Source organism: Hyperoodon ampullatus, assembly GCF_949752795.1.
Source record: "Hyperoodon ampullatus genome assembly, chromosome: 14".
NCBI lineage: Eukaryota > Metazoa > Chordata > Mammalia > Artiodactyla > Ziphiidae > Hyperoodon > Hyperoodon ampullatus.
This window is the reverse complement of record NC_136927.1, coordinates 53147625-53285714: the sequence shown is the minus strand read 5'-3', so window position 1 is coordinate 53285714 and position 138090 is coordinate 53147625. Positions and strand designations below refer to the sequence as shown.

The 138090-nt window shown below is 52.4% G+C and overlaps 10 protein-coding genes across 14 annotated transcripts in view; 6 read left to right on the top strand and 4 right to left on the bottom strand.

Annotated features, from left to right (window-relative positions):
- Positions 1-1842, bottom strand: part of LOC307063207 (TSC22 domain family protein 4) — a gene marked incomplete at its 5' end in the record, with an annotated part of 9358 nt that extends 7516 nt beyond the window's left edge. The window contains one exon of the mRNA XM_079719199.1: positions 1081-1842. Coding sequence (XP_079575325.1) covers positions 1081-1842 — 762 coding nt within the window. The remainder of the gene's footprint in view (positions 1-1080) is intronic.
- Positions 1843-7144: 5302 nt separating this feature from the next.
- NYAP1 (neuronal tyrosine phosphorylated phosphoinositide-3-kinase adaptor 1) lies at positions 7145-13237 on the top strand (the record flags this gene model as incomplete). The annotated part of the gene is made up of 6 exons (XM_079718913.1): positions 7145-7212; positions 8738-9093; positions 9559-11079; positions 11941-12156; positions 12376-12485; positions 12968-13237. 6 exons carry the CDS (start codon positions 7145-7147, stop codon positions 13235-13237), a joined length of 2541 nt encoding a protein of 846 aa, XP_079575039.1.
- Positions 13238-57920: 44683 nt separating this feature from the next.
- On the top strand, positions 57921-78700 carry AGFG2 (ArfGAP with FG repeats 2; the record flags this gene model as incomplete). 2 transcript variants are annotated; one of them, XM_079719638.1, is made up of 13 exons in its annotated part: positions 57921-58141; positions 66960-67053; positions 67905-68020; positions 69129-69282; positions 69851-70016; positions 70706-70831; positions 71476-71508; positions 76221-76341; positions 76531-76613; positions 76804-76884; positions 77746-77874; positions 78228-78313; positions 78641-78700. In XM_079719638.1, the coding sequence occupies 13 exons, from the start codon at positions 57921-57923 to the stop codon at positions 78698-78700; spliced, it is 1470 nt and encodes a 489-aa protein (XP_079575764.1). The 2 variants fall into 2 exon arrangements, with proteins under 2 accessions (XP_079575764.1, XP_079575765.1); XM_079719639.1 differs by lacking the exon at positions 71476-71508.
- Positions 78701-86612: 7912 nt separating this feature from the next.
- SAP25 (Sin3A associated protein 25) lies at positions 86613-88271 on the bottom strand. 2 transcript variants are annotated; one of them, XM_079719948.1, is made up of 6 exons: positions 87982-88271; positions 87671-87771; positions 87473-87579; positions 87230-87377; positions 87056-87153; positions 86613-86973 (listed from the first exon to the last, which is right to left on the bottom strand). In XM_079719948.1, exons 1-6 carry the CDS (start codon positions 88125-88127, stop codon positions 86680-86682), a joined length of 894 nt encoding a protein of 297 aa, XP_079576074.1. In that variant the 5' UTR covers positions 88128-88271; the 3' UTR covers positions 86613-86679. The 2 variants fall into 2 exon arrangements, with proteins under 2 accessions (XP_079576074.1, XP_079576075.1); XM_079719949.1 differs by having other exon boundaries at positions 87473-87562; positions 87982-88007.
- Positions 88272-89218: 947 nt separating this feature from the next.
- On the bottom strand, positions 89219-101091 carry LRCH4 (leucine rich repeats and calponin homology domain containing 4; the record flags this gene model as incomplete). The annotated part of the gene is made up of 18 exons (XM_079719807.1): positions 89219-89842; positions 90165-90242; positions 90335-90472; positions 90644-90729; positions 90952-91035; positions 91164-91267; positions 91361-91429; positions 91541-91657; positions 91766-91827; positions 91936-92012; positions 92110-92200; positions 92447-92546; positions 92687-92802; positions 92922-93058; positions 96702-96807; positions 97003-97129; positions 97258-97402; positions 100872-101091. The coding sequence occupies 18 exons, from the start codon at positions 101089-101091 to the stop codon at positions 89645-89647; spliced, it is 2055 nt and encodes a 684-aa protein (XP_079575933.1). The 3' UTR covers positions 89219-89644.
- Positions 93644-94207, top strand: LOC307063522 (dihydrofolate reductase-like; the record flags this gene model as incomplete). Its single annotated transcript, XM_079719718.1, has 1 exon — positions 93644-94207. One exon carries the CDS (start codon positions 93644-93646, stop codon positions 94205-94207), a length of 564 nt encoding a protein of 187 aa, XP_079575844.1.
- Positions 101092-103466: 2375 nt separating the features above from the next.
- Positions 103467-111036, top strand: FBXO24 (F-box protein 24; the record flags this gene model as incomplete). Its single annotated transcript, XM_079719060.1, has 10 exons — positions 103467-103538; positions 103789-103887; positions 103987-104170; positions 105143-105381; positions 105620-105854; positions 107178-107336; positions 107603-107724; positions 107986-108117; positions 110173-110343; positions 110671-111036. The coding sequence occupies 10 exons, from the start codon at positions 103467-103469 to the stop codon at positions 111034-111036; spliced, it is 1779 nt and encodes a 592-aa protein (XP_079575186.1).
- A 1281-nt stretch (positions 111037-112317) lies between these two features.
- On the top strand, positions 112318-117467 carry PCOLCE (procollagen C-endopeptidase enhancer; the record flags this gene model as incomplete). Its single annotated transcript, XM_079719198.1, has 9 exons — positions 112318-112415; positions 113266-113374; positions 113810-114068; positions 114995-115119; positions 115689-115825; positions 116170-116441; positions 116707-116784; positions 116919-117089; positions 117234-117467. The coding sequence occupies 9 exons, from the start codon at positions 112318-112320 to the stop codon at positions 117395-117397; spliced, it is 1413 nt and encodes a 470-aa protein (XP_079575324.1). The 3' UTR covers positions 117398-117467.
- Positions 117468-119801: 2334 nt separating this feature from the next.
- Positions 119802-122286, top strand: MOSPD3 (motile sperm domain containing 3; the record flags this gene model as incomplete). 2 transcript variants are annotated; one of them, XM_079718912.1, is made up of 5 exons in its annotated part: positions 119802-120006; positions 120208-120283; positions 120541-120740; positions 121786-121950; positions 122067-122286. In XM_079718912.1, the coding sequence occupies 5 exons, from the start codon at positions 119802-119804 to the stop codon at positions 122096-122098; spliced, it is 678 nt and encodes a 225-aa protein (XP_079575038.1). In that variant the 3' UTR covers positions 122099-122286. The 2 variants fall into 2 exon arrangements, with proteins under 2 accessions (XP_079575038.1, XP_079575037.1); XM_079718911.1 differs by having other exon boundaries at positions 120511-120740.
- Positions 122287-124578: 2292 nt separating this feature from the next.
- On the bottom strand, positions 124579-136622 carry TFR2 (transferrin receptor 2; the record flags this gene model as incomplete). 2 transcript variants are annotated; one of them, XM_079718678.1, is made up of 18 exons in its annotated part: positions 124579-124860; positions 128285-128425; positions 128778-129005; positions 129094-129178; positions 129272-129348; positions 129431-129498; positions 129587-129650; positions 129730-129812; positions 130224-130343; positions 131032-131195; positions 131563-131702; positions 131831-131947; positions 132343-132465; positions 132568-132679; positions 132759-132899; positions 135787-135973; positions 136074-136326; positions 136569-136622. In XM_079718678.1, 18 exons carry the CDS (start codon positions 136599-136601, stop codon positions 124579-124581), a joined length of 2418 nt encoding a protein of 805 aa, XP_079574804.1. The 2 variants fall into 2 exon arrangements, with proteins under 2 accessions (XP_079574804.1, XP_079574803.1); XM_079718677.1 differs by having other exon boundaries at positions 136074-136299; positions 136569-136601.
- Between the last annotated feature and the right edge of the window lie 1468 nt (positions 136623-138090).

The window sequence follows — 138090 nt, the reverse complement described above, 5'->3', positions numbered from 1 at the left end:
AGAACTCAAGAAAAGTGGGGGGTGGCATGAGAGACGTGAGTTTGAGGACAGGAGGGGCTGGGGGGAGCCGGTCCTGACCGGTCCTGACAAGGCCCAGACACACAGTCTCAGGTTATTTTTATACTGTGGTTTGTGCCCAAGGCCAGGAAGGGGAAAAGTTCTCATCCTCACACTACCTGCATTTCCTCCTGCATCCAACGTGTTATTTTCTCCTTCAGGACAGACACATCCAACATCCCTTGCTGCCCACCCCCCACCCCAAGGACCCAGGCATCCTGCCCCCGAGCCCGGACTTGTTCCTCTTTTGGAGGCAGGAAGCAGAATGAGCAAAGGATTTAACTCTTTCTCGGCTGCTCCCCACCTCTCTCCCAATGCATGGTGGCCACCCCCAGTGATTGATCCTAGAGAGACCCAGACGCAGGGAACTGAGACTGACAACTGGGGGTAGAAAGGACGAACCAGCCAACGTCCCGTCCTTGTAATGGGTTCCCTCACCCCACCCAATTCTTCAATGTCTTGGAGAAGTTTGTCTTGGGACAAAGCTGGAGGTGGGGCTGGGAGGGTGGTGAGTGGAAAGAAGACCCCCACACACACCCAACTGGAGATGGGACTGCAAAGGAGAGATTTACAGTGGAATACCTACTTTTTGCCCTTCCCTCCCAACCCCAGCAGGCCCAACTACCCCAGCCCTGCCTGGGGCCTCCACCCTCAGTGCGTGAAGAAGCGAGACCAAGACAGAAGGTGAAGGCCAAAGTGAGGAGGTCACATCTCCATGATGGAGAGACAGGACTGGGCTACCTGGAGATGGAGACTCGGGCCAAAGGCAACAAATGAAAGACCAAAGAGAAAGAAAGTGCAGAACGTGGGGAAGAGGGAGCCTAAGAGAGAAAACAAGGGCCATGTGAGGAGCAGGAATGGACTTCCAAGTGAGAGGGCAGGAAGAAAAAAGACGGGGTTGCCTGATGTGATGGACAGGTGACAATGGAGCGGGGAGAGGTCAGTATGGAAGTGGAGGCCAAGGTCGAAATGGGCAAGCACCACCCCTCAGGTGTCTCCCCCAACCCTGAACCCAGCTCTTACCTGCCCCATCTCCTCTGGAGCAACCAACTCCATCCTCAGCCGCAGAGCTCCATCCTTCGCACGCGAAAGTGGAGGGGTCCCTGCTGTTGAGCCCCCTGCCTCCACTTCTACCCTCAAAGAGGGCAGGGGCGTGGCAGCCCGGGAAGTGCCCGCGCTATCCCCCCTCCCGGCCTCTGGGGGGCGCTGCTGGGGCGGGGAGGCTGACAGGGGGGTTGTCTCCAACTTGGCCTTGCCGGGCACTGCCAGCTGGCCCAGCCCCCCGGTGAAGGAGCGGGCCTGAGGTCCAGGGGAGGTGGGGGGTGGGCGGAGCCAGGAGGTGGGGCCCTGAGACAGGCCTGGCTGTGGGGTAGGGGTGGCCAGGCCTAAGCTGGCCAGCTCCAACCTGGAATCCAAAGACCTGCCCCCGTTGCCCCCTGAGGCCCCTCGAATCCCTTCCAGGAGCCGGCCAAAGCTAGGGGGCTCCAGGTCTCTCTCGTAAACATCCACACATGTCCAACGGCCTCGGCGATAAGGCTCTCCCAGGCCTTGGGGCAGCTTCACCACCCGGAAACGGGAGGCGGGGGCCCCAGGCGGTGGGGAGCCATTCCGGGGGGTACCCTTGCCCCCTGGCTCGGGGTTGGGCTCCTCACTGGGCAGGCGGGGCGGGGGCCCAGTGGGGACCGGCAGGGCAGGGGTATCTGGACCCCCTGGGCTCCCCGGACCCTCGTAGTCCGTGGTGACGCTGGTGATTTGGAAACTACTCTTCTTCTTACCCCCACTCATGGTCCCTGGGGCTCAGGACTGGGCCAAGGTGGGCAGGGGGGCGGTGGTGGCTCTTCGAGGAGCTCAGGCACCCCTGGAACAGGGGGGCCACATGGTGGGGACACCAGGGCCCCTGGGGATGTCTGGGTCCGACATGGCAGGAGGGCCTTACGGGAACTGTGGGTGCCTGGTTAGTGAAGGGAGAACAGGGTAGGGGAGGCGGCGGGAGCTGGGGGGGCAGGGGCAGGTTTTTCCTGCTGCTGTCGCTGTCACCGCCGAACTCCAGAGCTGAGTTTGCAAACTGGAGAGAGAGAGAGGGAGAGAGACAGAGAGAGAATGTGTGAGAAAGCAGTGGGCAGGCCACCTCCGGGGCTTCCTCTCTGGGGAGCGGAATGGGGGGAGGAAGGGGAAACCGCCAGAGACAAAGAGACAGAAATGACAGAGACCAGAGCAGAGGGGACAGATCCGGGCGGGCGCAGAGAGCAGGAAGGGGCGGCCCAGACCCAAAGTTGGGCATTTCTCGCTGGGATTCAAACTCACGGGACCCAAGTCGTCCCAAGAGCAAGGGCTCCAAGGCCTGGGTGAACAGGAGTGAAGCCGCTCCTCAGCCCGGCCAGGCCAACGGGAGGCCTGTGCTGGGCCACCGAGGTCCCCCGCACCCCAGCTCCCCCATCCCTGAGGCAGGCCCTGCCCCGCCGCCCCGCCGCCCCGCCGCCCCGCCCAACCCAGAGCCCTACCTCTCGGCCGCGGCCACCGAGCTGGGCCGGGGGTCCCGGCCGCCTAAGATGTTGGGTTGTCCCTTCCCCGGCGCCTCCTGGCCCCAGCAGCTCGGGGGCGCAGGCGGCAGTCAGAGGCTGGACGGTCCTCTTCGGGGGCCGCACCTCGCCCCGCAAGGCATCTCCGCGGAAAGTTTGCTGTCCAGAAAAGAAGGAACCCCCGCCTCCTTGGCGGAGCTCAGGCGCGGCCTCCGAAGCCCCAAGGGTCTGCGGACTGATGCGGGAGGGGGCGGCTTAGCCCCCAATCCTGCAGGTGGAGCCGCCTCGGTGGTCGTCGCGGCGAGTGGCTCTCCCAAGTCTCCTCCCGCGTGGCACCGCTGGGTCTCTCTCCGCTCCTCTCGGTCTTTCTCTTTCGGGGCTGTTGACAACCCCCACGCCAGGAAGTCCTGCCTCCTCGGGCCTGCTGACTGCTCCTCTCCTCCTCCTCCTCCTCTTTCCCCTCTTCCTCCCCTTCCTCCGCCCTTTCTCGCTCCTGGGGCTCCCAGCCAGCTGGCCCGGGACCAGGTCTGCCCCGGCCACTGCTGGTGCAGTTGCCGCTGCCGCTGCTGTTCCAGGGGCCCGGGACAGGCTGCCTTAACCCCACACCTGCTGGGCCCCAGCCCAGCTCTTCCTCGGAGGGAGGGGCCGCGGAGGGCGGAGAGAAAGGGGAGGAGTTTGCGGGGAGGCCCGGGATTCCCTTACTTGTAGGAACTTGCTGCCATTGGCCTACAGACGCACGGAAGAGTAGGGAGGAACTTACCAGGATCCCGCTGGGTGCCTGCCACTCCATAAGCGCCCAGTAAATTGTTCTGGTGCTGCTGCAGCTGTTATTGTCATATCGTCGTCGCTGGTTTTCACAGCAACCGTACGAGGAAGATACTGTTTTTCTCCCCGGTCCTTATTTTTTCAAATGGATCCTTATGACAATTTTCAAACATGCCCCAAACTAGAGAGAATGGTAAAATGAACCCCTAGGGACCCAGCATGGGGTTTCAACAATTGTCAACTCACAATTGAAACTCAGTCTTGTTTCATCTATACCCCCAATATCTTTTGTTGTAGTGTGCTGGAGTATTTGAATCAAACCCCAAACATCGTACTATTCCTCTTGTTAGATGTGGAAATTGAGACCCAGGACGTTCAGAAAGGCTATCAGTGGTAGAGCAGGGACATTTCTCACACTCAGGTGTGTCCTTGTCTGGCTCCCTAGATCGGGATAGAGAAATGACAGAGACGCACTCAGGAAGGTGCTGACTTGCATTTTCTCTCCAACTGCGGGTCACACACAGGCACACGTACAGATGTGCCCGCCGGAGGAGGAACCTGGCTGGCCACAAGCCTGGACCCTTCCCCACACACCCACCTCTCACCCTTCCCACCTCTCCATCCCATCCCCTGCTCACTGTGGATAATCCACACACACTCAAAGGGCCTACTATGTGCTTGGCATGAAAGAATAAACCTCCAACTGCCATTTTCTCTTTTTTGCGCCCCCCAACATTCTGAAAAGAATTATTTTAGCAAAAGCAGCGTCTAACGACCGCATCTGCCTTCACTCCCAGGTTCAGAAGGAAATGGATTCTAATTAATTTGGGTCATATGGAACTCTTTTTAAGCATATTAAAATTCTTCATATTTGTCCACTCTACGAAATTATCTCATGGATTCTCAAAACAGCCCTGGGCAGAAATGGGGTGGGTTTTGAGCTCCAGCGTCTCTGCTAAGGAAACTGAGGCTTGGGTTACTTGCCCAAGGCCTCAGAGCAAGCATTTGATGGCATTGAGACTAGCTCTGGGCTGTCTGACACATCCTTCCTTCCTCAGCTTTAGCTCATGGAAATTTTTAACCACCCTTTACGATTAGACAAAAACAAAATAATGCAAACCCCCTTTCCCCCAGTTTATCTTTATCTCTTTGTTAAAATACACCTGCACTCCTGTCTCTCTCCCTTCAAATGGTAACAATGACTACCTTAGCCAGATCCTGAGGCCTCCCAAGTGGTGAGGTGCAGGAAGCAGCCTCCCACACAACGGCCCCACCCCCACCCCCAGACCCTCTCCCCTCTGGCAATATTCAGAACACAGCCCCGCTGCTGCGCCCCCAGATCCTCCTTCCCTCGGCGATAGCTCGCTACAAACTATTCAAACTTATCTTTGCATCCTCCTCTTCCCACCAACTCAGACAATCAACATCAACTTGGACTCCTCCGTGTCTACAGTCCCAGGGACATTGTTGGTCTCTGTGGAAATGTTTGTTGAATGAATAAATAAAAGTTTATTCACACTAAGGTGTAAATGTGAAAGGACAGTTATGTATTTTAATGTGTTAACTCTCCCAGGGGCATTTATAATAGCCTTTTAATATATGGGGCCATTTACAACTTATTCTTTATGTTCATTATTTTGCGGAGTCAAAGGTTACTGGGAGAATGACTTGGGCCGCGGGGGCGGACGGGCAAAAGATTTTGAGCCCCGGCGGTGAAACAGGTCTGGACCCCTGGGAACCTGCAAGGATTGGCGACGAGCACCAAGAGAGCCAGCTCCAGTGCCCTCCCTGTACCTGGGGGGCGGCTGGAAGACGGGGCGCGGCCCAGGGAGCTCGTCCCCTGCTGGACAAAGACGCGGATGGTCCAGCTCCCGACTCTCAGAGCCCCTCAGCCCGGAAACCGGCCCCCCCTGCCGGCCTCGCCGCCTCACTGCACCCCGGGCCCCGCAGCCGCAACCTCGCCCGGGCCGGACGTGGTGTGCGCACCCGGGGAGCGCCGGCTGCACGGGGTACGCGCGTGGGTGCAGGCCCCGGGTCGCCGCTGGGGGGCGCCGCTGCGCGCTGCGCCCAGCTTCGCTCCGCCGGAGCCTTGGACACCAAACCCAGCACGGCCCTGCCGGGCAGGGGCGAGGGGCTGCAAGGAGCGGACGCCCCAAAGCGGGGGCGGGCTGGCGCCGGGTCCCCTGAACCCCACGACGTTTCTCCGAGTCCCCCCACCGGCTCCGCTGGCCCGGTGCCCCCCACACCAGGCTAGCGGCGCAGCGCAGCACAGCCACTCCCGCTCCGTCCTTGGAGGGTGTGGAAGGGTGGGTTTGGGGCCGGGGGCGGGTCTGGGGGCGGACCCGGAGGCGGGGCTGTCTCTGCGGCAGGGCCCTGTTCGGCTCCCCCCCAAGTCTCTCTCTGTCTCTCCTCCTCCCTCCTCCTGCTCCGGGCGGAGCCCGGCATGGGGGGGCCGGCGCCCGGCAGGCCAGGTACGGTGATGTAGAAACTGGGGATGCTGGGTGCGGGGAGGTGGGATGGGGGGACAAGGGGTAGGGAGGATTGGCGGGGCGAGAGACGGAGAAACCCAGGGTAGCAGGACAAGGGGAAGGGGAGGGGTGCCCGGGAACCTGGGGCCTTTGGATGGAGAGGGGGATGAAGCCGGCCAGGTCTGGAACAAACAGGGAAGGGAGAGGACGGCAGTGAGGAGGGGCGCCTAGAAGGAGAGGTGAGGCAGAAAGCGCAAAGGAGAGTGTGTTTGGGGGAAGGGAAACCAGGGCAGGTATGGAGGCCGCAGCTCAGAAGGTAGCTATGAGGCCAGTCTGGAGACCCCCGGGTGGGATGGAGGGGCGGGGACTGCGAGAGGGAAGCCGGGAGCCTCCCAGATCCCGGAGGAGGAAGGTGATTTGGGCCCTCAGCGAGGGAGGCGGAGACCATCGCTGAGGGGCCAGGGTGCAGGAATAGGGGTGGACGGAAGCCCGGGCCCAGGCGAAGGACTGGTGAGGGGGTCGGCAGGGAATGGAGAGACATGGATGGGTGGTCTTGTAGCTGCCCAACTCAGAATGCCCCCACCCTTTCTCCAGTATCCCCGCCCTGCCCTCATGACACCCCCCAGCCTCAGGCCCCAAGAGGGGGTGAGGAGTCTGACTGTCTCCCCCTTCCCCAGCGGGGTGCAGTGTAGGCAAGTAGGCCCCGGCATAACTCCTTGTCTATAGGTACGTCCAGTCGGTGCAGCCGATTTGTGTGTGTCTGGAGGTCTGTGTGTGCTGTGGGTGTGTCGGCGTGTTTATGTCTGTGTGTCTGGCTGTTCCTAGGTTGTGTTTACCTATGCCAATCAGTGTGTCTGGTCCTCTGTTGGTAGATATGGGTCTGTGGCCCGGTGGTTTGTGGGTCTGAATGTGTGTTTGTGTGGCTGCAGGGTTGCTGTAGGTTGGTGGGGGCTGTCTGTGTGGTGGTCAGGATGTATTTACAGGATGGGATTCTCAGTCTGATCTCTCCAGAGTGTGTATCTGTGGCTCTGAACACCTTTGTCAGGGTGTGTGACTCTGGATACATGTCCGTCTGTGTCTATACGTGTGTGGGTCCTGGAGGCGGTGTTGGGTTTTCTGTGCCTCCATCTGTTTTCCTCTCTATGAGGACCCAAGTCACATCTCTGCTCCTTTCTCTCTCTTTCTCATTCATTCCTGGCCCCGACCACCCCACATCTTTCTTTTTTTTCCTTTCCATTCCCCCCTACCAAGTGGATCCGGGACCCAGGGAGGGTCGCCCCCCGGGCCTGGTGGCGCTGAGCAGGAATCCCCAGCACCTGCCTCCTGCCCCACGACATGAACCTCCTCTACCGAAAAACCAAGCTGGAGTGGAGGCAGCACAAGGAAGAGGAGGCCAAGAGGAGGTAAGGCCGCATCCCAGATTGCCCCCTCGCCTGTCCCACCTCTGTTTCCCTCGTGGTGGGGCCACATCCCTCTGCCCTTCCTGACTCCAACAGCCTGGTCATCAGTCTGATCTCAGAGCCCGTGCTCAGTACAGAACTGCTGGAATTGCACACGCCCTGTCCCTGCCCGGCTCCTGGCTCCTGGCTCCAGCCCCTGCCCTGGCCTCTCAGGGGGCTTCCAGCCCAGGGACACCCTGTTGGCTCTTCCCCATCCCCAGAGGCCCAAGACACTCCTTCCTGACTCACCTCTGGCCTGTGATGTCCTCCTCTCTGTCAGTGTGGGCCTGGCTCCTGGTTCCCCTGTCACCTGACCTTGGAAGGGGCAGGCCCTGCTGCCCTCATGGTCCAGGGATGGGTCATTTGAGGGGTGCCAGAGACGATCCATTTGGCCCCCTCCCAGTGACGGGGCTGTGTGTGTGTGTGTGTGTGTGTGTGTGTGTGTGTGTGTGTGGTGGGGGACAGGCAGGCTGGCCCTGCAGAGGAGCCAGGACTGGGAGCCAACCCCCCCCCCCAACACACACGGCTCGCCCCCTCTCCTTGCCCTCCCGGGGACCTGGCACCTGGCCTCTTCCGTCTTGCTCCCTTCTCTTCTTCATTCCCATTGACGGCACAGCAGCTCGGAGCCTGAGTCAGAGCCACCTCCCTGCTCCCTTCTCCCTCCTCAAAGCTGTGAAGTTTAATTCTTGTTGTTAATTAGATTAATCAGAGCTATCACTGCACTGATCTCTCCCTAATGAAGGGTTAGTAGACAGGGCCTTAATGAGAGCCCATCCCACCACAGCTCTCCCCTCTTCCCTGCCGGCCGCGCCCCCCCTTCACTCACACAGAAGCTCAGAGACAGTGAAAGGGAATGGGGGGTGAGCTTGGGAGGGTGACAGAGAGAGGACAGCGCCGAGGGAGAGGGAGAGGGAGAGGGAGAGAGAGGGAAAGAAAGAAAGAGAGAGAGGCAGGGAGGAAGAAGGATCAGCCGGGGGAGGCTCCTCTGAGGATGCGGCGGTACAGCCCGGGTCCAGGAAAGGAGGCGGTGTGGGAGTGGAGGCTGCAGCAGCCAGACACGAAGGGAGGCCAGAGGCCAGGTGTGGGCCAGCGTGAGAGTGAGAAGGAGCAGAGCCAGGGTGGCAGGAGCATGTGCCAGGCGGGGCTGCGCTGCCTGGGTTTGCATCTCTATGTACGAAGTTGTCCACACCTGTGTGTGCACCAGAGATGCCCAGGCTGGGGTCGGCCAGCTCCAGGAATGCTCCCTTGCACACAGGCTCACCCCTTCTCTCATCCCTGCCCTCCATATCCTTGCCTTTTTCAAAGCCTAGAAGTTCAGTCTGAAGCTTCTACCTTAGTGCTTTGGACCCTCAGGCTCCCCCCATCTCCACCCCGGCCCCCCTCCTCCTACCTGGGAGGCCACAGAGTTGCAAACCCCTCTTGGGGTATGGGAGCGGGGGGCCCAGGCCTGAGGCCCGACCTCTGCTCCATCTGGGCCTTCTCTCCCCAGCTCCAGTAAGGAGGGGGCTCCCGCAGGCTCCGCGGGGCCCGGGGCCGGCCCAGGGCCGGGGGTCCGCGTGCGGGACGTTGCCTCGCTGCGCCGCTCGCTCAGGATGGGCTTCATGACGATGCCCGCCTCCCAAGAGCACACCCCCCACCCCTGCCGCAGCGCCATGGCCCCACGCTCCCTCTCCTGCCACTCGGTGGGCAGCATGGACAGCGTGGGGGGCGGGCCTGGGGGGGGCGGGGGGGGCCTCACAGAGGACGGCAGCACCCGAAGACCCCCGGCCAAGCCCCGGAGACACCCCAGCACCAAGCTCAGCATGGCAGGGCCGGGGGCAGAGACTCCCCCCAGCAAGAAAGCAGGTGAGACACCAGCACCCCTGCCCAGTAGGAGCCGGGAGCTGGGAGGATCCATTCCAGGCCAGGGGAGGCCTGCCGGGAGGGTTCATTCAGGGAAGAACCAAGGAAGTGGAAGGTTCCATTCTCAGAAGGAGTGGGGGTGTTCCTTTTTGGAAGGGCCTGAGATGAACCATTCAAGGACAGGGGAAGCTCCTTGAAAAGTTCATTCTTGGGAAAGGGGTGGCCTTGGAGGGCCTTGAGGGTCGGGGAGAATTGAGGGTGGGAGCTGCAGATTCTGGGGCGTTCATTAGAAGGACGGGAGGCAGACCGGTAGGAAAAGAACCTACTGGGGCTGTAAGTTGAGGGACGTGGGGAAAATGAAGAGGCAGAAATGTCCTTGCCGGTGAGTCAAGAGGTCACAGTGGGTCTCCCCATTTCCTTCCCCGACTTAGAGCCCGGTTTCTTTTTCTCTTTCCCACTCCCGCCCAGGCTCACAGAAGCCAACCCCGGAGGGCCGCGAGTCCAGCCGGAAGGTTCCTCCACAGAAGCCCAGGCGAAGTCCCAACACCCAGCTCTCTGTCTCCTTTGATGAGTCCTGTCCCCCAGCCGCCTCTCCTCGAGGGGGGAACCCGCCCCTTCAGCGCCTCAGTAGGGGGTCCTGTGTAGCTGGGGACCCTGAGGTGGGTGCCCAGGAAGAAGAGCCGGTGTACATCGAGATGGTGGGGGATGTCTTCAGGGGAGGAGGGCGGAGTGGAGGGGGACTGACTGGGCCCCCTCTTGGGGGTGGGGTGGGGCCGACCCCAACGGCTGGCGCTGACTCGGACTCAGAAGAGAGCGAGGCCATATACGAGGAGATGAAGTACCCGCTGCCCGAGGAGGCCGGTGAAGGCCGCGCCAATGGGGCCCCTCCGTTGACGGCAAGCTCCACACCGCACCAGCCTCACGCCCTTCAGCTCCACACCCAGCGCCGTCCAGCTTCAGCCCTCCCGAGCCGGAGGGAGGGGACGCCCACCAAGACCACTCCTTGTGAAATCCCGCCGCCCTTCCCCAACCTCCTCCAGCACCGTCCTCCACTCCTGGCCTTCCCCCAGGCCAAGCCTGCTTCCCGAGCCCCTGGCGATGGGGTCTCGAGGCTACCGGTCCTCTGCCACTCCAAGGAGCCAGCCGGCTCCACCCCAGCTCCCCAAGTGCCTGCCCGGGAGCGGGAGACGCCTCCCCCACCGCCTCCGCCTCCCGCTGCCAACCTGCTGCTGCTGGGACCCTCGGGCCGAGCCCGGAGCCACTCGACACCGTTGCCGCCCCAGGGCTCTGGCCAGCCCCGGGGGGAGAGGGAGCTCCCCAATTCCCACAGCATGATCTGCCCCAAGGCGGCAGGGGTGCTGGCAGCCCCTCCTGCCCCGGCTGCCTTGCTCCCCGGCCCCCCCAAGGACAAGGCCGTGTCTTACACCATGGTGTACTCAGCAGTCAAGGTGACCACGCACTCCGTCCTGCCCACCGGTCCGACCCTGGGTGCTGGGGAGCCAAAGACGGAGAAGGAGATCTCAGTCCTCCACGGGATGCTGTGCACCCGCTCGAGGCCCCCCGTGCCTGGGAAGTCCAGCCCCCATGGCGGGGCTATGGGCGCAGCAGCTGGGGTGATCCACCACCGCGCCTGCCTGGCCTCCCCACACAGCCTTCCGGACCCAACTGCAGGCCCCCTGACCCCGCTCTGGACCTACCCAGCTGCGGCAGCTGGGCTCAAGAGACCCCCTGCCTATGAGAGCCTCAAGGCTGGGGGGGTGCTGAATAAGGGCTGTGGAATGGGGGCTCCATCCCCCGTGGTCAAGATCCAGCTGCAGGAGCAAGGGACCGACGGGGGGGCCTTTGCCAGCCTCTCCTGTGCCCACGTCATCGCCAGCGCGGGGACACCAGAGGAGGAAGAAGAGGAGATGGGCGCCTCGACGTTTGGGGCAGGCTGGGCTCTGCAGAGGAAGGTCCTGTATGGCGGGAGGAAGGCGAAAGAGCTGGACAGTGAGTGAGGAGGGGTTGACGGGGAGGGGGACCGGGGATGTCCGTGATGATTTGGGGGAGGTGTTGAAGGGCATATTTGGAAGCCACAGCCCATTGTCCTGAACTGGGAACTTTTCTGGGAGACCAGAGGGATGGGGGTACGCAGCAGACTGAAGGGATCAGGGTCCCCGTGTGGGCTCTGGAGGGGCAGGAAGACCTGGGATGGGGACGGGGTAGAATCTGGTCTCCTCCTGCCCTGTCCCGCTCTACTCCCTGCCCCTCCCTTCGCTGGGCTGCAGGGTTGTGTGTTTGTGAGTGTGCGCACACTAGGAGCTAAACACAGCTGCCTCCCAGCCGTTACCATGGCAACCCATCCAGACAGGAGGGAGAGGAGAGGGAGGCCCCTACCGTTGCTTGGCAACGCAATGCTCTGCCAGGCTTACTCTGGGAGATGAGCTTAGTTCACATGCAGCCCTTCCCCCAATGCCCCCCTTCTCACTTCCCGGCTTTGGGAATTCTCCCCCTCCTAGGGAACAGCGCCCCTGGTCTCTGTTTCAGATGGTGTTTATTCTGGCACTGTCTGGGGCTGGTGGGGGGGGGGGGGCTCTGAAGTTAAACTGGGGTAGGGGAGACCCCTCTGAAAAGGGAAAAGGGTTTGGCAGCAGTAAATATCTATGATTCTCAGCCCAGGGGTGGTGCCAGGACTGGCGTCCCTCCTTCTGTGTATGTTCTGTGTGAAGCAGGGCCCCTCCCTTCCCAGCTGTGACCCGCAACGGGGCAAGTTACTTCTCCTGGTCCACCCAGGCCGCGGTGTGTGTAGCTGGGGGGACAGCAAGACCCTTCCCATTGTACAGTCTCAGAGCTCTCCTTGTCACCCAGCAGAGGTCGAGGACAGTGTCCAGGCCTGGAATGGCAGTGCCGAGGGTCCAGGCAAGGTGGAGCGTGAGGACAGAGGCTCTATGGCATCAGGGATCCCAGTGAGGGGCCAGGGAGCAGAGGGCCTGCTGGCCAGGATCCACCACGGAGGGGACCGAGGAGGAAGCCGCCCCGCGCTGCCCATACCCTGCCAGACCTTCCCCGCCTGCCACCGCAACGGAGGTGACACGCTCTGCCCTCGTACACCAGCACACAGATGGGCGGGCTGCGGGGAATCTCCCAGGGTCCTCATCCTGGGCCCTACATTCTAATACGACGTCTCCAAGCCCTTTCCTCCTCTAATGAGGCTGCGGGGCGGCCTGGCAGGGGCTGTCCTCAGGGAACTGGGGGAGGGGAACGTGGAGGCCCCTTCCCTTCTCACCCCTCCATCTTCTGCCTCAGACTTCACGGGAGGCTACCGCCTGGGGCGCTCCGCCTCCACCTCAGGAGTCCGGCAGGCCGCGCTCCACACCCCTCGGCCCTGCAGCCAGCCCAGGGATGCCCCGAGCCAGGTGAGGAGGGAGACGGGGTTGGGCATTTTATTTGTGAAGGAACAGGTAGGTGAGAAGGCCCGGGTGAGGGAAGAAAGGCAAGACTTCAGGCTGGGGCCTGCCACAGACTAACAGGGAAGGCTGGAGAGCGAGGGGGTGGGGGAGATCCTGGGTAGCCAGCCAGGGCCGCCACTGGCCGACGTGCGCCTTTGTGCGTTGCGTTTAGAAAGAGACATCCCCTCTGGGTGGAAAAATGCATCCTGCTGGGAAGACGGCTTTGAAAAGGCGCCCCTTCTTGGGGTGAGACACGCCCCGCCTGGCACCAGGGCGCAGGGAGAGAGGACGGAGGCCTTGGGGGCAAGAGAGGACTTGTTTCTGGGCGACGCATTGGCCTCGGCGCTCGGCGGTGGGGACAGGGTCGGGTGACTCTGAGGTCCTTGACCCCCTTATTCCTCCCTCCCCCCCATCCCCGTCGGGGCCGGCGGCGGGAGGAAGGGGCACAGACCCAGCCTGCGCTCCCGCTGCCGCTGCCGCTGCCCCTGCCCCTGCCGCCCCAGGCCGCCCGCGAGCGCGACGGCAAGCTGCTGGAGGTGATCGAGCGCAAGCGCTGCGTGTGCAAGGAGATCAAGGCGCGCCACCGGCCCGACCGCGGCCTCTGCAAGCAGGAGAGCATGCCCATCCTCCCCAGCTGGCGGCGCGGGCCTGAGCCCCGCAAGTCCGGCACCCCGCCCTGCCGCCGGCAGCACACAGTCCTCTGGGACACCGCCATCTGAGGAGGCCGGGGCGCCGGAACCGGGGAGCGGGGCGGGGTAGACCGGCCTCGAAAGAGGGACGCTTGAAGGACCAGGTGAGAGAGAGCCGGGGAGAACCCCTGCCCTCCACCCTAGCCCCCGAGACGGGGAATCGGCCGGGCCCATCGGGTTGGGGGCGCCAAGCAGCACCCCCAGAAACTTGGGGGAGGGTTGGCTTGAGGTTGGGAGTGAGGCCCTCCGCCGCCCTTCCCACTGAGCCAAGCAGACCCCTCCTCTTGAGAGGGCGAAGGCCAAGGCCAGGTCAGCATGGGGGAGGAGGGAAGGGTCAGGGAGGAAGAAGGGGGGGCGGGTCACCGAGGGACAGGGACCCGAGAGTGAGAGGTAGAGGAGCTCTTTTAGGGAGTGGGGGAGGTGCTGTTTATTTTATTTATTTTGGGCTGGGGGGCAATTCTTGGCCCTTCTGACCTACTCCTGAACAGGGAGTGGGGAATCGCAGGCAAGTAAAGGGAACCAAGCTAGCACTCTCCCCAGCGCCTAAAGGCCCTGCCATCCACGCCCCGCCAACGCTAGGGACAGGTCTGGAGTCGGGAGTGGAGCAGGAGAAGGGAGGGGCTTCGGGGAGCCCGGGGGCCAGAGGGCTCATTTACAGTATTTACAAGTCGCCAGTATTTGGTAGTGAGCTTGGCCTGCTCTGAAGCAGGCATCTTACTTAGCTCCGGGGTGAGGGGCTGGCACCTGGGATGGGGGGGATGATGGGGAAGGAGGGAAATTTTCGCGGGTGGGGGGCGGGCAGGGTATTTATTTAAATTAAAAAGCAAAAAAACAAAAAACCCAGAAGAGATGTCAGGAACTTTTTTAAAATTCCTTTCTTTTCAGAATAATATATTAAAAGACTGACGATCCTAGAACTGGCTTCTTATGTTTCAGTGCGCTCCGCCTTTCATATACCTGTCCCGTTTTCACTCTTGCCCCTGGTTGGTGGGAGCCGGAGGTTGTGCAGGGCGGGTTACTATGGCACGTGAGAGGGAGAGGTGGAGCTGGAGGAAAGTCTTTGGGAACGCCACCGTGCAGTGACTCAGCAAACCCTAATTGAGCATCTGATGTGTGCGTGGCCGTGCGCCGATGCAGAAGGAACGTTCCGACTGAAGCCTGTCCTCAAGCAGCTTGTAGTCTATTCAGGGAGGTGAGATACCTGAGCCGACACCAGGCAGTGCTCCAGGAGTAGGAGAGGGAGAGAGCTGGACTCCTCCGACAAGGCACAGTGAGCCTAAAAGTACAGGTAAGGTTTGGATGAGCAGGGGGAAGGTCCCGAGCTCGTGTCATGATTATCTGCCGTGGTGGGATGGGCACAGCAACTGTGTTTAAATAATGCTGAGGGCAGTGAGTCAACCTTGATGAAGCTGGTGCAGAAGGAGGGGCCTCAAAGCAAGAGGCTGGTCCTCAAGAAGGAATCCAGGGAGGAGGATAAAAAGAGTGTCTGGGAGAATGGAGGGCAAAGGGACAGTTTGCAAGATGCAACTGAAAGAAAACATCCTCTGATGGGGATGAAGGAGCCGAAGGGGGTATCCATGAAGCCCAAGTTTGGCGCTCAGGTGACTGAGGAAATGATCAGCCTGACATAGCATGGAAAGTGGGGTTGAGAGGGGCTATGAGGGAAGAATGTTGACTCTGAAGCAATGGTGAATATTCAGGTTTGTTACCAGCTAGACCAGAGATTCAAAAATGCAATGGATGATACCAGAGATGTCTTTTAGTGGTAGGAAGAACATTTTTTAAAAGCTTTAATAGTTTTGTATTTATATTCATGCATATTAGAGAAATTATAATCAGCACATCAGAATACTACTTGTTATTTCACGGCAATTATTGCACAAGATAAGGCTAAATTTATTTTTAATGAATTGGTTTAAAGAAAAACAGTAAGCAAATAACAGTACAGGTGGAATACAGAATATGAAAAATTATGACAGTGGTGTGAGAATTTTTGAAATTTAGGAAATACCAAGTCAGAGATAAGACGATGATGGTTTGGGAGAGCCGACAAGACTGTGGATGTTAGGAGTCATCAATATAAAAGATGGTACTCAAGGCCAAGACTGAGCTCCATAGAGAGGGTGTGGACGGAGATAAGAGTTAAGAACAAGGAATAGCTTTTAAATTATTTATGTTTTTTTTAATTTCACTATATATATATAGTGAAATGATAACCCTGATAAGTTTAGTTGACATCCATCACCACAAATAATTACAATTTTTTTTTCTTGTGATGAGAACTTTTAAGATGTACCCTCTTAGCAACTTTCAAACATAGAATATAGTATTGTTAATTATAGTTACCGTGCTGTACATGACCTCTCCAGGACTTACTTATCTTATAACTGGAAGTTTGTACCTTTTGACCACCTTCTCCCATTTTTCCCCACCTCCCACCTCCCACCTCCCACCTCTGGCAACCAATCTCTCTGTATCTATGAGTTTGGTTTTCTTTCTTTTTTTTTTCCAGATTCTACATATAAATGGGGTCATACAGTATTTGCCTTTCTCTGTCTGACTTATTTCACTTAGCATCATGCCTTCAAGGTCCATCCATGTTGTTGAAAATGGCAGGATTTCCAATAGCTTTTTAATAATTAGTTAGGAAATTAATGGAAGGAAATATCTCATTTATAAGAGCAACAAAAATCATAAAATATCTAAGAGTACTTTAACAAGAAAAGTATAGGACCTCTATTCGATTAATCAATAAAACTAAAGTACTTTGAGTTACTCAACCAAGGAAGACTTGAATAAGCAGAGTAATAACTAGTTCTTAAATAAGAAGACCGTAATGTAAAAGATGTAAGTCTTCCCTAAATCAGTAAATTCAATGAAGTCTCTAAATCTCAAAAGGATAATTTGGGAAACTTGACAAAACAATTCAGAAGTTTATCCAGAATGATAATGAGAAAAACCAGGACATTCTGAAACAGATGAGTAAGGGGGGGACCTGGCCTATCAAATATTGAAAGCACAGTGAGCTGGGATTGGCACAGGAATGGCACAATCTATCAGAACAGAGTCCAGAAATAGCAGCAAATGCACATGGGAATTTAGCATGTACATGATAAAGGTGGCACTTGAATAGTGGGGAAAAGATTATTTGATAATTGTTTCTTGAACAATTAGCTAGTCAAGGGAGAGTGTGGGAAGCTGGATTTCTATTTCATTCATTACATCGAAAGATCTAAATGTAAAAACAAAATATTAAAAGGGAGAAATGGGTGAACATTCTTATAACCTTGGGAGGGAGGAGGCCCTTCTAAAATGATATGAAAACCAGTAACATGTAAATCAACTATACTCCAATAAAAATTAGAAAAAAAAAGTAACAAATAAACCAAAAGGCACTTAAGTTTGATCTCATTCACAGCTAGAACTTCTATATGGCAAAGTCAAACTAGAAACATTAAACTAGGAAACTATTTCTAACACATATTAAAAAGATTGATGCAATATATAAGAAAGGTTTGTGAGTTGATAAGAAAAAGAAAAAACAACCCCAGCAAATGCGAACAAAGGACATGAACAGACAGTTCACCAAAGAAAGAGAAATTACCAACAAACGTACGTGCTCAACCTTAACAATAAGTAATGCAAAATAAAACCATAATAAAACACTTTTCACCCATCAGACAAAACTGAAAAAAATTCGTAACATCAGTCTGGCGACTATGTGCAGAAGACAGGCATTCATTGTGTAAATGTAAATTAATACAGTCTCTCTGGAGGTCGGTTTAAAAATATTTATGAAAATCTTAAATGTGCATGGTTTTGACTCAGAAATTCCATTTCCAGGAATTTATCCTACGGAAATAGTTACACAGGTGTGCAAAGCTAAATGCACAAGGGTGCTAATTGCAGCATTGTTTGAAATAATGAAAAATTGGAAACAACCCCAAAGTTCATCAGTATGGCACTGACTAAATAATTATGGTAACAATGGAAAACTAAAACTGTTAAATAGAATGCAGGAAATATAGATGTTCTAAATACAAGAAGCAGTTCCCAATAAATTAATAAGTGAATAAAGCAATGTGCAGAAAAGTACATGCAGAGAAAGCCCATTTTTAGAAAAATTATTTATTCATAAATGTTTATGTAGGTCTGGAAGGAAATACACCAGATCGTTGATGGTGATGATTTTGAGGTCTGAGAAGAGAGGAGACTTAAGTTTACTTTTAAAAAATAGTAAAATTTAGGGGCTTCCCTGGTGGCGCAGTGGTTGAGAGTCCGCCTGCCGATGCAGGGGACACGGGTTCGTGCCCCGGTCCGGGAAAATCCCACATGCCGCGGAGCGGCTGGGCCCGTGAGCCATGGCCGCTGAGCCTGCACGTCCGGAGCCTGTGCTCCGCAACGGGAGAGGCCACAACAGTGAGAGGCCCATGTACTGCAAAAAAAAAAAAAAAAAAAAAAGTAAAATTTATATTGCTTGAATTTTTATGTGTATGTCTTCATTCTGAAATCAGAAAAAAGATATTATTTTCTAAAAAGGAAAAACTGCTCAGTGACAAGAAGCAGAGGCAGGTACGAGGTGTCAGGGACTGTGGAGCTGGCCTGTGTGGGTTCAAGTCCCAGATCAGCATTAACAGCTAAGTTTCTCACTTTCCTTATCTGTAAAATGGGAATGATTAGAGGGTTGTTGAGATAATAAGATAGCACAGTGCCTCCTTTGAGGCTGAAGAGAGATGGGTAGGGATACAGACCAAGATGGGGGAGATGAGAAAGAGACCAGAACCTCAGCAAGGCTGGAGTGACAGAGTCAGGGTAGGAGGGGCTCAGGCAAAGGCAGGCAGCTGAGGCTGCCATGAGTCAGAGGTACACAGCCCTTCTGCTAGGTGTACAAGATCAAAGGCCTGAGAAGAGTTAGAAGTGGAAAGAACAGGGTGTGCTGGAATTATAAACCTTACATAGCATCTGGAGGAATGAGCATCCCCTGGGAAGTCAGCCTGGACCCAGCCCTGCCTGCCTGACACCTGGTAAAACTCACCTGGGACTCCACATCCCTTCCTGGGGTCACCAAGGCACTTCCAACACTGACTTTCTACTTTTTGAAACCGCAGCAAAGCAGGGAACTCTAGGGCAGCACAGCCAGAGGTGAGAGGGCCCTGGAACATTCAAGTCAAGGGGGAGACAGGAGCTGGGTAGGGGAGACCTTTACTGGGGAGGGAATGCTTTTCGAACCAAAGGGGAGAAAAAAAAAAGACCTCAAAAATAACACCTGCCTTATCTTTCATGGCCCATTTTACCCATTGAGATCATGTTTCAGCTCTGATGAGAGATTTCTATCAAAGATTACTAGGATCACATGAAAAAGACTCAGGAGCAAATCTGAAGAGGCTCCCAATGGCCAAAGGATGGGATAATTGGAGCATCAGGAAGGGTAAGAACTGCAATGGACTGAGTTAAATTCATGAGTTCATAATGGCTGAAAAATTGCTCGCCTTTGGAGGATGCCAGAGAATCACTTCATTATTTTGAAAACTCGTAAGTAAAGGGAAAAATCAAGCATCTGTCTGCCTTTATCAGATCACTGATGAAGGGAAGTTTTTCTTTATAGAACTCTCCCAGCTAATGAACAAAGATAGAATTTTAGAATTGGAGCATCACCCTGAAGGAATGGATCCAGGTATTGAGTTTCAACAGCAGCTAACATCACATATCACATTATAAGAGACAACCAGACATTCTATGCCTCCTGACGGAAGAATGCACCACCACCTATGAAGTGTTCTTGCCCCCTAAAAATCGAACCTAGGAATATGATCAAGCCTCTAGAGGCCACTACCAATTACAGGAAATACAGAGGAGAGGAGAACACATTGAACACCAGCAAAATTAGGACTGTGGGAAACACCTCAGGGCAAAGCACCTGGATTCCTCCACAAATATATCACCAGGGAAAATAAAGAGATGGAGCAACAACCCACAGATTAAAAGAGACTGCAAAAGACATATCATCCACTGTGATTTGTGGACCTTATTTAGATCCTGATTCAACCAAATAAACTGACTTCTTACACTTATGAGACAATTAGGATTATGGCTACTGGCTGGATATTTGATGATATTAAGGAATTATTATTAATTTTTTAGGCATGATAATGTATTGTGGTTGTGTATTTTTGAGTCCTTAAAGAGATAGTACTGAAATATTAATGGGATAAATTATGTGAGGTCTGGGATTCGCTTCAGAACAAAAAGGAAAGGGAGAAATTGCATTGGGTCGGGAGGGGAGGGGGGATGAAACAAGAGTGGCCATGAGTTGATCATTGTTGAGGCTGGTAGAATGTTTTGTCTACGCTTGGGTCTGTTTGAAATTTTCCACAATAAAAAGGGTTGTTGTTTTTTTAAAAGTCAGTGTGATGAGTCAACAATTTTCCTCCTTTGAAAAAAAATGAGGGTTGGGATCAAACAATCTATGAAGCCCCTCCCAGACCACACTCCCTCTCTAATTTAAAATAACCTTTAAAAAAAAACTTTTATTTTTACAAAGCAATATATATGCATTGTAGAAAGTCATCAAATATTGAAAAGAAAAAATAAACACCATATTTCCACCACCCAGAGGTTACCATTTCACAGCTTACTGTATAACATTACAGGGCTTTTCCTGTGCATATATATGTTTTTTAACAAAATGAGATTATCTTGCACATGCTGTTTTGAAAGCTGCTACTGTCCGTTAATGGTCTCCACTTCCCCATGTCAATAGATTTTCTTTTTTTGTTTTTTAAATAAATTTATTTGGCTTCCCTGGTGGAGCAGTGGTTGAGAGTCCGCCTGCCGATGCAGGGGACGTGGGTTCGTGCCCCGGTCCGGGAAGATCCCACATGCCACGGAGCGGCTGGGCCCGTGAGCCATGGCCGCTGAGCATGCGCGTCTGGAGCCTGTGCTCCGCAACGGGAGAGGCCACAACAGTGAGAGGCCCGCGTACCACAAAAAAAAATAATAATAAATAATAAAATAAATAAAAATAAATTTATTTATTTATTTATTTTTGGCTGCTTTGGGTCTTTGTTGCTGTGCGCGGGCTTTCTCTGGCTGCAGTGAGCGGGGGCTACTCTTCATTGCAGTGCGAGGGCTTCTCATTGTGGTGGCTTCTCTTCATTGAGGAGCATGGGCTCTAGGCGTGTGGGCTTCAGTAGCTGTGGTGCGTGGGCTCTGTAGTTGTGGCATGTGGGCTCAGTAGTTGGGGCGTGCAGGCTTAGTTGCTCCGTGGCTTGTGGGATCTTCCCGGGCCTGGGCTCAAACCCGTGTCCCCTGCACTGGCAGGCGGATTCTTAACCACTGCGCCACCGGGAAGTCCCAATAGATTTTCATTTTATCTAATATCCAGGCTGTATATACATTTCCCTAATTGTGCCCCAGAGTGTCCTGGTGTCTTAATCAGCATGGGCTACCATAACAAAATACCATAGAGTAGGTGGCTTAAACAACAGACATTTATTTCTCACAGTTTTGGAGGCTGGGAAGTCCAAGATCAAGGTGCCGGCCAATTCCCTTCCTGGTGAGAGGTCTCTTCCTGGTTTGCAGCCAGCCAGCCACCTTCTTATCGTGTCTTCACATGGTGGAGAGAGAGCGGCTCTAGTCTTTTTTTCTCTTCAGAGGACACTAATCCTCTTAAGGATTAGGGCCCCACCCCCATGACCTAATGTAAACCTAATCACCTCTCAAAGATCTCCCTCCCAAATGCTATCACACTGGAGCGTATTCAACATGTGATTTTCAAACCGAGATTCTATCCAGAACCAGGCATTGCAACCGGTGGTTATGTTTCTTTGTCTCGTCTAATTTGACACATTATCTTTGCTTCCTTTGTTCCCATAACTCACACTCCCTGCATTGTGCTTGGTTGTTTCCTCAGGGTGCCTCTAAGGTTTATAGGCACAAAGAGTTAGAGTCGCTTGCTATTCAGATTCGGGTGCCCCTAATAGATGTGCCTTCAGAGGGGCAGCCTCTTTTGAGGGTCCAGCTTCCATTCTTGCTTGCTCCTCTGCCACGTCCAAACTGCCCCCAGGATGAAGTGAGGAGCAGTGTTGGCTGGGGACTCATCCAGGCCACCCACTGGCCTCTGCCACCACCCCAGGGCAATCTTTTGCTACCAAAAATGGCTGGGAGCCAGAAACCGCAGGCTGGAGGCACCAGAGATTGGTGTCACCACCATTTCAAAAAATTTCCACTGACCAACTGGTGACCTTATGCTGATTGTTTGACATTCCTGCCTTAAAGCCCAGGGATGGGTGGAACGGTGAGATGTACACATTCCAGAAATTTCAGAGTCATGAGGGGAGACTTTCTGGAAAAATTAGCAACCAGAGGGAAAATTTTAAATTATATATATTACTTATTTCACTGCCCATTCAGATCCGAAGTCACTTTGCTCATTTAGTAACATAAAATGCATCCTTGCATTTGGGTCATAAAACTCTCATGGTTGGTCTACTTAGAGATAAGGAAATCTAAAAAATGGAGGACACCTCCCCCCTCGATTTTGAGGTTGGGGTGGGTGAGTGGAAAGGTCTATGGGGAGAAGTTCCCCTCCTCTCCTTTTTTTTCTTTCTTCCTTTCCCACCTAGCAGGTCCTAAGGCAAGAGAAAGAAGACAGCTCCTAATAGGAACTTCTTATAGAGGCAAAGCCATACACCCGGGGAGGGAAGGGCCCCTGACCACAGAACAGACCTGAACAGGGAGAGTCGGCTTCTAGGATTCCCTGCTGAGGTGGGGGTTATCCACATCCTTCCCAAGAAGAGAATAGGTGGCTGCCTACCCAACATTGCTGCTCTCAATCATTGCTTTGAATGAGGCCTGCCCCCAGCGCACCCTTCCCATGATGGATGGAGGATTGCCCTTCCACTGCCATTCTGAAGTGCAGGGGTGCCTCTTTGGGAGAAGGGGCATTGCCCCGTCCACCAACAGACCACTGCTCTTTACACCTTGGAAGGGGAAGCCACTTGGGCTTTACAGTGTATGCAGTGGGGGCAGGTACAAGAGGACAGCAGCGAGGCCAGCCATTGCTGGTGCAGATGAAGAAACAGCATCAAACCACCAGATCAATTCAGGGAGAGGATGGACGGGGTGCAGCTGTAGAGGCATCCAGCCAAGGAGGCAAGCAACAGCTGTCCCTCCCAGAAGGGTGCGTGGGATGAGCTCAGGTGGCCAGAAAGTGACTGTGGCACCCTGGGTAGGCCCAGTGGACAAGAGTCCCTGACTCTGGTGGTACTGTGGCCCAAGAGGAGACTCTACCACCCAGGTGATGTGCTAATTGCATGGTTCTCAACTGGGCTCTTTTGCCTCCCCAGGGGACATCTGGCAATACTATTGGTTGTCTCAACTGCAAATGGAGTTGCTCCTGGCATCCAGCAGGTAGAGGCCAGAGGGGCTGCCTAAATATCCTACAATGCACAGGACAGTCCCCCTACCAGCACCTGGTCTGAAAGAAGCTCTGGTCTGAAATGTCAATAGCATTGAGGTCAAGAAAACTTGTGTCTTGGGACTCCCCTGGTGCAGTGGTTAAGAATCCGCCTGCCAATGCAGGGTACACGGGTTCGAGCCCTGGTTCGGGAAGATCCCACATGCTGCAGAGCAACTAAGCCCGTGCGCCACAACAACCGAGCCTGCGCTCTAGAGCCCACGAGCCACAACTACTGAAGCCTGCGCGCCTAGAGCCCATGCTCCCCAACAAGAGAAGCCAGCGCAATGAGAAGCCCGGGCACCCTGCTCGCTGCAACTAGAGAAAGCCTGCGTGCAGCAAGGAAGACCCAACACAGCCAAAAATAAATTAATTAAATAAAAAAAACAAAAACCTTGCGTCTTGTGGTTAAGAAGCTCTGAGTTAGAGGATCTTAACCTTTAGAATGTGGTACCTTGAGATTCCTGTGGTAAAACCTAACAAGTTTATTTCATCCACCAGTTTTTGTATGTTTTTGAGTGTGCCAGTAAGACTTATTTGTAACTCAGATTGGGTGGGGGTGGGGAATTACACAAAATCTTCCTTGAGCTCTAACCTTTATCACTTGCTAACACTTTATGTTTATATTCTGTCCTGTTAACAACTGGTTATTGACCCCTGATGCATGCACAATGAAAGCTCTGAAATCACATTTCTATTTTTTTAGATCAGTTTTATCGAGGTATAATTTACATATAACAAAATGTACCCATTTCAAGCCTACAGTTTGATGAGTTTTGACAACTCTATATGCCTGCATCCACAAGTTTAAAAAAACCAAAACTATGTTTAGATTTATGGAGTAAGGATTAGAAATGTGGACTTTGAAGTCAATCAGACTTCAGTTCAAATCCCAGCTCTGCCATCCACTAAGCCTGTTTTCTCGTCAGTAAAATTGGATTAATGATGTCCACCAAAGGGGTTATCCTGAGAATTAAACTGACACACTTGAAGCATTTAGCTCAGAGCCTGCCTGGCTCATGGCGAAGGGCTTCAGCACTGGTCATAATAATCATGGTCATTAGCGTCCTCACCGTTTCATGATATACTTGGCTAATAGAGTCTCTTCTTTCTGTATCTACGTGTCTTCCCAGAATGATCACACCCTTTCCAAGATTACAATAATCATATACACACATGTGATTCCCAAACTAGTTATTTCCAACCTCTCTCTTGGGCTCCAAGAGAACAGGTCAGTTTCCTGCACTCGTTATCCTCCCACCAAGCCACCTGCGGTGTCTTAGGCTGCTGGCTCAACAGCATCACATCCAGTCTCCCGAGGCAGAGATACCGGCATCCTTTCTCTCTCACACACACACTTTATTCATTAGGATATCAATTTAACTGCTTCAAAACAGACCCAAACAACACTGGCTTAACCTAAATGGGAAGTTATTTCTTCCTCATATACGCATCTAGACGTAAGCAGTCCATAGCAGATCTGAAGGCTGCAGGATATCCAGGGCCAGGCTCTTGCTCTTTCTGCTTGGTTGCTCTGCATTCCAAGGGTGTTGCCTTTGTTCCACAAGGTCTGAGTGGCTTACTACCAGGTCTACATTTCATGCAGCAGGGTGGTGCTTGCTTACAATTCAACAGGCACTGCATGTAATCCACATACCACCTAAGAGGCTGCAGTTTTATTAGGTTGAACCGTATAAAATTGCCATTTTTGTTGGTCAAATATGGTAGAATATTGGCAATATCGTATAATTCAACCCCATACTGGCTCTACTTTACAGATTTAGGACCCTGACGCACGGTGAAGTCAAGTAACTTGCCCAAAGTCACATGGCAAGTGAATGGCAGAGAAGGTATTCCAACTCAAAGCCTCCCTGGGAGCTGGGCCTGTGGCAGATTCCTCAGTGAGTAAGGATTGGCTCCTCTGACCACCATATGCTTATAACCAAGTTGAAGAGCAACATGTGAACATTGGAAAGCTAAACAGCAACAGCTTAATATAGCTATGTTAGAATGTCACAAGGCCATCTATGATGTTTTTCCCCCAAGTGAGTGGTAAGGCAAGACCTTCTTTCTCTAGAAGTTGAGGAGACAGAACAGTGGCTCCAGACTGGTGTGGCTGGGAAGGCTCCCAAGAAGAGGAGTCTTCAGCTGAGTCTTGAAAGCGGAGGAGTTTCAGTTTCATGGTGGTGGTGGAAGTGATGTTTAGTGGTAATAATCTAATTCTGTGCCACTTAACAAAAGCTTGAGATGTTACCTATGAAGACTTGGGCTTCTGTCCTTACTTGGTTGCGTGCACACATGTGGGGTATACACTCCAGTAGCGTACTTGTGGATTTCTTCCTGTTGTATCTCTTCATGTTTCTCGCTTGTGTATGTGCATCTGGGTATATCTTTCTGTGTCTCTGTCTTTCTGTGTCTTAGCATTTGTTTCTCTCTCACCCTCCCCTTCCTTCCTTTCTTTATTTCTCTATCACTTGCTCTCTCTCATCATTTGTCTCTCCTCATTTTTGCTCTATAATTGGTCCCATATAAATCCTATCTTTTATTATGCATTGCACATATTATATAGTTTGATGTGCCCTGACCCTACTTTAAAATGCAAAGGGACAGAATGTTCCATGGCTCCACCTAAATCTCTCTTTCATTTTATTGCTCCTTCCCCTTGCCTTTGATTTAATTAATTTGTTTTTATTTTTATCAAGTTAGACACGTACATCATTTTAAAAGTCAAATACCGGGGCTTCCCTGGTGGCACAGTGGTTGAGAGTCCGCCTGCCAATGCAGGGGACACGGGTTCGTGCCCCGGTCCGGGAAGATCCCACATGCCGCAGAGCGGCTGGTCCCGTGAGCCATGGCCGCTGAGCCTGCGCATCCGGAGCCTGTGCTCCACAATGGGAGAGGCCACAACAGCGAGAGGCCCGCATACCGCAAAAAATAAAACAAACAAATAAAAGTCAAATACTCAAATACAAAGTCAAAGACTAATCCTGAAGAAAAACAACCCCAGGGAACTCCCTGGCAGTCCAGTGGTTAGGATTCCGCTCTTTCACTGCTGAGGGCCTGGGTTCCATCCCTGGTCGGGGAACCAAGATCCCACAAGCCGTATGCTGCGACCAAAAATAAATAAATAAAGGCAACCTCACCTCATTACACTCTCCATCTGCTTCTCAGATTCAATCATTTTCAAGTCTTTCAGCCGTTCCTTCTGGTATGTACCTCCCTGTTTCTAAACAGCATGCTTGTGCAGCTATTTCTCCATTTTGTTCAGTTTTAGATATGATTTCTTAAGACAGAAAATTAGAGCTTAACTCTGACACCTGAATCCACACACATACACAACTCTTCCCCTTCCCTCATCCTCCCTGAAAAAAATTATATCCTAATTTTTGGTCAGAGCAGAATACAGTGTTTATAACATTATTATTATTATACAAATATTATTTACAGCTGAGCCATGTGATAGACTATGATTGTATTTTCTTTCTTGGAGTTTTCTTCCCCTGGAGTTAATTGTCAAATTAACAAGTTTTTGTTTGTCTAGTTTTCCAGGTACCTATCGCAAAGGTGATCGATCAGCCTAATCTTTTTTTTTAATTTTTATTTTTGGCTGCGTTGGGTCTTTGTTGCTGCACAAGGGCTTTCTCTAGTTGCGGCGAGCGGTGGCTACTCTTCGTTGTGGTGCGCGGGCTTCTCATTGCGGTGGCTTCTTGTTGCGGAGCACAGGCTCTCGGCCTGCGGCCTTCAGTAGTTGTGGCGCACGGGCTGAGTTGTTCCGAGCCATGTGGGGTCTTCTCAGGCCAGGGCTCCAACCCGTGTCCCCTGCACTGGCAGGCGGATTCTTAACCACTGCGCCACCAGGAAATTCCCCCAGCCTAATCTTCTTGAAGACATCTGTCTTGTAGCCCTTCATCCCGTTAGGTGGCTCTAGGTGGTTTGCTGTAGGCTGCGACACAGCTGTCATCCTGGGACACTTTTCACCTCTCTCCCCTGCTCCTGTGCCTGAGCCCTGTTTCCTCTTTCTTGGATTATTCCTTCATCTTATTGGAGCCTCTCCTCCAACAGCTTCCTGGGAAAGTGTGCCAGGGAGATAATTTTTTTGCGACTTCATATACCTGAAAATGTCTTTTACCCTAACTGGACTGATAGCTTGGCGAGGTACAGAATTCTAGGTTTTCAATCATCCTTCCTCAGACTTTTCCTTAAATTTCGTTATCAGTCTCTTTTGATAATAGTTTTTCAATAAACTGTATTAAGACTAATATTATCCTTTTCCATGGAAGGCTTGCTTTTTTAAAAAATTATGCTGTAATTGACATATAACATTGTGTTAGTTTTAGGTGTGCAGCATAATGATTTTTTGTAAGCATATTTCCTCAGAATTTTGAAGGCGTTGCTTTATTGTCTTCTAGTTTTCAATGATGTTGTTGAAAAGTCTGAAGTCACTCTGATTTCCTGTTCTTTCTTTCTATAAACTTGCAGGATCTTTGCTTTGGATTCTGCATTCTGAAATTTCAAGGTTATCTGTCTTCATATGGGTTTATTTTTTTTTTTTTTTTTTTTTTTTTTTTTTTTTTGTGGTACGCGGGCCTCTCACTGCTGTGGCCTCTCCCGCTGCGGAGCACAGGCTCCGGACGCGCAGGCTCAGCAGCCATGGCTCACGGGCCCAGCCGCTCCGCGGCACATGGGATCCCCCCAGACCGGGGCACGAACCCGTATCCCCCGCATCAGCAGGCGGACTCTCAACCACTGCGCCACCAGGGAGGCCCTGGGTTTATTTTAATTCAATGTATTCAATGACACACGGGGCCTCCCCACCTAGAAATTTAGTTTCTTCAATTCTGGTAATTTTTCTAGAGGTTTATTTTATTTTATTTTATTTTATTTTATTTTATTTTTTTATTTTTTTTTTTTTGCGGTACGCGGGCCTCTCACCGCCGCGGCCTCTCCCGTCGCGGAGCACAGGCTCCGGACGCGCAGGCTCAGCGGCCATGGCTCACGGGCCCAGCCGCTCCGCGGCACGTGGGACCCTCCCAGACCGGGGAACGAACCCGTGTCCCCTGCATCGGCAGGCGGACTCCCAACCACTGCGCCACCAGGGAAGCCCTTTATTTTATTTTGATAACTTCTTCCTGTCTAGTTTTTTGATGTTGGATCAATTTCCTAAACGGATCCTTGAATTTTCTTTTTCTTTTCTTTTTTTTTTTTACTGAAATATAGTTGATTTACAATGGTGTGCCAATCTCTGCTGTACAGCAAAGTGACTCAATTATACATATATATACATTCTTTTTTAAAATATTCTTTTCCATTATGATCTATCCCAGGAGACTGGATATAGTTCCTTGTGCTATACAGTAGGACCTTGTTGTTTATCTATTCTAGATGTTATTGCATTTGCATCTACCAACTCCAAACTCCCAGTCCATCCCTTCCTCCCCCGACCCCGTCACCCGTCAGCAACCACAAGTCTGATCTCTATGTCTGTGAGTCTGTTTCTGTTTCGTAGATAGGTTCATTTGTGCCATATTGAATTTTCTCATTATTTTGTGTCTTTGTCATTTGTTCTACTATCCAGGAGCTTTTTTTCACCTTTACTTTCCAACGCTTCTACTGAATTTTTCATTTGCAGTACCATAGTTTTAATTTTTAAGAGATTTTGTTGTTGTTGTTCTCTGAATGTTCCTTTTACATGGTATTTTTTATTTATTTCAAGGATGAAATATCAGTCTTATCTATCCAACAACTAACAATATTAATTTTTTCTCTAAGATTTTCTTCTACTCCTGCTTCTCCCAAGGTCATTTTTTCTTTCTCTTTGTTGCTTTGGTTTCTGTCTTTTATGGTCAAAGGCTGGTGTGACCTTCAGCTCTCCATTTATATGTCAGTATCCGAAGGTCTTTCTCTTGAGCCATCAGTTAATCCAGAAAGGACTCCACCGATCATCAGTGGGGGTGTGGGAGTGGGAACAGAGGTCATAATCTTAGCTTCTAGCACTAAGAAATGTGAATGAAGGGAGAGGGGCTGCTGGAGGTCTCACTGGCCCTGTTAAGCCCCCTGCCCTCAGCTGTGTTACATCCTCTGGCCCAGAGTTCCTCTTGCTCAACCTCTTCAGAGAGTCAGCATCACATCTTCACCCTTGATTGGAGGAGGGACCGCCATTTTTTTTTTTTTTTTTTTTTGCGTTACGCGGGCCTCTCACTGTTGTGGCCTCTCCCGTTGCGGAGCACAGGCTCCGGACAGGCAGGCTCAGCGGCCATAGCTCACGGGCCCAGCCGCTCCGCGGCATGTGGGATCTTCGCGGACCGGGGCACGAACTCGTGTCCCCTGCATCGGCAGGCGGACTCTCAACCACTGCGCCACCAGGGAAGCCCGGGACCGCCATTTTGTTCAGGGTGAAGAAGGGGAGCTAAGAATCTATTTCTTTATCAACTTAATTTTAACTGGGTAAAATATGCTTAACAAAAAATTTATCATCTTAACCACCTTAACCAGCATACAGTTCAGTAGTGAAAAATCCATTCACACTGTTGTGCAACCCATGTCAGCTTTCTACTGAGCTCCCCCATTGCTAGCTTAGGTCTTAGCTTTCTTTGGTCTGCTGTGAGTCACTTGCCGTGGTCCATCTGCTTTTCAATTTCAAAACATTTTGTTATCATTTTCTCCTTTTTGTCTTCTTTATCCATGAGGGTTCATATCTTAAAAGAAAATTTTAAACTATTTTTTCAGTGGGGTTTCAGGAAGAAGAGGTAAATGTGAGTGTACCTCCATACTTAGTCTCTAAATTGTGTTACTTCTGAGTGATATAATTTCTGATTATTTTTCCCCTTGTGGGTAAGTGGCTTTCAATTTTTAAAAAAGTGTTATTTCCTCAATGTAAAAATATACATGATTATGAAAAACAATTTAGCAGTTCCTCAAAAAGTTAAACAGAGTTATCATATCACCTAGCAATTCCACTCCCAGGTGTATACCCAAGAGAATTATAAACATATGTCCAAGGAATTCCCTGGTGGTCCAGTGGTTAGGACTCTGCATGCACTTTCACTGCCAAGGGCCCGGGTTCAATCCCTGGTCAGGAATCTAGGATCCCACAAGCAAATAAAAGATAAAAAGAAATAAACATATGTCCACACCAAAACGTATACATGAATGTTCATTGCAGCATTATTCATAATAGCCAAAAAGTGGAAACAATTCAAATGTTCATCAGCAGATGAGTGGATAAACAAAGTGTGGTTTATCTATACAGTGAAATATCATTCAGCCATAAAAATGAAGTACTGACACACACAACACAGATGAACCCTAAAAACACGGTGCTGAGTGAAAGAATCCAGACACAAAAAGGTTACATATTGTATGAGTCCATTTATATGAATATGCTAGAAACCACCAAACTGTATACTTCAAGATGGTGAATTTTGTAGTATAGGAATTACACCTCAATTTTTTTTTTTTTGCGGGCTGCGCTGCGAGGCTTGTGGGATCTTAGTCCCCAGATCAGGGATTGAACCAGGGTCCTCGGCCGTGAGAGCGAGGAGTCCGAACCACTGGACCATCAGGGAACTCCCTCAGTTTTTTAAATGTATGTGGCTGAGAGGAAGAGTGAAAGCTAGGACACCAAAACAATTTTTTTTTCTTTTTTTTTGGCTATGCCGCGCGGCATGTGGGATCTTAGTTCCCCAACAAGGGATCAAACCCATGCCCCCTGCAGTGGAAACGAGGAGCCCTAACCACTTAGCAGGGACAAAAAAATTTAAAGTAAGAGGCCTAAAAATTTAATAGTATATCAAATTCTCTTTTTGTTATGGATTGTGGAGAGGCGGAATGTGAAGATCAAGATCTACCTTGTGGGCTAAACCTCTGACGCTCACACAATATTTAACACACAGCTGGGATTGGCCATGATGCTGAGAAAGGAAGAAACTCTGGTGACAGCAGAGGAATACAGCAGCAAGATCACAAACAAATGAAAAGCCAGGATTCGAGTCTCAACTCTGTCCCTGAGTCGTTTTTTCTTATCTGTAAAGTGAGAAGTTTGGATTAAATCCTGAGCCTTACCCAGATAAGATTTAGCAGCTCTGGGTTGAGGCCCAGAAATCTGATTTTTTAAAAGTTCCCACGTGATTCTGATGCTTGTCTAGGTCCAGAAACCTCTTTTGAGAAAATGAAGTGTTCCAATGGTAAAAAAAAAAAAAAAAAAAAAAAAATTACGTCAAACTGTGTATAGTCTGAGACTCTTGAACTTCAGAAATTCTTTGTATGAAAGGTCAACAGATTAAAAAGGTCAGACCCCCGATCATATGCTAAGTATATTTGCCAATAGGAAACTTGTGACAAATATAGTTATTCTAGAGCAGAACCAGGTATCAAGCCCATCCATTTGGGACCCTATTCGAAGGGGGTAAGTTATATATGTAGCTCATTCCCATGCTCCATTCTTTTAAGCCTCCCTGGCCTTTACCTGTCCTGTCCCCCTATGCCTGAATACCCTTCCAATCTTTCTGGACAATTCTTAGGCACCCTTCAAGACTCAGTGCAAATTTCCTTTCCTTCAGAAAGCCTCCTTGACCTCTCTTATTGAGCTAATTCCCCATTCTGTGTGTTCCCTTAGTGTTCTGTGTGTCCACCTGCCATCATTGTATATGAGCTATAACAAATTACCTCAAAACATAGTGGCTTGAAACAATTATAATTTATTATCTCCCAGTGTCTGTAGGTCAGGAATTCAGGACATGGCTTGTCTCTGCCCCACAGTGTTTGGGCCTCAGCTGGAAGACTAGAAGTCTGGAGGGCTGAAGTCACCTGCAGGCTTGACTGAGGCTGGAGAATTCATTTCCCAGATGGGTCACGGCCCGTGGCAGGCGAGTTGGTGCTAGCTATTGGCAGAGGTCTCAGACCCTCCCTGTGCGGGCCTCTCTGCAGTCTGCTTGGATGGCCCCGGATAGGACAGCTGGCTTCCCCCAGAATGGGTGGTGCAAGAGACAGTAAGGAAGCCCAGAGTCTTTTATGACCCAGACTCAGAAGTCACATACTATCTTTCCATCACATTCTATCTGTTGGGAGTGAGTCCCTAAGGCTAGCAAACATTCAAGGGGATGGGAATTAGATTCTACTTTTTGGAGGGAGGAGCATCACAGAATATGTGGACATATTTTAGGACCACCACAACCATTTTGCATTACATAATATTTAATTACATGTTTCTCTGTGGGCACCCCCGTAACAGGGCTCTGACACAGGGCCTGGCACCAAGGGAGCACTCAAAAGATATTTAGCTATTGCTTGGATATCAGAGAATTTAATCACCCTGATGACGGAGCAGTTGAACCTTCTCTGGCTTCTGAGAATGGACTCAAGAAACTTGGATTCAGTGGTCCAGGCTGTCTGATGTGTCCTCCAAGTGCCCTCAACACTCTCCTAGCAAATCCCTCAGGCTTGGTTAGGATATTTCAAGGTTTAGGGTGGGATATTAGTACAATGCCGTAGAGCTTAAAATATAACGTACATGTTCTAGAGACATGTGTGCCTGTCTGTCTCCCAAAGTGTGTGCCTGTCTCTCTCCCAAACCTGCCGCTCCCCTCGTGTCATCATTCCAGTGAAGGACACCAAAAGCCTGGGCACCATCCTGTATTCCCACCTCTGCTTTTTCCCCCCAACCACTCAGATGTTAAGTCCTACAATGAGGGGCAAGGACCCAGGGGGAAACACTCAGTTAGTGCAGGGGGGTGTTTGGATCCACATGTACACTGAGTATTGTCTATGGATTGGATAAATGATATCTCATTTATACATAGTTTCAAATTTAAATAACATGTTAAAGTACAAATTCACCTTAAAGTATTCCTGAATTCAGAGCTGTCTTTGGTAATACGTATATTTTTCCATCGACAGGTATCTTCATAGGGATCCGTGAAACTTTTTAGTGTTAAAGAGAGATCCCTAAAATTAGTGCCACAGATATACTTGTACCTGTGAAAAATGTAAATAAATTATGGAATAACCAGACAATGGAATACTAGATAGCCATGAAAGAGAATGAAGAGGTACTTTAGGAACTGATATGGAATGACCTCTAAGATATATTGTTAACTGGAAAAAGCAAGTTGCAAAAGCAGTGGGCTACAAGTTGTATACATGCCCGTAACGGCACTGGGGACTCTGGTACACATGGTTTCCCCCAAAGAAAGATGGAAGCAGAGCTGTAGACCACACAGTCTGGAGATGAGGGCTAGGCAGAGACATTTTTCACAATATACCCTCAGCATCTTTTGTATTTTGAATGGTGTGACCGTATTGCTTTTCCTTTTTTAAAAAAAAATTTTATTTATTTATTTATTTGGCTGCGCCAGGTCTTAGCTGCGGCATGTGGGATCTTTAGTTGTGGCATGCAGGATCTAGTTCCCTGACCAGGGATCGAACCGGGCCCCCTGCATTGGGAGTGTGGAGTCTTAGCCACTGAACCACCAGGGAAGTCCCTTGCTTATTTTTCAAAACCAAATTGAATTGAAATTTTAAGAAAGGAGAGTCCTCCAAATAGGTTGGCATCGATGGATTTAGATTCCATCTCCTTAACATCACTCACAGGCATCCAAACTTCTCTCACAAAATCCTTGAGCAGCTCCTCACTGCTTTTTGCATCAATTTCAAATTCATCAACACAGCATTCACAGCCCTTGTGATCCGGTCCTTTTCAGCTTTCTCTCTCTCTCTCTGCCTTCTCTTCCAAGATCTCTGGTTCAGAACTGTGAGAAATAAATGTCTGTTGTTTATAAGTCTCCCCAGTCCAAGATATCCTGTTATAACATCACGAACAAACTAAGACACCTCCCATTCAATCCATCTTCTAAACCACCACCATAGTTTCCTTCCTAAAACTCAGACCTAACTGTGTCACTTACTTTCTCAAAATCTTTCAGATAATCTGAAGCCAGTTTACCTCTGGTTCAGGACTGCTGGCTTCCTTCCAATTCCCTGAGGGGTCTGGGTCTCTCATACCTCCATGCCCTTGTCACGTTTCCTCTACTTGGACCCCCCTTCCTCCCCTAACCTCTGGGGGCTCATTTCCACCCACATTCCAAGATCCAACCCATGTGTTACCTCTTCTAGGAAGTACTTCCTGCTCCCTCTCCAAGGTGAGTTAGACAACCCTTCCCATTCATTCAGCCTTCTGCAAAGATTTCTTGTCACCAGTAGGCTAGGACCCCTACTAGGTGCTGTAGGTACGGAAATGAAAAACATAGCCCTTATAGAGATTATCATACTAAGTGAAGTTAGTCAGAAAGAGAAAGACAGATACCATATGATATCACTTATATGTGGAATCTAAACTATGGCACAAATGAACCTATCTACAAAACAGAAACAGACTCACAGACATAGAGATCAGGCTTGTGGTTGCCAGGGGGGAGGGGGGAAGGGAGAGGGATGGAGTGGGAGTCTGGGGTTGGTAGATGCAAACTATTACATTTACAATGGATAAACAACAAGGTCCTACTGTATAGCACAGGGAACTGTATCCCATCTCCTGGGATAAACCATAATGGAAAAGAATATTAAAAAAAAAGAATGTGTATATGTATATAACTGAGTCATTTTGCTGGACAGCAGAGATTGGCACACCATTGTAAATCAACTATACTTCAATAATAATAATAATAATTTAAAAAAACATCGGCCTTACTCTTAAGAAAATAGCAGATTAGTGGCGAGGTATCCATTAGGATTAAGTCAATGCCTCCTCACCGAGTTCTCAGCCCTTGGACTGGGAAGTCAACTTGAGTGTGGAATTTTCAGTCTTTCAGCTGATGGAACAGTTTCTGCCCTCCTCCCCTGTCCTCCGAAGACACGGTGCTCACAGCCAGAGTCTTATCGCCTGGTAATAAAGAACTCAATTGTCTCCTTTATCTCCTCTACCAGATTGTGTGCTCCAAGATCCGGGAGTAAAATGAAAAAAAAAAAAAAGTTACATGAAGGTGGTGTAATTATAACCAGGCTTTGAAGAATGGAGAGAATTTCCACCTTTACTGTAGATGTGGAAGCAGAAGAACATTCCTACTTGAGGGAAGGGGGTGAGCAGAGGAGGGATGTGCCAACATCAAAGAAGACCCGTGGTTCCCTGTGGCTGTAATGAAAGATGTGTGCACGGTGGGGGAGGGAAGGTTGTGGGAGAGCTGCGTGAGATAAACTGGGTACAGATTACTTGAAAGATTTTGAGAAAGTGATATAGTTAGATTTGAGTTTTAGGAAGGAAACTCTGGTTTAGAAGATGGATTGAATGGAGAGGGGGTATCCCTTAAGGTCTGTCCCTTATATTATAACAGAATCCCATAGAGAGGAAATTTATTTTTCACACTTCAGGAGACTGGAAGTCCAAGATCAAGGCACTGGCAGATTCGGTGTCAGGTGAGGGTCTGCTTCCTGGCTCGTAGACAGCTGTCTTCTCACTGTGTCCTCATAGAAGGGGCGAGGGAGTTCTCCAGGGTCTCTCTTATAAGGGAACTATCACGTTGATGAGGGCTCATGCCAAAAGGGCCCACTTCCCAAAGGCCCCGTCTCCAAGTACTATCACACTGCGGGTTAGGATTTCACTGTATGAATACTGGGGGGACATGACATCCAGTCAATTGCAGGGGGAGAGGGAGGCAACAGGGAGATCTGTTAGGAGCCAGCAGGACATGGTAACTAATTGAACATGGAGAGTGAACAAGATTCTTACTGGACCAGTTCCTTTTCTCAGTCCCCAGGTGCATCAAATCACCACGTGATTGTAGCACGTTCATTGCTAAGGCCTCAGCTCAGTCTTCCCCATCCTGGTCTCTTGCCTGGGGCAGGCTGTAAATCTTCATGATACCTTCCAGTTACACTGCTCCCAACCACTAAAGAAAAGCAGCCTTGCTCTATTTATTTTTGTAGGTATACATCTCAATCGTTTTTAGGGTATTCACAAAGTTGTGCAACCATCAGTTTTAGAACATTTTTATAATCCCCCAAAGAAACCCCATACCCTTATCTGTCACTCCTCAATGCCCCCATCCCCTCCCAGCCCTGTACAACCACTAATTCACTTTATGTCTCTATACACTTGTTTATTCTGACATGTCATATAAATGGAATCATACAATGTGTGGTCTTTTTTGTGTCTGGCTTTTTTCTCTTAGCATAATGTTTTCAAGCATCATCCATGTGGTAGCGTGTATCAGTACTTCATTCCTTTTTATTGTCAAATAATATTTCATTGTTTGGCTGTCCCACATTGTGTTTATCCATTCATCAGTTGATGGACATCTGGACTGTTTCCACTTTTGACTGTTGTAGCTCTCTGGCTAACTTCCAGACTCTTTTCCAAAGCATTTTACATTCCCATCAGCAGTGTATGAGAGTTCCAATTTCTCTACATCCTTACTGATACTTCTTTTTTTACTATAGCCATCCTACTGGGTGTGAAATGGTATTTCATTGATTTGCAGTTTTAATTTGCTTTTCCCTAATGACTAATGATGTTGAGCATGTTTTCATGTGCTTATTGGCCATTTGTATATCTTCTTTAGGGAAATGTCTTTTCAGGTCCTTTTCCCATTTTTAATTAAGTTATTAGTCTCATTAATATTGAGTTGTAATAGTTCTTTATATATTCTAGATACAAATCTTTTATCCTTTGCAAAATATATGATTTGCAAAAATATTCTCTCATTCTATCCTGTGTGCTGTCTTTTTGCTTTTTGATGATGTCCTTTGAAACAAAGAAGTTTTTAATTTTGATGAAGTCTAATTTGTTTATTTTTTCTTTGGTTGTTAATGCTTGTGGTGTCATATCTAAGAAATTTTGCCAAATACAAGGTCACAAAGATTTATGTCTATATTTTCTTCTAAGAGTTTTATAGCTTTAGCTTTTACATTTCTGTCTTTGCTCCATTTTGAATTAATTTTTGTATACAGTATGAGTTAGGAGTCCAACTTCATTCTTTTGCATGTAGTTATCCAGTTGCCCCATTAGTGTTTGTTGAAAAGTCTATTCTTTCTCCATATAGTTTTCTTGGCACCCTTATCAAAAATCAATTTACCAAAAATATACGGTTTATTTCTGGACTTTCAATTCTGTTCCATTGAACTATATGTCTAATCCTTATGTTAGTACCACATTGTATTGGTTACGGTAGCTTTTTTTTTTTTTTTTTTTTTTTGCGGTATGCAGGCCTCTCACTGTTGTGGCCTCTCCCCTTGTGGAGCACAGGCTCTGGATGCGCAGGCTCAGCGGCCATGGCTCACGGGCCCAGCCGCTCCGCGGCATGTGGGATCTTCCCGGACCGGGGCACGAACCCGTGTCCCCTGCATTGGCAGGCGGACTCTCAACCACTGCACCACCAGGGAAGACCAGTTACGGTAGCTTTGTCACAATTTTTTTTTTTTTTTTTTTTTTTTTTTTTTTATGTTTTAGGCCACACTGTGCAGTATGTGGGATCTTAGTTCCCCAACCAGGGATTGAACCCGTGTCCCCTGCATTGGGAGCGTGGAGTCTTAACCACTGGACCGCCAGGAAAGTCCCTGTCACAATTTTTGAAATCAGAAAATGTGAGTCTTCCAACTCTGTTCTTCTTTTCCAAGATTGTTTTGGCTCTTCTGAGTCCCTTGAATTTCCATATGAATTTTAGAATCAGGTTGTCAAATTCTGCAAAGAAGCTACCTGGAATTTTGATAGGGATTGTATTGAATCTGAAGATCAATTTGGGAAGTATTGTCATCTTAATATTAAGTCTTCCAACCCATGAATAGAGAATGTCTTTCCACTTATTTCATTCTTTTTAAAATTTCTTTCAACAATGTTTTGTAAGTTTCAGAGTATATGAAACCTACACTTCTTTTGTTAAATTTATTCCTAAGTATTTCATTCTTTTTGATGCTATTGTAAATTGAGTTGTTTTCTTAATTTCACTTTCAGACTGTTCATTGCTATTGTATATAAATAGTTCTTTATATAGTCTAGATTTTTGTTTATTGGTCTTGTATCCTGCAACCTTGCTGAACTCATTTATTAGTTCTCATAGTTTTTTAGTGGATTCCTAAGGATTGTCGATATACAAGATGATGCCATCTGTGAACAGAGATAGCATTACTTCTGGTCTAGATGACTTTTATTTCACTTTCTTGCCCAATTGCCCTGGCTAGACCTCCAGTATAATGTTTAACCAAAGTGGTGAGACAGGACATCTTTGTTTTGTTCCTGATCTTAGGGGGAAGCATTCAGTCTTTCACTATTAAGCGTGATCCTAGCTGTAGGTTTTTTTTGCAGATTTCCTTTATCAGATTGGAGAAGTTCCCTTCAATCCTAGTTTGTTTAGTGCTTTTATAATGAAAGAGTGTTGGATTTTATCAAATGCTTTTTCTGCATCTATTGAGATGGTCCTATTTTGGTTTTTGGTTTTTATCCTACTGATACGGTGTATTCCATTAATTGGGTTTTGGATGTTAAACTGATCTAGCATTCCAGAGATAAATCCCATTTAGCCATGCTGTATAATCCTTTTTATATGTTTCTGGATTTGGTTTGCTCATATTTTGTTGACGACTTTTGTGTCCATATTCATAGGGGTCTATAGTTTTCTTTTCTTTGATGTCTTTGCTTGGTTTTAGTATCAGGGTAATACTGGTCTCATGGAATGACTTGGAAAGTATTCCTTCCTTTTCTATTTTTTTGAAGAGTCTGTGAATAATTGGTATTAATCCTCTTGTCTGTATTGGTAGAATTCACCAGTGAGGACATAGGGACCTGGGCTTTTCTTTGTGTGTAGTTTGTTTGTTTTGTTTTGTAATTCAATCTCTGGTTACAGGTCTACTGAGACACAGAAGAGACAGTAACCAGACCCCAGCCCAACCTCAGATTCTGGGTAGATTTCCAGTTCCAGCCCACCTATATCCTCACAGTATACCCACACACTCTTTTTTCCTAACATTTTCAGAGTTAGCCCTATTTCTTGCATAAAAAATACCAAACTACCCTAACAAACATAGACGTTTATTCCAGAGGGGAGTTGCAAACAACAGAATCTCAGAAGAGCTATGGAATCTTCTGTAGCAATACAGTGGAGGAAGAGACAGAGACAATTTTTACATCCCTGAATGGGAAGTTAGAAGTCCATAGATTAATAAAACAGTTAATGAAGTCTTGGTGTTCAGATATTATGTCCACTGAAAGTAAAGCTTTGGTGGACATTATTGCCATTCCTTTAAAGCATATTAGATCACCTAAAGTACTTTAAAAAGCATGGGTGCCTGGGTTACATCCATAGATATTCTGATTTAATTGTTCTGGGGCAGGGGCAGGGCATCAAGATTTTTCAGATCTCCCCAACTGATCCTAAAGTACATCAGAGTTTAAGAACCACAGCTTGAGAGACATTCTAAGGGAATAAGGAGTGTAAGGACATTTTTCACAGCATTAGTTGATTTGAATCAAGAAGGAACAAATTTTAGACCCAGGGTACCTGGATAGAACCAGATAACAATATTCAAGGCTACTTTGTGGCCCTATAACAAGAAACCATTTTACTATTGGAAACCACTGAAAATTAAATTTCAGTGAATTTTTATCATATTCTCTCTAAAGTGAATATTGGTCATATTCTATTTTTCAGCTTGAGTGGCAGGTTTACCAGTGTTCATTTATTTTACTGCATCATAGATAATACGTGTAATATGTATTCTTTGCATATTTTCAAATATGTTATCATAAAATTTTCCTGCCAAATATTTGACAGTAAAAAAAGATATTGTAAATTGCCAAAGTACAGCATTTGCTAAGTTCACAACTGTCCTGGGTTTCTATGGTTAAAATTAAGGTCTTGATTATCAAAGACTGAAATCCTGGCAGTTAGAATAGCAATATCTTAAGGGATGGAACTCCCCAGTCTCCTGAGCCCCTCCAAATAATTTCTACTGCATTCACCACGATTGCCAAGCAAATGTGATGAGTCACCTCTTAATGAGGAACATCTGGTCATAGGAGTTTGGAAATACTGTGAAACCAAGGATGGTGTGCGAAATCTGAGGAGGAATTACAGGCAAAATGAATTGCAGAAATTTTCTAGGGAGTTGTTGCAGGAGTGACTATGTGGCATTGAATTCTAAGGGTTCATAATCAAGAAAGATGGAATAAAGGAGGCTAGACTATGACTTCATTCCCTTCCTGCCTCCTTCCTCCCTTTATTTCTCTGTCTCTGTTTCTGTTCCCTCCTCCCCACCCCACCCCCATTTTCCTTCTCTTCCTGCACAGAGTTTGGCTGATGATACTTTGTTGAGCTGACACTGAAGAGCTTGACGGTTCTTGGTACACCATCCTAGATGAAAAAAATACCAAGACTGAAGGAGAAGGAGTGACAGTATGTCACCAGTGACCTGCTGATGGCTACTGCCCTCCCTCCCCACAACACACAAACCTCGTCTTCTTCAGAAAAATTCACCACTGATGAAAACGCTAATTAGTACAGCCTCTCTGTTGGGGGGGTCAGGGTGGCGCACCAGAAGAGCTGTCCCAGCCAGGAACATGGAAGGACAGTGATTAACCACAATGAAAGCACCTCTTGCCTCATGGAGTCAATTTCCAAGATGTCATCTTTCCAGACACTCAAGAGAACAGAAGGGGGCCTCCCTGGTGGCGCAGTGGTTGAGAGTCCGCCTGCCGATGCAGGGGATACGGGTTCGTGCCCCGGTCTGGGAGGATCCCATATGCCGCGGAGCGGCTGGGCCCGTGAGCCATGGCTGCTGAGCCTGCGCATCCGGAGCCTGTGCTCCGCAACGGGAGAGGCCACAACAGTGAGAGGCCCGCATACCACAAAAAAAAAAAAAAAAGAGAACAGAAGGATGTTTTCCAGTCTTTTCCAGTTTTCAAACTGTTCCCAAGGGCAGCAACTGGCAACTTTCTCCAGGGACTGGGAGGTCCAAGAAGACACTAGGACCATGACAGATTTATTGAGATGTTGCCTTACGAGCCTTTGGGGAAAGGCTTACAAAGAACCTGGAAGTCTGATGCCTGGGTGGAGGATTCACTTTCTGTGCTGGAGACTCTTATTGATGGGCAGTCACTAAAAATGAACTCTTAATTTGCTTCATAGAACTCAATGGTTTATCATGCAGAGTGAATTCTATGCCGAGTCCCACTTGTGTGGGGTCTGCCTTTTCCACGTGTCACTTTTACAGCATCTACAGTAATGAAGCTTTCTCCCTGTGGAGAGCCAGCGTTGGGTTCTGTTTTGCATGATGCTTCCTTCTAGCCGGAAATCCCCACACTGCTAGCATCCAGGAGTCAGTGACTCAGGATCACAGGAGAAAAGAAGCATTAACAATGAACAACAGATTACTGCCTGGTTTATATTCTTAGACTATGGTGGCTGATCGCTTGATTTTACTAAGATAAACCGTTAAGAGTCAAAACCATTGGAGTTTAATAAAAAGAATATATTTTCAAAAAAAAAAAGGGGGAGGAGACTCAAAGGGAGGCAGGTGTAAAAAGCAAAATGAGGGGCTTCCCTGGTGGTGCAGTGGTTAAGAATCCGCCTGCCAGTGCAGGGGACACGGGTTCGAGCCCTGGTCCGGGAAGATCCCACATGCCGCAGAGCAACTAAGCCCGTGCTCCACAACTACTGAGCCTGCGCTCTAGAGCCATGAGCCACAACTACTGAGCCCATGTGCCACAACTTCTGAAGCCCGCGCACCTAGAGCCCATGCTCCGCAACAGGAGAAGCCACCGCAATGAGAAGCCCATGTACCACAACAAAGAGTAGCCCCTGCTTGCCACAACTAGAGAAAGCCTGTGTGCAGCAACCAAGACCCAATGCAATCATAAATAAATAAATAAATAGATAGATTAGGTAGATAGATAGATAGATAGCAAAGTGAGTGGACCAACCAGTCTCTGTTCTCTGCTGAGGCCAGGCTGCCCTTCTGCCTGTGGCCACACTCGTTGTTGATGGATTGAAATGCTCTCCTATCAGTTGGGAAATTGCAGCCCTGATGCCTCACCCCCATCTACCTGCCTCCAGGCCACTGGACCTCCCTCTGATCCTGCTTCTAAAGGGTTAACATCCAGCACAGCTCTTGGCTTCCTGGAATCTATCTCCATGCTAAAGTCAGTGTCTATTCTAATTGGTTGGTGGCCATGTGGTAACCAGCTGCTAAATATGTTGAATATCACCCCTAGCTGTGGCCACAAAAAAGGCCAAAGCCAAGTAGGTGTGGTACTTTTGGTGCAAGAAATGGCCTAACTCACTGAGTTGAGGTTTTGGCTTCTGCTTGAGGCATGGGCAGGAACCAGACAGATGGGCAGGTCTGGGTTCTGCTTGATTTGTACAGCAAAATAATTCCTTAGTTTAACAAACAAAGATGTAACTCAAGCCAGCACACTACACAGTCACATGCCCTCTGACCGTAAACATCCCTGAGTCAGTTACTGACCTAGAGCTTGGGAACCTTGGAGGAAGGCTGCTAAAGCGTCATTCCATTCTCCAGGCTTTTTGGTACCAAAGGTTGACAGGACTTGAAAAATAATGGAGGGTTACCTCAAGCTTAATTAGGTGGGTACTTGATATATGATAAAAAAATTTTTTTCCTGATCTCTTTACCCATACCAGCAGAAGCTATTTCTCTTCCACTGGCAGGTAGAACAGCGTATCTTCACAGGGACCTAGTCCACCCTACCAAAGATGACCAACTATCGGTCTGCCCAGGACTGTCTGAAAGTTCTGCATCCCAGGAAACCCCTGGGTCCCTAGCAAACAGGGATGCTTGATCACACTAATTTGCTCTTCCATGAATGTCACCTTAATCTGCTACATTGATGATATCATGCTGATTGGCCTGGGACATTACAAAGGAACAAGCATCTTTGTTGTCTTCTTGAGACATGAATGTAGTGGGAGTGTGAGGGAAATTTTGCAGAAATAAAAGGACCTGCCACATCAGTGAAGTTCTTAGAAGGTCAAAGTATAATGGAATCTCTCCTTCAAAATGAAGGGGCAGGGGGAGACCATGAAGGACAAGTTGCTACATTTTATACCCTTTCATCTTATAAGGAGTTTTGGAAGCAGCGCATCTCTCTATTTTAGCAGGGCTTTTTTTCATTGCAAGAAACAAAAGTTCACAAAGCTCAAGTAAGGGAAACATTGATGAGAGAGACGAAGTCTCCCAGATCTGAGGCTCTAGTGGGATCAGGCTTCATATAAATTGAAACCCAAGGAAGTGTGGAGTCCAGGAGAACTCTGGGAATAGGAATTTGTGGATTTTCTTCTATCCCAGATTGTTTGTGTGGCTTAGCCACTGTCTACCACTCCTGTTAGTGTTTGTCTCCTACCATCTGATTCCACATTTCTCACCTGAAGAGCCCGAGAAAGAGAATCTGATTACCTTTTCTTTTTAAAAATTTACGTTTTACGTTTAATAAAGTTTGGTGTGTACATAATTTAAAGAGTTAGATACTTCCAAAGACTTGTTAGAAAAAAATGGAAGAATCCTTTCAACGCTTCTTTATTTCCAGCTCTTTGGAAGTAAGCACTTTTTCAGTTCTTTAGCTGATTATTTTGGTACTTGGTATTTATCTCCATATTTCCAAATAATATGGTTATATTTAGAATTCTTGATTTTTCCAGTTTTAACCATTATCTATTGACTTACCACTGTGGGACAATGAGATCTAGCTCTCTTCCATTACCCAGTCTCCATGCCCACCCACCCCCTACACACACCCCATGTCACCATGCTCCAAATATACATTTGGAATTTTAGTTAGAAAGATATTTAGGATTATAATTTTATAACTATGTAAATGCTATTCACAACTGAGCCATATGTTATAATGTTATTACTTTCCCACATGTTTTCCTTGGAGTTCATTGCCTTGGAGTTCATAATTGCCTCATCTTTTCGTTTGCCTAGTTTTCTAAGCATTTATTCCTAATTGAACCCGATACATAAATGTCTTCTCATTATATTCAAACATATGGAGTAGACTGTCACAGAAGTAAAGGTATGTTGCTGTGCCTGCCAGGTGAAGGTTAATTATGAGGTCTTCTGTCAGTTTCATCTTCTTAAAGAAATCCCTACTAGAACCATCTAGTATCTAAACCTTGTTTACTCTGGGCTGGCTGCCATTTAGGCCTGTAGCTCAGCTGTCATCTTGAAATCTCCTTTAATTAACACCCCGGGGAGTCCCTTTATCTTTCTGGTGTTGGACCCTCACTCATGGATCCCAAGTCTTCCTCTTTTTTGCTTTAGCCCTTCACTTTGGTCAGTTGACTCTCCACAGAACCCACGGATATGGAGGGCCAACAATACTATGCCATTTTATATAAGGAACTTGAGCATCATGGATTTTTGGTAGGGACGGTTCTGGACTGAATCCCCTGCAGATATTGAGGGACAACTGTATACCAGTAGCTTCTGAAAAAGAGTGCTCAGGAAATGTTCAAGACTATGTAGCAGAGACTGCTACTTATTCCACATGTCTGTCTTCTATTTTTCCTTAGTAATAAAGTTTTTAGCTGGGCATAAGATCATCCAAAATCAAGCCTTTATTTCTACATTTCCAGCCTCCCTTGCAGTTTTGTGTGGCCATGCGGCCAAATTCTGACCAATGGGATGTAAGCAGAAGTGTTATTTAGCAGCTTCTGAGAAACTTCCTAAAGACATAGCTGGCAAATGCCCCTTGCTCCTTCTTCGTCATCCCTTTCTCCATCTGGTGGCTGGTACTCAGATGCTACCATCCTGGACCATGAGGATGAAGCCCACACTCTGGGCATGGCAGAGTGAGGGCTGGAATGAACCTGAGTTGCTGAGAGTTTCATGGAACAGAGCCACTCTAGTGACCTGGATTTTTATGTGAGAAAGAAAGAAAATTGTAACTATTGTTTTGGGTTTTCTGTCGCTTGCATCCGAACCTTGAATTAATGAATATGCCTTTATTCCAGAGTAATTCATAATTGCAGGTTAGCTGTGTATGGAATTGCGGGTTGGAAATTATTTTCTGACAGAATTTTTAATGCATTGCTCCTTTGCCTTCTAGCTTCCAGAGTTGCTATTATAAATACTAATTTGGACCATTTGTTTGTATCCTTAGAAATATATATGTATTAAATACATATATTTAATCTCCACTAATTTCAGTTTCACAAGGATGAGACTTGGTGAGGTTCTTGGTTTTTCTCAGTTGTGTTGGGACACTTGATAGGCCCTTTATATCTAGAAACTCATGCCCTTCTATTCTGGGAAATTTCTTAAACTTTTTCAGTTACACTTTTCCCTCCGTTTTTTTCTCTTCTCATATTTTTTCATATTTTTAATTTCCAACATTTCTTTCTCATTCTCTATTCTTTTTTAAAAAGCATCTTATTTTTGTTTCATGAAAGTAGTATCTTATCTCTCTAAAGATATTAATTATGGTGGGTTTTTTTGTAAAATCTTCTCTCTACATTGTATCTGTTTCTTTCAGGTTGCTTACCTCTGTTTTTGGTTTTGGTTTTTTGTTTGTTTTTGTTTTTGTATCTATGCCTTTCATACAAGGTGTTTCCCTCAGAAATACCAGCGATCCTTAGCAGGGCACCACAGTGAGTACTAAAAGGTGACTGGCAGCTCTGTGTGCCTGGGTGGAGCTTTCTGCCTGTGGGGTTCACTGTAGGGTGATCCAGCTCAACCATTTCCATGGAGAAACTCCAAACTCAATGTCTTTAAGTCTATTCTCTTCGGCTAGTCATATTTCAGAAAATATTTCTTTGGGGCTAGTCATATTTCAAAATATACTTTTAAGTTTCTGCCTGGAGGATAAAGGCCAGCTACCAGCATTTTGGGAGCTGAGGTCGGGGGCGGAGGTGGGTTTGGTGTCCCAACATTTGGTGCACTTTAGCTTTCTTTAAATCCCCATATTTTCAATAAGGTACCTTCACCTTCAACTGGGCTTGGATCCCAAAGTCCAGAAACCTCCTGTTTTACCTTCTCCAGGAATAAACTTCCAGTGTTCTTTCGAGGTAGAGAAGGGGCAGTCACCTCCCTGTGGGCCCTAAAGGGGAAGGGAACCTAGTTGTCTGATGTCTTTTTTATAAATTGAGGTGAAATTCACATAACATACAACTAACCATTATAAAGTATACAATTCAGGGGCATTTAGTACATTCACAGTGTCTATCTGGTTCTAAAGCATTTTCATCACCCCCAAAGAAAGCCTCACAGACCTTAAGCAATCACTCCTCATACCCCTCTCCCCCAGACCCAGGCAACCACCAACATGCTTTCTGTCCCTATGGATTTACCTCTTCTGGATATTTCCTATAAATGGAATCATACAACTTGTGCCCTTTTGTATCTGAATTCTTTTACTTAGCATAATGTTTTTGAGATTTCTCTACACTGTCACATGTGACGGCACTTCATTGCTTTTTTTTTTTTTTTTTTTTTTTTTTTGCGGTACGCAGGCCTCTCACTGCTGTGGCCTCTCCCTGCTGTGGCCTCTCCCGTTGCGGAGCACAGGCTCTGGACGCACAGGCTCAGCCGCTCCGCGGCATGTGGGATCTTCCCGGACCAGGGCACGAACCCGTGTCCCCTGCATCGGCAGGCGGACTCTCAACCACTGCGCCACCAGGGAAGCCCGACTTCATTGCTTTTTATGGCTGAACAATATTCCACCGTATGTATGTACCACAATTTCTTTATCCATTCAACCACTGATGGACATTTGGGTTGTTTCCACCTTTTGGCTATTGTGAATAATGCTGCTATGAACATTTGTGTACAAGTATTTGTTTGAGTACCTGTTTTCAATCCTTTTGGGTGTATACAGGCATACCTCATTTTACCACACTTCACAGATATGGGTTTTTTTTTTGTTTTGTTCTGTTTTGTTTTACAAATTGAAGGTTTGTGATAACCCTGCACTGAGCAAGTCTATCTGCATCATTTTTCCAACAGCATTTGCTCACGCCATGTCTCTACGTTACTCTAAACTCTAAATTACAGTTTAGTAATTCTCGAAATATTTCAAGCTTTTTCATTATTATTATATTTGTTACAGTGATGTGTGATCAGTGATCTTTGATGTTACTATTGTAATTGTTTTAGGGCACCACAAACTGCGCTCATATACGACAACAAACATAAGCAATAAATGTTGTGTGTGTTCTGACTTCTCCACTGACTGGCTATTCCCCCACCTTTCTCCCTCTTTGGGGGCCCCTCTATTCCCTAAGACAACAATATTGAAATTAGGCTAATTAATAACCCTACAATGGCCTCTGAGTGTTCAAGTGAAAGGAAGAGTCACATGTCTCTCACTTTAAATCAAAAGCTAGAAATGATTAAGCTTAATGAGGAAGGCATGCTGAAAGTCAAGACAGACCAAAAGCTAGGCCTCTTGCATCAGTTAGCCAAGTTGTAAATGCAAAGGAAAAGTTCTGGAAGGAAATTAAAAGTGCTAGTTCCTTTTAGTGAACACACGAATGATAAAAAAGCAAAACAGCCTTATTGCTGATATGGAGAAAGTTTTATGATCTGCACAGAAGATCAAACCAGCCACAACATTCCCTTAAGCCAAAGCCTAATTCAGAGCAAAGCCCCAACTCTCTTCAATTCTGTGAAGGCTGAGAAAGGCTAGTAAGCTGCAGAAGAAAAATCTGAAGCTAGCAGAGGTTGGTTCAGGACGTTGAAGGAAAAAAGTTGTCTCCATGGGCTTCCCTGGTGGCACAGTGGTTAAGAAGCAGCCTGTCAATGCAGGGGACACAGGTTCGAGTCCGGTCCAGGAAGATCCCACATGCCGCAGAGCATGTGCGCCACAACAAAGCCTGTGCGCCACAACTACTGAGCCTGTGCTCCGGAGCCCACAAACCACACTACTGAGCCCACTTGCCACAACTACTGAAGCCCGCGCGCCTAGAGCCTGTGCTCCGCAACAAGAGAAGCCACTGCAGTGAGAAGCCCGCGCGCCACAACGAAGAATAGCCCCCGCTCACCACAACTAGAGAAAGCCCACGTGCAGCAACGAAGACCCAATGCATCCAAAATAAATAAATAAATAATAAATATAAATAAGTAAAGAATTAGGCTAAATCTACTCTGCTCTATAAATGGAACAACAAAGCCTGCGTGACAGCACATCTGTTTACAACATGGCTTACTGAATATTTAAGCCCACTGTTGAGAACTACTGCTCAGAAAAAAAGATTTCTTTCAAAATATTACTGCTCATTGACAATGTACCTGGTCACCCAAGAGCTCTGATGGAGATGGACCACAAGATTAATGTTTTCATGCCTGCTAACATAACATCCAGCCCATGGTTCAAGGAGTCATTTTGACTTTCAAGTCTTATTTTCTTCCCTTTGCTTTGTTTTTTTAAAATTTTATTGAAGTAAGTTGATTTACAATGTTGTGTTAGTTTCAGGGGTAGAGCACAGTGATTCAGATATATATCTTCTTTTTCAGATTCTTTTCCCTTATAGGTTATTACAAAATATTGAGTATAGTTCCCTGTGCTATACAGTAGGTCCTTGTTGGTTATCTATTTTATATATAGTAGTAAAGTCTTATTATTTAAGAAATACATTTCTTAAGGTTATAGCTGTCACAGATAGTGATTTTTCTGATGGATTTTGGCAGTCAACTGAAAACCTTCTGGAAAGGATTCACCATGAACATTCATGATTCATTAGAAGAGGTCAAAATACCAACATTAACAGGAGTTTGGAAGAAGTTGATTCCAACCCTCATGGATGACTCAAGACTTCAGTGGAGGAAGCAACTGCAGATGTGGTGGAAAGAGCAAGAGAGCTAGATTTAGAAGGGGAGCCTGAAGATGTGACCAAATTGCTACAATCTCATGATAAAACTTTCATGGATGCGGAGTTTTCTCTTCTGGATGAGCAAAGAAAGTGGTTTCTTGAGATGGAAACTACTCCTGGTACAGATGCTGTGAAGACTGTTGAAACGACAACAAAGGATTTAGACTATTACATAAACTTAGTTGATAAAGCAGCGGCAAGGCTTGAAAGGATTGACTCCAATTTTGAAAGAAGTTCTACTCTGGGTAAAATGCTATCAAACAGCATTGCAGGCTACAAAACAAATCATTTGTGGAAGGAAGTGTCAATCAATGTGGCAAATGTCACTGCTGTCTTAATTTAAGCGACTGCCACGGCCACCCCAGCCTTCAGTAACCATCACCCTGATCAGCCAGCAGCCATCCACACTGAGGCAAGACCCTCCACCAGCAAAAAGTTTATGACTTGCTGAGGGCTCAGACGATGGCTAGCATTTTTAGCAATAAAGTATTTTTTTTAATGTTTCTCATCCCCTCTTTTTAAAAAAATATTTATTTATTTATTTGGCTGCACCAGCCGGGTCTTAGTTGCGGCACGTGGGATCTTTAGTTGCAGCATGCAAACTCTTAGTTGTGTCACGTGGAATCTAGTTCCCTGACCAGGGATCGAACCCGGGCCCCCTGCGTTGGGAGAGTGGAGTCTTAGCCACAGGACCACCAGGGAAGTCTCAGCAATAAAGTATTTTTAAATTAAAGTATATACATTGTTTTTTAGACATAATGCTATTGCACACTTAAGAGACTACAGTATAGTGTAAACATAACTTTTATATGCACTGGGAAACCAAAAAATTTGTGTGACTCACTTTACTGTGATATTCGCTTTATTTCGGTGGTCCAGAACCAAACCCACAATATCTCCAAGGTACGCCTGTACCTAGGAGTGGAACTACTGAGTCATATGGTAATTCTATATTTACCTTTGTGAGGAACTGTCAAACTGTTTTCCACAGTGGCTGCCCATCAGCAATGTACAAGGGTTCCAATTTCTACATATCCTCTCTGACAACTGTCACTTTTATTTTTCCTTTTTTTGAAAAATTATAGTCATCCTAGTGGGGGTGAAGTGGTTTTGATTTGCATTTCCTAATGACTAATGATATACTGACCATCTTTTCATGTGCTTATGGCTTTTCATATTTCTTTTTTGGAGAAATGTCTAATCAAGTCCTTTGCCCATCTTTTTAATTGGATGGTTTTTCTTTTTGTTGTTGAGTCTAATGCCTTTGTAAACTGACTTTCAATTAAATCTCACATCTTATTTTTAGTCTCTATATTAACCCCACTTCCAGAGGTACCTGCTGCCACCAGTTCCTGAGGGGTGCACTTGAAGTTGTGCCACAGCTTACTGGGGTTCTGTTTGTTTGTGGGGTTTTTTCCCATCTTTTTTCCCCCCTGTATTTCATTTTCAGTAGTTTCTATTGGTATGACTTCAAGTTCATAATCTTTTCTTCTGTAGTGTCTAGTCCACTGTTTACCCCATTCACCATACTTTTCATCTCAGACATTTTATTTGTCATTTCTAGAACTTAGATTTGGGCCTTTTTGTATCCTCTTTATCTCCTCTTATCATGCTCATACTTTCCTCTACCTTCTTCAACATAAGATATATATTTTTAACAGCTGTTTTGCTGTCCTTGTCTACTAATTCTATCATCTGTGTCACTTCTGGGTCTGTCTCTATTGTTTGATTTTCTTGCCTCACTATGGGTTGTTTTCCTGCTTTTTTGAATCACTGATTCTTTTTTTTTTTTTTTTTCTTCCATGCTGCATGGCTTGTGGGACCTTAGTTCCCTGACCAGGGATCGAACCTGCGCCCTTGGCAGTGAAAGGGTGGAGTCCTAACCACTGGACCACCAGAGAATTCACATCTGATTCTTTTTATATTAGATGCCAGACACTGTGAATTTTACATCTGGTTGCTGCATTTCTTTGTATTCCTTTAAATATTTTTGGCTTCTCTGTTGGGATGCAACTAAGCTAACTGGAAATAGTTCGTAATTTTTTTTCAAGGCTTGCTTTTAAGTTTTGTCAGTGGGGACCAAAGCAGTCTTTAGTCTAGAGCTAATTTGGCTACAGTACTATTTAGCAAATACCTTTCGGAGTACTCTCAATGCCTTGTGTATTATGAGGTTTTCCATTCTGGCTGTTAGGAATGTGAAATATTCCTAGACTTGTGTGCTCTCTAGAAAGTGTTTCACCTGTTCCTTTCTGGTGGTTCATTATACAGCCTTGAGTAGTTTCTTCATCCACATGTGATGATAAGTACTCAGCCAAAGACTCAAGAGGAACCCTCTGAAGATTTCAGGACCTCTTTCTCTGTCTCTGTGCAGCTCTGCTTCCAATACTTTTCCCTGTAAACTCAAGCTCTCTTGGCCTAAGCTCTATCTCCTCAACTCAGGGAACCCAGTGGGCTGTGTGTCAGGTCCCCCTTCTTGTACTGCAGCCTGGGAACTCTATCCAGACAACAAGCTGGGGCAATGATAGGGCTGACCTCGTTCTTTTCCCTTTTCTCAGGTATCAATGTCCTGTGCTGCCCACTGTCCAATATCTGAAAACAATTGTTTTATATACTTTGCCCTTTTTTTTTTTTTCCAGTTTGGCTGCACCGTGCGCGGCTTGCGGGATCTTAGTTCCCAGACCAGGGATTGAACCTGGACCCTCAGCAGTGAGAGTGTGGAGTCCTAACCACTGAACTGCTAGGGAATTCCCCTTTGGCCATTCTTAAGTCATTTAAAGTGGGAGGGTGAATGCAGTCCCTGTTACTCCATCATGGGCAGAGCTGAAGTGTCCTTGCTTGTCTCATCACAGCAGACAACTTTAAACGCCACAGGTCATGGTATGATTTGTCTGTCTTAGGATCATGGGTCTTCCCACCTTTCCCATCAGTTGCGGTCAGTGACCCTAAGCACAAAATTCTACTGCTACAGTGGGCTGCCCACTCAGTGTGGGCCATGGGAAGATGGGGCTAATTTCCTTAGAAGAATCTGTGAGCCCGGATGGGCCCATGGCCAGCTTGCGTAGAGTGAGCCTGCTTAGGACTCTTTCTTTGACTCATTTACTGGTTGGCCTGAAAATATGTCCATTCAAGGGAGGAGAGGACAAAAAAGGAAGTTTTGAAACTAGTCCAGGCTGCAGAGCAAAATGCCCTTATGGCCTTGCCAACCATAGTGCTGGAGGTGTCTAGTCCACTGAACTTTGGCATGGCCAACAGAGCATCACAGTGGGGCTCCTGCGGGTTTGAAGCAAGATGACATTTCAGCAGATAACTATTCTCCTTTCAGGAAGCATCTTCTATTGTGCTCCTGAAGTCTGGTGTAAATATCTGGGATAGAAATTTACCATGAAACCTGAACTGAGCATTGTTTATCCATCTCGCCTCAGAATGGGGCAACCCAGAGCTTTCCATAACTAAGTAGACTCCAGATTCTGAAGGCCTAAGTAAGTTACCCGAGACATTGTTTACATCTTTGTATGCTTCTCCCCTCCCCTGTCATATATGCTTTAACTTGGCCCATTTGGGAGGGAGTCCCCTATGACGAGGTAAATGGGGGTAAAAAGACTCTAGCCAGATTTACAGATGGTTCCTTGTAGTATGCTAGTACTACCTAGAAGTGAACTGATTCAGCATTATTCAATCAAAAGCCCATAGACAGTTTCATTCTGAAGATGGTAGCATAAAGGCAGCATTTCCTCTCTACCTTCTTGCAACCATCCAAGAGCAATGGAGAGAATAAGAAACAAAAACACAAATTCCAATTTCAGCAAAACAATGAACTAGCTCCAGCTTCAAACCACAATTCCAATTGAATGGCTGCTGGAAGTAGTGGAGTTCTAGAGGAGGTGTGTGTGGAAGGAAGGGTAGCAAGGTCACTGCTATTGCAGATCTCAAAAAGAACCAGGACGATACATTTCTCAAGGATGAGGGGCATACCATGGCACGCAAAAGCCCTTGAGGGTCTGTCTCAGGTGTTTGAGATGGGGAACTGAGTAGTTCAGACAGGTGCTTCCTGGACCCAGTTTAACTCAGAGAAACAGAACAGTTGGAGTGAATGACAATCAGACTGGCAAGTCCTGGCATGAGGCCCTCTCTCTCTCTCTCTCTCTGGGGTAGCAAGGTAAAAGAGGGACTTTACCGGACATCCCTGGTGGTCCAGTGGTTAAGACTCCGTGCTTCCACTGCAGCGGACGAGGGCTCAGATCCCTGGTCGGGGAACTAAGATCCCGCATGCCACATGGTGCAGCCAAAAAAAAAAAAGAGAGAGAGAGAGAGACTTTACATTATGAAAAACTCTACAAGTAAGTAAACAGGGAGTTGGATGAACTCAACAGCATAATAAGGTAGGTCTGATATTATCAAACATGCCTTAGTTTCAGGTACCCAGAGAAAATTCACAAAACTTGGCTATATATTAGGCTACAAAGAAAGCCTTGTTAAGCTTGAAAAAATAGAACTAATACACATCCATCATTCTCTGATCACTGTGTAGTATCACTAAACATTAAGATTAAAACTAAGAGGAAAAAAATGTCCCTATCACCTGAATATTTTTTATTGTCCTCTTTTAAAAGAACTCTTTTTTTTTTTTTTCAGGCTGAAGGCAAAGGGAACATGAACCGGCTGGTGAAGAAGGGAGGTTATTCATACCAGCTACAGCTTTGTTGTAGAAAAGTTCTGTAGCTTCTACATATATTTCTTTAAAAGAAACTCTTGAGTCAATAAAGAAGTACAAATCAAAATGCAGAATATTTAGAAAATAACAAAACCACAAGCTTACAGAATCTATGAGATTCTAAAACACAGCTAAAACAGTGCTTTAAAAAAAAAATTTTTTTTTTTTGGCCGCACCATGCAGTTTGCGGGATCGAACCCGGGCCCCCAAAGTGAAAGCGCCGAGTCCTAATCACTGGACCGCCAGGGAATTCCCTAAAACAGTGCTTATATGAAATGTTTTTAGCCTCAATTAATAAAAAATTAAAATAAGTAAGCATCCAACGCAAGAAATTAAGATCTTTAAGACGTTGACTGGTGTATGGGTCACCGTGGAGCCACGCCTCTCCATTGCCTGCTGGGCTGCCTGCTGCCTCCTCACTCTGCAGCCAGCAGTAAGCACGCCCCACCTCACATTCTGCCTATGGCCCACCTGCCAGTTCCCAGCCCTTCCCAAGGTACATCAAAGGACACTGGTAATACTTTGCGAAGACCCCTTTTAAAACTTTACATGCTTTGCCCTAGTCCATGCTATTACGACTCCAGTCAGCAAAGGAGAAGTACCAAGCCACCAGAACCCAGGCAGACGCTCACAGCCAGGGCAGCTACAGCTTTCTTGTAGAGTTTCTTCTGACATTTCTGTCCTTAAAGAAGGAGAAAAGATATCCACTATTATTTAACTAGTTCTAGATGCTCAAAAACTAAATTACACAAGAGAAAGTAATTAGAGATTTTAAAAAATCAAAAGAAGTTAAAACTATCACTATTTGAATATCAGGTGATCTCTACCTAGAAAAAATGAAGAAAATAACCGAAAAAAAAAGTATTATAAACAGTAAGTGAAATCAGTAGGAGATTGGATACAGTCCTGAGGCCCAAATGGAGCACCAGGTTTCTAGGGAAACTGTCAGGAAGGTAGTGGCAGGTCATGTCTATCAGATCCCTTCTGTCACTGAGGGTGTGGTCATTTAAATATTCTGGAAGAAACACTTATTCTGTATTTGGGTTTTCTTTCCCAGCAGGTCATGCCTCTGACTATTTCACCAACCCTGGAATTACTGACTTTGCATAACACAGGGGGGTCCAGACAAAATCTCTCCAACCAGGAAACTCATTTCCCAGTGAGAGAAATAAGACAGTTGGCCAGCCATGGGCCATGATCATATTTCCCATCCACAAGAAGCAGCTGGTCCTATAGAACAATGAAATGGTGTTCTGAAAACAGATCCAGCAGTACCCAGGAGACTGCACCTGTGAGGCTGGGACACTTTCTTGTAGGAAATGATACGTGGAAAAAAAAGAAAAGAAAAGAAAATGATATGTGATCTCACACAGTGACTGAAATGCAGTGTCAATTCTCCCTCAGCCAATATTAGAGGTTCAGAAACCAAGGGCTGGGGTCGGGGGTGGAAGGTGGCAGCTCTCACTATTACTTTGATCTCTAAAAATATTTCCTTTCCATCCCCCAAATCACTCATGTTCTGTGGACTTGACTGTCCAAGTGGGCGAGGTATTTTCACCAGGGAACCCGGTGAGGGTTCCACCTGGCCATCTGGGACTCCTCCCACCGCAGGCTAATGGCAGAAAAGGGTGTTCCCGTGCTAGCTGTGCTCTGATTATACAGGGGAAATGGGGTTGTTACTCCCCGATAGGGTTTGGGAGGGGCAGAGGAGGTTGCCTCCTTGCACCACCACACCCAGTGGCACAAATTAACCGAAAACGATCACAGTCCATATTAACGTTCTAATTTTCCTCCCCCACGACTATCCTGTACACCAGGGTTTGTGGTAGCTAAGACTACCAATTTGTTCAAGGTTTCAGGATAGTAAGAAATAACCCTCGGCTAACGGGAAATACAGGAGGAATGGACAGCACTTGGAAACTGTGAACTCGAGAAGGAGTGTTTAAAGTGGTCCGAGATGTCACAGCTGCATATCTGGATGTGACTTGGTGTCATCTTTTTTTCTGGGGGGCAGGGTGGGGGCAGTGTTTAAGTGCATTTGCGGCTGTGATAACTGGAGAGACGAAACCAAGTACACATCGGGGTGCCCAGAGCTTAGTTCTGGGCCCTCTTCTCTGTCTACATGCTGCACCTAAGCAACCTCACCCAGTCTCATGGCTTTAAATAGCTCCTGTACACTGATGACTCCTAAACCTACATTTTCACTTCTGGCCTCACCTGCAAATCCAAACTATATATCCACCTGCCTACTTGATCAACTACTTGGAGGCCTCACAAGTATCTCAAATCAACATATCCAAAGCAAAGCTACTGATTTCTGGCTATCAGCATTCCCTAACCTTCTTCTCCTACAGTCTCCTTTTTTTTTTTTTGTCAATAAATGGCACCATAAGCCACCCAGTTGCTCAAAACAAAAATCTGGAGCTGCCCTGTCCAGTATGGTAGCCACTAACCACATGTGACCACTTCAATTTAAATTTTAATTAAAATAAAGTAAAATAAAAATTTCAGGTTCTCAGCTTTATTAGCCACATTTCAAGTGCTCAATGGCCACACGTAGCTAGTAGCTACCATACTGGACAGTCAGATACAGAACATTTCCATCATCACAGAGATCTATTGGACAGTGCTTCTCTAGAGAGGTTGCCACTGATTCCTCTTTCCCTCGCCTCCCACATGTAATCCATTGACAAATCCTATGGATTTTACCTCCAAAACATTCCCTGAATCAATCCATTACTCTCCAACCTACTCCTACAACCCTAGTCTCTGCCACCATCACCTTTCACCCCGACTGCTGAACTCACTTCTTAATTGCCCTAGTTTCAATCATCCCCACTGTAACCATTTCCACTATAGCAGACAGAACGATTTTTTTTGAAACTGAACATCCATCACCTCTTGCTCCTGCTACAATTCTTCCAATGGTTTCTGTGGCAGAGGCTGTGGTTTTATCCTAATATTCTTTCTCCCCTTCCACTTCGGTAATAGAACCTCTGAAGTTTAGGTGAGCACATAGAAGCCCAAAATAAAGAAAACATTTTCCAGAGTCCCTCCTTGCACTTAGGTGTGGTCATGTGACTGAATTCTGACCAGGGTGAGCCAATGAGGTTGTGTGTATGTCCTTAAAAAGAGCAGGTTCTTCCTGTTGCTGTAACAGACATGATGGCTGAAGCTGGAATAGACCATGAGGTGAACTTGGGAGGGGAGGTAATGCACTGTGGAGCAACAAGATAGAGGGAGTGTGGGTCCCTGACACAGTGGAGCAACCCACCAGCCCTGGAACACCTACCTAGACTTTTACATGAGAGAGAAATAAACTTCATCTTGTTTAAGCCCTGATTACGTGAGGTATTCTGTCATAGTGGGACTTAATTCTAATACAGCTTCCCATCACACTTAGAAGAAAATCCCAAATTCCTTACTAAAGTCTGGAAGGTTCTACATGATCAGGCCCCTCTCTAGTATAATCCCCCTCATCCCCCCCACATTCCAACCTGCTTTGTTCTTTGCTGCTTCCACACACCAAGCTTCCTCATGCTTTAGGGCCTTCTAACTTGCCTTTCCTTCTGCCTGGGTTGCTCCTTTTTCGTTACTCAGGTCTTAGCTTTAAATATCACTGCTTCAGAGACGGTCCCCTGACCAATCTGAAATACCCAACAAGTCACTCTCTTTTACAATAACTTACTTTGATTCTCTGCATAGAACTTATCAGAGCTGATGATTCTTTAATTTGTTTATTGTCTGCCTCTCCTACTAGAATGTAAATTCCATGAGGATAGGAATTTTGATTGGTTGGTTCACTGCTGTATTCCAAGTGTCTACAACAGTTCCTGAAACCTAGTAAACTACTCAGTGTTTATCAAATGAATGCTCAAATACCGTTCCACGGATAGGGTGGTGGTTAAAAGTAGGGCTTCTAAAGTCAGACGTCCCAGGTCAGAACCCTGGCTGGGCCACGAAATCAGTCGTGTGACTTACCCAAGTTGTATACCTAAGACTCTCTGTAAAATGAGATTTCCTACAGCATAGGGTAGGAGTAAAAAATATATACATATATAGCGTTTATAAAGCACTCCTTCTCCTTCTCCCTTCCTTACTCTGAGAGCTCCCGTCTTTTCTCCCTCTCTTTGGCCCCTCACTTGGCCACTTCCCTCCGGCTTTGCGTTCCTCTCGGCACAGTCCAGCTGAAACTAGTCCTTTGAAATTTAGCGGGAATTAACATCATCCCTCAGGAGGACCAGAGCTGCGCACGCGCAGGACACCCACTCTTTCTCGTCAGCAATGTTTGCAGCCTCGACAGCCAATCAGAGTTATCGTCGGAGCCGAGTTCCGAAGACTCACCAATCGAGTGTGGGAGGCGGTCAGCCCTGGAGGCAGTGGCGAGAGGGGGCGGGAACAAGGAGAGAGCACGCACAGTTCTCGCAGCCAGGGTCTCAGCAGCCCAATCCGAGAGGCCTGAGGTCTGAAGGCAGTGGGGCGTGGCGTTGGCAGCTCCCGCAACTCGAGGCCGTTCAATGCCGGGCCAATCAGAGTGAGGAGGTGGAGGAGGCTTGCCAATCAGCGTGCAGAACAGGCGAAGCAGGGGGTTGAGGAGTCTCGCGCGGTTGCCGCCGGCTCCCTAGCTTCTGTCAGGGGAGCCGGGCGTGCGGGGGCGGCTGAGGAGGCGGGAAGGCGGCAGTGGTTGAAGGGGCGATTGCTGACTTGCGGGGAGGAGGTCCGAGGGGTTGAGCAGCCATGGTGATGGCAGCGAAGAAGGGCCCAGGGCCGGGTGGCGGGGTCGGCGGGGGAAAGGCGGAGGCGGAGGCGGCCTCGGAGGTGTGGTGTCGCCGGGTGCGGGAGCTGGGAGGCTGCAGCCAGGCCGGGAACCGCCACTGCTTCGAGTGCGCCCAGCGCGGGGTCACCTACGTGGATATCACCGTGGGCAGCTTCGTCTGCACCACCTGCTCCGGCCTCCTGTGAGTGGACCGGCGCGGGGGGAGGACCGGGAAGGAGCGGCGGAGAGTTGGCGTTGAGGACAGCGGGGACCCGGGGCGAAGGGACAGAGCCGAGGTCGGGGGCGGCGGGGAGGCCTGGGACGCGCCGGATGTGCCGAGAGGGTCGTCTGCTGCAGAGGTGTCACGGGGGCGACAAGAAACGATTGGAGTCGCGATGCAGGAGAAAGGAAAGACAGCGTGAGAACTGGAGAAACTCCCTAAAGGAGGCGAGGCGATCCGAAAGTGGGGAGAATTGAAGGAAACTGTGGTCGGGTGGGGGTTAGATATTTAAGGGTCCAGAGAATGATAGACACCTTGAAAGGGAACTTCATGTAGGTGGAGGGCAAACAGGAAAGAGGTAGAGCAAGCTAGACTCAACATGAAGGGGTACCTTTCTTCCTTCTGGCTTGTGCCCATCCTGGATTGTGAGACGGAGAAACCAATTTAAAATAGGTAAGTTAACCCAGGTTGACAGCACAACGATAATGGCAGGTAAAGAGCCACGTTCCAGTGTTCAGGAACAAATCCTAATCTTGCAGGGCTTTAGAATGCTACCCAGAGGGAGATTTCTTACAATTCTAAGAGATGAATGCTGATGGGTTGCCCTGTTAGAGAACTTAACTTTTCCAGAGGTTTGGGGATCTGGATGAGCCATCCTTAAGTATAATAATTTACACCTTTAAGCTCCTTGTTGCCATGGCTTGCTCCTGGTAGTAACATCTGGCGACTCTTTCTAGATTTGGGGGGAGGGGGGGTTGTTGAATAATCTGCAGTGCTACCTTGGCACTGGCACTGAATTTGGTCATGCCTGAGCTAATTTAGAGCCACAGATTTCTAGCCCAGATTTCTGGTTATATAGTAAGGTTCTTTTTTCCCCCTTAGAGAATTATCTGGTTAGATGCATGACTAACATTTAATGCCAAGCCTGCATGTCTATCTTCATAAGTTTATCAGGGGCTTTATTTTGACTTTTTTAGTATTAATACATTAGTTTGGTTGGTTTCATTTTTAACTAGGGGCGCTTTCCTTGTTTCTTCTTACATCTTCAGGAGCTGAGGAAGGAGTGGTATTGTTCTTGCGTGACAGATGGGAGAACAGAAGCTAAGAGAGGTTTAGTAACTTATCCAATGCCAGATGGGGGTTGCTGTTTTCAGCATTTGTTGTTCCATATTAGTTATGATCATGGCAGACCAGAAATGAGGGTCCAGGTCTCCTCATGCAGTTTAGGACTATTTCTCTATTCAATTCTTACTTCCTTAGCCAAACTTCTATGCTTTAATCAACCTTACTTGTGTGTTGTGAGGATAGACTTGACTTTCGTCTAAGTAAAAGCATTGTGGCTCTTGGGATAGTGGTTTAGAACACGAACAGTAATGTGTCAAAAGTTGAGATAGAGGCTCAAAGGAAGTCAAAGGATAGAGACTCGAGACTGGGACAAGTACTTTGAGGAGAATAGGAGCAAGGTTTAGGAGTATTTATAGTGCAGAGTACAAAGAGAGCAGATTCCTGAAGATCCTGTTATGAAAAGGCAAATCTGATTACGGAGTCTGGAGAGAAGTCAAAGGAAGCAGGGGGATAACACTGATGGCATATCAGAGGCTAGGTCCCAGGAAGAAAATGTCAGGAAACAGTGTTAACTCATTCCCCTAGTTAGCTGCCAAGGCATGAAAGCTAAAACGCTGAATAAATGGAAAGTGCTGACATCATTATCATTATTTTATAGATCTTGGTTTAAAGTATCCCACAGACAACACTTCCCTTCTATAATGAATGTCCCTCAATCAGGACAGAAGGAGGGCCAAGGGATCTGGCTCACATTAAAAACCCGGTTTCTTTTGCTGGACAAGTTAACTCCTTAAACATCAGTGCACAGTTTACAGAACTTTACCACTTCCCCCTGTGTTCATTATTGTTGAGCTCACTGGTGAAAAGTCAAGCTCCTGTGATCTGGACAGACAGTGGGTGGGGCTGACGATGGCCTAAGGTTGCTTAATAGAGAAGTACCTCAAGAGGCCTGTCTCTGTCTGTGGCGCACGTACTTCCAACTAGGGGCTTAGCTCCTCAGGAACTTAAGTTCCTGTAGGACCAAGTGGTGGGAGTCTACCAGCCTCCCCCTTTTCTTTTAGTTTCAAATGATTCTCAAAAGGACATTTTTGCTTAGTATTTTGGTAAAGCATTATGAGAATCACTCGGAGTGATTCTCGAGGTGGTAGACTTTAGGGAACGCATTTTGGTGCTTGGGAAATCAGAAGCTAGGCCAGCTGTTTGTTAGCATGAGGTGAGGGTAGAGTGAAGGGTCAAGAAGCTGGACCAATAAATGAAGCTGAACTGGAGGCATGTTGAGATTATAAAGAGACAAATGTCAGAAGAAACTCTACAAGAAAGCTGTAGTTGCCCTGGCTGTGACCGTCTGCCTGGGTTCTGGTGGTTTGGTACTTCTCCTTTGTTAATTGGAGTTGTAACAGCATGGACTAGGGCAAAGCACGTAAAGCTTTAAAAGGGGTCTTCACAAAGTATTACCAGTGTCCTTTGATGTACCTTGGGAAGGGCCGGGAGCTGGCAGGTGGGCCATAGGCAGAATGTGAGGTGGGGCGTGCTTACTGCTGGCTGCAGAGTGAGGAGGCAGCAGGCAGCCCAGCAGGCAATGGAGAGGCGTGGCTCCACGGTGACCCATACACCAGTCAACGTCTTAAATCCACACGGTTGCTTGCCCACAGATTTGGATTTTGTGGTGCTAGCGAAAATCGTAGTAGTAGGCCAATATCTTGCATCAGTCTACCAGTCAACAAATGTTTGTCGAGTGTCTTTGAAGCCCCAGACACCGTTTTAGGCACTGGAGATGTGGTAATGAACAAAACTGACAAAGTCCCATCTTCAGGTAGCTTGCATCCTAGGGGAGGCCTTGGACTCTAAATAAATCATGAAATATATAATTGCAGGTAGTGATAAGTCTTACGAAGCAAACTAAAGCTCAGCATGGGCTAGAGAGTGATGAGAGCTCATACTCAGCTATGATGATGAAAAGAGAAGAAATATTCTTTCTTAAAATAAAGAGGATACTGAAGGAGAGGAAATTGAAGTATCATACTTCACATCATAGCCAGAGAAAGGAGACAGAGGCTTGGCTTTCTTTTGAAAGCCAGTTTTCTGTTGAGTGTGTTACAAATATGTTGACCACTTAGGGGGCTGGAGTGTTCTGGGGCAGTGAGCAGAATTGCCAGGGTTCCCATCTGGCTGGATTGACTGATAAAAACAAAGTTGAGTGTTCCAGCCAAAGTTGAATTTCCCAAGATCTGAAGAAAAATTGAGATTTTAATAGTCGGTGCGGGGGGGGGGGTATGGCTGTACCTTCAGCTCTGCATGTGTGAGCTCATTCTTGCTGTCTTTTTCAATGAGAAATTTTTTCTCAGCTCAAGCAAAAACTCACAGTGTTGGTGTGTGGCCCTGAGAGAGAGGCTGCTAATTTCTGCCGTTTCTAAATTTACATACATGCTGCCACAGTGGTAGGTCCCAAATTTGACCTAGTTTTATTCATTTGGTTTTCTTCCAATACCTAATTTCCTTAACCTGGATAGAGATCCTTTTACTCTCCCCAATCTATTCATGCGCTTGTCTGTTCAGTTATACTACTAACTCTTCGACTAGAAGACAAATCTGCCATTTGAAGCCGGGGGGGGGTAAAAATTGCCGCTGAAAAGGACTTCTTTCCAAAGCAGTGCCTCAGTGTTCCTTCTTGTTCTGGTTTGCTTGGATGCCTCAATCGATAAACCACTTTTCTTTAAAAAGGAAATAGATGGAGAGGCCTGAGATCTCATTGGCATCTGGGCTAGGCACTGTCTTTGACACCCAGTTTTTCAGCCAAGTACATGACATGCTTCCCTGACCTGTCTGTTGGAGTCTATCCTTTAATCCATCATCTTTCAGGGCTCAGTAGTGGCTGTTTGTCTCTTCTACTTCTTTACAACTTTATTCTGACAGTGGGATTAAGTCAGGATTGAGGTGGACGGAGCCTGGGACTGGATGTCAAGAGATGTGCTTGACAGCTCTTTATTTGTGATAAGTTGCTACCCTCCTGGTGCCTTAGTTTCCCTGTCTGGCTCGCTAATAGCTGTTCCTAACCGAAACATTTTTATCTCCATGGAAGGAAAGGTATAGTATGTTGTTCAATAATTCAGTACTTTTCCATCTGTCTGGACTGGAGAGGTAGACATATGCCTTGCCCTTATTTTAGTCCTGTCCCTCCATCCCCTCACACCTCACCTTTCTTTTTTTTTTTTTTTTTGTGGTATGCGGGCCTCTCACTGTTGTGGCCTCTCCCGTTGCGGAGCACAGGCTCCGGATGCGCAGGCTCAGCAGCCATGGCTCACGGGCCCAGCCGCTCCGCGGCATATGGGATCCTCCCAGACCGGGGCACGAACCCGTATCCCCTGCATCGGCAGGCGGACTCTCAACCACTGCGCCACCAGGGAGGCCCACCTTTCTTTTTTTTAAAATTATTTTATTTTATTTTTGGCTGTGTTGGGTCTTTGTTGCTGCGCGCGGGCTTTCTGTAGTTGCAGCGAGAGAGGGCTACTCTTCGTTGCGGTACGCGAGCTTCTTGTTATGGAGCACGGGCTCTAGGCACACGGGCTTCAGTAGTTGAGGCACGAGGGCTCAGTAGTTGTGGCTCATGGCCTTAGTTGCTCCACGGCATGTGGGATCATCCCGGACCAGGGATCAAACCTGTGTCCCCTGCATTGGCAGGAGGATTCTTAACCACTGCGCCACCAGGGAGGTCCGCGCCTCTCCTTTCATATTCACTTCTGCCAGGCAGAGATGGACAGAGTCTCTAAAATTACAGATTTAGGCATTTTATTGTATAGGGCCTTTGGACAACTTGAAAAGCTCCTAAGAAAATAATAAATTACCAAAGGGGTGAGAAGAAAGGGGGCAAAATGTGAAAGGATTGAGATTGAGCCTGAAGAGGAAGGTAGCTGGTAGTATCAGGATTCCAACGTGTCTCAACATGAGGGCAGCTGTTTATTATTGTCACTGAGGAAGAACTTCAGGAAATGGGTCGAAGCAGGGGACTTTCAGTTAGGAAGGAATTCCCTAAAATTAGTGAAATTGACCCTGGAGCAGGGTAATGGGGAGCCTTCCTAAGAGGGACTCTTCTTGGTAATGTTTGGGTCCAAGATAAGAGCTAACCTGGTTTAGCTGAACCCTGCTCAGAGGCAGAGGAATGGAATCCCAGGGGCAAAGAAACACAATCTAGGGTGTATGAATTTGAACACAAATATTCAGAGGTAAGGAATGCCCGAGTCCAAATCTGGCACAAATGAAGGAACTTGGGTGCTGGGTAGAACTGTTTTTTTCCACTGTCGACCTGGCAGAACCCTTCTTATCTGAGCAGCTGAGCAGGTTTGAGGCTTCTATGAAGCAAGATAGAAGCAAAACATGGGCCAGTTTGAGGGTGATGACCACAGAGAAACAAAGGATGTGGTATTTGCAGAAATAGTAGTATGCTTAATAGAAGCAAAGGGAGGGGAGAGAGGCAAAGAGAGGGAGGATTGGGCAGACTTCAGGATCTCTGCAAGTCGCTTCACTTGCCAAGTAATTCAGAGTGCTTCAGAGAGTGAGTCAGAGTACTTCAAGTGCCATTTAGGTGCCCTGTGAAAAAGAAACTGAAGTAGAAAAAGACGTCATGACTGGGCTGAAGGCTTGAGCCCTAGTAAGGTACTTGCCTTCAACTAGAAAAACTTGCCCTATTCTGGGCAAATAACCTTTATCTCTATTTCCCCAGCTCCTCCTGGTTAGAAATAATAGAATAGATTTGCTGTGATAACCAAAAGCAGTGCCTCCTTTGAGCTCTCACTTCTTGTTTTGGGGAGAACCTGAGAGTTATGGTGGGGAGACTGGCTGCAAGTTGGAGAGTTGGGTCTGTTTAGTTCCAGGCCAATGATTCCCATCTGGCCCAGTGCATGACCCTGGTTTGTACCCGGTAACACACAACACTCCTAGACCATTTGATTTCGGCTCCTGGGAAGAGACGGGCTCTCATTTCTAAATTGCTTCTCTTGGCCAGCAGTGGCCTCTCTATGATTCAGAGACAAACGCTCTGACTCATAGGCCGTGTAACTAGGCCCTCTTCCTGGGCTGCAGTGTTGCCTTGTAGACTCTCCCTGCCCCCAAACCGTGGCTCTGGTTATACATGATCCAGTCTACAGACATCAAGGTCAGAGCAGTGCTTTTTGTCCTGTGCTATGGAAACATCCTGTTCCACCAGATTCATTTGGCCCAAAGCACCTACATCACTTCTTTTTTTTTTTTTTTTTTTTTTTTTTTTTTTTTTTTTTTTTTTTTTGTGGTACGCGGGCCTCTCACTGCCGTGGCCTCTCCCGTTGCGGAGCACAGGCTCCGGACGCGCAGGCTCAGCAGCCATGGCTCACGGGCCCAGCCGCTCCGCGGCATATGGGATCCTCCCAGACCGGGGCACGAACCCGTATCCCCTGCATCGGCAGGCGGACCCCCAACCACTGCGCCACCAGGGAGGCCCCATCACTTCTTTTCTCTGCCTTTCCTTTATCCTATCTCCACCCCGCCTCAAAACCCCTCCAGTCCAAGCCCAGCCAGAGGAAGTTCTGTTGCTCTAAGCATCCCCTCTAGACTGATGAGTGGGTCAAGTTCCCTGCCCCCCACCCCTCCCAAGGAAGCACACCTCCCTGTTTATACTTTGCTAACAGTTCCTGGTTGTCCTGTCAGGAAATGTCAATGACCTTTTTGTGATAGGCTTAGAATCTGTTTTTCTAGTGTAAACATAATACATTTTACTTTTCCCATGACCATTTCTCTTCCCTCACTGCTGCATCCTGGTGCCACGTCCTCCCCCATCTGACTGTGTGTGCCTGCTGCATTGCGAAGTACCCTCTCTGGGCTCCTTGGCTCCTTCTTGGAAGCAAGTGATCGAGGACTAGGTCCTATAATTTTTGCATCCCCCACAGTGCCAAACACAATGCCTTGTGTTTTATTTAGCAAAGTAAATATTTGTCAGTGGGAGGTGACAGGGCGGCCCGAGAGGTCTGCTCTGGCTAGACCTCGGAAAGGCCTGGCAATCCCAGGGGGAAGGGCACAGTGGTTAAGGTGAGAAAGGGCAAGGGAAAGAGTATCAAAGTGGGATGTTTGGACTGCGGGATGTCTGGACTTCAGGAACAGAACAGAACCAAGCCACTCATAAGAGAGGCTTTAGGAGAGAAAACTGGAGTCTCTGAAATGCAATCAGAAGAGAGTCTTCAGGTCAAATCAGGTTTAAGAGCTATGGTTTGACACCGAGTTACAAAGCCTGGCTTTTGGTCCCCCCACCCCATCTTTCCTCAGGGCATCTGTCCTCTTTGATATTGCTTATCTTTTAAAGGGGTATTTTGTAACCCATCCAAGTCTTGTATCAGAATTGCTGAAAACGCCCCCAGTTGTAGCCTCCAGTGTCCTTCCTGTCCTTGGTTAGAATCCCATACTCGGTAACTTGTCCAAAAGAGCAGCTGCCCTTCACTGTTTACCTTTTACTCTGTCTTCTGTCCGTTCTCCCCACCCAGGCTGCCTTCACTTATGCTAACCCACGCACTGCCGTTCTGCCAGGCTCGCCTGGGCACCTGTATTCATCGTGTGCACCTGTAAGCCTGCAGGTGTGCTTTCTCCACCTTTCCTTAAGATTTCCATCTGGTAAATTTTGTTTGCTTTCCTGAGGGCGTCAGCCAGGACCATATTCTAGAGTTACTTTTATTTTCACGTCTTGCTTTGCCCATTTTTTCCAGGGGAGTGAAAACCAGAAGAGGCCTTATCAATTGAGACTGTCTTTCTTGCGTGTGCCCATGGTCTTTCACTCCTGACCCCAGGGTCTAATTTATTTGTTTTGGTTCAGCCAGTTGTGTTTTCATGTGATGAGGGCCATAGGTTCAGACTAGCGTAAAACTGAAGGTAAGGAAAGCCTGCCTGGCTTGGCCCCAGGCTCCCGTTAGAGCACTCTGGAGGGCAGCTGAGTGGGGGCGAGGAAGCCTTCTCAGCTGTAATCTCCACAGGGCATCTGTGGGCAGAGCTGGACTCCCAGGGAGTTAACAGAATACACAGAGCTGGTACAGAAGCATCCCTACAGGGTATATGTTCCTGACTCATGCCCGTCTCATACTCATGATTGAACCTGACTTCCTCCTGCTTCGTTGAAAGATCTAGAAGTGAAAGAAAGTCTGGAATACTTCTTTTCCCAGAGATCACTCCCTAAAAAGAGGGGCCCGCTCCATCCCTCCACCACACCGCCCTCCTGTGTAGTCCAGAGGGGGAGCAGCCAGCCTAGGGACTCTTGTCTCCAAATCTTATCTATGTTGGTATTATCAGGGATAGTCATGGGCCTTCATTTTTGCTTTCCCTCATGCATGAGGGATTTGTGTCTCCATGGGCTCTGGGACCCTGAGGATGTGCTGTAGGTCTCAAACAATGATGAAGCAGGAAACGGGAAATGGCCCCATGCCAGAGTTCCCAGAAGTACCCCCTCAGCCTGAACACTCAGCTGCTGTGGTCTGAGCCGAGGTAGAGGAGGCTTCTGGATGGGCAGGCTCTACCTTCCTCTCCAGAATGACTGGGGTTCCCTGTCTCTCATGAGAAGCCTCCAGAACATTCTTGCCTCCCTCCTTTCCTTGAATTAGGAAGTAGCTTCAGTCAGAGAGTTTCATGTACGTGTGGTTTTATCCTTTCCCCCTCCCTCTCCTCCCATAAACAGACCTGCAGTGCTAGTGGCATTCTACTTCTCTTTTTTTCTATTTGTCTCCCACAGGAGAGGCCTGAACCCCCCTCATCGTGTCAAGTCCATCTCCATGACAACTTTCACTGAGCCTGAGGTAGTGTTCCTGCAATCCCGTGGAAACGAGGTGAGCCACCCCAGACGGAAGGGTTCCAGGCTGCAGTTGCCCTATCTGTCGGTGGAGCTTTGCCTCAAGAGTATAGAAAAGCCCTACAGTTTTCTTTTTTGCTCGAGTTTCCCTTATTTTTTAGTATGTAAGGTATCTTAACTTATGTCCAGGTGTACATTTACAGACTCTTAGTTATAAAATTTGGGGTTTGTCCAGGCCCCTTGTTGGAAGAATCAGGGGAAGAAGCAAAATCTCTGTCGGGGGTGGCCCCTGGGCACTCGAGGGAGGAAATGCTCCACAGTGATGAGCGTTCAGGGTTGACTGGGCTGGGCCCTCTGAGCAAGAGCTCCTGGAGCCAGCTCTGCTGACTGGAGCCTCGGCAACTGGGTCTAAGCCATGTCATTTACTTGAAAGTGAGTTAAACCCCTTCTCCAGCTAAATCTGCTGGTGGGAAGATGCCAGCCTTGGTGTCAGAAGTACCCCTAGCTTATGGGTGACAGACTTAACTTGGAGGGTGCAAACAAGGGCCTCTAGGGGGTGTTCTGGAAGCCACAGTTCTGAAAATTGCTCCTGACCCCACCTCCATCCAAATTTAGTCCCCCTTAGTTCTCATGGCCCTCTGTTTTCTTTCACAAGATGTGTCACAGTGTGTCATTATAAATGTATTTTTATTTATCTAAGGCATGACCTCCCCGTTAGATGATCCACTCTGCGAGGACAGGGATCATGTCTGTTTTGTAGGTGTACCCAGATCCTCACATTGTGTCCATGCTTGATAAATGTCTATTGATGAATGAGCTGGAAATGGTTCGACTCCCATTTCATGCTTTCTGCCCCAATTCCTCTGCCACCTGACTTCATTCCTTTAGGTTTGCAGGAAGATTTGGCTGGGTCTTTTCGATGCTCGGACATCTTTAATACCAGATTCCAGGGATCCTCAGAAGGTGAAGGAGTTTCTCCAGGAAAAATATGAGAAGAAGAGATGGTAAGGAGGAGGAAAGAGATTGCTCTGGAGACATGTGTCCAAGACACACTTCATCTTACAGTCCAGTTTCCAGAGCTGAACTGGGGCTTCTCTCAAAGGCTAGACAAGGGTTGAGTCTGTTCCCTTCAGATTCAGTTAGGGCCGAATTCTGACTTCAAAATAACAAAGGTACAGGAAAGAACAACTTGCTCTTGGTCACTAACCTTGCAGATTTGATGTCCCCTCTTTTGGGGAGACAGTAGACTGGTTGGAGGGGAGAGCTAGGGCCCCCACTAGGGAGTTTGGGTTCATTTTTATAGCTCAGCTGATCTCATTTATGGAGAGAGGTGGCTGGGAGCACATGTCCTCTAGCTTCGCTTTTAACCTGTGATTCATATGTCCCCTGTTTTCCTGCTGAGGAAACAGCATCTCTGTTCTCTCTTGCCTTTTCTCTCCCCAGGTGTCACTTCCTATTGTTCGATTTCTGGGGTGGGGGGGTGTGCACGGTTGGGGGTAACTCTGGGGTGGAGAAGAGAATTCAGGGAGCAAGGAGACTGGTGTGGATAAAACAGAATTTTGGAGTCCCTTCAGGGGGCGGTCCTCGGGATAAAGAAGATACATCCGGAGTAGAGACCGCATCCACTGGAGTGGAAGGGGATTTGATCAGAAGGTGCAGCAGCCGGCAGGATAGATCGTGAGCACTTAGAAGATGAGGTGGCAGAGAAGGAGGAACCTGAAGACACTCCCAGGAAATAAAAGGGGGTCCTTGAGTAGGAAGTTGGAAAATAGGATCACCTGTTGCTCAGCATGATTGCAGGTGTTATTACTTGAAACCCAGATGGTTTGATGTGTCAGAGAGAGGAGGGAGAGATGAGGGGAAGACCGGCACAAGCCAGAGCCAACTGAACATCCCTGCAGGAAAAAAATGAGCATCTGACAGTAAAGGGGAAGCTCAAGTTAGGCAGAACTTTGCTAAGTTGCTAAATTCCCTTTAGTTCAAAAAAGAGAATCAGTAGGGAAAGTGAGAAAGGACTTTGACTGCTGTAACCTGTGTTTTCTCAAGCACCTAAGCTGAGCAAGGTCCAAGGTTTCACCCCTCTCCTCTTAGCCTAACTATTCTCTCTCCAAGGTATGTCCCCCCAGACCAAGTCAAAGGGCCCACTTATACCAAAGGCGGCACCTCCACCGCCATCCAGGGCTCCATTCCGGAAGGGAAGCCCCCACGGACACTTCTGGGGGATCCTGTGCCGTCTCTCTCGGCCGCTGCCTCCACTTCCAGCCAGGTAACTCTCAGATGCGCCCTGCAACTTATTTTGGGATTTGGGAGACAGGGGTATCAGTTTCCTAAATCCAAACGCCTGAACTTAGCAGACGACGGTCCAAGAGGTGTGAGCAGATTCTCAGCCCTGCTGTTCCCATGTCTTGCATCGCTCACCTTGGATCTGTATGTTTTGGAAGAAAGACCCCAACAGGAAGTGGTATTTAGGGAAGTCAGAGTATCAACTTCAAACGTGACCACTCCTCCAAGGAAAAACAGGGGCCAGGACACTGCTTCAGGCGCCTGGGAAAGATGAGGAGGGGCTGTTGGGCGACATCCCTGTGTATCTCAGGGTTGCCTTGACTAACGTACTCTAAAATACGTGGTTCCGGGAGGTGCTGCACTGAGAGGACAGAGGAATTAGGGATGAGAAGGGCTCAGGCACCTTGCGCCCGGGAGCCCTCTCGGTTGAGGGTAGTTTCTGCCTCTCTTCTCTCTCCACTCGCCTATCTGGGGGCAGCCCGGGGAGCCATGCAAGGGCCTGGGTCATGGCTGGGATTCCGAGTGCTATATGTACTGCCTTCTCCTCCAAGTCTGTCAGTCAGTCTCAGCCCCGGACGTCCCAGCCCCGGAGCTCTCAGCCACCTCCCCCCTCCTCGGTCAAGAAAGCCAGTACTGACCTGCTGGCCGACATCGGCGGAGACCCCTTTGCTGCTCCCCAGGTGGCACCAACTTTTGCTGCATTCCCAGCCTTTGGGGGTAAGTGGGACTTGGGAAGAGAACCTTCCTACAACATACGTCCCCATCACACAAGGAATTCACTCGGCCCTAGCTCGCTGCACAGGAATGAACGTGATGGTAATTCTGAAGTATCACGGCTGGGAGGGTGGGGGTCAGATGAGTACAGCCGGGATTACAGCCGGGATTAGTTTGGGGAGTTTGACCAGAAAGCATGTCAGTTGGGGGCTCCCAGCCCTCCCTCTTAGAGCACTGGAAAGAGCCTTTTTCTTAGTTTCTCTCTCTGTTAAAATGGGGCAAGGGGATTGTCACAGGTTCCACTTCCCCTGCCCTCTTCCCGAAGGCCAGCAGTAGCCAGTAGAGGGTGGAACCAAGAGATTATCTAGTTTCCCTTTTTCCTTTTTAAAGCCCTTGCCCCCAGCAAAATCTTTTTCCATGATTCCGCCTAAACTAGGCCCTGACAAAAATGTCAATGCCTCACGGAGTAAGGATAAAAACTGGGGAGTGAACTTGGAGGCCTCTGAGATGCCCTTTCCCCCTGCATGTGTCTGGCTCTCTGCCCCAGGCTCCTGCCAACTCCCTCTGAAGAGGACCCTGCAGGAAGGCAAATGTCCCATTGAGCAGCCCTTGGCCTTCAGAACTAGTCCGTGTGATATGGATTACATATACATCATATATAAACGTAACCTTTATATTCTCTCCACCTATAGGCCAGACGCCTTCCCATGGGGGCTTTGCCAACTTCGATGCCTTTGGCAGTAGCCCTGGCTCTTCTGCATTTGGAAGCATGCCTCCAGCTGGCCAAGCCCCGTTCCAGGCCCAGCCAGCACCCCCAGGTAAGCTCTGCCCCTCTGGCTTCCTTGCTTGCAACTGTGACCCACTGTCCACACCCATACATCACCCTGCATTCACATCCACACCCACCCAAAGTACCGCACAAAGAGGAGAAGCTCCAGGAAAGGATGAGAGGAGTCTGATGAGGTTCTTGTCAGGAAGAAGGGGCTCTGTTCTCTTTCTTCATGTAAGGAAATGGCTAAAACTGCATCAGGAGTTGTGCAGGCTGTGCACTGGGAGGTCGCTGACTGGGAAGCAGTGGAGACCCGAGTCCTAGAAAACATGAGAATGGACATGACCTTTCCCCGAGAGGGCCCCCAGGGCAAGGGCTGGGTCAGTGTCCTAGGTGGTCTCCAGAAGTCCTCAGGCATCCCTCTTAGAGCAGAAGCCTGCCAGCTCTGCGTCGTGTTGTTCCTGTGGGATGGAAGGAGAGTCTAAAGGCCCCTAAAGCACTTGGTCCCTCCCGAAGCTCCCAGACATCAATCAGGCTTCAGAGCTTTCGGGCTGCCTCCTTCCTTTGGACATCCTGCACACAGGAGGGCAGCTGGAGCGCTGTGAGGACAGATGTCTGGGGATGGCCAGTGACTGACACTCTCTCTCTTCTCCCCACCTATCTGCCCTTTCCCTGCCCCACCCTCACTGCCAGCCAGTCGGATGCTAACTGGAAGTCACAGCTTCGGTAAGTTATTCCTCCCACTCCACAGCTGACCCAAGGCAGAAGCCTCTGTCTCAGGTCCTCTGACCCTAGAGTTTTGAGGTCTGGAAGGAACCCCTCAAATTTAGCCTTTAACAAAGGAGGCAGTTAGCAGTTTCCCTAGTCGTGCAGCCCACAGCCCAGCAGAGCCCAGCCCACAGCACAGACTTGCTGACTCTGCTCTGCCCACAGCGCCCCCGCCTCCCACTGTTGCTCTTGTCTTTAATTTTTTGAATGGAACAAGAAGAGACATTTTATATTGACAGAAGTTAAAATTCACAGCAGAGTTCTCACATTGTGAACTTAAAGTAACTGACAGAGTAGCATTGAAATCCATAAAGCAAAAACTATTAGAAAGAAAATCTGATAAACCAACAGATGGAGACTATAATAGATCCTCTCACAAGATTCATAGGTGGAGTAGATAGACAAGGAGGGAAGAGAGTTGACTATTTGAGGAACACTTTAACAAGTATGACCTAAGAAGTATAAGTAGAACTTTGTAACAAAAATACAGAATATATATTATTTTCAAACATATAACCCTTTTATAATTTGACCATATACTGGGAAACAAAATCTCCATAAATTCTAACAAGGAGAAATTGCATAGGTCATGTTATTCTATATGGTAAAAGATGTCCTAAAAATTGTCCCCACACAACGTTTCATGTCCTTAAAGGCATGAAGCAGATAAGGAGAAGACACGTACTTACAACATGGAAAACAGACAAAAAGCTAATAACCATAATGTGCCTTTTTAAACTCCTATTAATAAGAAAGACTAGAATAATGGACAAGGGATAGAAGCAGATAATACCCAGAAAACATGAAAATGTCCTCAATCTAACTAATCAGGGAAAACACAAATTAGAATAAGATAGTAATTGCGCACATTATATTCACAAAATTTTTAAAGATTAATAATGGCCAGTATTGTGTGGGGAAATAGGCCCTTTTGTATGCTGTTGGCAAACATGTATACTGGTACAGGAATATTCAATTTAGCAAGAGGGAACTATTCCCAGGAACGGGATCTGGAAAGGAAACAGCCTATTACAAGGTGGTTATAAATTGGTTGGTTCAGAGATGCATTCCTAGCGCAACTGATTAGTTTAAAGGGAGTGCTTAAAGTGCCAAGCTTTAAAGGAGAGAAGGGAGGTGTCAGCCCTGGAGCCATCCCAGGCTGAACCTGGGATGGACCGTTTGTCCAGTGTCTGCTCATCTCAAGAAGCAGACAGCCCACGGCCAGACCCAGAGCCCACCAGTGCTGACGGTGCTTGGGGAGCACCCCCGTATCATCTCCATGAGGAAAGAAAGATCTCTGTTTTGCAGCTGAGGAAACTGGCTCAGCTTGGCCAAAATCAAATGTGTGATCAGTGGCAGATCCCATTCATTCCCAGCCACACCATGACCACGAGGGTGTTTCTGTGAGTGTGACGTGAGGAACCACTGGGGAGGAAGTAGGAAGATTTGGGTGAGAGGTGGATGTCTCTTCTGACAAGGCTGGTTGTACTGTTATATATCTGAGGGGGGAGTATGGAGAAGGGGGCATTTCTAAAAGTGCAGTTTCCCCTGAAACTGTTAGAAGGCAAGTCTACTAATCCCGCCCTGTGGAGTGAGGCTCTGGCAGTGGATAGGAAGCAAAGGAGCACAGGTATTGGGAGCGTCGGCCTCCTTTCTGAGGACGCGCCCTCGGTGCAGGGAGCCCAGCCTGCCTGAGCCAGGGCCGGCTCTGCCCTCTAGCGCCAGCCAGGAGGCACACAGCACTCTCTCCCCGCCCTCGGTGGAGAGCCTGGTCCCCACTGAGGGGAGCACCCTGACCCAAGGGCCCAGAGCAAGACTGAGGAGTCGGACCCCAGTAAGGACGGAGAGCTGTGTCCGCTGAGAAAGTCCATGTACCTCAAGTCCGTCGGACAAAGGAAAGGCCTGGGGTCTGAGAAGCCGAAGATCCACCACCGCCCTGGTGGCTTCCCAGCCTTCCCCACAGCCCGTGGGTGCGAGAGGACTGAAGACCAGGGCTCGCAGTGGCTACAGCCTAGCGCTGTCCCTCAGGAAAGCCCAGGGGTTGGGGAGGGAGGGGCTGAGGAGAGCACTGTCCCCTGAGTGCTGGCTCTCCAGAAGCAGCCCATCCTTGGAACCTCACAGGCAGGCCCTGGGCACTCGGCTTCCCTGCTGGCTTCTCGGCTCTTCCGCGTTACAGCCGGTCCCCCATCCCCATCTGGTATGCTCCGTGCCTGGCACCGGGAAGATACCCTTAACAGAGGGGTTTGGATAAACACAGCAGCCTCGCCCTTTAGAAAAGGAAGATCCACATTATAGTTCTGGGGTGCTCAGAAGAAAGCCCAAAACTGTACTGACAAGAAACCAGGGCTGAGGTTTGAGGGGACCAGGGAGCAACGCGGATTTGAGAACCACCCCGACCCTGCCATTTCCTTCCTTGCCTTGTGTCTTTATCTTTTCCTTTCCCTCTTCTTCCTCTCATGTCTGAGAAAGAGAAGTATCTTCCCTTGTGAAGGTTACCTCCCTCGTCCTTTCCCACTTTCTGCAGGGCTTGGTCCCATCAGCTTTCCTATCTGAATTTCACCTCCACTTTCTCCACCTCTACCGGCATGTCCCCTTTTTCCCACAAATACACTTCAAGTTCCCGTCCTACAAAATGTCTCTGCAGCCTGATCCACGCTGGTCTCTCGTCTCACCTCTCCACAGCTGTGCCTCTGGGGAAAGGGGTCAGTAGCCTTCACTTACTCTTTTTTTTTTTTTTGCGGTACACGGGCCTCTCACTGTTGTGGCCTCTCCCATTGCGGAGCACAGGCTCTGGACGCGCAGGCTCAGCGGCCATGGCTCACGGGCCCAGCCGCTCCGCGGCATGTGGGATCTTCCCGGACCAGGGCGCGAACCCACGTCCCCGGCATTGGCAGGCGGACTCTCAGCCACTGCGCCACCAGGGAAGCCCTAGTTTTTTTTTATTAGTACATTAAGAGCTTCCTCATTCTTTTGTATAGCTGCACCACTGTCCAACTTAGGTCTAGACCATAATTTACTCAGTTCCCTGTTGTTGAATATTAAGGATGTTCGTCTTTTGCTGTTAAACAGCGCTGCAGTTAATAACCCTGCTTCGGCACATTGGCAAGTTATATCTGTAAGGGAATTTTTGGTAGTGGAATTGGTCTAGTGGGGACCCAGTTGATACAGAAATAAACAAAAATACATCACTATACATATGTCAAGTGCTAGGAAGGAAAAGAACAAGGTGCTAGGAGAGGAAAACCAGGATCAAACACTGGGGTCAGGAAGGCCCATGGAAGACATGGTTCTGTTAAGCCTGCAGGGTGAGTAGGCGTTAGCAGGCCAAGGCCATGGGCAAGGCCGCTTGTTCAAGGCAGCGTGGAAAGGCCAGAGCTGAGGGCCGTGGGTTGGGCCCTTTCCACTCGTGTTTACCATCTTAGCCAGCCATCCTGTGTTTCCTTTGAGACCATGTCTTGCTTCTCTGACCCTGAAAGTAGTATCTTATACGTATGATAATGCCTCACGTTTGTGTTATGCTTTATAGATTTCAAAACACTTATCTCAGAGGGCCTTTACAGCCACCCTACAGGGGGCGGGGTTGGGGAGCAAAAACAAAAGTGGGCTCCGGAGAGTGAGAGAGAGGGTTTGCTGGAGTCACAGCTGTAGCAGGTGGCAGAGCCACAACTGGAATCCAGTTCTCCCTCTGCCTGTTCAGCTGTTCATTCAGCACACCCTTCCGGAGCACCGTCAGGAGGCGGGCACTATGTAAAGTGTGTTTCCCTTCGGTAACAAAGAGTCTTCCAGCACTCAGAAAAATCAAGCTTTTCCCCATTTGTAGCCTCATTTTACCCTCACTGTAGCCCAGAGTAGTTGGCAGGACCCCACACTACAAATGAGACTTAGAAAAAGAGGCTTTCTTAAAATGACAGGGCCTCAGGCCTCGTCCTGTGAGACCAGGTTGCTGATTGGACCCTAACCCTAACTCGCCCGAGGGCTGTTCTGTAAACTTCCCCTGTGAGGCTCTTCCATGTTGACTATGAACACCAGGGAGGGCAGGAGAGCCCTGCTGTCGGCCCTGCCCCGTGGGCAGTGCGTCCCAGCCCTGATCTGAGGTCGTGGCGTCAGGGGGCTCCTGAGAGGGGAGCAGGCTGCTCGATAGGAGTGGGAAGGGTGCTGGCGAGGCCGGAGATTTATGCTCAGCACCTCCAGTGCCATCTCCACGTTCCCCGAGTCACCCAAGTGTCCCTGAGCCTTTCTGCCCTTCACAGCTCCTCCCCCACCCCTCTACCTGCCCCTTCATATGATTTATTCATAAATGGAAATGGTGGTTTAGGCAAAAGACAGACGTCTCCATCTCTTAAGGAAAAAGGAAGTGTAAGCCAAACTAGAGCAGGAGGGACGGTGACCTGGACGAGGAGGAGGAAATGCTTTTCTCTCTGCGGTGGCGGTCTTGAGCGCTCGGGAGATTGAGAAGGGCTGAGTCTCACGTCGCCTAGAATTCTCGATGGGAGACAAACCCTCCTGGACTGGGCGATCCGGTCCGGGGGAAGGACGGGCTGCCTCAGAGGACCCCGTTGGTGCCATCCCTCCCCTCCCCCTCCACTGCACCCCTGCCTCCATCTCTCCTCCTGCCCTTTCCGTCCTGTCTCATGCCAGCACCCCCTGTTTTACTTCCTGTGCCTGCCCAGGGAGCAGCCAGGGGACTCCATTTTGTGCCTCTCCTCTGGCACCTGCCAGTCAGCCCAACAGCCTTGCAGATACAGGCAGCCTCCTGGGACCCGGGGCATCAGCTGGAGGCATCCCTAGCAGGTAGGTCCAGATGTTGGGGAGCGTGCCATCGGGCAGGAGAGCCGGCCAGGAAAGCCTGGCCTTGCTTATACCAGCCCATTCGGCTCCGCCCGTCCGGCAGGTCAGAGTTTGCCATCTCCTAGTTCCTTGCCCAGCTCACCTCCTTGGTGCTAGATGATGTGCATGCCGACTTTTCTCCCCATATCACAGCATGTTCAGGATGGCCAGCCAGGTCCCCACGCTCCAGTCGGCCACCACTGGCGGAGGCGGAAGCACAGGGCTCTCCTTTGGAGGTGAGTCTTGCGTGTAGAGACCCAGGGAGGGGATCTAAGGCCAAGAGGAAATTGGGGACTCTGGAGGGAGGGGAGTGGGGAGAGATGCACACCAGGATTTAGAGGAATGCTCAGTTATCATGATATTAACCAAATGAGAAAAAAATAACCAGCTCTTCATCCCCCCTCTACCCCATTCCACCCTGAGCAGCCTTCAACCCTTTCACCACACCTGCTGCTCACGGCCAGCTGCCTTCCACCAACCCTTTCCAGCCCAATGGCTTGGCCACAGGTAAGCCTCCCCGACTGTCCCCTGGCCCTGACTCTCTCCAGACACCAGCCCAGGCCAGACCGGTTTAATTTCCAGTCCACCTAGTGGGCAAAAACTAGAGGCCCCCAAGTCATCAAATCAGAATTTCGGAGTTAGAAAAGACAGGCTGCCACTTCCCTGAGCTAGTTCCGAAGGGTTAATGCTAACTGGTAGTGGTGGTGATTCTTTTTTCTCCAACCCTCAGTTTCCCTCTGGGAGCCCAGCCTCCTTCCCTTCTGTGTCCCACCTGAAACCATGGCCCTGTTCCCTGCCCTCCTCAGCTGGAGTCCTGTGGTCTCCTGCCCCTCCCCAGCCCCTGCCTCTGCTTTTCTTTCTCCAAACTCACACTCATGCCCCCCTTAGTTTTTTTGTTGTTTTTTGGTTGTTCCTCTAAAACCTTTCAGGCCAGGAAGAGAGAATAATATTCGCTACCAAGCTGACCCACGTGGCAGGCCCAACGCTTAGGGCTTTACATCCGTTATTTAATTTTCACAGCAGTCCGAGGAGATAGGCATGGTCCCCCGTTTTAGAGATGAGAGAACTGAGGCAGAGAAGGCTGGTAATTTGCTTTGACTTATGCGGTTTAAGAGGTGGCAGAAAGCTGACCCCATGATCATAACTACCCTGCTGTCCAAGCCACAGGCCACAGGCCGGAGAGGGCAGGGTTGGCAGGATGCTTGGACGCTGAAGCGTTTCGTGCTCATTTCGGGTACTTCCACTGGGTACCTCTGGGTAATGAAAAACTATATCCCATTTCTGTGTCTTGGAGGGACTTAGGAAGAACTGTTCTCCACCCTACCTTCCAGAACCTCACCTACCTCATGTCCCTCCCTCCCTCCACAGGGCCAAGCTTTGGGATGAGTGGTGTTGGGCCTGGCTTCCCCCAGACAGTGCCACCCACTGGGGCTTTTTCCAGCCCCTTCCCCCCACCGCTCTTCCCCCCACCGACCTCAGTGACTCAGCAGCAGAATGGTAAGGGATTCAGACCGCGCCCTCCTTTCTTACCCCATTCCCACCCCCAGGGACTCTGCTGTGTGTGTGTGTGTGTGTGTGTGTTTGTGTGTTTTGAATATTAGAAATGTATTAGGGAGCCAGACATCTGAGCTAGTTCCCTTTTGGACCAGCAGGGGGAGACCAGGGAAGCAACAGACCTGCCTGTGTCCTCTGACTGTTCCACAGGTTTCTTCCCGGCTTCGGGGAGGCCCACGCTGGCTGCCCACCTTGGGATGTAACTGGGCCTGCCCTGCAGGGAGGCGGGTGAGCTGGGCAGCACCAGCCCCGAGGGGCAGGGTTCCCGTCAGCTGAGTTTTTGCTCTTCCTGCCAGGCTCTTCCTTCGGAGACCAGGGATCCGCCAAGCTGGGGCAGAGGCCACTGAGCCAGCCAGCTGGGATCTCCACCAACCCCTTCATGGTGAGTGGCCGGTGCAGGGCCCGGGCCTGGTGTGGGTGTGGCCTTTCACTCTGGGGGTTGGGACAGAATCCTTCCAGGAGCAGAGGGCAATGTGGGGCGGAACCACGCCCCTTCCTCGTGAAACTCCCTTGACCCAGCCAGGGATGAGGGGGCTAGTTAAGGAGCCTCTGCGCTCCCCGCCCCTCCGCTTGCCTTCTAGCTCCCTTATTTTCCCTCTTCCCTCAGCACAGTAACTTTGAGGGAGAAAGGAATCCTGAGCTGCATTTTTTCTGTGGCCTCCAGCTTTTCTCCCTAATCTAACAATCTGTGGTGATTGTTTCTTTCCAGACTGGATCCTCATCAAGCCCGTTTGCCTGCAGCCCTCCGAACACCAACCCATTCTTGTAGCGCTGTGTCCGGGGGGCTGCTCTCTGGGGCCCCTCTACTCCCTGGAGCTCCGATGACCACTTGCCTGTGGCATTTTTGCGGGTCTGAGACCAGATGGGTCTTGTTTCGCAGGGTAGGGGTCTGGGGATGGTGGAGGTGCTACTGCTTTGCTTGGGGCTTGCAGATAAAAGGGCAGCTTCCCGGGTCAGCCACCCCGAGGCTTCCTCCTTCCTCCTCCAGCCCCCACCCAGGCAGGGGGCCCGGAGGCGAGCTGGCAGAGCCTGGCCTAGAGGAGCCTGGTGTTTTATTTTTCAAATTACTGATTATGATGACAAGAGTCCTCCTCTCCTGCCCCCAGCGCTCCCTTCACTCCGAACCCTGTGGGCGGAGGAAGCTGGGGGCACAGGCTGAGCTGTGCTCCTTGTGGGAACGACTCCCCAGTGCCCAGCTGTCTAACGCTGTTCTGCTCATGGGCGGAAGCACAGCGGGGAAAGCAGGGCAGAGGTGGGGATGAGGCGTGCGTGGTGTTGACGTGGGATGGTGATCAGGACGCGGAGGCCTTGCGAGGCCAGAGTGCCCTTGGTGCCCTGGCTTGGGACAGCACCCCTTTCTCCATGTTTTTGCTTCCCCAGCTCCCTCAGGATGAATAGTTTTACCTACATACTTACACATGCCCAACTTCCGTCAAGCACTTTAGTTAGCTGTGGTGTCATGTTTGGATACCAGTGTTTTATATTTATACATAGAGAATTTTCTAATATAGCCTATTATATATGTATATCTATATATATGCATACACACACGTATCCAGATGCAGCCATTCTTCCTCTCCCAGACAGCTCTTTCACACGGGGAATGGGATGAATCCCTATCTGTGCCTCACAAAGCCAGCGCTCCAGGGCATGGTGGGGAAGGAGGCACACTTCTCGACCACCCCGAGCCTGGGCTTTTCCAGAGGAAGGCTTTGTGCAATTGGCTTTTTTTTTTTTCCTTTCTTTTTCCCATGTGCCTCCCCCGCTCCTCCCCCTGGCCCCAGATCTCTGCACCAAAGCTGTTGCAGGCAATGTTGGAAAAGAACTGCATTTGAAAGAAAAAAAATGGCTCTTGTGGTCTTGCTTTGGGCCAGCTTGAGGGGCCTCATGTCAGTCAACGTGACTGCTTGGGTCGGTGCCTATGCTGCTGTTCGCCAAGGACAGAGCCAGGCCCTGTCTGAACTGGAGTCCAGTTTTAGCAGTGGAGGGAGCGGGGGAGGGGGTGCAGAGGAGGAGCCGGGGTGGGGGTTGGGCAGGGCCTAGTCAAAGTCCAGCTCTCCCAGGTCAGCTGCCTCCTCAGCCCCTCCCCAGACCCTTGCCACCTGGGGATGTTGTGTCAACAGTGTCTAGGCTGTGTGTGTGGTAACAAGACAGCCGGCTTGGGTTAGACACCTCACCTGGGGGAGGAGAGGCCCCGAACAGCCCTGCTGTGAGCGCCTCTCCCTTTCCTACTGCTGCCTGGGAACTCTGGCCCCTTCAGTCGTCCCTTCTTGGGATTTCTTTGAGTCTTTCCACCCAGTGACCTTTAACCTGACAGCAAGGAGAGGCGGGGACAGTCTTATCACTGATTTACTTTGAGGATTTTTCTGTAAATACCTTCAGCTGCTGCTCTTTGCCCAGCCAGGCGTGGCCTCCCCACCTTCCCAGGGCTCAGTCCCCATCCTGTCTTGTGTTGTGTTCCCGTTCTCTACTCTCCTTCCATCTCCTGGTGGCGCTCCCAGGGTGGACCACCATCTTTTTTTTCCCTGGGTATTCTCCTCTGTCACCCTTGATTATCTGTCTCTTCCCCATTCTCTGCTCAGAGCCAGGGACGCGAGGGAAGCTGGAATCTTGTGGAGAAGGAGGGGGAGGAGGAGCCTTCTTTTTCCCCAGCTCCCCGGCACCTCCTTTCCTAACCAAAAACACTGAGGTTTGGAGGTGAGATTTAAAGGACCAGCAGCTGCAGTGCTTCTTACTGTTTTGAGTCACACTGCCGCTGTTGCTCAGGGATCTCCTTAACTGCTCAGTGCCTGGGCGCAGGACCTCCCTGCAGTCCCCCCTCCACGCTTCCCAGTCACTGTCCGACATGGACCCCCGTCAGCTCACTGGCCAGGGCAGGATGACCAGCCAGAGAAGTTAGAACGGGTCAGCGTCCAACTCCAGGGCAGAAAAATCAAGAGTTCGCAGGGCGTAGGCTGAGACCGGGACTGCAGCTGCCTGTCTCGGTGTGGAACAGCCTAGTGCTGCCTCCACCTGGCGCCCTCTCTCCAGGCAGGCAGCAAAGATGGAAGAATCCCTGGCCTCAGGAAATGTCTAATTGACTGGGCTGTGTTCCCCCGCCCCATCGCCCAGGGCCTCCCTGCAGGCCCTGCCTGGTGGTTACAAATCTGGACCCACACCATGGGGCTGGAAGGGCTCACCCAGACTGCCACCAGGCTTCTGACCAAGTGCTCATGTCCCCCTGGCCAATGCTGTGACAGTGCTCTGCAGGCAACAGTCCTCTGGCTTGACCCCAGCCTTCAGCAGGTCACCGGCGGCTGCCTCTGCGGGTGAGGAAGCAGGAGCCAGGGCCCAGGACCTCTGTCAAGCTCTCCGATGGAGGAAGGGGCTGGCGCTGTCCCTGCAGCCCCCTCCAGAGGAGTGAGAACCTGGACGGAGGAGAGAGGGGCACATGGGAAGAGCCTGGCCCTAGTGCCCCAGCCTCCTCCCTGGGGGCTCCCCTTTGGTAACAAGAGTCTTCCATAGGCACTTAGAATGTGGAGAGCCCATCCCACTGCTACCCTGCACCTGGCAGCGGGATGCACAGGTGGACCCCCTCAGGTTGGGGGAGGTGTTCTCACCCAACAGAGCTGAAGTTCTGTTACTTCCTGTCCCCGGGGAGCAACACGAGTTACCAGGGCAACAGGCTCAAATCAGTCTTGTCTGGGTAGAGCCAAGGGCAATGTTGTGGCCATGGCAACTGATTAAGTCAGTCGTTTGGCTCCAGGCTTTTCCTGGTACCCAGCAGGCTAAATCACCTGGCATTGATTACCAACCCACTCGACCACGTTTGCTTGCCCAGGGCCCAGGTGCTCCCATCCCTGCTGCTTCCTGCTTTATCTTTACCCAGCACTTAGGGGTTCAATGACACAAGGCGGTCTGGAGCTGGTCTCTGTGACAGGGTCTGTGATTTCACAAGGACTGGGGTGCTCCAAGGTGGACTGGTTGGTGGGGAGTGGGAAGGAGCAGATATGAAGAGACCCTCCTGTGGGTAGCTTCAAATCAAACCTGGGGAGTAAGGCTACAGGCAGGAGCACAGCAGGTACCTGGCCCCCACGGGTGCCCTGCTCCTCAAGGCAGCATCAAAACTAGGAAGGGGAAAGGCCTGCAGACGTCTTTTGTGTCCCTGCCACTTCTCCATGGCGCATATGTCGAGGCCACACTGGAGGCTATGACCTTGAATATACTTCTGGTGTCCACTTCAGGATCTCTCACATACCTGCCTCTCCCTCGCCAACACCCATCAACGGTGGAGGCTGCCGCTGGCCCGCGTGCACCACCTGAGCTGCCGCCACTTCTCTGGCACCTTGGAGAGGCTTTGGCTGACCTGGGGCGGGGGGGAAGGGGAGCGGGCACCTGGAGCAGAACCTGGGCACTGCTGCCTGCTGGCCAGATGCCCATCTTCATGATGCCAGGTGGTGCCCTGCATCACACTTTCAGCATGACCCTTAAAGGGCATTCAAGAATCTGAGCCTTCCTGCACACTGCACGCACTGTTGGCTTCTCCAGTATTCCAGCTCATAGACCAACCCCTTCCTCCCACGCCTGGGAAGTGGAGGAGCCAGGGTGGGAAGCCCAGCCCTCCCTACTCAGGCCTTCCTGGCCCTTGGACTAGCCGGAGAAAAAGAACCAGGTGGCCTTGCTTCAGTACTCCTGGTACAGCTCCTAACTCACCTGAAGGCAGTCCTCCCCAAATACCGTCTTTAATAGGGGCCACAGCTGCCCTCTCCCAAACCCTCAGCTCCCCCACTGTAGGTGTCCTACTTGCCATGACAGTGAAATCATAAGGTCCTCTAAGGCCCCCACCCATGTGTCAACTACCGGTTTGTCTCGCAAAGTGTGCACTGACCGGCGCCATCGCCGCCAACATGAGTCAGTGGTCCTTGGAAGGATCAGAAGTGGCGTGTAAAAATGTCTGAATCTCAACCCCATTTCAAGCCTCCCGGGATGCAAGGGGCAAAGGGTACCTCCACCAGTGCAGAGAGTGTGCACTTCTGCGAAAAGAGCCTTCAGCTGGCCTGGGCAGCATTATGTTTGAACAGAGGTGGTGAGGAGGGGCTGAGGGCAATGGTGCAGCAAGAGGGCAGTGCCCCTGAGAGATGGTCTCTTTCTCCACTGGCTCTCCTTCAATGCCACTTGACTGGAACCCTGGTGGGTATGGTCTGTGCACAGGGACCGATCCAAAAGTTAACTTACCTCAAGACACCTCCTATGGCCCCAACCCCGCAGAGAAACTGAACCTCCAGCTCCTCCAAGATCAGCATAGCCCAGTGCTCCGTAGCCCTGGCTCCTGGGATTACTTGGGAAGGCAGAGAACAGAGCCACTCCTGGGTGGGAAGAGGGGACACCATTCCGAGTGGGGAGTGGCGGAGGCCGGAAGGGGTGCCACTGTAAGGGTGGCCCGGCTCAGTGGCCCGCTCACCTCCAGGACTGCAGACGCCGCCAACGCGGTCACCACAGACGTGGCTCCACGCACACTCACCTCACCTCGCCGCTTTCTCGGCCGGCCGGCAGCTCAGACCAGTAGAGACGCCACCCCACCTCCGCCCCTGCAAAAGCCCAGTCCCAGGACACGGGGTGGGGTGAGGCGGAGGCCGCCTCTCCTGGATTTCCCGACTCACACTCCACTCCCCCAACCCGGCGTCCGGCTCCGGGGCGCGCAAGGGTTAACCTCGCGGGGGTGGGGACTTTGGCGCGTTCCGCGCAGGGAGGGAGGGAGGGGAGAGGACGGGAGAGGAGGCGACGGGAGGCGCAGGGGTCAAGCCTCAGAGTCTGTCAGAGCCTCGGGTGTCTCAGGCCACCGGGCAGCCACTGGGGCACACGGTGCGGACCCCCTGTCCCAAACTTCAAGTCGGGAGCGGGGAGAAAGACGCTGGGCATCAAGACAGGTGGTCGCCTGTGAGGATGCCGCCCCCCTCCCCAGGGACCGCTACGTCTACCCCACCTCTGCCGTCCCAGCCCCTGCTCCGGACACTTTACTGCTTTGGGTCCGGGATGAAGCCCAGAGGCCCCACGACGACCCCGGAGTTCGAGTCAGCCGACGTGGCCCTGGGTCCGCCGCGGCCCTGGGCCTGCCCGGCTGACGTGCGGCTCTGCGGCCACCTGCGGAAGCAGAAGTCCCAGCGCCGCCGCTTCTTTGTGCTCCGCGCCTACCCGCAGCGCCTCGAGTGTTACGAGAGCGAGAAGAAGTTCCGCGCCGGCCGAACGCCGCCCAAGTTCAGCGTGAGCCTGGAGGGCGCGTGCACCATCAGTAAGCGCGTGGACGCGCGTCAGCGACACCTGATCGTCCTCTACACGCGCGACCGCAGCCTGGGCCTGGCGGCGGCCAGCGAGGCGGAGCAGCAGGCGTGGTACAGCGCCCTGCTCCAGGCGCGCGCTGCCGCCGCCGCCGCCGGTGAGGCCCGAGCCCCGGGCTGCCTGAGACTGAGCTGGCGGGGGGGTGGGGTGGGGGGCGTGGGGGGGTGGATGATCGTGGATTTGGTTTATCCGTAGCCTGTCCCTTCCCCAGGTCTCCGAAATCAAGACCAAACGTGAAGGGTTTACACGTTTTCAGTCCCCGGGCCACAGTGACTCCAGCCTGCCGGCCCGAGAGCCCCTGTGACCAGACCATTGTCTCTCCAGGTCCCGACTCCCACGAGGACCCCGGGGCCTGGATCCTCGCTCCGTTTCAGGAAGTCTGGCCCGTGACACTGCGGCCGAAGGGGCTGGGGCGGGCACGAGGCCTGGGCAGCGGCGACTACTGCCTGTGCCTGGGTTCCGGGGTACTGAGCCTGCTGCGGAAGCCCGGGGGCAGAAGCTCCAGGGCCTCCCTGCCATCTCCGCCGCCGGCCCTGCGCTTGTCCCTGCTCAGCGTGCGCCGCTGTGGCCATGCCGACGCTTTCTTCTTCCTGGAGCTTGGCCGCTCGGCACCCACGGGTCCCGGGGAGCTGTGGCTACAGGCGCCCGACGCCGTCGTGGCCCAAAGCATTCACGAGACTGTCCTGGCCGCCATGAAACGAATCGGGGACAGTGGTGCCGGTGGCAGGGCTGAGCCACTGCCAAGAAAGCCCCCGATGAGCGCCTCCACACCCTCTGTCCCCCAATCTTATGAGACCCCAGCCTCTGCGGCCCAATCAAGCGGCCTGTACCGTCGGGGGCGCCTGAGTGAGAGAAGCGAGCAAGCAACCCTCAAGACCCTGGCCAGGCTGGGGGCGGCAGCCTCACACCCCGAGGGGTTGGAGCTGGGCGGGGTCTACATAACCAAGGGAGCCAGGAGTGACTATGAGCCCATGGGGGGCGGCCAAGCCAGTGGCTACGTGGTGATGGCAACCCCGGGCCTTCCTGCCTCAGCCAAAGCCGCTTCCCGCCAGCTGCTCCAGGATGGAGGGGTCACTGAATATGTGTCCATGAGCCTCTGTGCGCCACGGTCCTTTCCCTCGAGCTTCTTGCCTCTTTCCTACAGGCCTGGGGCCGGGGAGCCTGGACCCGGGCTCCAAGGCCCTCGTCTAGGCGTGGGAGACGACTGGGGACCCGCAGGGGCTCAGCGCTGCTTGCAGCCGCCGTCAGAGTTAGCCGGGGAGTACGTGTGCCTTGAGTACGCGGCCGCCGACTACATAGTTATGGGCACTGACATCCCCGAGCCCCCGGAAGGCGGCCTCAACTACGTAGACCTGGACCTGGTCCCTCCCCTGGAGGTGCGAGGCGACGCCCACACAGCTATACACACATCGAGTTCCAGAACCTCGGGCAGGCCCCGGTGAGGAGACCCCCGTGGCCCCTGGGTATAGCTGATAGATGGACAGACAGACGGGAGTGGAGGAAGAAAAAAAGGGCAAAGTTAAGAATGCCTTCCCGCCCACCCCCCTGAACCCCACAAACCCCTTCCGCCCGATGGAGAGGTTCTACAGCTCAGATGTCCCCTAGGACGTGTGACCAGCAGAAGCGCTGAGCTGCCCCTTAGGACGGGCTGCCTAAGGGCTCCGCCCCTTCCAACTGTGGCGCCTGGGAAGTCTTCGGGAGGAGGTTCCCCAAGAAGTTGGATTCTTTTAAGGGAGAAAATTCTAGAACTCTTCCCCCCTTAAAACAAAACCCCTACAAATTTCTGGACCTTCTCAGCCAAAGCCCTGACCCTGTTTCCCCACAGAGTTCCTGCAGCATCGCTCCAGAGTCTCAAGTCAGCCTTGGCCCCGCAACCTGCCTCCAGTGATGATGACCAAGAAGACAGAGATCTGCCCCTCCCCCCGCCACACACACACCTGCTGTGCTGGCCTGGTGTCGGCTGAACTCCTGGGACCCCAGAGCAAGAAGGATGAGAGCAACAGGTATCTTACACTAGTGCCCTCCCAAAGTGATGACACCCCCTACCCACTACTTTGCCTTTCCCAACACCAGCTATGTGCTCACACAATTCTCCTTCTCCCCGGCCTGGCAGAACTGATAAGAGTCCTTGCTTCTGATATACTTAATCTAGTCTAGGAGACTATACTGTGCACCCCACCCCCATTAAAGTTTCCCTGCTGGGTGAGCCTGGAAAAGTCTTAGGTCCATGGATTCCCCTGCCCGACTGTAGGGGGAATGAGTAACAAGGATCTGAGGGGTGAGCAACCAAAGCCGTGGTGGGAGAAGAGACCCCATCCCTGCCTCCACGCCCCACTCTGCTATCTGCCACAAGGAGCCTGTTTGCAAACCAACAGTTTTATTGTCAACAGAACCTGCCTGGGGAAGTAGGGGGCCCGCTCTCCCCCAGAGGGGCTATGGACCTTGGCTGTCTGGGGCCCGTGGGAGAGATGGGTCCGTGCAGTGAGAACAGCTCTGGCCACCACTGGCACCTGGGTGGTCAGAGGCAGGGTCTGGGGGGCCAGCAGGGGGCATGGGAGCCCCCGGGGGGCTGGGTCTTGGCTCCCCCTGGCTCATCTGAAGGAGGCCACTGAGGGCGATCAGCTCAGGCCCACTGAGCCAGGCGGTGGAGCAGCCAGAGGACCGAGTGGGGAGGACCCAGGGGGACATGACTGGGGGTGGGAGCAGCAGCTTCAGAGAGCCCATCACCTGAGGAGAGAGGAGAGGCAAGTGTCTCCTCCCGAGCCCTGCGTGAAGGCTGGGGTGAGGCCAGGGCAGGAAGAGTGCTCACCTGCTGACGGGCCTGAGACAGGTACAGGGGAACACGCTGCCCACGGGGCAGCAGATGGTCAGAAAGAAAGACAGCTTCACGGCACATCACCGGGAACCCTGGGGAGGAGAAGCTGCTAGGGTGGCAAGCGCTGCACTGGTTCTCCGCGGAGTCTGAGGGGACCAAGGGCCGTACCTGCATCCCTGGGCGCCTGCTCTCCACTCTGACGTCCTGCTAGACTGGGCCTGAGGCCTCTGCCTGAGGCTGCCTCATACAGAGAGCAGAATGAGGGATGGCGCAAGGTCCGGCCTGAGAAGGAGGTGCCTGACTCACAGCTGAGCCCCTGTGGAGGGACGGGAAAGATTCCTGGAGCTTCAGCCCCCTCCCAAGGCATCCCTGCCCCACCCGAGGCTGGTGCCACAGGTACCCACAACTCACCCACACCAGCCGAGGTCCCGGTTTAGCCTCACAGTTGGGGTGCCATGGCGCCAGCAGGGTCATCCTTGACGGGGCCACCTCGCAGGTCATCTGGGGGGACAGGGGAACTGGGCGGGGGGAGGACTTGAAGAGATTAAAATCGGCTCAGGAGTCGGTAAAAGGGTCTTGGGGGTAAAGATGGCAAGACCCTGTACCTACCTGGGGTTCCGGGTGACCGCTCGGCAGCCAGGCCTGGGGGCGGCCGAGGCAGCAGCTGCTCTTTCCGGGTCCAGTTAGGCCTTTGGGACCAGGGCTGAGGACTGGGAGGGGGCGGTACTGAGATGCTTCGGTCACAGCCTCCCGCAATCACCTCCCCGCTCCAAGTCTGAATACTTCCAAGGCAGGGCCAAGGGTACCCGGTGCGGGGAGACTGGTCATACCCATTCTTCGCTACTAGGGACAACTGAGATCTTCTCACACTGTGGGCCCCCGTCGGGTTTCGCCCAAGTACCGCCGGCAGAGCCCCTCACCTGTCCTGTGGGGTTGTTCTTGGCTCCCGCAGGGATTCCTCTCCAGAGTCCCAGGCCTGGCCGGGGTCGCTGCCCGTCGAGGGGCCTTGTTCCTCGGGCGCCTGCTCCTCACCCGCGCCCCACCGCCGGGGGGTCCCGGGCAACATGCCGCGTCCAGGGGTAGGGCAGGTCAGGGCCCCGCGCCGCCCGCCTGGCACCTCCCGGCTCCCACTCGGGCGCAGCTTCCCTCAGCGGCCCGCGCTGCCCCGCGCGCCCAGCTTGCGGCCCACCTCGCAGGGCTTCGCGGCGCAGGCGTCCAGCGCGTTTCCGGGCCACGTGGCGCACGGTCCCGCCGGGATCCCGCGAGCGCCCCCTGGCGGCGCGGACGGCGGGGCCACACGGAAGGGTGAAAACGGCCAGAGGGAACTGCGGCGCCCGGGCGTAGAGGCTACCCCGTCCCCGACACGCACCGCTCTCGTTCGCAGACACACACACAGCTGAGGGGCAACCTAGAGGGCTTCCGGCTTCCGTTTATTGCACGTGACACAACACCCAGCCCCCAGTCTTCCATCCCAGACCCTCGACCACGCCCAGAGGCGGCCTCGCGCCTTGCTGGGCCAGCCTGCTTCCAAGCTCCCGGGCAGACAGGTGCCTGAGGCACAGGGCCAGGCCCGAGGCCGCCCTCACCAGTCCTCGCTAGAGAGCAGAGCCCAGGTGTGACTGTCTTCTCTGTTCCTGGGGTTCCCGCCGGGTCGGGCCCCTGCACCCCGACCTCAACCCCTAAGGCCGTTCCAGCAGTGCATGGATGACAGCAGCGATGTAGGGGAGGCCCCTTCCCGGGGCCCCCTCCTCTTCCAGGATGTGGTGGGGCTGGCACAGGGACTCCTAGGGGGAGGGGCCCAGGTTAAGTTCCCCTTGTCACCTCCTCTTCTCAGCTGTAGGGTGGGAGACACCCTAAAGGAGCCTGGGCAAAGGAAGCTGACAGAATGTAGCAGGCAAGGGTCAAGGGCACCCTGGATGTGGCTTGGGGACAAATGAGATGCAAGGAAGCTGCCAGAGGATAACAGAAGGGAGATGACACAGGGGGCCAAGACTCAGAGGGAAGGACAGACCTGCCATTTCCAGAGGGAAGTGCTGGAGTAGGCAAGCTGGCACATAGAGCCCAGGGGACACGGCCAGGGATGGGCCCCCGGCACAGCAGGAGCAGACGCAAACACACACACACATACACACACACACACACACACACACAGGCAGCCACGGTCTGTACAATTTATACAAGAGACAGAGACCCAGCCTGGGCCCCTGCATCCCCTACAAATATAGAGTTCTCTCTACAAAATATAGATAATTTAGCCCCCTATAGCAGCTGGGGGGGGGGGATGGTGCAAGGAGGAAGGTTAAGACCCACCCTCTAGGGAAGCAGAGGGCAGGGCAGGGAAAGGACTTAAAAGGCACCATCAGCACTGAGAAGGGAGGGGCTACAGGAGGGTGGCCAGAGGCTGGGGGCCCAGGGTCTGGGGGCACCAGAGTGGGGCCTCTGAGGTCAGTGTTTATGAGGGGAGGGGGGTTCACTAGTGTCTTTGGTAGGGGCTGAAGGCACCACCGGTGGGGAAGGGGGTTTGCACAGGAGTCTTATAAATAGAAGTAGGGCAAGGGGGTAGGGGTGGGGTGACTTCAGGTCCTAGGAACCCAGGAGCCGAGTGTAGACGACACAGAGCAGCAGCATGAGGACCACGTAGAAGAGGATGAAGCCTCCCAGACCAGAGGGGGGCCAGAGGGGCGGGGGGGACCTGCCCCCCGCCCGCTTCACAGCCTCCAGGGTGGTCCACAGCCCCTGGGCAGTGCCCTGGAGGAGATCCGAGGGGGAGCACAGGTCAGCCTGGGAAGGGAGAGTAGGACAGATGGACAAGGACAAAGGACAAAAGACGTCAGCAGCAGCAGCAGCAGCAGCAAGACAATCCTTCCCACCCCCTGCCCTCACGTGCCAGGGCCAGAGCCACGCCAACATGCAGAGTGCAGGGAAGGGAGGCATGCAGGGGAGACATGCGGGACAGGGGCTGGCGGATGTGCTTCCTGCTGAGAAGCAGACACCCCCCGTGAATGGAACCCTGCCATCCATGCAGGGTGCCCCGCTGAGCCCAGGACACTGCACCCTTTGTAGAAGAGACCAGCCCTGGGCCCCTGAGAACACACCCCCTTACCTCAGGCACCCCCATTTTTCGACAAGCTTCTAAGAAACTCTCCACATTCTTCCGAGACTTGAGGGCACTGAGTTTTGGCTGGGGGTGGGTAAGAAAGGAAAAAGGGAGTAAGGGGGAAGCCCCAGGAGTCCCCGTCCCAACCCCTACTTCCTGCCTGGGCCCCAACTGACCACAGCAGGTGAGGGCACATGAATGAAGGGCACGGAGCGGGGCCGCAGCTGGTTGGCCAGCTGACAGAGGATGACCCCATTGGCTAGAGCCTCTGCCAGGTCCTCGGGCAGGGGCCGCTGCAGCTGGGACTCAAGCACCTGGGAGGCAGGGGAAGGAGGGGGAGAGGTCAGGGTCAGCAGGGAACGCCCTCCTGCCCCTTCCGTCTCAGGGGAGGTACCAGGGTAGGCAAAGAGGCTGTTGAGGGAAGCCGGGAACCTCCAGGCACCACGCGGAGCCCAGGCTCCACCCACGCAGATCCCACCTCATACCTGGCGCAGCTGAGCCATCACCTCCTTTTCGTCCAAAAGCTGGGGGGATCGCCGAGGTCTCAAGACAGAGTCCGGTGATGAAGGGCCTGGAGAGAGAGGAGGGTGTGGGGCCGCCTCCACTACGCACCATCGACTTTGTAGCCCGGTCGCAGGGTCTGGCACCCACATCGCCTGCCTCTGCGCTTGTGGGATTTTCAACACAATGGGACAACTGACCAGAGAACTCCCACGCCAGAAGGGACGGCCCCAGCGCCGGGGTTAGTGCTGGATTAGCACCGGGTTAGTACTGGGGAGGAGGGAAGACCCACCTGAGCTGCTCTGAGAGGAAGAACGGAAGAGGAAGCTGTTTGGTCTCTGAATGGAGCTGAGCGGCCGGGGAGCAGGTGTGGTCGCTGGGGGCCGGAGCCAGGGGGCAGGAGAAGCATCCCCTCAGTGTCCTACTCCTCCCTCAGGCCACCAGGTCTCAACACCCCCCTCACCTACACAGGCCCGCACCCTCCTCCCAGCGCCGCCGTCCCACCTGGTCCCGCTGTAGGAAGGGGCTCCTGGGAGGTGGAGGCGGGGGTGGGAGCACCCTGCCCCCCCGAGGCTCCCAGCTGGGTGGCATTGGACTTGGGCGTGCCGCTGAGGAGAGACAGAAGGGGAGTCGAGGGGATGCTCAGGGGAAGGGCGTGTAGGGCGAGGCCCGAGGGAGGCGGGGTCCAGGAGGACACATACTTGTAGGTGGCCTGAGCGGACGAGGCGGCAGCAACCCCGCCAGGAGCCCTGACCCCCAGCTTCGGAAAACTAGGAAATGAAGGTGTGGGGTCAGCAGTGCCAGGCGGGGCTCCGCCAACCCCGAGAGGCAGGGAAGCTCAGGAGGCCTCACCGCCAGGGCAGCTGCTCCCACGCCCACACCTGTCCTTCCTTGGGGAACCCCACACTCCACTCTGCTGCTGCTGCCGCCGCTCGCGCTCCTGCCACAGCTGCAAGGTGTCTGGGCGCCGCCTCTCCTCCCCTGCCGGCTCCTCCCGCCTGCGGGGCAGAGGCAGGATGAGAGGTGGAGCAGGGCTGGAGGAGAGGACAGGGGGGTGGGGCGATGCAGTAAAGGGAGGAGGCGCCGCCTCAGGTGGCTCCGGGTACCTGCTGCTTGGTGCCCTCTCCCCATCCCCTGCCACAGGGCTCGATTCTGGTGGCCGCTGCTCCTGAAGAAAGAACAGCAGAGGGGCTGAGGGGGTTCCCCGAGCCTGCGCTGGCTCCCCTCCTCCAGCTCTCTCATGGTGGATGGACAGGCGGACGCGGGCTCCCCTCACCTCGCCAGCACCTCGCTCTTCGTCCTCCCCAGGGACGTGGCTGTCGATGAAGTCAACCTGCTCAGGGTCTCCGTCAGCTGGAGAGAGCAGTGCGCATCAGCGAGCCAATGCGGGCGCTTAGGCCCTCGTCCATGCCCCACCCCCCGGCCCCTAGCCCGTGATCCCACTACACACCAGAACCATCCTCCCTCCGCTCCCTGGGTCCCCGAGGCTCCCGGGCCAGCTCTGAGATCCGGAACGACAACTCGGAAAATTCATCCGTTGACTGTAAATGCAGAAATGCAGAGATAGGAGACAGCCTCTCTGGAGTCCCAGGGCCCATGGAGTTCAGGGCCCCGGGCTCTGCCGCTGAGCCAGCCCTTCCCCGCGAGATACTTGGGCGAGCGAAGGAAGAGGACTCCAGCCATCACCAGTCACTCTGAGCTTTAGAGGTAGCAGGCGAAGGGTCCCGGCTCAGGGGTTCTCCCCTGGGGCTGAGATCTCCCATGATCCTTGGAAAGGAGGCCCTTACCTCATTTCCAGACCACCTCTTGCTGCCACTGTCAACGCTGTGGAAGCCTGAGTCCAGCCCTCCGTCATACCGACGTCCCGGAAACAAGTCCTCAGCGGGGCTGGGGCCAGCCAGGGAGAGCTGGTCAGCCCCATTCTGGGCAGCAACCCCGTCATCCGCCCTCCGGAAACCATGGGGTCCTTGGTGCTAGGAAGGGGTTTAAGTATCCAGGGGCTTCCCTCCTTCCCACTTGGAACTTACCAGGGGCTGAAACTCGGGGGCCGGGAAGGGGCCAGGTCCCCCAGTGCAGACCCCCCGCGCCGCCCAGCCTCTGCTGACAAATACTTGAAGATGTGAAGTTTCCCCTTCAGGCAGATCTAGGTGTGGAGGCACATGGCAGGTAGTTAGGGGAAGAGAGGGGGGCCTCCCAGATCCTGCTTGGCTACCAAAGGGACCTATGCCCCCAACTCCTGCCCATTCTCGGGCCCGTCCTCACCTGGGCAGGCGGGCTTTGCAGGGGGTTGCTGTCCAGCAAAATGACCTGCAGGTGCCTGAGGCGGCAGAAGGAGACCGGGATGCGGGAGACACGGTTACAGGAGAAATCCAGGCGGACAAGAGGAAGGTCTCCCAGCTCTGGCGGTGGGTGAGGGAAGAGTTAGAAGCATGCCCCGGGGCGGGGCCTTGTGCTCACTTCCTCTGCCCCCTGCTCTGGCTGGTGGGTCACCCCTGGGGCCACTGCGCCTCCACCCTGGTTGGCTGAGGGCGCTCCCCAGGACCCACCTCCCTGCTCCTCTTCCCGCTCAGACCAACTTCCGCTGCTGCCCACCCCACGTGCTTCCCTTGTCCTCCCACCCCACTGCCGCTTCCTCCTTCTCAAGTGTCCATCACGAGGCCCAAACCAAACTGTGCCACCGCGTTGCTCAAAAGCCTTCCAGGATCTGCAGGCGGGGCTGCTGCGGGTGAGCGGGCTGCACCCTGCACAAAGGCACGGGGAGAGGGGGCTGCTGCGACCGTACAGCGCTCCACTAGCCAAGCCCTGGCCCACCCGCAGGAGAGGGTACCCTTCTCCACTTCTCAGAAAGGCACAGCTGGATTAGTGGTGCCCCGAGACACAGAATAAGAATAAAAATCACTGCTCTGAAAAATTTCGCGCCAAGCTGGCAGGTAATCCCCGTGTCAGTATGACATGCTAGCTCGGAAGTGTTTTCTGCCGCTATCATGGTTCGTCCGCTAAACTGCATCGTCACTGTGTCCCAGAACATGGGCATCGGCAAGAACGGGGACCTGCCCTGGCCCTCGCTCAGGAACGAATACAGGTATTTCCAAAGAATGACCACAACCTCTTCAGTAGAAGGTAAACAGAATTCGGTGACTATGGGTAGGAAAACCTGGTTCTTCATTCCAGAGAAGAATCGACCTTTAAAGGACAGAATTAATATAGTTCTCAGTAGAGAACTCAAGGAACCTCCACAGGGAGCTCATTTTCTTGCCAGAAGTCTGGATGATGCCTTAAAACTTATTGAGCAACCAGAATTAACAAATAAAGTGGACATGGTCTGGATAGTGGGAGGCAGTTCTGTTTATAAGGAAGCCATGAACAAGCCAGGCCATCTTAGACTATTTGTGACAAGGATCATGCAGGAATTTGAAAGTGACACATTTTTTCCAGAAATTGATTTGGAAAAATATAAACTTATCCCAGAATATCCAGGTGTTCCTTCTGATGTCCAGGAGGAGAAAGGCATTAAGTACAAATTTGAAGTATATGAAAAGAACAATTAATGTGAAAGTGTTTTCTGATCTATTTCAAGCCTCCTCCTCCCCCCGAAAAAATTATGTATTTTTTGTTGTAGAGACTTTTGTTGACTTTAGATCTATACATAATTATTTCTAAGCAAAGTACTTTTATTCCCCATTAATCTTAACTAGACCGTATCAGATACCATTTGTGAAACATTTCTTGCTGTAACTTCCTGAATGCCCATCAAGAGTCAAGAATAGGTGACCAGCACTTGCCTAGGGCAGAATATCTACCAAGACAGCCCAAAGTGGAAGAGTGCCCTGGCAGCATGAGTTGAAACCAGAGCCTATAGAGCTAGGAGCTAGGCAGATGGGTCCAAGGTCAGAAATGGATTATAAACAGAAGAGCCAGCATTCAGTTATTAAAATTAGATCAAAAGAGGGACTGTGAATTACTTTATATCACACTTCTGAAAAAAATTCTCTTCACTCAGACCAGGAGTCAGTAAGTTGAAAAATCCAGGATATTCCACAGGGATAGTAAAGACGCAGGTACGAGACTACCTTTTTGGTGGTTAAAGGAGAAGGTCTGAGACCTTAAAAAACTTTGTTTCTGATCTTCAGTGAGATTGTATGGGATGTTACAATGATAGAACAAGAATTGGCTGCTTTTTACAAAAAAGAATAATACCAAGCATAATGGCTAAAATTAAAAATTCAAAGAGGTAATAAATTGAGAATGAATATTGCTAGAAACCAAAATTAGCAAGTCAGAAACTAAACTTCACAGAACTAAAAAATGAAAATTAAAACATGTTTTACCCAACACGTTAGCAAAAATTCAGATTAAGTACCCCCAAAAAATAGCATTTTCTGCCTTATAAATTGGTACAACCTTTTTAGAGTGTAAGTTAGCAACATCAATTAAAATTCAAAATATTCTGGGTTTGGACCCAGAACTTCCACTTCTAGGAATTAATCCTGAACAAAGAAATGAACCCAAGAGTATTTGTTGCAACTTTTTTTTTCAAACTTGGAAACAGCCCAAATGTTGATTAATAAGAAATAACTAACCAATATGTCTATAAAATGTAACATCTACAGCAGTTAAAAAGAATGAAGTACTGACAGGAAAATGCCAAAAATTGCTAAGTAAAAGAAGGAAATTGTGTATAATACTCAAAATGTTTAATAAATGTTCATGTGTGGGAAAAAGCAAAAAAAAAAGAAAAAATCACTGCTCTCTGGTCAAGCACCGCTCCCCGGTTAAGGAGTTCATAATCTGGCTCCACCCATGTCTCGCACCTCGCTGCCCACCCTCACACCATATCAGACAACCCTCCACCCCCTTTGCTCTGGGCTTCTCCACATGCTGTCTGCTCAGGTAGGAGAACCCCATTTTTCTGTCCATGCATCTTTCAAGGTTCAGCTCAAGGGTCATTTCTTCTATGAAATCTTTCTAAACACTAGGTTGGAATTTATCACTCCTTCCTCTGGGCCCCCAGGGCATTTTGCTGGGGTCTCTTTTATGGCCCAGAGAGAGCCCTGATTAAATGCTTATTTGTACCCCTACTGTCTTAGAAGGAAAGAAGGAGTTGGAGGGAGCCTAGAGAAAATGGATGGCCACCCGACTCCCCTCTCTTGTTCTTCAAAACCATGGGTAGCATGGCCCCAGCCTTCCCACCTAGCCCTGGCTTGCCTTTCTAACCACGTCTGTGCTGGACCTCCGTGCTTTACACACAGGGTTGCTTCTGCCTGGGTTGCAGAAGGATGGAGAACTCTCCTTCAAAGGTCAGCTCCTGCTGCACCTCTGGGCTGACTGAGGTCTTCCCCAGGTCCCTGAGCAGAGCCACACGGCTCCCTCTAGCCCCTACGGCGCTAAGTTTCCTGTTCTAGCGCCTCCCTCTGCTTGTCTCTCCCCATTAAGCCATTAAATCTTAAGAGTTGGCCCCAGATCTGAGTGACATCACTCACATCTACCTGTTTCCCCACCTAAAACACAGGAAACACACACACACAACAATGCTGGCTGAATAAAGGAAGGTGTGCCTGCTTTGGAGCAAAGGCTATCAAGTGTCGGGTGCATCACAATTAGCTCATTAAAATGGGGTTGCCTGAGCTCCAGCTCACTGGTTCAGAATCTCTGGGGAGGCAGCACAGGACCTCACCTGACTCAGGTTTTGAGAGCTTCATGGGCGCTAAATGGTGACACTGGGTGACCTTGAGGGCTCCTCTTGACTGTGAAATTCTACAGGGTGCCGATGCACTCCCCACTCCCCTTCCTGTACCTTTCCCCACATTGTCAAGCACAGCTAATAACCCATGCCTTGCCAGCCTCAGAGGGTTGCTGGTCAAGAGCAAAGAAAATAGTTTACAGTGTGTCTCATACATTGCAAAACCCTGGGCAACTAAGGCATTATTTTTCCTTGAAGATTCCTTGTCTGTGACTCCTCCAAGGTAGATGCACACACACACGCACACGCACGCACACGCACACACACACCCTCACACCCGTCCAGTTCTTCCTTTTCCTCACCATCAGGCAGGGCGCTGAGCTGGTTCCTCCGGACATTGAGATCCCGCAGGGAAGGGAGACCACACAGCTCCGCGGGGAGAGATGGCAACTCATTGCTGCTCACATCCTAGAATGAAGAAAGAAGTAGCGAAGGAGCCACAGACCCCGAGCATCAGAAACTACCTCCTGGACCTGGCCACCTGCTTTAGTCTCCGCTTTTCCCCTAGGGCGCATCCCTCCTTTCCCTGCCCTCCCCCGCCCCCCAAAGATCCCTAGTGCCTGGCTCATCAGTCCCTCTTGCCACCCTGCTCCCTGTCCTCACAAGCTGTCGCAGGCTCCCCAGGGCGCTGATGTCGGGAGGTAGGGCCCCCAGTTTGTTGTTGCTGACGATGAGCACTCGCAGGGGCAGCTGGCAGATGTAGGGCGGCAGCGATGACAGCTGGTTTCGGCTGTGGGAGGGAGGAGGGCAGTGGGCTCACCCTCCAGGCATGGCGCTGTCCTTTCAGGGTCACCAGGAGGGTCACTCAGGATGCCGAGAAGGACCACCCCCTACCCTCCGGTGGCCCTGCCTCCCTACCTGAGGTTGAGGTAGGTGAGAGCTGTGAGATTCCCCAAGGCTGGGTTCAGGCATCTCAGACAATTGTGGTAGAGACTCAGACCCTCCAGGGACACCAGCTGGCACGCTGCCTCTGGCACCTCGGGGAACCGGTTCCGGGACAGGTCTAGAGGAAGCAAGTGTCAGGGGAGAGCTTGCAAAGACCCAGCCCTGGACAGGAAGACCTTGAACTTCCCCAGAGCCAAGGAATCAGACCTATAAACCTGGACCCTCTAGAGCGAGAAGAAAGCCTTCCGTAACCTGGAGCCCATTCCAAGCATAGCCAGAGCGGCAAAGGGAAGGCAAAGGCCTTGGGGTCACTGGGCTGGAGAAGCCTAGACTTGGGGGAGGGGGGCGAGCCATGAACACCATCTTCAAACACACAAATGCAGGGCTATCCTGTAAGAGTGGCTAGATTCTATAACTCTTGTGGTTTCTGTTCTGTGATGCCTCGAGAGGTGGAAGGCAAAGGTCATAGGAGAAGGTTGGTGCTCCAAAGGAACTAGCAAGGTGATGGGCTGGGAGGTTCAAGGTAAGGATATGAACAACCCCTGGGGGACACGACCAAGAAAGCTCATCCCTCCTAGGCGCCCTGTCTCCCAACCTCTACCTATTTTCCACCAAGGGTTATTATAGCCTGGCTCTAGAGACCTGACACTGGCCACCGGTTTTTCACCAGCCCCTGGGATCAGCAAGCCAGGTCCAAGGGACTATGAAGTTACAGATCCAAGGACCTGGAGGGAAAGGCAAGTGGACCAAGCCAGAGGTGGGAGGTGGAGTCCCAGGCACACCTTCCTCAGAGCTGGCCTCCTTCCTGCCCTCTTCCAGTCTCAACGGCCTGCTTCTACTTCCTCTCTCGCTGACCCGGACTTCAGACCAGCTCCTTTGCCTGTGTCTTGGGCACGGGCGAGGAGTGGAGAGGGTGGAAAGGACGGGAGAGTCTACTACCATCCTTTTATCTCAACCAGCGGCTTGCTAGACCAGTGCAAGGCGTCCAGCACGGGGTTCCTGCCAGTCTGGAGGCTCTCACTGCTTAGACGGCTACAAGCCCGGGTCTCTGCTCCCTCTGCCCAGCCTGTATTGGGAGGGGCCCAGGGCCTGCCGGGGAAGTCCCAGGGAACAGAGCTTGGGTGAGCTTCTTAGAGGGCCCTCTCCACGGAGGGTCAAGCAAAAGCCGAGGGGAGGGGAAGCAGGGGTATATCCCCCAAGGAAATGAGTCTTGTGACAGGAAATGAAGTAGAAATAATCTGTCAAGTTCTGTCTCTGGGCCCTGTGTTTACCAGGGCGGACGACAGCCTGACGCCCCAGGAACCCTCTCTGCTCCCAGCCCTGGCGTGCACAGAAAAAAGACCTGTCACAGAAGAAGACAGTTCCAGAGAGGGTGGGAGGATGAGATGCAGTCCTCCCGCCCTCCCCCTCCACCTGCCCGCTTTCTCTGCATCCACAAATGTGTGTGCTGCACGCGCATGTGGATGAGGGGGGTGGAGGGCATGTTGTGATGGGGTGAGCCAGGGAGCAGGGGCAAAAGCTCAGAGTGAGCGAGCGGAAGGGAGCGGGGCTGGAGGAGCGGTGCACAGGAGGCACAGGATGTGGTCTGTGAAAGAATGAGCTGCACTTCTCTTTTGTGAGAGCAGCCCTTCCCCCCACCTCAGGATTCATCCTACTATCAGGGCCCCGGACCGAGTCCAAGGGACAGCAGGGACCTGCGCACAGCACACGTGCAAGGAAAACGCTGGTTCAGAAAGAGCTGCGGAAGCAGAAGAGGTTCCACACGATTCAGTCAGCGGAGCTGAAGTTTTTAGTCCGTCAGGGTTGAAGGGCAAGGAAGTGTGGAGAGCAGGGTATGGGCAACAGACTGGGTTCCTGTCACTTCCTCTTTCCACCCCTAGCTACAGGCACCCTGCTTGGGGAGAGGGGCCGGAGGAGAGAGTTCTGGACGAGAGAGACCCACCTGGCCTAGAACCTGGGCCCTGAAAGGACTGAGGCTTCCTGTGTGGAGAGCAGGGTAGAGAGGGGTTCTCAGGAAGCTGGGATTGTCCCGCTTTCCCAGGAGAACGGGCTGCACCCTGAGCCGGAATGCTGGGGGAGGAGGCGGAGGGGGGGAGCTGGGAGGGGGCCCGGGAGGTCTTGGGAGTTTTCCCCAGTAGTCCACTCACACAGACAGAGCCCTAAGGAAGTAAAGAATAACATTTGGTCTTTGTCAAAAAACAAGCAAGGGGGAGGGGAAAGGGAACAGACGGCAAGTGTCACACAGCTGCTGAGGTCAGTCTGGAGCTGGGCGGGTTAGGCGGCTCGGGGAGACTGAGAGGGACAGCAGTGGCTCCCGGGCGCCCTGAACTCACTCGCCGCACAGTGGGCGAGTGAGTTTACCTAGCAACCCAAGACAAGGGGAGTGGTTTCAACTGGTTCTCGCCAGAACAGTCGAGGAAACAGTGTGTGTCAGCGCCCACTAGGGTGTTTGCAGGTGAGCAGGCACCTGCTAGGGGGGCAGTGCAGTCCCAGGGCAGTGTCATCAGGGGGACACTCTCATCCAGCCCCAAGTCCCACCCTGGGCTCGGCTGGGGTGGGGCATTGGGAATGCAGTCCTCCACCCGTCTCGCAATCCCCACCCCCCAGCTGCCAGCCCAAGGTCAGAGTCTGCCTCCTGAGCAGCTGAGGCCTCACTTGTCACAGTGGAGTCTCTGCACCCTACCATCAACAGACACCAGGGTGGAGGGAGCATGATTACAGGGATCCTATGGGTGGGGGACTAGGAAGGACAGTTGGACCGTCTCTAGCTTCCCAGCACTCCTAGCTGGGAGATAAGATTTCCTTCCTTTCAGCAACTGCCTCAAGTCCCTCCCCCGTGGGGAAAGCAGAAACTGAAATGGGAATTCTAGGGTCTCTGTGAGATCACAGGCTCCACAGTGACCTGACACACGCAAGAGGGAGGAGTCGCCGCAGATAAAGGAGTCAGGGAAAATAGGAGGAAGAGCTCGCGGAGAAAAGAGTTGGGGGAGGAGGGAGATTTGCTTTTTTCCCACAGGCTGGCTGGGGGAATAGTGGAGAGAGTCAGTGGCCTTAGGGGGCGAGACTACAGGCAAAGGAAACATAAACTTGGGCCTGTCAGGGGCAAACGCATGGAAGCGGGGGCCTGGGGCTGTTCTTATCTTGGTGGAACAGGGGAAAGAGTTGGAGACGAAGTGGAGAAAGAGAAAGGAGTCATTGGGGGTGGGGGGGCTCGTGAGGGCTGCTTTATGGAACGATCAGAACTGAGGTTGAAGAGATCACGCAAATGAGCCAAGCAGGTGAGGGGCAGGACCATTCTACAGGTGCGCAGATATGCAAATAAAGAGAAGCGGGGCGGGGTAGGGGGGCGCTCACGACGCTCGGCCAGAGATTCTAGAGTGTTCCGTGCAAACGAGAAAAGCGCTCATTGTCTAGTAGTTCTTAAAGTGGGGAAGGGGTGGTAGCAGACTTATGCAAATCAGCAGAATCTAGAACTCCGACGGCCAGGTGATGGGGCGGGCCAGACTCCCGGGCCCGGGAAGCAACAAGCGAGGGGCGGGGCTATGCAAATGAGGGTCCCGGCCGGGCTCGGAGCCGGGTGCACTCACCAGCCTGGGTGATGTCTGACAGGTCGTAGCTGCGGGCCGCGCCCCGGGGGAAGTGCTTCAAACGCCGGTTAGACAGGTTCAGGGTCCCGGTGGCCACGGCCTCCTCTAGGGCCCGCTCTGCACTGCGGCTCCCGGGCAGACCCGGAGACCCTGGAACGGAGGTCGTGGCCGCCGCCTCCTCACTCCCGGCGGCGAGAGGGGCCGCTACCGCCGCCGCCATCCGCTCCCGGCGGCTCCCGCTGCCTGACTGACGGGACGGGCCGTCCCTCCTTGCCCCTCCCCCTCCTCGGAGCCGCCGTAGTCGCTTCCAGGGGGAGGAAGCGGGCTCGGGGACCCGACGGACCAATTGGGATCCCGAGACGCGTAGGAAGTGGCTAATCAGAACCCGCCGGCGGGGTGGAGACTCCGGCGCTGGAGTGAGGCGAGAGAAGGGAGGGGGACTAGAATAGAGTGCTCGCCAACTGCCTACTCTCCAGGCCGGCCCGCCCCGCGCAGCCACATCCAGTCAAAAATCTCAGGAGTGGAGATGGAGCCAATCAGGTCCAACCAGGAGGCGGGGACGTCGGCCCTCCACTAGAAGGGATAGAGGCCGAGAAACGCAAACCCTGGTCCTCTTCCAACGAAAACCAATCGCAAGCCAGATACAGGCGAGTGACTGTCAAGAGGACCAATTAGACCCTCCAGAGGGAACCTGGCCCGGCCTCTTCTCTGAGGGACTGCTCTACCTACCAATAGCATGGGCGAGAAGTCTGTCCCTTCGGTAAGGAGGAGGCCGGTGAGCTAGAACTTTGAGGTTGAGGTAAAGAATGTGAGTGGGGCACGCTGGGCTGGCTGGAAGCAGTGCAGGGACTGCAGTGTGTGCGAGCTGGACGTGTTAGGGAGCGAGCCAGCTTTGAGGGTGCCAGGGTGACCGTGGGGATGGGGGGAGCGGGAGGCAAGGTGATGCCTATGGCTAGTGCACAGAGGGTCGTTGCAGCCGAAGGGACCGTGGATGCCATTCTGGCTGCGGAGACCGAGGCCCCGCGACAATCTCCGGAGTCCGGGCGGACGTGTGGCTTCTCAGGAGCTGGAAAGGCCCAGCTCAACTCCTCGAGGGAGGGTTAAGGGAGACCGGGAAAGCCTCGAAAATACCTCCCAGCCTACACCCCTGCCCAAAGGAGCGCGCCTGGGCAGGAATTGTGATGATCAGAAGGGACCACCCCACCTAGAAGAAGTCCTTCGTTTTACAAATGAGGAAACTGAGGCGGAGGGAAGTCGATGAGCTGTCAAGAGCAAACAGCAGGTTACTGACAGCTCGCACTAGAAGCCAGGCTTCCTCCTGCATCAGCTTTTGCGGTGGACTGTTTTCTGTTCGTACCCTCTTCTTTGCCTCCCGAGGTGAAATGGACTGGATCAACGGGACCCAGGTACAAGAGGAAGCTGCAGATACTTGTGCCGTCTGCCGAGAGATCTTAGCATCCTGTTAGGTGGCATAAGGACCTAATATAATCCACTTCATTGGTTACTAGTTGCCAAGCCACAAATAGCTGAAGGTTCTTTCCCATAAGCCACATCTCACACGTTGACATTCCGAAACATTTATCGAATTATTAAAATTCTATCCTACGTGTCCCAAACGAGCTGTTTACTAGTCCGTCTGAATAAGGGAGTTTGATTGGATGGTTGACTGTCTTTTAGCTAACACAGAAAACAAATGAGTCTATAATACTATGCAGCTGAGGGCTGGTTGTCCAGGCCTGGATTCCTCAGTTCCTGGGAGAGCCAGCTGCCCCTTGGATGGATTGGTGTAGATCCTCTGCCCCAACGTGGACAGACACAGCCCCAGCCCCTGCTGTTTCTCATCCATGTCATCCCCCTCCCCGCATAAGAGTAAGTTAATAGCTTAGACTCCAGGAGATAACCTAAGCTTTCAGAGTAAATCCGTCCCTTTCTTCCACCTTAAGACGTTGCCCTTCATACATGCAGTCATGTTACTGTCCCAGGAAAGCAGTCTGCTTTTTGATGTGTTTTTCCTGAGTCTGTGCTCAGCTGTGCCCACTTTCATGTGATGCCTGCTTTCATGAGATAGATGGTCTAATTAGCAGGGTCACCTTGCCCCCTCACCTGTCAAACTGAGTTTATACTGTTTTTTTTTTTTTTTTGAGTTTATATCCTTGAGCTACAAATCCCCTGGAGGCTCTGGCCTGCTGAGATGTGAAGAATTCACCAGTGTCTCTCTACACTTAGTACTAAAAGGGTATCAAGTGGAAAAACCTCCTACTACTCCCTGAAAGTAAAGACCTCGTCTACCAGTAGTTCACATTTTATTGCTCCTGTCCTGTGCATATCCCATGAGCCACTGGGTGGCTAGAACTGGGCTAGAACCAAGGAGCTAAGAGAAATAGGTCACAGTGGCTGGGTGGTGAGGTCACAGAGAGGTTTGACCCAGACTCCATGAGGGAGGGGCCTAGGAGGCGAAGGGGCCCCAGAGGTTCCCCAAGCCCAGGCAGGGGGCATGGTGTGGGAAAGGCAGCAGGGACAAAGCCCAGGGAGCTGAGTACAAGGGGCCAAGGGGCCCGGAGAGATGAAGGCGGGAGCAGGGAGGGGGCAGTCAGGATGGTGAGGAGAAGCCGGAGACGGAAGCTGCAAAAAGTCACCGGGCTCTGCGGACCGGAGGAGGGGCTCAGGGTGAGGGGGGTGGGTGGGGGCGAAGCAAGGGAAGGGCAGCAAGATGGCAGCCAGAGATCAGGGGAGGGGTTATGTGGAGAAGTTGGACAGGGAACAAGGCAGACAGGGAAGGGTAAACCCACGGACCTAGGGAGAAAGATGGGAGGATTTGACAGCCCAGAGCCCCCAAGGTAGTGGTTGGTAGGTAGTTAACAGAAGGAAGAGGCATGACCCTCATGGAACCCCTGTATACCCCCTTCTCCTTGGGTAGGTGAAGCGGAGCTGCCCTTCATGTGGCCCAGAGCCTTGGGGTGAAGAGAAGAAGGGGAGAGGAAACCCTATATCTGTTCAGTTGATCCCCCCAGAATTGGTGAGTCCTTGGCGGGGGGCAGGTTGGTGCTGAGAATAAAGGACTGGGGGCCACTGAGGGGCCCCCATGACCCCTGCTTTCCCCCGCCTGCCCCCACAGGTGGAGCACATCATCTCATTCCTCCCAGTCCGAGATGTAGTCTCTCTAGGTCAGACCTGCCACTACCTCCACGAAGTCTGCGACTCTGAGAGCGTGTGGAGGCGCATCTGTCACCGGCTCAGTCCTCGCCTTCGACAGCAGGGTTCTGGAGTCCTGCCCTGGAAGAGAGCTGCGATTCTGAACTGTACACCTTCCCGGGAACCTCTAGTTCTCTCTGCTTCTGTCCTACCTTATTCTGGGATCCCTCCTGCTCCATAAAATTGCCTGATGACCTCAGTATTCCCAGCCAACCTTCCAGGGCCCCTTTCTCTGGAAGAAACTTGTTAAACATACTCCAACAAGGACTTACTCCAAGTCTCTAGAGCTGCTCTCTGACAGACATTACCACCCAGAGCCCCCATTCCTAGCATCCCTGCCAAGTTGCCCACCATATTCAAGCTCTTCCAAATCTTACCTTGAGACATCCTCCTCTCCCCAAACCTGGAGTTTTCCCTCCTCTAAACCAGGATTTTTCAACCTTGTCACTATTAAAACTTTGAGCCAAATAATTCTTTGCAGGGGGCAGGTGCTGTCCTTTGCATGGTAGGATGTTTAGCAACATCCCTGGCCTCTACCCACTAGATGCCAGTAGCACCTCCCCCAGTTCTGACAGCCAATGTCCCCTGAGGGACAAAAATCACCCCCAGGTTGAGAAATAGGCTCTAATCCCCTCCCTTCCCAGGGAGGCCCTATCCAATAACTTTGTCTCACACGACGGAGATGAAGGGAGATACAGATAGCAGATCCAGAGCTAGGGGTGTGGAAGGGTTACTGGCCTTTCCCAGTCATTCTTTTTCACACCTCTTTCTGCTTGTCTATGCATTCTTATATTTCCTTTGATGTCTCTGATGCAAGTTTGGACCAAAGAAGTGCTCACTTAGAAGCATGTGTGTGGCCCTGGGCTGAGGTGGGGCAGAGAACTTTAGTTCAGACATGGGACATAATTTCAGATATCTTCTGAGCTTTCCACGTGCCCTTTGGAAAGGGTCTTTCCCCAGGCCTGGGGATGGAGAGGAGCTAAACACTCATCCATTGAGAAATCTGGCTTGCCCAAGCTCTGTTTCATCTCCTTTGTGCCTCCCGACCCCTTAAACCTCCCTCTCCTTCCCTTCTGCAGACACAAAGGGCCTGTATTTCCAGGCATTTGGGGGCCGCCACCACAGTCTCAGCAAGAGTGTAGCCCCCGTGCTGGCCCAAGGCTACCGCCGCTTCTTGCCCACCAGGGACCACATCTTCATTCTTGACTACACGGGGACCCTCTTCTTCCTCAAAAATGCCCTGGTCTCCTCCACCCTTGGCCAGATCCAGTGGAAGCGGGCCTGCCGCTATGTTGTGTTGTGTCAAGGAGCCAAGGATGTGAGTACCAGGACCCCGGCAGCTGAGATCCCACCTCTTTTCTGGGAACCCAGGGCCCACACCAGTCCTGAGGCGGCATCCTCAGGACAGCCGCCCTCCGATACCAGGAACTGGAAACCAAGTTCGCCTTTCCCAGCCCTAGACCCAAGTATCTCATCTCCCACCCCAGGATCCAGCTGCCCCAGCCTCATCCCACTGCAAGGCTGGAGATCCCGGACACCTTTGTCTTTTCCTACAGCTTGCCTCGGACCCGAGAGGTGACACAGTTTACCGTAAATACCTCTATGTGTTGGCCACTCGGGAGCAGCCGGGAGTGGTGGCCACAACCCACAGCCAGTCCTGCAACTGTGTCGAGGTCTACCTGCAGTCCAGCGGGCAGCGGGTCTTCACGATGACCTTCCACCACTCCATGAGCTTCAAACAGATCATGCTGGTTGGTCAGGAGACCCAGCGGGCCCTGCTGCTCCTCACAGGTGAGGCTTAAAGCAGTGGTTTGCAAACTGTTTCCTGCAGCTTCTTCAGGACCCGCGGCAATGGGTGGGAAAGGAGGCCTCTCACACTGGGCTCTGCATGCCACCTCGTCCTGGTCTCAAACCAAATAGCTCTGCTTTGGTCTGTCTGTCTCCTAGTCTAGGATTCTGCATAATGTGTCAGAGGAATAAAGGGCCCTGCTGCAAAAAAAGTGGTTTGGAACCCACCCATCAGTAAATGCCTGACTGTTTTGTTTTGTTTTTTTAAATGATTATTTATTTATTTATTTTTGGCTGTGCTGGGTCTTCGTTGCTGTGTGCAGGCTTTTCTCTAGTTGGGGCGAGCAGGGGCTACTCTTCATTGTGATGCACGGACTTCTCATTGCGGTGGCTTCTTTTGTTGTGGAGCACGGGGCTCTAGGTGCACGGGCCTTAGTAGTTGTGGACTGTGGGCTTCAGTAGTTGTGGCTCATGGGCTCTAGAGCGCAGGCTCACCAGTTGTGGTGCACGGACTTAGTTGTACCACGGCATGTGGGATCTTCCCAGACCAGGGCTCGAACCCGTGTCCCCTGCATTGGCAGGTGGGTTCTCAAGCACTGCACCACCAGGGAAGCCCCTTTTGTTTTGTTTTGTTTGTCCTTGCCTCTCGGCTTATGGGATCTTCGTTCCCAGACCAGGGATTGAACCTGGGGCCACAGCAGTGAAAGCGCCGAGTCCTAACCACTGGACCGCCAGAGAGCGCCACTGATTTTTAAAATTCTAATCTCCCCAACCTCCATGCCAGGCACTGTACTTTATATGCCGAACTGTCCCTGTTTTCTGTGTTCCCTATACGTGACCATACTCCCAAGCCCCCAAGCCTGAGATTTTCTGGACTTCTTTTTGTTTTGGCCTCACCACGCAGCTTGTGGGGTCTTAGTTCCCCAACCAGGGATCGAACCCAGGCCCCCTGCAGTGGAAGCTTTGGACTGCCAGGGAATTCCCCCCTTCTGAACTTCTTAATGCTAGGCAGGGCCCTGAATCCCCAGACATCATTCTTCCCAACACTCAAATTGGATTCTGCCAAATCCAACTGCTCGGTTTTCTCTGCACTCATCCCTCACACTGAAGAGCTCCCCTGGTTGATTTTCGGTGGTGAAGGCTGGAGGCTGGGGTACTTGAGGTCACTGCCCCCTTATTTCATCTCTACCCTTTTCCTTCCAGCCCCACTCTAGGGCAGCAAGTGTCTCATCCTGTATGGCTTAGGGAGTCTCTTGGGAAGTTAATGTGGTTATTGGAGGGTCCCCTCCCCCACACAGTTGTCTGCCTCCCCGCCCCCTCCCCCAGAGGAAGGAAAGATCTACTCTTTGGTAGTGAATGAAACCCAGCTGGACCAGCCACGCTCCTGTACAGTTCAGCTGGCCTTGAGGAAGGTGTCCCGTTGCCTCCCTCACCTGCGTGTGGCCTGCATGGCTTCCAACCAGAGCAGTACTCTCTACATTACCGGTAAGAGCCACTTCCCTTCTTCTCCAGACCCCAGTCTTGGACAGACCTTCCAGATACAGAACCCTCCCTTATCCTTATTCCAGCTCTGTGGGGGACCCATAGAGCATCCTAGTCAAAAGAGGTATTTAAGCTCCCAGACATCATAGCTGGTGCATTTCTAGTGGGCGTGAGACTCTCCAGATCTTAGATCTTTCATCCCAGGTAGGGCCTGATCCCTAGGAAATGGGTGCCCAAAGCTGCTGAGCTGAGGGCTCCCAACCCCCCAGACCAGGGGGGAGTGTATTTTGAGGTGCATACTCCAGGGGTGTATCGTGATCTATTTGGGACCCTTCAAGCCTTTGACCCTGTGGACCAGCAGATGCCGCTTGCGCTCTCACTGCCTGCCAAGGTAGGATCCTGGAGGGGGGTGGGGCAGACCAGAGGGGGCGGGGTCTTAGGGGGCCTGCAAGGTACTGAAGGTCTGAAACAGGAGCAGGAATCAAATGATTGATCAGGGAGGGACAAGGGACCCAGGGAGAGGGGTGACATAGAGGGCAAGACCAAAAGCGATCAGCTGGGTGTGGCAGGTTAGCAGTTGTGAGATTCTGGAGCTCAGAGTTCCCCTGGAGACAACTGAAGGCCCAGTCCTCCTTTCTACCTTACCTCCTAGGTCCTATTCTGTGCTCTTGGCTACAATCATCTTGGCCTGGTGGATGAATTTGGCCGAGTCTTTATGCAGGGAAATAACAGATATGGGCAGCTGGGAACCGGGGACAAAATGGACCGAGGGGAACCCACACAGGTGAGATTGCTTCCCAGCTACTCTCATCTTGCCCCCCTTCCTCTAATTCCCTGACCCCTGGATCTCTCCACATCTCTAATTTCCATAGAATCCACTTTCTACTCCCTAGGACATTAAGCCAACCAGTTTGTAATGCCTGTGCTACTGTATCTCACCCGGGGTTGGCACCACAAGGTGCATTCTGTGTGGCTCATGCTCTAAGTGCAGTAGGAGTTTAATGAAGCAGGGAGACCTGGGTGGGCTGAAGTAACCCCAAGAGGTGAGATGTAAGCAGGGCCTAGTGGGTTAGATAGGATTCGGGTAGGTACAGGGAAAGACATCCTATGTAATGGGGATGGGGACGAAGCTTGCACATCCCTGGGACGGTGGAAGGCCCAGCCTGACCAGAGCAGAGTGTGTTTTGGAACTCGGTAGCTACGAGGTGGTATAGGTGTTTGCGAGCCTACAGAAGTATCGATTTGGGAAAGAGCCGTTGCGGGTTCTGGAGCAGGAGAAGGCAACTCCCTGGATGATGGAGAACGGGTCACGTGGCCAGAGGGCACAGTGAGAGGGCCACTGGGAGGCTGCTGAATGACACCAGCATTTGAGACAGGGGATTGGGGCTGGTACAGTGGCAGCGGAAACAGAGAGGAATGGAGATATGAGGTGTAGTGAAAGAAAATGAAGTCTCTGGAAACTGACTAGATATGAGGACAGTGGGGTAGGACAAAGGTGGCTCTGGCAATAGACATGGTAAACATGCCAGTGGGCGAGGAATGCTGGTTTGAGGAGAGAATGTGAATTTAGGCTTTTTCTTTGCAGTGAGAGTAAAACACTAAAGTAGAAATGTCTAGCTGGATTCCAAGTTGGAACAAGGTTGAAATGACAAAAGTAGAGGCAGAGGGGCAAAGCTGGGTGGTCGCCATGATTATGGGTGGAGGGACTGAAAGAGCTGTCTCTGAGAGAGAGACACACCCTCAAATGCCACATCTCGCAGGCCACGGGCACAGAAGGTTTCACCCAGGAGGGGGTGGTGACAGTGATAGTGTAGGAATATGCTCCCTGACATGGAAGGATGGCTATGCCATATTTTTCAGTGAAAAAAAAAAAATTCGTGAAACGGTTTACACAGCACAATCCCATTTTGGGTTAAAAATATACAACTTTGCGTGTATATATTTGCTGAGGCAACAGTGAGGAAGAATATCCAGCAAGATGTTAATAGTGGTGGTGGGGCTTCCAGTGATTTTTAAATGAATTTTTGCTTGCCAGTATTTTATAATTTTCCTGTAATGGCCGTGAAATTACTTATCTATGTCTTCAAAAGTAAAGTGCTCACAGTCTCAGGAACAAGCGTGCAGGAGAGGCCCTGGGATTTGGCTGCTGGGAGGTCCAGTGCCTTTGGAAAAAAGTCGTAGCATAGTGGGGAGAGAAGCCAGATAACAGAGGGTTCAGGCGAGACTGGCTGTGGTGAGACCAAGAATGTGGTCCACTTCAGACTGATCACGTAGCCAGTCCTACTGCCTAAAAGACAGAGGTAGGAAGCAGCAGAAATCAGGTGGAGATGTTTCTCCAAAAGAGTGGCCATTTTAAAAGATAAAGATATGACAGACTGAAAATGCTAGAGACGGAAGGAAGGACTCAGTGGGAGGCAGGTCCTTCCAGGGGCCTAACCTGGAACTACACAGGGACAGGGAGGAAGGCTCTTCCTCCCCCGAGGCTGGAAGGCAGAATGAGAGACTGGACAGGCCCAGGCCTGGGGGATGAGACCAGGGAGCAGATAGCAGGCCCTGGCCTCAGGCAACAGGGCTGTTTTCCAGGGAGCCGAGAGGAGGAACCAACAGCCGTGCTAGCGCCCCTGTGGTCAGACTGGGGCTGCAGGAGAACCAAGGAGGAGTGATAGCTGCCTGTCTGCAGTCGGCAGGGCGGACCTCGTTGGGAAGGGGGAGGGTACTCTGGGGCCCACCTCCTCCCTCCCCTAGCTTCCCTAGGGGAAGCTGTCACCCTTCTCCAACCCGGCCCCTCCCCACGGTGCCTTGGTGTTCCCCACTTAGGGACCCTGCCCTGTGTTCTCAGGTACATTATCTGCAGTGCCCCGTCGCCCTGTGGTGTGGCCTCAACCACTCCCTGGTGCTGAGCCAGGGCTCAGACTTCAGCAAGGAGCTGCTGGGCTGTGGATGTGGGGCCAGAGGCCGCCTGCCAGGCTGGCCTAAGGGAAGTGCCTCCTTCGTTAAGCTCCACATCAAGGTCAGAGCAGGGTCCGGGGAGCGGGCAACCAGGGAGGGCCAGAGCAGTAGAGCCCACAGGACTGTAGCTGGGGCTCCCACAGGGACCCAGGGACCCCATCTTCCAGCACCACCCACCGCCCTTTCCTGCCACGTACCATGGCTCCTGGCTCTCTCCCTGAGCTGCCCCTGCTGGCCCGCTCCGACCTCACACAACCTTGGGGCTCAGCCAGCCAGCTCACTTGCTGGCTCAGGGCTAGTCTGAGCAGGACGAACACAACAGCTGGGGCTTCCTGGGAACCCCTTCCTGGGGCCCCACTCAGCCACACCCCTCTGTCTCTCCTCCAAGGTCCCTTTGTGTGCCTGCTCCCTCTGTTCTACCAGAGAGTGCCTCTACATTCTGTCCAGCCATGACATCGAGCACCATCCCGCCTACCGGAACCTACCAGCCAGCAGGGTGGCGGGGACCCCCGAGCCCAGCCTGGGGGCCGGAGCAGCCCAGGACCCTGGCGGGGTGGCGGCCCGGGCCTGTGAGCAGTACCTCAGCCAGATCCGCAGTTGCCCCACATTGCAGGACCGCATGGAAAAGATGAAGGAGATCGTGGGCTGGATGCCCTTGATGGCTGCACAGAAGGATTTCTTCTGGGAGGCCCTGGACATGCTGCAGAGGGCTGCTGGAGGGGTTGGCCAAGGCTCCCCAACCCCTGACGGCTGACCCCCCTCTCCAGGTCTCACCCCTGGAGGGAGGGTCTGGCCCTGGGCCAGGGGCTAAGGAGAGGTGGAATGACAGCAATGAACTCTGTGTGTGTGCGCGTGGGGAGGGGGATGCAGTGGGCTAGGGCCTGCTGGACAGGCCAGGGTGGGACTGTTTTGTAAAATGTTCAGGGAGCTACCCAGGAGGGGCCCCCAACCTGACCATCATGGACAAAAGATTTGATGGACAAATAGAATAAAAGGCTGAGTGAGGCCCGGTTTGTAACCCTGGGGCCTGGGAGGAATGTGGGGTGGGGTGGGGGGGAGGGGTGGGCAGGCAGAGTGAACGCAGCTCAGGCTGTCAGTTGCTGCAGAGCTGACAGCACCTGGATCCTTCAGCTTCCTTTTCTCTCCAACGCCAAGACCTGATGCCTACTTGGTTCCGCCACTTGGATCCTCTGTCCATCAGACTGAGAAAGGCGCTTCCTCTGACTTCAGGATGCTTCCTACCCATTTCCCTTCATCCCTGTGAAGCCAAACCACCACCACCCCCCCGACCCCGCTCTCCTCCTCCTGTTTCCCTTCCAGATCTGATCTCACATGTTGTCCTTTCCCTTACTTTCTACTCCATCGTCCTCTTCCTCAATAAGGAAGACACTCCCTTTACCCACATAGCATGCCTCCCTGCCCCCACCCATACCTCCAAATATTTGGGAGAGAAGATGGGTGAGCAGAATTCTTCCTCTGTGGCCTAGTCTGGCCCGGGTATGGAGAGGACAGTAGACATTTGAAGTGGAAAATAAACTGGAGCAGAGGGTGGTCAGGAAGTGGGTAAGTGATTAGAGGTTGGCAGTCCAGAGAAGGACTTCCTCTGGGTGCTGAGGAAGCAGGAATGGGGAGGATCACAGGTGGGCTGGAGAGTCCTCAGGAAAGACCTGAGGCTGTGTTGGAAGGATGCTCGGGCACTGGACAGAGTGGGCTTGCAGATGACATGACTGGACGGCCTGGATTATGCTGAGAGCCTGATGCTCCCTCTGCCCTTCATTGCTCCACCCCCGCTCCCACACTGGGTCAGTATTTATGTGTCCTGGACCTAGAGAGGCCCCTGGAATCGCCACTGTCCCGGCTCTTCTCTCCCTGTTCCGCCTTCCCAGCCGCCCGCCCCACTGGCCAGTCCCCACGCCCACACGCCCAAGGCTGCCTCATCTGGCACTGATTATCCCCGCTGCTGCTGCTGCTGCCGCTGCTGCTACACTCAGCTGCTGCCTCTGTCTTGAGGACCCCAGCGCCTCTCCCTCGGGCCATGCTGCCTGCTACCACAGCCTCCCTCTTGGGGCCCCTCCTCACTGCCTGGGCCCTGCTGCTGCCTTTCACCCAGGGCCAGAGCCCCAACTACACCAGGTAGGTCTCTCGGCACCTTCCAGATGGCTTGAGTGAACTTCAGATCCCTGATTCCTGGGGGGCTATGCCTGTGGATCTTGTAGATTCTTTTGCTAACACACCACCCGCCCAGATCTCCCACAGCCCTCACCCTTCTCTGGCCCCCAAGTCCTCCTTCCCTGCTGCAAGACCACTGTCTCCTGCGGTCACCACTGCTCCCCACTCCTCCACCCTCCGTCCTCTGTCCTCTAAGTCTCCCCACCTACCCAGACCCTTGGCCCCCCCATGGAACCTGAGAGCACCAACACCTTGAACTTGCCTGGTAGCTGTACATCTGGATTCCAGGAGGGAATTAGAGACTGGGGGGGTGGGGAAGAGGGGGCTGCAAGTGGGAGACGTGGGAGTCAGTCACCGCAGTAGTTAGCTGCAACCGGAGCAGGGCAAAGGTTGGGAGCGCAGGGCCCTGGCTGCTACTTCTCCCTCACCTCCCTGCCCCCTCACCCCCCCACCTCGAGGCTGTGTCCACATCTGGAAGTAGTTAGGCCGCTCCAGGCCCTGACTGCCAGGCAGGGCGAGGGGGGAGAATGACGGAGGGGGGCCGAGGAGGATTCCGGGAATTCCTGCTGGGGTGGGGGTGGGAACTCTGAGGGGCTGGAGGGACAGCCAAGTTGCTGGTCCCACTTTTTCCTGATTCTCTGCTGGAGTATTTCCCACCCCAGTCCCGTCCCCGCTGGCTGAGGCCGCCTCGAATCCTTCGGGCCTCCCTCCCTCATCCCCCTGGCTGCCCTTCTTGGCGCCCCCATGCTCATTGCCCTACCCCAGTCCCTGCACCACTCCCTGACTCAGGCCTGACCTCTCTTCTGTTCTGCAGACCTGTGTTCCTGTGTGGAGGGGATGTGACAGGGGAGTCGGGTTACCTGGCAAGCGAGGGTTTCCCTAACCTCTACCCCGCCAATAAGGAGTGCGTCTGGACGATAACGGTGAGAAGGCCCCTCTGGCCGCCGTCCCCTTGTCCAAGTCTCCCCGAGGCCTGGGTCCAGGCAGCCAGAGGCCAGACTGCTAAGGGAACCCCCCTCCCGGCAAGGACCGCCGCTTCTCCCTGGGGAAGTCCCAGCCCCTTCCCCTCTGGTCACTGACAGCATCAGTGTCCACAGTAACACATGGCAAGCATCCTCACACCTTAACTCAGAGCCTGCTTCTCCATTCCCACCTTCATCCCCATCCCCTCTGGTCTCTCCACAGACCTTAGGTCTTGTCCCCTGCACAAGCCACAAGCCCTCTGCTCTGCATCCTGATGGGGTCCCCACTGCTTCAGGCCCAGTTTCTGTAGGAAATGCTTGGGGAAAAAGAGGTGCCCTCTGCCTGGTTGTGTCCGGCCTGACTTTGCAGGTCCCCGACCCTGTCCCCACCATCAGGTCCCTGAGGGCCAGACTGTGTCCCTCTCCTTCCGAGTCTTTGACCTGGAGCTGCACCCCTCCTGCCGTTATGACGCTCTGGAGGTCTTTGCCGGGCCTGGAACCTCAGGCCAGCGGCTCGGACGCTTCTGCGGGACCTTCCGGCCAGCGCCCTTAGTCGCCCCCGGCAACCAGGTGACCCTGAGGATGACATCGGACGAGGGCACGGGAGGACGAGGCTTCCTGCTCTGGTACAGCGGGCGGTCCACCTCAGGCACTGGTGAGACCTCCCTCACCTCCGCTGTTCCCCTCTCCTGGCCCCGCCCCCGGCGCAGGCCCCACCCCAGCCTTAACCTCCACCCCAAGAGCCTGGGACCCCCATTATCTCCCTTACCCTTTTTCCTCACTAACCGCCCCTTCAGTCCCTCCTCCCCGTCTTCTCTCCCCCCCTTCCCGCTCCCACCCACCCCCTCTTCCAGGCCCCCGCCCAGGCGCGAGGCGGAAATGGGTCACCGACCCGCGGGTGGAATGGGCGGCCTGGGGTTACTGGGACGGTGAGTAACTGCCCGCCCCCGTCCGCAATCGGGCTCCCTCAGACGGGCGCGAGGGGGCACCCCCGGGCTGGGGGGACTAGGTTCCCCCAACCCGGAGCCCCCTACACCCAGCCCGGGGGCTCCCGATTGCGGTCCCATCACCTCCTCCTGGCGGCAGAAGTCTCCCCTAAAATGTTTGAGGGACTTCCCCAAAGGGGCCTCGGGGCTGTGCCCAAATTTGAGGGCACCCTCACAACATGGGGACTCTCCAGCTGCGACGGGGACTTTTCTGCCGGGCCGGGGAGATGGGATCTTCCAGGGGAAGAGGAGCGATGTGGCCTCGCGATGTGGCTTCGCGATGTGGCCTCGGGTCAGGGGGAGGGGCAAGAAGGGAGCGTGTCCAGTCAATTCCTCCTCCCCCTACCACCGCCCGCCTGGGTGCCCGGCGGTCCAAGACTTACCACCCCCACCGCGGTCCAAGACCTCCCGGAGCCCCGCTCCTCCGAGCCCCATCTCTGCTAACCTACCCCCTTCTTCCTCCCTCTCTTCTCGCCCCATCATCCCGAGACCCAGACATCTGAGCTTTCTGCACGGGCTCCCAGCCTAGAGTTCTCCTCCAGCTGACCGAGGGTCTCCACCGCCCCCCACCCCCACTCCTCTCTCCCATCCCCAGAGCACCAATTTTGCGGGGGGCGGCTGGAGAAGGCCCAGGGAACCCTGACCACGCCCAACTGGCCCGAGTCCGATTACCCCCCGGGCATCAGCTGTTCCTGGCACATCATCGCGCCCCCGGACCAGGTACTGACCCCCTGCCCGGGCTGCCCTCGGGGACCCAGGCGGCGTCCTCCAGTATGCAGCCTGCAAAGATTTATTGAACATCTACAATGTCCCGAGCACTGAGCTTGCATGGTGGGCAGCAAAAACAGACCCAGACCTGCTTGCACCCAAACAAAAAATGTCAAATTACGACTGTGACGAACCTTACGAGAGCGAGGTACCCGATGCTGATATATAAACTGATTTGTGCGTGCGTGTGTGTGTGTGTGTGTGTGTGTGTGTGTGTGTGTGTGTGAGTAGTGGTGGCGGAGGTGGATTCTGGGTCTGTTCCTTGAGAATGAGCCAGGACTTGACCTTGCGGACTACGGCGAACGAGGCCACTGCAGGGCCCCCGTGGATGTGTGTTTTCCTCCGAGCTGTGTGAATGCATTAAGAGGGGGGCTGGAGGGCACGCGGGAGGTGAGCGAGGAGGCCGCGGCAAGCGTCCCGGAGGCGGCGGCGGCCGGGCGGAGGAGGTGAGAGGCGAGAGCTCCGCTCCCTCGGCTGCCCGGGGTCCCGCCGCGCAGCCTCCGCCTCTGCCCCGCCGCCAGGTGATCTCACTGACCTTCGGGAAGTTTGACCTGGAGCCCGACTCCTACTGCCGCTACGATTCGGTCAGCGTGTTCAACGGCGCCGTGAGCGACGACGCCAAGCGGCTGGGGAAGTTCTGCGGCGACACAGCCCCGGGGTGAGGGGGCGGCACCTGGGTGGGTGATGGCGTCCGGGAGTCTCCGCCGCGCCTGGTGCGGGAGCGGGGGGACAGCGCTGCTGGTGGGAGGGGCGGGGCTGAGCTGAAGCCGCAGGAGGCGAACCTGCCGGCCCCAAACGGGTGGGCGGAGCGGGTAGCGGCCCAGGCAGAAGACGAGGCTTGACGCCAAGCCTGGGGTCCGTGGATGGAGAGGCGAGTGGTGCTTGCGAAATCGGGAAGCTAACGCAGACAACCGAGGGCCAGAGGTGAAAAGGCCGCCGGCCTGGGTAGGGGGCAGGATGCGCTGCCCGCCTGACACCTCCCCCAATGCCCCGCGCCCGCAGTCCCATCTCCTCCGAAGGGAACGAGCTCCTCGTCCAGTTCGTCTCGGACCTCAGCGTCACGGCCGACGGCTTCTCGGCCTCCTACAGGACCCTGCCGCGGGGCGCCACCGAAGGAGGGCCAGCCCGGAGGCCGGGGGAGGACGCCCGGCCGAGCCCCCCGTTCCTCGGCCCGGGCCCCAAGCCTGGAGCCGGGCCCAAAGTCAAGCCCAGAGTCCCACCTGAGGAGAAACCGAAGGCCGCGCCTAAGGCAGAGGCAACTCCGGTGGGCCCCGGTGAGTCTGGAAAGGCAGAGGAAGCGGACGCAGACTGAAGGGAGTTGTATCCGAGTTCCTTCCTGCGCTCATTCATTCATTCATTCAGTACAGCACCCACGGGTGCCGCCTCTGTGCTAATGGCTGGTACTGGGTGCTGGGACACGAAGCTGGATAGAGCTCTGAACAAGTTCAAAGCAATGCGGCTTTTGTGGGGACAGTGGTCCTTCCTACCTGCTGGGTAGGTTACCCTCCACAAACAGTGCCCCCCTCCCCCCCCCCCCAGATGCACCCAGTGTCTCCTGCCCAAAACAATGCCGGCGGGCAGGCACCTTGCAGAGCCACTTCTGTAACAGCGACCTGGGTAAGCAGCCCCGTCCCCCAGCTCTGCCCTTCCAGCTCCTCTAACCTCCCCTCCTGTCCCCAAAGCCCCCCTCCTTCTGGTTCCAGCCCTGCCCTGGCCTCCTGTCTCCTCACCTCTCCCTCTCTCTCCCACAGTGGTGACGGGAATGGTGAAGTCCATGGTTCGGGGCCCAGGGGAGGGCCTCACAGTCACTGTCAATCTCACTGGTGTTTACAAAACCGGAGGCCTGGACCTGCCCTCTCCCCCCACTGACACCTCCCTGAAGTTTTATGTGCCCTGCAAGCAGTGCCCCCCCATGAAGAAAGGTAACAGAGATGTGGGAAAATGCAGAGGGGGACTTATTCTCATGAAAATGATGGAGGCAGTAGAATCTGAGGGACTGGGATGAGGGGGTACATCTATAAGGTCTCAGTTACACAAACTCTCAATCCCTTCCTCCTCTTCCCTAGGAATCAGTTATCTGCTGATGGGCCAGGTGGAAGAAAACAGAGGTCCGATCCTTCCTCCAGAGAGCTTTGTGGTTCTCTACCGGCCCACCCAGAACCAGATCCTCACCAACCTCAGCAAGAGGTGCCCCTCCAAGCCTGTTCAGGCTGCTGGATCCCAAGCCTGAGCCCAGGCCAGCCTCGGGACCCTGGCCCTAGGGACCCCTTTCTTATCCAAATAAATGTTTCTAGACTTGAGGAAGGGGTCACATGTCCATTTGTATGGTTTTGGTGCTCCTCTGGGGATTTGTTTTCATTCATTCATTAAACTCAACAGTTACTATACAGAAGAATGTAAGTCAAATCTTGTCACCCCTTTGCTCAAAATTCTCCCGTATTCTCAACACACACAGAAAATGGTAACTACGTGGAGGTGATGGATATGTAAATTAGCTTGATTGTGGTGATCTTTTCACAATGTCTACATATATCAAAACATCAAGTTGGGGCCTCCCTGGTGGCGCAGTGGTTGAGAGTCCGCCTGCTGATGCAGGGGATACGGGTTCGTGCCCCGGTCTGGGAGGATCCCATATGCCGCGGAGCGGCTGGGCCCGTGAGCCATGGCTGCTGAGCCTGCGCGTCCGGAGCCTGTGCTCCGCAACGGGAGAGGCCACAACAGTGAGAGGCCCGCGTACCACAAAAAAAAAAAAAACATCAAGTTGTACACCTTAAATATATACAATTTTTATATGTCAAAGATACCTCAATAAAGCTGTTTACAAAAAAGAAATTAAGGGAATTCCCTGGCAGTCCAGCACTTTCCCTGCTGAAGGCTGGGGTTCAATCCCTGGCTGGGGAACTAAGATCCTGCAAGCTGCCTGGGGCAGCCAAAAAGGAACTAAAACAACTCTTCCATAGTTTCCTATCAGTCTCAGCATAAAATCCGACGTCCTACTGTGGGCTCTAAGGCTCTAGGTGATCTGTGTCCTCCCTCCCACCTCATCTCATCTCTGAATATTGTCTCCCCTACAATCTCTTCCATCACACTGGCTCCTTGGCCATTTCTAGTACACACCTGCTTCCGGGCTTTGCCTTTGCTGTTCCCTCTATCCGGAATTCTCTTCCACAGACATCTCCTGGCTCACTTACCTAACTTCAGTCAGATCTCAGCTCAGAAGTTCATCCTAGTCACTCATTCATTTGTGCATTCCAAATGGCAGGCACTGTTTTCGGTGCTGAGAATACAACAAAACAAAGTCGCTGCTCTTGTGGACAGGAGAGTAAATTCTACCTGAGCAGAGATAAACTAAAATAAACATGATGTCAAGTAGCTCTAGGAGTGCTCTGAAGAAAACAAAAGCATGGTAACAGGACAGGCAAAGGGAGATTCTACATTTGATAGGGTGCTTAGAGAAGGCTTTCAGGTAACTTTGTTTTGCTCCGCTGCTAACCAAATGCGTGAGATTCTTCACCTTGTCGAGGCTGTTTCCTCGTCTGTAAGGGGAGCTGAAGATTCTGAATATTAATTCCCTCTGCAAATATGAGTGATTTCAAATATAAGTTCCGTGCAGGAAGGAATCAAGAGAAGTGCCCTGGCCTACGAACCGAGTCCAACTGGGAGCAACCTCCAACTCGTAGTACAGAAAACGGCTTTCATTGCTGCGGAAGCATCTAGGAGAACCTGGGACTGAAGTGGAGAAAGAGAGCTCCCTTGTGGGATGTGATTCTAGTGATTTGGACGGCCTCAGAGTGGGGAGGAAGGAACAAAGCCTGACTCCCATCCTCGCCCGGGCCCCTCCCCCCGACCTCGCCGCCCGACTAATTCCAGGATTAGCGTTCTAGCCAGAGACGCTCGTAAAGTTTTTCGTCACTGGGATCAAGCCAATCACCTCTTTAGGTGCACCAATCGGTGTATACTTAGAGCTGAAACCAGTCCGCCCTGGCCAATGACAGAGGCCGTACGGCGGAAGAGCAGAAACGGTCTGCCGGGAAGATGGCAGCCCTGGTCCGGCCACAGGTTGATTGGCAGGTGCTGTGACCAGAGGTGAGCTTCGTAGCGCGAGCTGCCGTTCGGAGGTGGAAGCCCGAAGAAGCGCCGGCCCAAGCTCAGGGAGGGATCGGAGGCACAGATACAGGTCTCGGGAGAGCAGGAGACGGAAAGGGCCACTCCGGAAGAGGGCGCGGCGGCTAGCGGAATTGGGCCGAAGAGAGGGGCCACCCCTTTCCTGGGAGGCCCGGAAGGGGCGGGGAGGGGCGGGGCTTATGGAGATCGGGATGGGGGCTGAAGACTAGGGCCAGGGCTGGGAGCCGGGAGGGGCTGGGTTTACGGGGTGGGCGTGACCCTCGAGGTAGGGTTTGGGGGCGGGGCCTAAAGGGACCTAAGGCACAGCTGTGGAGAGGAAGGGTCTGGGGGGCCTGGGCCTGGCCTGCGGGGCCCTCATCTAGGGGGATCCCGAGGCGGCGGCAGCATCAGTCCAGGCCCTGCCCTACGATCTCATCCCGTTTCCTTTCGCCCCTCTCGCCCCTCGGCTTTATACTCCAGGCCCTGTCCCCTGAGCTCTGCCCTCGGATGTTCCACCGCCCAGAGCTTGCATGCGCCGTGGGGCGCCCCAGGACCAGGAGCTGGTGGGTCCGGGGGCTCCTGGGCGGGGGTCCCGGGGCGCCCCTCCTCCCTCGGGACCTGTTGTCCCGGTCCTCGTCTTTCCCCCGGATCTAGTATTCAGGGCGGACCAGCGGAGTGGATCTCGGCAGCTGCTGACCCTCTATAACCCCACGGGAGCAGCGCTTCGCTTCCGAGGTGATGGGGATGGGAGCTTCGTGCTAGGGATCTGGGGCCTGGCGGTAGAACACTGGGGAGCTGGGTGGGCTGGAGCAGTCAGATGAGTACGGTCGGATGTCCAGCCCTGGGGTAGAAGGCAGGGGGGGACTCCATGGGCGGGGCTTGTGCGGGTTGTCTGAGGCAATAGTCGGTCTCTGTCTGTGTGCCTTTTCCCCTCAGTCCTGTGCACAGCACCTGCCAAATACACAGTGTTTGACGCGGAAGGATATGTGAAGTCTCAGTCCTGCATTGACATGTGAGTTGAGAGGGTGGGGAGGCTGATGAAAGCCAGGGGTCGCTGCCACCTTTCTCTGATTTACTGTGCCGAGGCTTAAGCCTCAGACCAGGTCCTCTTCAACCTGTCTACCCCACCCTCTGTCTGTGTCCCTAAGGGAAAGTTTACTGGGAGGGTGGGGCCTGAGTCCTCTTGGATCACTGCCTCTCACTGCCCTTCAATGGGCCGCTCTCCTTTCTTGGGACCAGTGTGATTCGCCACGTGGCCCCCAATCCCAGCCACTATGATGTCCAGGACCGCTTCCGCATTGAGCTGTCTGAGGAGGGAACAGACGGCCGAGTGGTGGGGCGCAAGGACATCACCTCGGTTCTGAGGGCCCCAGCGTACCCCCTTGAGCTTCAGGGACAGCCTGACCCAACGCCGCACCCAGAGCCTCCTTCCTGGACAGCACCACCCACGGCTCAGCACTTCCCAGAGAGTGAGTTTAGGGCTGGGAATTCTTGAGTTCTGTAAGGAGGGAGGACCTAGCATGACCCTAGACATGAGCTCAGTTGGAGTTGAAGAGGTCTTCCGGTTCAGTCTTTTTTTTTTTTTGGCTGTGCCTGGTGGCTTGCGGGATCTTAGTTCCCCAACCAGGGATCAAATCCAGGGTCCTGGCAGTGAAAGAGTAGAGTCCTAACCACTGGACCGCCAGGGAATTCCCTTCTGTTTCAGTCTTTTGCTTTTTGGTGGAAACATTTCTAGGAATTGAGATTTTATATCAGGTTAGGGAAAAAGCAGACTTTGCAGTTTCCTTGGTTTCTGGCGTCCACTTAAAGAGAAAAATTCTTCCTTTAGCTCTGACTTCAGTACTTCCCATCATGTGTCAGCTCAGTTCAGTTCAATAAGGAACCGGGGGCTTCCCTGGTGGCAGTGGTTGAGAATCCGCCTACCAATGCAGGGGCCACGGGTTCGATCCCTTATCCGGGAAGATTCCCACACGCCACGGGGCAACTAAGCCCGTGCGCCACAACTACTGAGCCTGTGCTCTAGAGCCCGCGAACCACAGCTACTGAGCCCACGTGCCACAACTACTGAAGCGCGCGCACCTAGAGCCCGTGCTTCGCAACAAGAGAAGCCACCGCAATGAGTAGCCCCCGCTCACCGCAACTAGAGAAATCCCTCACGCAGCAACAAAGACCCGACGCAGCCAAAAATAAATAAATAAATTTATTAAAAAAAAATAAATAATAAGAAACCAGGTTGAGCAATTATGTACCAAGTTGTGGGAGACAGAGGTCCCTGCCTGGCACACAGATACACAGGAGCCTGTAATCAAGGCAGAGTTGAAGAGAGAAAACGGATGATGAGGGACCAGAGGGGAGAGGGTTTCCTAAGGCTATGGGGACGAAGGCTCCAGGGAGGAGAGGACACTTCCAATGTCCAACAGAAAGTGGGTACACCTTCCATCTTCAGCCTCCTCCCTGGAGGGTTGGGCTGGGCAGGAGTGGAGGCTAGAGCTCCTGATGGGCCTTGTTTCCCAGACCCCCTCCCGCACCTGGCCACCAGCTCCTTCCTCCTCTTCTTGCTGATGGGCACAGTCTCTGTGGCCTTCCTGCTGCTGCCGCTCCAGGATGAACTTGGCAGCCAGCTGCCCCAAATCCTTCACGTCTCCCTGGGACAGAAGTTGGTGGCAGCCTACGTCTTGGGTGAGCACGGTGGTGGTAGGGGATCCGGGCCCAGAGAGAGGAGAGTGGGGGCTGGAAAGAGGGCATACAGAGCCAGCGGGCTACACATATGACCTTGCTCTTCCTCCCCTCTCCAGGCCTCCTGACCATGGTGTTCCTCCGGACCTGAGCTCCCTGCTCAACCTCCACGCCCCCTCCCCAGGCAGGGACATGGACCTGGACGTGGACGTGAGACAGCCACTGTGATGCTCATAACCTTGCCTCAACTCCTACTTCCTTCTTCCTGCCCGTCCCCTTCCCCCCAAAACCCAGGGATTTGTATTCATTTTCCAAGCTGAATAAAATAAATTTGTAAAATTGAACTGAGAAATGTAAGGAACATGCCCCTTTCTTCCCACTTCTCTCCTCTAGTTCCTCCTACTCCCAGGGGACCTCGAACATTGGGGAACGAAGAGACCCAGTGAGGATTTAGAAGATCAGGGTCTTAGGCCTGGTGCTGCACCGAAAAAAACTGTGTGACCTTGAGCAAGTCATTTAATTTCTCTGAGCTTCAGTTTCTGCCTCTAAAATGAGGGAATTGGGAAAGTTGATTCTTAAGATCCCCCTTAGCCCTATCCTAGGGATAGGATCCCGCCCTGAAGCCAACATACCTTAAGCTAAAAAGAAACAGACCCCAATACCACCTACTCCCACCTGCTATAGAACTCAGGTCCTGCCATCTTGAGCCATCAGAGCCTCTTGCCAGGGTTGCCTGGGGGCTTCCCCCCGACCCCCACCCCCAGAATCCTCTTCTGCCTTTTTGTCCCTTTACCTGCTTTTATTTTGTCTCTTCCTTTGACCTCAGCCCCTGTGGGTCAGAAACACCAAGGTCTCTGACAAGATGGGGACAGATGGCACTGCCTGCCATAACATCAGCCTAACCAGGCAGGAGAAGTTAGGGCAAAGGAAAAGAATAGGCTCCTTGAAAGGCAGGCTTCCAGCCCTCCTTCAGATGTAAGGCGAGAGGGGAGGAAAGGAAGAAGGGAAGCCAATGACACTGGCAGTTTGTTGATTGGGGACAAAAATTAGCAAGATAACGTTAAGACAGACTCAGTCTGTTATGCTGCTGGAAGGTTATCAGTTGTTCCAGCTTTACTTTGGGGGCCTTGGGAGCTGCCCCTCTGCCCTGGGGACCTTGCCCTTCCCACACCCAGAACTGGCCCCGGTGACACGTGAGCCTGATCCTGTGCAGAGAATGGCAGCCTGTGTTTAGGATGTGAGGAGGGCTCTCCCCGCGGCCCAGCAAACCCCTCACAAAACCACCCACACTGGGCTGTCTGTGCCCAGGACCCCAAAAGGCATCTGAGGTATCTCACATTAATGATCTTGCGGATATCTGCTGGGAAAAGGCCTTGTTGCCAGCGGGATCAGGAGGCTTTCTGAGACAAAGCTATGAAGGGCAGCTATAGGGGTGGGAGGGGCTTGGGACACAGACTTTTTTTTTTTTTTTTTTTTTTTTTCTTCGATACACAGGCCTCTCACTGTTGTGACCTTTGCCGTTGCGGAGCACAGGCTCCGGACGCGCAGGCTCAGCGGCCATGGCTCACGGGCCCAGCCGCTCCGCGGCATGTGGGATCTTCCCGGACCGGGGCACGAACTCGTGTCCCCTGCATTGGCAGGCGGACTCTCAACCACTGCGCCACCAGGGAAGCCCTGTTCTTGCTTTTTAAAAACAAAAAAAAATTTTTTTTTGGCTGCGCCTTATAACATGCGGGATCTTAGTTCCATGACCAGGGATTGAACCCACGCCCCCTGCACTGGGAGCACAAAGTCTTAAGCACTGGACCACCAGGGAAATCTTGCTTTTTGAACAAGAGGCCCCACATTTTCATTTCGTACCAGGCCTTGCAAATTATGTAGCCATCCCTGGTCCCAGGAGAAGGTACAGAGCCAGACCCCAACCCCCCACCCCCCCACCCCCCCGCCGTGGTGGTCTTTGGAGAAGGGCCCTCCTTATTTCCTCAGGCAGTTTTCTTAGTTCCTTAGGTAACAGGAACAGCTCTTTTCCCCATGGAGACAGCATTCCCACTTGCATCCTCTCTGGCCCCTTCTGCCTAACCCTTCCCTAGCTCTCAAGGGAGGGATGACTGGGTGAGGTGAGGGTGAGGAAGATGCATAAAAGTGCCTGTAAACAACAGATGCCACAGGTGGTTTATTGAGGTTCAAACCCCAGCCCCTCCCACTGCAGGACATGGGTTGGCCATAAAGTTATGGTCCCAGCGGATCTTTCCCACCAAGAAGGCTGGCCAGGTCCCAGGGCCTAGGAAACCTTCCAGAGTGGTCTCTAGCTGTAGAGGGGGGACCCTGCTCCCGAAGAGGAAGGGGCTGTGATTGAGAGAGCAGACGCTGCTCCCTGACTAGCTGACGGTATGACCATCCCATTATGGAAGGCACTGCTCACCTACTCCTACGCTGCAGGGCCTGGGGTGTGTGGGTGTCTGCGTTGGCGTCATTACTGGGGCCCTTGGAGGTACGGTAAGGGCTAAAAATGAGTCAGTAATGGGAGGTGGTGCACAGGCATCTCGGTCACCCAGAAATCACTCGAAGGGAGAGCAGGCGCTCTCGGCAGGGGGCAGGGGCATGTGCCCCGCCCCCACCAGCTCACGGGCCTCAGAAGTTGTTATCGATGTTCCAGACGTCCCCGCTCAGCGCGTTGGCTGCCCCCTGCAGCGTCCAGGTGAGCAGGGCCAGCTGGCGCCGGAAGCGGCTCTCCTGGAAGCCCAGGCCCCGCGCGACCTGGGCCTCCTCCCCAAGAGCCCCGGGGCCACTCGAGCGCAGCAGCCGCACGTGGTCCAGCAGGGCACCCAGCGTGTGGTCTCCGCGACCCAGGAAGATGTGGCGGAACGGTGAGTCGGCCGCCGACACGTACTGGGACAGGAAGTAGAACTCCACCTGCGCCGAGAAGGGGATCAGGTTGGAGCCCGAACAGCAGTTCCAGACCAACCTTGGGACCTCATGCGCGCTTAATAAATATTGTTGAGCAGCCTCTTTAAGTCCCACCTCCCTTCGGCTACCCAATCAGGAATGGTCGTTCTGTAACGTCATCAGTAGTCAGGTAGGATGCGTCCTCCCACTGTGTTTTGGGTTGGATCCCTTTCTTTCTACCCCTTGAGCTTCCAAGCCTGCATCTTTCTTCCTCACCCATTCACTTCCCTGCCCAAAGCCTCAAAGAACCGTCTATCGTCCTGCTGTTCCTCACCTCCCCATACCCCAGTCATTCCTGCCCACCTGCGTGAATGCCCACAACCCAGAGTCAAACGACAAGGGGACAGGCCAGCCCTAATGAAGTGCCTGACTCTGGGTCCTCACCCTCTTGACTCAGATGCTGTTGGTCTTTCCTGAGATGGCCGCGCTCCTAGCCCAGTTCTCCCACCTCTCTGCCAGCCTCTCCGGTTCCTTCTGCTCCCACCTGTGGGCAGGCCCAGGGTTCGACCTCTACTTTCTCCTCTTCTCATTACCTACAATCCAATGGTTTTCAACCCTGGCTGCACATTAGAATCACTTGAGGAAGATTTTTAAATTACCATTGCATGGGTGCCACCCCAGCAGAATCAGAATCTCTAGGGGTGGTCTCACACACTCATGTCTTCTTAAGTCCTCCACCTTTCACTTAGAGAGCTCATCCACGCCCCTGGCTTCAACTGGGACCTCATGGGGACAACTGCCAAGTCTACTCCACAAATCATTGCCTGGAATCCTGTCCCCCAGTCTGCTGGACCTCCCCACTGGGGTAGGGGGTACCCAGCCACAGCCTCACACACATGTGGACACCAACTTCTTCCAAAAACTTGACCTTCGCACCCACTTTCCCTCATGAGCACCACGGCGTACCCCAAGTGCCAGGCTCTCAAACTCAAAGGTGAATAAGAGTTGGGTGTGGGCTTCCCTGGTGGGGCAGTGGTAGAGAGTCCGCCTGCCGATGCAGGGGACACGGGTTCGTGCCCTGGTCCAGGAAGATCCCACATGCCGCGGAGCGGCTGGGCCCGTGAGCCATGGTCACTGAGCCATGGCCGTTGAGCCTGAGCGTCTGGAGCCTGTGCTCCTCAACAGGAGAGGCCACAACAGTGAGAGGCCCGCGTACCACAAAAAAAAAAAAAAAAAAAAAAAGAGTTGGGTGGACACAGGGGCAGACTTTGGTTTCCAGTTTCTCTTTGGGGTCAGACTGCCTGGTCCTTAATTTCAGCTTCGCCACTTACTGTGTGATTTTGAATAAGTCACTTAGCCTCTCTGAGCCTCAGTTACTGTGTACAATAATAGCAAACTCACAGGATTTGGAGGAGTCCTACGGGAGAAAGTGAAGTAAAGCCTTAGCACGTGATAGCCCTCAATAAATGGCAGCTGCTATTATTCTTCTTCTCCTCTTCCCTCAACACCCAGTCTGTCCATTTTTCCTTCCAAATGTCTCACATCAGTTCAATCCCCTCACCCACCCAGAGCTCAGCTATCACTAACTTTGTTCCCTTTTCAAGCTATTTACACTCTGGCCAAGTATTTCCTAAAATTCCACTTTGCCCACATCACCGGCCTGCTCAGAAACCTTCCAAATTTCCTTGATACACAGACCCCCAAAACCCAAACATCCTTTTATTTTTTTTTTGCCTTGCCATGTGGCATGCGGGGATCTTAGTTCCCTGACCAGGGATCGAACCTGTGCCCCCTGCAATGGAAGCGAGGAGTCTTAACCACTGGACCACCAGGGAAGCCCCAGAACCCAAAGTTCTTATACTGGCATTCAAGTCTCCCCATAGTTGATCCCTAACCCACTCCCCTCCGCTCCTCCACAGGGCTTCTGTTCTGGCTCTGCTGGTCTACACACTACTCCCAAGGAAAGCCAGGCCTACTGCACTGCCATGCCCTTATTCTTGGTGTCTCCATCCTGAAACATGCTCTTTTTGCGCCAACCCAAGTTCTGTCTGTTCCTCAAGACCCACATTATAGTCTAAAGGAGGGTTCAGCAAACATTTTTTGGAAAAAGCCAGATTGTAACTATTTTAGGCTTTGCAGGCCACACTGTTTCTGTTGCAACTACTCAACTTTGCTGCTGTAGCACACAAGCAGCCATACACAATAGGAAAATCAACAAGCATGGCTGTGTTAAAATAAAACTTCATTTACGAAAGCAGGTGGCAAGCCAAATTTGGCCTGCTGGCTAGTTTACCAGCCCCTGGGTTAGAACCACAAAGTTCCCTGGGTCTGGCCCAGCCCTGTTTGAGGTTCTGAAGCCCTGCATCTTTTACTCTCCAGCCCTGAGTCTGAATCGTGTCCCTTACACACAGATGCCCTTTATCCCTTGGGGGTCACATTGCAACTTCAGGGATAGGGTGAGGGGGGTGTCTTTTTTGTCTCTAGAGTTTGGCACAGCGGGGGTTAAAGCAAGATCTGTGAATGAGAATGAATCGCCCATTCCAGGAGAAAGGAGCCAGGGCCAAAGAGCAAGATGGGTGGGCTTATGAACAGAAAGACGGTATGAATGATGCCAAGGGAAGCAGGCAGGGACACAACAGGAAAAAGGAGGGGGGAGAAAGAACAAGACCTTGCAAGGGCCAGACATATCATCCCGAAACTGCGCATGTGTACACTGCCAGGTCCCGGTTCACCCCACACTCACTGAGGATGGCCCTGCTTATCATTTTGCCCTATAGACTTTTCCCCTAGCCTACAGTCCCTACCCACCCATTTCCAGAGATCAAAGGGCTGCAGGGTTGAGTTCTTGGGGTAAGGAAATGGAAGGAAGAGGATGGGTTGGAACTGGAGCTGGGGTGCAGGTTGCAAAGTATTCAAAGCTAAGCAGGAGGGAATAATAATCTTGTATAACTTTCACATGTCACCTCCTCCAGGCAGCCTTTCTGGGTTTCATCCATCTCACCAGAAGTAAGAGAGCTCTCTACGCTCTGAATTGTTTACACCATTTGCACCTCCCAAGCCATAATCCTGTGCCTCTTAGACCATGGACCACCGTGGACATGCTTCTTCTCTCCAGAAGGGAGAGGAGGCGGTGGGGAACCGGAGGGGGCGCGGTTGTCCCAGTTCTGCCATTAGGTGGCCGGGAGACTGTGGCTAAGGGGCTGACCCTCCCTGTCTCATCACTTTGCGGGCCCGCCTCTGTGGTCGCTCCAGCTTGGCGGGTCTGTGAGCAAAGCACTGTGAGTCCAGGACTGGGAACGCCCCGAGGACAGGGACAAACGAAAGCGGAACGAGGGTAGGACAGCGCACTGGCGCAGGGCCGAGAGGAGGGGGGCCCCCAGCGGGGCCCCCACCCCGCCGGAAGAGGGCGGGGCGGGGCGGCCGGCGACGGCCGGGCTGGGCGGGGCCTCACCCTCATAATGCGCACGTTGTACATGCGCGTCAGCCTCTCGTCGCTCTCTTCCGAGCTGTAGATCTCCTTCCGCAGCTTCTCGGCCGCCCGGATGTAGTCCCCCCGCGCCGAGTACACCCACTGGAGGGTCAGCCCGCGGGCCTGAGGGCGAAGGCGCGGGCTGGGGCCGGCGGCAGGGGCCATGACCCTGGCCTAGGGTGGGGGTCCAGGTGCTGGGGGACGGAGCTGGGACCCCGGGCCTGGCAGGAGTGAGGAGGTATAGGGGGACAGAATGCTTGGGGCAGAATGAAGGGAGAGAGAAGACATGTGCGGTTGGGCGGGTACCAGGTGGGTCCTAGGGGCTTAGTGACTGGGGCAGGAGTAAAGGGGCCAGGTTGCCAGAGGGGCCCTAGACCAAGGGGAGAGGGGCCAGATCCCCTGGCCCGGGCAGCACTTTAATGGAATATAGCACCCCCCACCGCCAGAAGCTGGGAGCAGGGTTGGCGTCTTGGACCTTGAGGTCCCCGGAGAACTCATTGAGGCTGCCGATGTGCCTGAGGACCACATCCCCATAGCGGCCGAAGTCGAGGGGCAGCAGGTGATCGTGGCTGAGCCGGATGAGAAGCTGCCCGGCGAGCTGGGCCACAGCCTGGGCCACGGCAGGCAGGCGGCCCCGTAGTACCCTGTGCAGGTTCTCATAGGTGTCGTCCTTCGTATGCAGGAACGGGTACACCGGGCCATCCTGCCGGGACAGGGCGGAGGCTGGCGCGCGGGCACAGTGCAAACAGGCCCAGGGGCTGCTGCTCTGGGGCAGGGCCCGGAAGTCTCACCTCCATGAAGGAGAACTCAACGGCAGGGACCCCCGCAAAGGCCGTGAAGGAATAGGCACTGCTGTCCATGGGCAGCGGCCGGATCCTGGGGATGGGCAGGTTGGAGCGCTGTGTGGGTTCAGGGTCCCCCCACATATCCCCCCCCAGCTCTCTTCCCTCTCCTCCCTGCCCAACTTACACCTCAGCTTCCCAGCTGTGATTGTTGAACACCACCTGCTCGAAGAGGGTCTGCCCACTGCGGTTAGGAGAGTCCACCTGGGGGCAGGTTGGGGGGCACCAGTCAGACTCTGGCGGCCACCAGCTTCCCTTCATCCCCCACTCCTGGCCAGGCTCTTGCCTGCTTTAGGATGTTCTCGATGAGGCTGATCAGAAGGGGGCTGGTCTTGGCGTGGAACTTGTCATCCCCTGCGGAGAGGGATGCCGGGCTCAAGGCTTGGCCCGGAGGGCAGGGTGCACCGGAGGGGGCCCAGGTGGTGGCACTGCCCCTGCTCACCCAGCACTGCGTTGTCCAGGCTCACATAGACTACGGCTTTGAGGTGCAGCACGCTGAGGTAGCCCTGTGGGTGAGGGGTGTGGAGTATGAAATCCCCCTGCCTCTCCCCACTGCCTGCCTACCTGCCCAGGACCCCAGGTTACCTCCAGCCACTCCATGGAGCCCACACTCCCAAAGTCACCACCATCCCAGCTGATGAAGAGAAGACTTCTGCGGGGCCGGAAGCCTGGGGGGGTGGGGAGGAGGGAGGATGGGCTTGGCTGGGGGCCAGGCAAAGACCCACCTTTTGTCTTCCTCTGTCCTGGTCCCCTGGGGTCTCTCCTTCCCTCCCATCAAGCCACCATCCCAGCCCATCTCACCTGGGTCTGCCCTGACTCAGCTGTATCAGTGATGGGGATTGCTTACATAGGGAATCTCCTGCTTAATCTTCACTCAGACATGGACTTTCATGTTTAAATGAGGAAATGGAGGTGAAGTGACTTGCCCAGGGCCACACAGCCAGGACATGGAGGAGCCAGGTTTGGAGCCCAGGTCTCAGTGGCCACCCTTCAGCCTGTGCTCGTAACTGCCTCTCTGCCCTGTCCTAGCTCAGACCACAACCCCAGCTGCCCGGCCCAGGCCCAGGCCCTGACCTTACCATTGCTCACCATGGAGGAAAAGGTCCGCACCAGCTCCAGCAGTATGGCGGTCCCCACGGCGGACTTGGCTGCTCCTGGGCCCCATGCATCCCTCTGGGCCCCAATGACAACATAGTGATCTGGGGGAGGGGATGTTGGGGCCCACCTCTTACATGGGCAGAACCCAGAGGCTTCTCCCTCGACCCTGGGAGGGCCCATTTCTCCAGGCCCCTCACATCTCTGCAGCCTCAGCCCTGCAATCCCTGCTGCCCCTAAAGAGAGCTCCTCTCCTCCCCTTGGCCCTTCCTGGGTGTGCTGCTCCCTCATCACATTGCCTGGGGTCATTCTGGGCTCCATTACCTCCCTGATTGGGGTGCTCCCTCTGTTCACCAAGTCCTGACAGGTTTCAAATCTCTCTCTAACCCTTCCCACTCACACTCCCACCACCAGCATCCTCATGTGAGCCTCATCACAGGCCTCCCTGTGCCTCTTCCTTCAGCGCTTCTAGGTACCACACTCTTTGGCTCAAGAACCCACTTTGATTCCCCACTGTTATCCACAACAAGTTATGCTTGAAAGGCTCATCTATCTAGTCTGACCTCCCTTTCATGCTTTAACATCACCCAACTTATGCTTGCTCACCTCTGGTGCTAGGGGACTCACTACTGTGCAGAACTGCCCATTCTGTGTCGGGACAGCTTCAACCGTGAGGTCTCCTCACTGCCACCCCCCTCAGCTCCAGCCCATCCCCAACTTGCCAGCCTCCCTCCCTGCTAACCCCAGCTCCCCCGCTGCAGGGTGTGGGTGATGCTGGATAAGCAAGCACACCTGGCTCTGAGCGGCCCTCGATGCAGCCAAAGATGTTGCTGATGGGGGTGGAGGCCCTGTGGTTGTTGACCCCTAGGTGCAGGCCTGGCCCAGGGCCCAGGCGATAAGGGGAGACTGGGAGGTGCCCCTGCCATTCCTGGGGGGCCACAGGGCCTTCAAGCTTCCTGGGGAGGGGTAGAGCAGAAAGGGTTAGAAGTGGCAGAGAGTCCCAGGCTATGGAAGAGTCCAAAGCCCCCGCTTCACTCTTTCTCTCCCTCCCACCCTCTGGCTCCAGCTCTCTGCATCTGTACTCTGCCTGAGGGGCCAGTGCAGCCAGGCCTGCCTTGGACAGTTGTGCAGGTTGTGTCCTGCTCAAGAGTGCCCAGCAGAGGTGGGTGTGATATCCAGCTGGAGCTCCACTCACCACATGGCAAGAGGCCATGCCCACCCAGAAGAGCCACCTTGTTCTAGTTCACCCAAAGGCACCTTATGGGCTAGCTGCAGCCAACCTCTCCCTGCCTCCTCCCCTCCTGGTCCCCACATGGCCCCCACCTCAGTAGGAGGGAGGCAGTGTCCGCGCTGATGGGCTGGGCTGGGATGATGGGGAGGCCCGAGGACTGGACCGGAGGGAACTGGGTTTGATTGAAGGAAGGGAAGCCAGGTGTGTAGGGGTCTCCCGTTCCCAGGTGCACCTGTGGGGAGAGGGTTGCCCACGCTGAAACTGTGAGCCGGACTCCCCAGAATAGGGCGCCAGCCTCATCCTAGGCAGGTCTGCAGCCCTGGGACCACAGGAAGGCACTACTGGCTCCCCGAGACTCACATGTCCATACACAGCCCGGTGGCTGGACAGGCTGAGCTTGTGTGGGCCCTGGGAGAAGTCTGCTGGGTCCGGGTATATGAGCACTCCTTGGGCCCCAAAGTCCTGGGCACTGGCCACCTGGGGAAGGGAGGTGGCTAAAGGACCCCTTCTCGCAGAGCAAACGGATTTATAAAGGCTGAAGGAGCAAGTAAAAGTGGAATGGCACGGCCTCTGATCTGCAGCTGTGGATCCACAGAGAGGCTGTGGGCACCCCCTAGACCTCGCCTTCTGCCCTCCCGCAGTGCCTCGGCAGCCCCCAAACCTCACTGTACCCCACATTCCCTCCCGTTTCTGTTCCCCACCCCAACCTCCTGATTTTGTTCCCTGCCAACGGTTTCTTACGACCCATTTGGTTCTTCCTTTTCTCTCTGTGACCGCCTCCTAGACGCTTCCTATTTGCTGCCATCCGATCCCCGGACTCCCCAGCCGGCACCCTCCCCGCTCCGCCCCAACCCGCATCCAGGGACCCTCACCTTCTGGGCAAAGTTGATCACCCCCAAGCGCACCAGCAGGAGGCGCCCCTTCGGCTCCACGCCCCGGGCCCGCAGGTCCTGCAGGTCCTCCGGCCGCCCGTAGTGGGCGTACACCAGCTCTCCCTGGGCAGGGGAGGATGGGGAGGACAGTGAGGCGCGCCCCTGCCCCACCGCCAGGGAAAGCGTACGCTGCCCCATCCTGGGGAGCGGGCAGAAGGCGCTCACCGTGGCGTTACCCGTGGCGCTGTAGGGGCAGTAAACGTCCGGGTCCTCCAGTGGCAGCTGCTCCCCATGCTTCCCGGCGGCATCCACCCAGTGCAGGGCATTGGGGTGAGCCCTGAGGAGCGGGGGTGGTGAGCGACCCACCCACAGGCCGCCCACCCCTCTCGCCCCCCAACCCCACCCCCTGCACTCACGGGTCCGGGAACTGCAGCCCCACGTAGTGTGTGTCCATCCACACGTGGTCCAGCTTCTGGCGCAAGAGCACTGCGCGGAGGTCCTGAACCAGGGCTGCCATCCCGGCCGAGCCGGCTACCCTTTCCCGAAGGCTGGTTTGCCTGCGCAGGGAGAGGGGGGATTGGGGCGCGGGAGGAGAGAGGGGCAGGGACTGCTGGGGACCTGGGGGAGAGGGCGGGACGGGGAAGGATGCCAGAGGTGTGGGGTGGCCCCAGCTCCGGGCAGTGAGGGGCTCTTAAGGCTCTCCTGCCATCACTACCAGGGTTCTGCTGGAGGGTCTCCAGGGCCTCCTTCTGCTTAAACCTCAGCTTCTGATAGCCAGGGGTCCTGTCCACCGCCCCTTAGGTTCTTCACAGGTCAGGCCAAAGTCATCAGTCTACCTACTGTCCCCTCCACACATACACACACTGGCCTGTGCTTTGCCCCAGGCATGAAAACACTTTTCTTCCAAAGGGCTAGCTAGGCAGAGGTGAGGGGCCCTGCATCTCTCTCATTCTCCAGCTGGGCCTAATGGAGACACCTTACACCAAGGTTGCCGGTGGAATCTGGGGTCACTTGTCTGGTTGGAGACCTCACCCTGTCTTCTTCCATAGTCACCACCTAACTAGCCAGCCTGCTGTCACTGGAACTCTCCCTGATCTTCCATCTCACCTGTGCCAGCATGGCCCCTGCATGGCCTCTCTCTCAACCAGCTCCACCTGTGCTCTTTCCATGGCAAATAAACTTCCCTTCTCAGCATCATCACCGAATACCCCTTCTACCTTTTGCCTTGGCAGAAACCTGGCTGTCCCTTGGGAGGCTAGGTCTCCTTTGGGACATGTGAAAAAGGCAGCTCAGGCTCTCATACCACCCAGGCCCAGAGAGAAGGTGTGATTCTGGCTCCACTGTTCACATTTCTGACCACGAAACTCTCTTCCGTCAAAGTCCGTGCCATCCAGCAGTCCCACCCTCTGGCCTTCCTCGCTGCTGTTATCTTTTAGCCAATTGGTCACTTATCCACTTTCAGTGAAGACTTTGGCACCTGGCCAGCCACTTCCCAGGCCACATCCTGGATCTTGTCCCCAGAACTCCATCTCTGGAATACTGATCCAATTTACTGAACACCTACTAAGTGCTAGGCATGGTGGTAGGTGCTGGAGACTGCAAGATAAATAGGACACAGTTTATCATATAAATCTTAAAGGTTCCAGAATCTCACTCCCTGACCAGAGCTTTTCACGTTGGAACTCACTCCCTTAGGCTCACTATACCTGTTCTTCAACCCCACGGAGCACTCCACACTGTCCAATTTCTCCATGTCTATCAGCTCCTCCCTGGTTTCCCTTCCTTCCCCAACCAACCTAGAGTCATACATCACGTCATTGCCCGCTCCCTCTCACTGCTCCCGTCTTGCCTCCCTGCCCTTTGATGGCATCCACAGTGCCACCCCCCACCCCCTAGATCTGTCAAACCATCCACTTGCTCAGGCTGTACCCAGACTACTAAGTGTTGCTCAACGGAAAAAAAAAACAACAACAAAGAACACCATGCATGTAGGGACTTCCCTGGTGGTGCAGTGATTGGGAATCCACCTGCCAATGCAGGGGACACGGGTTCAAGCCCTGGTCCAGGAGGATTCCACATGCCGCAGAGCAACTGAGCCCATGCGTCACAGCTACTGAGCCCACACGCCACAACTACTGAAGCCCATGTGCCTAGAGCCTGTGCTCCACAACAAGAGAAGCCACTGCAATGAGAAGCCCGCGCGCCACAATGAAGAGTAGCCCCTGCTCGCTGCAACTAGAGAAAGCCCACGTGCAGCAATGAAGACCCAACGCAGCCAAAAATAAATTAATTAATTAATTTAAAAACCAAACCAAAACAAAAAAACATGCATGTTGTTGATGCCACAGATTCAAGCAAAATGGATCCAGCAGTGTATCAACAAATAATAATACACTTCGATCAAGTTTATGTTGATCTCATGAAGACAAGGAAATCTATTAATACAAATGACTACATAAACGTTAAAGAAGAAAAATCATGTGATCATATCAATACATTCTGGAAAAATATTTGAAAAAAAATTGATTCTTGTTCCTCCTTTCCTGATCATTAAAAAGAAAGAGAAAAAGTCTCAGTAAGTTAGGAATAGAAGGAAACTTCCTTAATTTGCTTTTAAAAACCTAACTGGGGGAATTCCCTGGCGGTCACTGCTGAGGGCCTGGGTTCAAAAAAAAAAAAAGCAACAATGCGACAATGACAAGGTATTAGAAAAACATTCCTATGAAAGTTAGGAACTAGGCAAGGATATTTACTATCTCATTACCTAAATTCATGTCCTCTCCAATGCAATAAGAAATGAAAAAGACATAAAAGATATATGCATTGGAAAAGAAGCTGTGCGTCTCACTGAATATAGGTTATATAATTTTCTACTTAGGAAACCCAGGAAAATCCACTGAAGAAATGATTCCTGACCTCTTCTCTGGACCTACCCGGGCAGCTCCATCCCAGTAGGAAAAGGTGACCTCAGCAGGACAAAAGAAACGCTAGCCTGCTCACGCTGGGCTGGCAGACCCCACAGATTGGGGGATGGTCTTTGCCCACACATGCATTTGCTTCTTTTTCTGATTCCCTAAGTCCCCCCTTCTCAGAGCCCCCCAGAGCTCCCCACTGCCACAGGTCACAACCCCAGCTCCAAAAAAAAAAATACAAACCCCAGCTCCTCAATGTGGCATTCAAGCCTTTTCTGGGTCCGTCCCACTTCATATGTGGACGCTGGAGCCCTCTGTGCTCAACCAGGCAGCTCCCCCAGCTTCCAAACGTGTCATCTGCTGCCCTCCCTCCCCTCAGTCCCAAATGCCTTCTATCCTTCCCAGGACCACTGAACAGGGAGGCCAGGGCGGCAGGTGGAAGGACTCAGGGTCCCGGGTGAAGAGGAAGGGAGGCTGAGTCTGAGCAGATGATGGTTTTTGAGGGCCTGGAATGGGACCGGCGGATCCTCACCTGATGGTATCTTCCAGACGCCCCTCCCCCAGGTGTCGCAGAAACATGGCCTGGAGGTCGCTCCAGTACAATGTGCCCTGGTGGGAGTCCGGGCCCAGCTCATGGTTCATGTCCTCGCTGACCACCATCACGTCATCCCCACATGCCTGGCAGGACCCCCGGAAGACCACGTAGCCCAGGAGAAAGGCTGGCGGGTGGTAAGATGGAGATTCTCCTTGTGCCCCTCTCTGGACCCCAGATATCCCCCCCAGCCCACACCCTCCACTGGGGGTGGGGATGCCTCTCACCCCCAGTGAAGATCAGTAGGGCTGTCAGGACCAGGTAGAGGGTGGCTCTTCGTCCTGCTGCTGCCCAGAGTCTGGGGTTTTGCCGAGCTGGTCGAGAGCCCAGGGGCTCGGGGCCCCTCAGCTCCATGGGGAAGAAGTGGGCCGGTGGCTCGGTCCCCTCCTCCCTGTCTTCCTCTTCCTCCTCCAGGGGCCCCTGCTGGGGGCCCTCCACACGCTTGTAGATGGTCTGAGAGGGTCCTGGGGACAACCTTTGCTGTAGGGGCGTGGTGGACATGAAATAGGGAAAAGAGGCCTGGAGGATGGGGAGGAATCTGGCAATAACAGGGTCAGTGACTTCGGGGTGCTATGAGCACAAGGCAGGGGAGAGGGTCCCAAGAAGCAGGCTGGAGGGGAGAGCAGGAGGTAGGGAAGGGCAGGGGCCAGCCTTGGGGTTTTTGAGGGGACTGAGGACCTGGAGAGAAAGCCTAAGGGTCTCCCAACCCCACTCTATCTTACCGCTCTCTGGAGTAGACCCCAAAGCCGCTCCATGCTCGTGCCCCCTCCTGAGCCCTGCAGTCTGTCCCCCACCCCCAGTGATAAACCGTTTGTGGGAGCCCCAAGAGGCCCCTTATCAGCCCTGGCAGGCGGCCTGAGCCCAGGCCCTTCTCTGCCTCCCCCGTCCCAGGGTGGGGGCACAGTCCGGGCTTCAGTTCAGCCTTCCAGACACAGCCCCCAGCCCAGGCTAGAGGATGAGGGGCTGTGCCCTCCCCTGCCAATCCCTCCGCAGTCCCACTCCTGCCCTCTTCTTGCAAAACAATCAATTTTTTGGCCTTGGGGCAGACTTTGGCCTCTAGTTCCCGTCAAGGCTGGGGGAGGAGGGCTGATGGCTGGGGAAGGCGGAGATATGGATGCCCCCTCCACCCTCCTGCTTCCTCCCCTCCCAATGTCCTTGGGGACCCCTTCCTAAGCTCCCAACCATGAACACCTCTGCCCCTTCCTCATCTGGCTTGCAGGCTCCCCAATACCCAAGCCCTGTAACACATTAGCTGCCCTCCCAGTGGGATCCCTAGCTGAAGGGGCCACAGTGGTGTGACCTGGGGTTTGGTCTGGCCATGTGGGTGTCTGTCCCATTGGAATCAGGCTGCAAGGGGGGTCCAGGCTCCTGCTGGCTGCTGGGGAGGGAGGTGTATGGGTGGGAGCACATGGTCAGGCAGGACCGGTGAGTGCTCCAGGATGGGGATCCTGCCTGGAGTCAGGGATCTGTGGGTCAAGGCCCACCAGGCATCAGTGGAAAGAATCCTGGCCAAGGCATGGGCAGAGCTAGGTAATGTTGGACAAGTCATGCTTCTCCCTAGGCACCTGTGCCTCTTTGGTTACCAAAGGACTTGGACCACACGGGTTTGTATCTCTTTGGGGTCTGGGGACCTCAGAACACAGGCACAAACTACTAAGTTTTACCTACAGTTTCAGGCCGGGGGCAAGGAGCTCTGGAATGGAAGAAGGGCTCAAGGGCCCGGTGTCGGGGTCTTCCTGGGAGACCTCAGTTCCTACCCAAGTTGGGAGAGAAGTTCTGAGCTGCTGGGGCGTACCGGTGCCACATTCCCTGCCCCACTCTTGTCACCGCCTAGCGCCCCGGAAAAGACAGCGCAGTCCCGGCTCACCTGAGCTGTGGGTCCAGGGGTGCTTAAGTGCGGCCTCTCGGGAGGCCCGAGGCCCCGCCCACCCAAGGTCCCACCTCCGGCCCCGCCCAGGCCCCGCCTCTGGGGCGGCTCCTCGGCTCCGCCCCGCCCCTACCGCCGCATCCTCTCTCCGGCTCCCACTTCCCGCCGCAACTCAGCTCCTCGCTGGGCGCCTAATTGAGCCACTCTCCCGGGTTCTCGCTGCGTGATCCTCCCTGGATTGCGGCCCCTTTGAAACCTGAGGCATCCGTGGCTCCTACGGCTCTGCCTCCGCCCGCAGACCTTGCCCTGGCGTCCACCGTGCGATTCCGAATGGGTATAGGCGTGGTCCTCCCTTCTCCTCTCTCCAGACCCCTGCC

Excerpts from the sequence above, each read along its gene's own strand:
- SAP25 (XM_079719948.1), bottom strand. The coding sequence starts at position 88,127 with ATGTTGCCCGGGACCCCCCGGCGGTGGGGCGCGGGTGAGGAGCAGGCG. Across the intron at positions 87,580-87,670 it reads GCGGTCACCCGGAACCCCAG|TTCCCCTGTCCCCCCAGATG; the intron begins GTAGGTACAGGG and ends CCCCCCGCCCAG. Across the intron at positions 87,378-87,472 it reads CGGGACCTCGGCTGGTGTGG|GGGCTCAGCTGTGAGTCAGG; the intron begins GTGAGTTGTGGG and ends GTCCCTCCACAG.